Below are 105,122 nucleotides of genomic sequence, written 5' to 3'. Positions count from 1 at the left end.
ATTTCACCTTGGAGCTTGCCGTAAAGGCCATTACAACATTATTAAATTTTTTTTTTTTGCTTTGATCCGCTTGTCTTGCGCGTCTATGTTTCAATATTAAGCCGTGTGTCACTGAAATAATAAGGAGTCTTGCAATCACTTCGTGTCTGTCATATTTTTGTATTTTTTCTTACTTAACTCTCACTTTATAAACAAAGCAGCGTTTCATAATTTTTATCGCGACACAAGTTTCCATTCACAAATTACCTCTAAACATCGGAAATCATCGAGAAATATTTAAAATGGAACAATTCCAAAAATAAAATTAAGAGGATCGCTGTAAGCTTTTCGATTTTTTTCTTAGAATTCTAGTTAAAAATCATCTTCGTAAGTCCTATCAATTTCAGTGCAGCTGCTGTTACTGTCCACAAAATTAGCAAACACTAAAAGAAATTAGTTTGATAGTCTGTCAAATTTCTGGATGAAATTCAACTTACTGTTTGATTGGACTGTTACATTGTTTGCTTAATGACACCACTGAAATGCCAACAGGAATATTGAACGAGACGGAAACACAATAGTTTATTAAAAAAATAAACCCGAAACAAACTTGAGAAGACCCTCTGTAGACGAAATAATGAATGGTAAAATTATGTCGCAATTCTGCTCTCCTGTAGGCGGACTTCTCTTCACCGTGTCATGACATTCTTGCAAGTTTATTTGTTTTTTCCCCTCTTTTGTAGTGCAGGTGTTTTTAAAGGCAAAAATAAAATAAAAAGTCGTTTTCATAAATGAAGTCGTCTGCCATGGCGATTTTAACCTTGCAAAATCATTTTTTTTTTAACGTGAATACATTGTAAATCACAGTGCTGCAATCCAAAATCAAACCACCAAGGGTTTGCGTTGCCACTACCCTCCCCACCCCCGCACTAGGCTCAGGTCCCCCCTCTTCCCTCGTCGCTAAATCAGACTTTCGCTTGTGCCTGGAGGGAGAGCTTGCAGTTGAGTGGAAGCGCCGATAAGTTTGTACCTAACTTGATAGTCGTCGTAATTGGGGTCTCAAGAGAAAGAAATCGTTTGATTCTTCGATAAGCCTGCCATGGCGGAGTCGTAAGTTATCTTTGTCTGGGATTTAACTCTTTGGACAGCGACGAAAAAACTAATCGCGATTTTATGATCTTGCAGGGTGAAGGTGGCCGTCCGAGTCCGGCCTTTCAACTCGCGGTAAGTAAATCACAACAGCTCAATTTTTCTTATAGTGTTCCAAAACGTTAACGCTTGCTTTTCCTTGCAGAGAGAAAGACCGTGGGGCGAAGCTTGTTCTTGACATGATAGGAGCTCTCACCCAAATCACGGACCCGGAGAATCCAGGTAGGATTGGAGCTTTTCGTCTTCGCGCTTTTGGAATGTTTACTTTGCTGCTTTACGGCAAACTTTCTGCGAAAGGTTTCCCAAAGATGCTTTTAGTTCTTGTACCAACTGATTTGTTTCTTGTTATTTTTTTTACTCTTTCACACAGGAAACCCGCCAAAGGAGGTGAGAAAGTGGCTTTCGCTTTAATGTTTTTGTTCGTTTGCGCTGTCATCAACTCGCTACCGGCGATTACAGCGACAGCTCTTCTCGTTTAGCTTGCGTTGCGTAACAAGTCATCTAACTAACCAAATTTTATTTCTTTTCCTTTCCTTTTCATCCTGCCCGTCGTACAGTTCACGTTTGATTTCTCTTATTGGTGAGTCTCCAAAATTTGATTGTAAATGTCATGTACCTTGATTTGCCGATTTGGAGTCAGCTTATAGCGTAGTTCATTTTATATTAAAAGCTTATGGATGTATACACACCCTAAACAAACTCCTATATTCAATTTGAGGGCCTAACTGTTTATCGTTACGAAGATAAGAGCCATTTTACTTAATTACAGGTCTCACGATGGCTTTCACGAGGATGAAAATGGCTACCTTGTGGCGGATAATGACAAATACGCGACCCAGCGTAAAGTTTTTGATGATTTAGGACAGGGTGTCTTGAAAAACGCTTTTGAAGGTGAGGTTATTGTAAACCAGACAACATCTAGATATCTTCCAATCCACGATGTTTACTTTTAAAAGAGATCGATGTATAATTTAGCCACACGGTAAAGGTTAAGCGTGGTCAACTTGCTATATTTCTCAAACTTTATATTAAAATCAGCATGCCGCACCGGCATAAATAAATTAAAGTGATGTTAACTTTAATTTATTCATCATTTGGTTTCCACGTAAACTTAATTTCAGTTAATCATACTCTTCATTCTAGTAGTGTGCAAATTTATAAGTGCAATATTACAATAAGACTCTCTATAGTTATATTTGGTCCAGTTTGGTGAAGTATCGAGAGTAGAAGTGGTCGCCTTATATTTATATGAAGATTGTGATTTTAGTTCCTGTTTCAGTTTGAATACATTACTCTGTCTGTATATATTTTTAGCTGCATGCTCTCACCTATTTTTAATTGTTTGGTACTATAAAAACAGCTGAACAGAAGTGCGACTTTCTGAGATTCTCGTTTGATTCAAATCTCTGTAGAGCCTTTATTCAAAGTCTGTTGATTCCATAATTAGGAAGTAGATAAAATGTATTGTTCAATTTCCAATTGATTAAATGTAAATTATTTATCTCGCTATTTATTTAGTGTCATGAAAAGCTCTCCAGCTGACCAGCTATCCTGTGTTAAAATTAATTATTTTTTCCGTATTTAAATACTGGCTACTTTGAGAAGCCTAATAAACATATTGTACAAATGTACCTATTTTTAATTAGCAGTACAATGTTACTTTTTTAAAATATTTTTCCTTTTTGCAATATAGTAAAGCTATGGCTATGCATGCAATCAATTCTGTTTGCACAGGCAAAGAAACAGTCAAAATCATTAAAGAACTAACAAAAATTCAGTTTCCATGGCAACTGATATGGTTGTATGAATTTTGTACCTCAGTACAAAAGACACACGGCTTCACTTGTTTTTTCACTGCATGCTTAGTTGTTCCTTTATCAAACCTTTTTAATTTGCCATACTGTTAAATGCCTGTTATAATGCCTGCTTATAAGCCCTGCTGGTAATAGGGCCACTATTCTGCTAACAAAAAACATTCCAGTTTTAAGCCTTCCAAATATAAAGTTTCCCCTATATCCAACTTATATCCAACGCTCAAATAGTAGCCTATTATTAGAAGTTCCACGGGAGACAATGCGCCCTACACTTGGCGGCAGGTCCTTCATTTCATCAGCACCCGCTTTATGGAACAGTTTGCCTGCCGACCTGCGTCTTATTGCGACACTCGGTGTTTTTAAAAGTAAACTTAAGACATTTTTATTTAGATCAGCATTTTAATGTATCTTTTTAAATTTTTATCACATTTTATCTTTAGGTTCTAGTTGTTTTATGTATATGTATTCTTTTTATTGTTTTTAATGAAATTACTGTAAAGCGCTTTTGATCAGCACATGTAAAAAGCGCTATATAAATTTTTAAATTATTATTATTATTATTATTAACTTTTCCATATAAACTTGCCAAGGTTCTCCCAAAACATTGTACTATCAGACTCCAGCTCATTTCCAATCAGTTTTTTAATGCTGCTTACCATATAAGCCCCTCTGGATATAGGCTCCCCCAGTTATAATCCCAGCCAAAACCCCTTACAAAGTTGTATAAGCCCAGGGCTTATAACCAGCATTTTATGGCAGCTCAGCTTGGTGCCTTTCTTTCCCAGTAAGGGAGGGAGGGAATTACTCTAGAATGTTGTAAGAAGAGTTATTGTGCTGCAACCTTAGAACCTCTATCCCTCTTAGACCTAAAGATGCATTTCCACACACTATCCTAGTCCAAAATGTATAATTTGATATCCCATTCCAGACTGGAAATAAATAAAGGGGTTTGACTGTACTTTCACTTGTTTCTAATAATTTACTTCATATTTTACTCGCAGGTTTCAACTGTTCACTATTTGCCTATGGACAGACAGGGGCTGGCAAGTCATATTCCATGGTTGGATATGGAAACAACAAGTAAGTAGTCGGAACTAACTTGATTTGGTTTGATAGCTGTCATTTTTCATGTCAATGTATTAGAACATAACCATGCTTTGAGCTGTTAATAAAGGAATGACAAAAGCAGTACTCTGATTAAGATGCAAGTCTATTAGCAGGTCCCTCCCCCCAGCATTTTCGCCCAGTTAACCCCAGAATTTGCTGGTACCCAGTTAAATCCCTGGGTAAAGAGGGAGCACTGTGAGGATTAAGCATCTTCCACAATCTGAACAGAACAATCCTCCAGACAGGCTTATAACCTTGATTGTCTTTTGGTTGAAACCCTCATGGTCCCACCCCTCTGGAAATTCCAGTTAAGTTTCATGCTGTCAATTAAAAAATTTGGCCTTTGAGACCCCTTGAGACCCCAGTGACCTTTTATGAGGTTGTTATGGGCAATTTTTGGAACTGCACATTAACAATCAGAAAATACATTTTTTGTTTTTAGGGGAATTGTTCCCATCACTTGCGACGAGTTGTTTAAAGCAATGACCAATAGTTCAGGAGATATCGTAAGTGCAAGTCAAGTGTGACTTGGTCCTGATGCCAAATAGTTTATTATGATAATCATTATAGAAATTGCATTAAAGAAAAGCATGATTTGAAGCCCTTTGGTTGTAAAGAGTTGCTCTCTTTTTCAAACCAGTTTTATTTTTATTTTTCACTGTCTTGTATTCATTGTCATAATCTGAAACGAAGGGAAAAAAGTCAAGCCGCTTAATTCGTCTGGTTGGTCAAATTAGATGGATCGAAACTGACCAATTACTGTTTCAAGACAATCTTCCCACGAGGCTTACTAACAATAACATCATGACAGAACTGACCAATCAGCTTCAACGGACCAGACTTTATAACATCATTGACTGACAACAACTTTTTACTTGACTCTGAAGACGACTTCTGCTGTGGTTGTCAAATTTCAAAACGTCAGTCACTAACAACAGTTCTTTTCAGAACTACTCCTACCTAGACGATTGCACTCTATACAAACTGTAAATTGTGTGTACCATGGAGAGAAGTTTCATCTAGGCCTTTTAATTTTGATTTGTTTTTCCATTGCACAGAAATACCAAGTGTCCTTTAGTATGTTAGAGATTTACAATGAACAAGTTCGTGACCTTCTTGTCAAGAATAACCCCAAGGGTGGTCTACAGGTAAGTTAAAACTATCTTTTATTTTGTGTAGAATTGACCCAGGGGGGTACTCAAAGTATATGTTGTGGTTTAATTTTTGTCAGTGGTTCATTTTTTTTCAAACCAGTTTATTTTTTTTGAACCAGTTCAATTTTTTTAAACCAGTTTATTTATCAACTGTCTGAAAAGGGCTTTCATCTTTTGGGGTGTGGTGAAAAATAGGGGCATGGTATTTTTAGGAGGGTGAAAAGAATAAACACGGAAAAATTACGGGAAATTTCCAGTCCCTACCTCCCTCTCTTCCTCCCCTTCACCTCCCCCCTGATATACCCTACACCCTCCCCCCTTTTTTTGCTATCCCCACTACCCCCTATACACAGATATTTTTTTTTTTCTCTAACCTTACCTGGTCCTGATCCACTGACCTCTCGCTCAACTCTCGCTCTGTAGTACTGCGCCTTTAACCTCTTGACCACGAAGGATTTGTTGCACATTTCACCCAGATTTGTTGTTATTATAACTTATTCGGTCCCAGACTCCCATTCGCTCCGCTAAATATGCGTACATGCGCACTTCACAGCAAATGAGACTTAAAAAAATTCGAAAGATGGCTGAACCGTGCCATATGTGTTTCGAAAGAAACATTTTGTAAAGAATTAGCGGCATTGAAAGAGAAACAAGTGAAAAAAAGAATCGCCGCCAATAACGCTATTTATCGAAGACAAGTTCTTTAACATTAGCAAAGCCAAGCTTACCTGAAATACCAGACCGTGAAGCAGCTTGGAATTCACTCGAAAGAAGACAGCGATCGAACGATCAAAGTGGGATATCTCGACAATGACAAGTAAGAAGTGGGCTTATTTCAGCAGACAAAAGTAAAGTGGTGGCTAAAAGAGATTTTTACGAAGTGCTATTTCTCCTTCGAGCTGCTCATCGTGGTTGAGAAATTACTTGTAAACAGACATGACAACTATTCCGAAGTCAACGTGAAAGTGACAGCCATGTTTGTCCATCTGTTCGTACAGTTTTTCATGCGGAGCAGCAGTGGAGCACAAGTTGTGTTAAGATTGTTGATAAACCTATTCAATGTCCGAAACTTTTATCTCTCCTGAAGATTGATTTAATGGATTCTCGTAACTGTTCATGCGATTGCAGCAAGGAACATAAGTGGGCCATGAACATAACAGCTCATTAGCTTTTAAAATCATGGTGTAGCCTAAGGCGCTAAAACTTCCGGAGAGACACAAAGAGTATTCAAACGCTACTTCTTCAGTTGGAGACTTAATCTCTATTAAAGTTGATCGTGTCGACAAGACATTGTTCCTTCATTCAAATCTCCTTCTGGGAAAAATTGAAGAAATTGTAATTACTTTTTTCACCCACCAGTTCATATCCTTGAACAGCTAGCACTCAGAACATTAAACTTGAATATACTACTGTGTTGTCATTTTCTGCAGCATGTAGAAAGGGTATTTAAATGCATTTTTCTTAGAATAAAGTTAAACTCAAATATCAAATTCTAAATACCTGTTGTTTTTAATTAGTGACTGGGTGAAAAAGCATAGGTGACTTTGTTGTGCAATGCCCTAACCTCAAATAAAAGCTAACCGTCCAAACTGAATGCTTAACCCTAATCACTTATTAACTGAGTGCTTAACCCTAATCACTAAACTGAGTGCTTAATCCTTCTCACTTAAACAAGTGCCTAACCCTGATAAGCATGTACAAATACCCCTAAGCTCAAACAGAAGCTAACCGCAAGCAAACTGGGATGAAGCTAACCCGCAAGCAAACTGGGATGAAGCTAACCGCAAGCAAACTGGGGTGAAGCTAACCGCAAGCAAAATGGGGTGAAGCTAACCGCAAGCAAACTGGGGTGAAGCTAACCGCAAGCAAACTGGGGTGAAGCTAACCGCAAGCAAAGCGATTCTACAGTCTGTAATATTTCCGCCTTTGGAATTCGGCATTCTAAATTCTGCAAATGTCAGACACTGCTTGTACAGCACTGGTGAAAATTAAATAATGACAACGATAAAAAAAAGACTCAATTCAAATTAAGTCTTGCAGCTTGTTTATTATGAAAACATCATGGCAATAACTTAACTACTTTTAGATTAATGTGCAGTGACTTTCTGTTTTGTTACTCAAGAGTAAATCATGAAGTTAAAAATAAAATAAAATGTAAAACAATAATAATTACCCGTAAAAACCTAATAGTACTTGTTAGAGCCTCTGTCTTGGAACAGAAGCATCACCACAAATATTAGCCATAATAACAAAGTGGATACCTAATGGAAATTTACTGAAATCCTGTCAACAAGTGCTAAGACCTGAAAAAATTGAACTGGTTTAAAAAAATTGAACTGGTTTGAAAAAAATAAACTGGTTTGAAAAAAATGAACCAAGATGAAAATTAAACCACAACATATACATGACAGGGGGGGGGGGGGGGTCCGACGGAGCTTCATATTGCAAACCCCCAAAAATACACAAGCCTGAAATTTTAGACCCAAAAAAATACCTGGCATCAAAATTTCTAACCCAAAAAATACAAGACTTAAATATCTCTGGAACACACGTCACTGAAAAAAAGTTCAAATGAATATTTTCTGATCCACTGATCGCAACGAAAACCCGAAATGAAAAGTTCACTAGGAGATAAGACTAAAAAAAATATGCATATTTTTTTTATTAAAGACCAAAAAAAGACGTGACAGATCCTTGACCCAAAAAAATAACAAGTTTCATAGCTAACAAGACAGTACAAATTACTGATATTTGCTGAATTTTGCTCATCACAGGTTCGTCAAAACCCAAAGGAGGGGAATTTCTTTGTTCAAAACTTAAAGAGAGTGGCAGTGGTCAGTTATGCAGACATCGAAAGTCGAATTGAAGAAGGTACATGACTGTCATGAAGAGTGTAACGTTAACATTGTCAGATAGATAGAAGTTATTTCCACTGATTCCTTCAGTGAGACAGTGCCTTGCTGTTGCTGCTGCCAGGGTTACTAAGACTACCTGGTCACCCTGCTTGAAGCACGTGTGGCTCTACCTTTCCAGAAGGGCCTTATATACCGTATTTTCTCGGTTATAAGGCGCACGGTTTTTTCAAGAAAAATCTGTTTTTTCTAAGGAATTTTTTACCAAAATTGGGGTGCGTCTTATAGCCGAGTATTTTCGCCCAACAAAATCAAGTATGGCCGCCATTTTACCGAAACTTGCAGTTAAAATAAGAAAAAAGAAAACTCTTGGTGTTGGTCATTCACTTTTATAATATTTCACACTTCTAGAACAAGAAACAGCAAGTTTTAACGTGAAGTTTATTATCGCGGCATTGATGAGTTGACAAGTTTTGGTAACAACTGCTTTTGTCAGCATTATGTTGAAACAGACAAAGAAAATCAAGCATACTTATATTAAACAAACCTTTCTCATCGTGGAAAGTTGATAAATGACTTTAGAAGACAAGGAAAACACCAAAAAAGGCCTGAGAATCTTTGAAAAACACTCGATAAACAAAGTGCGAAGCGAGACGAAGCATGCTTTGGGTACTTGGTAACCAAGCTACAAACTCAGTGGTCACTGGTAACTACACATCTGCCAGGTTACTAAGCAGCCAAATTCGAAGCATGAACGATGAAAAGATGTTTACCTCGAGCAAATTTACGTCTTATATCAGCAAGAAATCTCACCTCTTTACTCGAAAATTGTGCCAAGGAGTACGAACAACATTCAAACATTCAAATTCTGTATGGAGAACTGTCCTTAAATCGATGACTGCATCTTTTTAACTCCCAAACTCATGGTGCGTCTTATAACCGAGTGTTTTCGCAAAATTTTTAGTTTGGAAACTTGACATGACAAAGTTGCCAAGTTTAGGGTGCGTCTTATAACCGAGTGCGCCTTATAACCGAGAAAATACGGTAAGCTCATCTTTTGGTGACAAGTTAGCCTTTATGTCACAATGACATACATGACATTAAGGAAATAATCTAAGGTTAAAGTCAGGATCTTGAGTCAGGATTTTGAGTCAGGATTCCACTTTTCAATGATGAGAAGGTATCAAGGCATAAAACTGCAAACTTACCTCTCCTGACCTGTAGATGGTGGTTGGTCATAATGTGTCAAAGTGTTAAAAGCCCCTACAGAATTGCATTGATTTGGTAGCAAAAATTCCCGCAGCTTGCCCAGCGTGATAACTGGAATGGAGATATGCTGACTCAAAATCCTGTTTCGAAGGATAGGGGAAGAAGTAAATGCACCAATTACTGACAAACTCATTTTATTTCAAATTTTAGGCACAGCCAATCGAACAGTGGCTGCGACGCAGATGAATGCGACAAGCTCTAGGGCTCACACAGTGGTGACAATTGTGTTTGACCAGATCAGCAAGAATGCTACAGGACAGGAAACAAAGAAGAGTAGTAACATCAACTTGGTGGATTTGGCAGGTTTGTGTACAAGCTGTTCATATCTTATAAAGTGGGCAGGGAGGGCAAGGTAAGTAATATTTCAAAAACGAATGCGAGTGTTTCATCGGGGTTTCCAAACACGAGAAAACTGATGAAAGCACGAGGCCGCAGGCCGAGTGCTTTTATTGTTTTCGAGTGTTTGGAAACCCCGATGAAACACGAAGCATGAGTTTTTGAAATGGCTTCTCAATCGGCACCTAATTGCAAACAAAATATATTATTCACGAAAACTTAATTTTTTATTTCTTTTGTTTAACTAGCGTACAGTTTTCAATCGGGGCCTTATTGCCTACAAAGGATACTATTCACGAAAACATTGAACTGTTGCTATCTTTTGTTTAATTAGCGCATAGTTTGAGATGATTATGTAAGATCCGTGTTTTTCACAACTAAGCTTGTTTACTTCAAGCCGCCACAATTTGCATGCAGTGGCGTCCTGCTAGTTTTGAAACCTGGACAGGTTTGCTGAGGATGAATATCGCCGGTTTCGGCCGCCCAAAAATGTGCAAGAAAATTTCTTGTTTGCACAGTCAAAGCATAGTGGACAAGTGAGCCGTTGAGGTTTTGAGAATCAAACTTGCCAGACAGTGCGCAAGCAAAAATCCCTTTAAGCTTCTTTACTTGACCCGGGAAGTGTGTTTAAGGATTATGATGTTCACCGCGTGCAAAGTCTTGAAGAGAAGTTGGAGGACCTGGATGGTCTATTTTTAAAATATTGGCTCACAAAATTCGTTCACCAAAAACTTGGTTGGGAATAAGAACGGTGGTCGATCCCTACGAGATGTTCAGGAATGTTTCTGACTTACACTAGCACTATAAACGTAAATTTTAGAGTGATTCTACTTAACCCGAGAAACAGAAGCTTGTCTATTCAGTCGGTGTTTGTGTCATTAATATTTAAATTAGGATAACCTTGCATCACAAGGGTTTGACGTTTTATCAAACTCTAGAGTTTGATATTTCATCAAACTATCGTGGAAAAGCCTCTGTCCAGTGCTTCATCGGGTTTTCAAACCACACGTACCTGACCAAATTGGCGTATCCTGATTGGCTTGTCAAATCATGAATTATTAATGTGTTTGAGAAGGTAAGGTAAAGTCTGCATACAAGCCTAGTGGCCCATCATGCTGGAGCTTATCCTGGTATCCGTATTATGAAGCCATTGGGAGTACATTTCTACACCTCCCTGGATGAGATGCTAGTCCATCGCAGGGTTAGGTACCCCCAGTATTTAATTCGCCAGTACCCATTTATACACCTGGGTGGAGAGAGGCACTACGAGTGCATAGTGTCTTGTCTAAGAACACAACACAGTGCCCCGGCTACGGCTTGAACCCAGAATGCTAGATCCAGAGTCCGACGCACTAACCATTAGGTCACCGCACCTCCCAGGGACAGGGAGGGTACAGTTTGGTCTCCACTGGGCAGCTTTTTGACCTATGGTTTTGTGCACTAGACTCCAAGATTAAGTGGTCTTGGTTCAAGCCTCACAATTCTACAACAACAATTCTTTACATTTTGTACAAAAACAATATTAGTAAGACTACTTGCCCTCGTTTTCTATGAGCCATAGTCAACTTGGCTGCCCCTTGTTGACTATTCACTCATTATAAACTTGGGCTCGTAGTCTAATTGTTAATTAGAAAACTGCAGCACGATAAATCATTTTTATTTATTTGTCACAAATTTACCAGGAAGTGAAAGAGCAGACAGCACTGGTGCCACAGGAGACAGACTCAAGGAAGGCGCCAACATCAACAAATCCCTGTCCGCACTGGGTAACGTGATCTCCGCCTTGGCTGACCTGTCTATGGGTAAAAAAAAGGTTATGGTACCATACCGTGACTCTGTGCTCACCAAACTGCTTCAGAATGCTTTGGGCGGCAACAGCAAGACCATCATGATAGCTGCATTGTCTCCAGCTGATATCAATTATGATGAAACTCTGGGAACGTTGAGGTGCCGTAAGCATGACATTTATGTGATACATCAAACACAAGAGGCTGTGTTTCATTGCATTTCCAAACACTAAGCAGAGAAAGAGGGTTGAACATTGTCATACAATACGCAGTGCAGTCTTTTTGACGAAACTCGAGGTGTTTGGAAGTATGATGAAACACTGTCTCTCGTGTTAAATACCTTCTTAATTGCAACTGAAAATAAGGACAAAATGGTTAAATTAAATCCTGAAAAATTGTGCTAATTAAGATCAGATTTAATACCACTGTCACGGTTATGATTTCCTTTGATTTAACTTGATGAATCGTTAAATGTTAGAAAATTTTTTTAGAAACTTACAGGCATTGGTAGTGGTCCTAATTCAGTCAATCCAAAATGTAGATTTTGTAATCAATTTGATTTTCTGTTCCATTTTACAGATAAGGCAATGTTAGATTTTAGTCCAAACAATGAACACTACATACAGTAGACAAAGCAAATTGCTTGTGTTTATTGCTCTCCTGACCAAAGAGTTCTCTTTTATGTACTAGTACCAGTTGTTCAGACTGCATTTTGTTTCAACAGATATGCCGATCGTGCAAAGAAGATCAAAAACAAGGCAGTGGTTAATGAAAATCCAATGGACAAACTGATTCGTGAGTTACGAGAAGAAAATGAAAAGCTAAAGAAAATGTTTGAAGGTGGAGGACTCACCCTGGACACTGGTGGCAGAGAAATGAGTATGTTCTATACATTGTTCTTGTATGGGAATACTAATATAGCCTTTTCTTTTTTGACAAAATGGTCAATAAGTATCATTTTCTAATTTGCAATATTTTTCCTCTTCTGTAAATTTGCATTATTAATTTACAGAAGTTGTTATTGTTAAACCTATTGTGCAGTTCTAGTAAATATCCATACCCACCCCATGGAAGGTCATTGGAAATTCCAAGAGGGGGTGGGGATCTCAAAAGCCCAAACTTTTAAGGAAAGTATGGAACTTACCTGGAATTTATGGAGCGGCAGGGGGATTCAAACAAAAAAGCCTTCCGTGGGAGGGGTATGGATATTTTCTGGAACAACACATTGTACAATACACTGTTTGCTAAAATTTTATTATGACAAAAGAAAAAAAACCAACAATGAAAACCTGCACAAACACAGCTTAGCTGCAGTAAAAAAAAACATTCAAAACAAAGCTTCTGTCCTGTTGCTTTTTTCAGTTTGTCTATTCACATTATTCACTTGCTTACATTCACTAACTTACTTACCTTAGTACAGCTGCAGTTAAATACATCATACATGTAGGAGGAAATAATGAATCCAGGAATTCTTGTACTCCATGTTTTGCTATGCCCCTGTATGTCGCCTGGCTGACCGTTGATTCACATTAGCTCAAGTATCCATCCTAGCCCTGCCCTTACTTCATTCTGGCTCATTCCAGCTAATGCTTTATTTTCTACCACATACACATTGTTTTCTAAAAAACTGACTTATTAAGAAATAAAGGCAAGGTTGCATTAAAAAGAGATCACATTAAATCTCATTAAAATGAAGTAACCCTATACTTCAGAACCATGTGGGAAGATCCCAAAACTAAAACAAATTAGACACTATGGATGTCGCGGAATCTTTGTAAATCCCGCAGTCGCTGGTTAACAATCAAGAGGACTGTATTTCTTCGTTACAGATTTATTCTCAAGTACAATCCAACAATCTAGCGATTCAACAATCTAACATTCCAGTAGTTCTTTACGTTAACAATTCTAACACGATCTGACCTTACAATATACGTTACTACAATTTTCATAGCATATCTTGCGAAACTAGTAATTTCCCCACGATCACGAGTACTGTAAAATCCCAAGCCTAAGTATTGTAATATTACTAAATTTAATTCCTATTTCACAATAGCACGTTCTCTTCCCTAATTTAGCTAGCTATACGCGTGCAATTACATCAGTTCTTTTACAGTAATAAAACTACGGACTTTGTTTACATTGTTGCGAAATTATGTCACGAAATCTACGAGTTACAACCTTTTTGTTTAATAATAATCAGTATAATAGTTAATATTTCGTGGCATTGCGTTACGGTCTAAATTAATAATCAATTATACGTGGAATATTTTCCGACACTCTCCCCCCTTGACTCGCCTACGAGTCAAGCATTTGTTTTGTTTTCCATCTAGAATCTAAAGCAGCCGATCTTGTCGGGTTTCGCCTAGCGTGTTCCCTTACCGGCCTAATCCTAACTTGATTCCTCCCTTCAAAGGTACTTTGGACTTCTATGGGGTACAGCTTTTGAACAGGTCTGGAAATGCGCACAGGTTTTCCCTTGGCAATGACTCTTACGTTTGCGCCTCTGACAACACTATCTCTACCTGTGATAAGACTTTCTACCACTGCCAATTTCCACTTTCCTCTCTTTTTGTTCTCTTCAAAAACTGTAACTACGTCCCCAACTTTAACTTGCCTAACTGCACGACCTGATTTTGCGCGGTGAAATTCTCTAAGGTTTACTAGATACTCGTTCCTCCACCTCTTCCAGAAATGTGTTAGCCTTTCTGTCAAATACCTGAACCTTTCATAGCAACTACTCTCATTCTCTTCTGGTTCCTCAGCTATCTCATCTGGCATAGACTGGATTCTCCTACCATAAATTAAGTGCGAGGGTGTTAAAACTTCATGCTCAACCTCATCGTACTCGTACGTTAGTGGTCGTGAATTTAACGTCCCCTCCACTTCTACTAGTACTGTTGACAACTCGGCGAAACTTAATCTCGCATTACCCAACACCTTTCTAAGACACGCTTTCACACTTCCAACCATTCTCTCAAAAAACCCTCCCCACCAGGGTGCCCTTTCTAAATTGTATCGCCACTCTATTCTCTTCCTGTCTAATTCGCTGGCTACCTCTGGATGTTTAAAAAGATTGTTAAGTGCTTTTTCAGTTGCTTGAAAAGTTTTGGCGTTGTCTGAAACAATAAGCGTTGGCGTGCCTTTCCGCGATGTAAATCGCCTTAGCGCTAGCCTGAAGGCTTCAGCAGACAAATCTTCAACCAATTCTAAATGAATCGCTCTCGTTACACAGCATGAAAACAATGCAATGTAAGCCTTATTCATACCTCCTGTAGCCGCTTTAACATAAAACGGTCCAGCAAAATCCACGCCTACTTTCGAAAACGCTGGTGCCTGCCTAACGCGAAAATCTGGCAAAGCTGCTGTCTGCGGCGCGCCGTAAGCTTGACCTTCGAAGCGTTTACATGTTACGCATGTACTCAAAACTTTCTTTACGCATTGCCTACCCTTAGGAATCCAATACTTCGACCTCACTTCGGCGAGCGTCGCTCTCACGCCACCATGCATCACCTTCTCGTGACAATCTCTTATCACCATAGTTGTGTACGCGTGATCTCTCGGGAGGACAATTGGTCTGCGCGCATCAAATTCCAGGTCTGAATTAACCAGTCTTCCAACACATCTTAGAATGCCTTCACTCTCTACTACGCCTAGCTCGGTTTTTAGCTGCTGGAAATTCTTCTGACTTCGCAAATCAGCTTGCGTTGCCTTCAACCATTCACGTTCGGCCTCGGTCAGTTCTTCCTTTGTCAATCTTCCACTTCTTTTGGCCTTCCCGTCTTGGTTTTTGCGTACATTTCTTATGAAGCGGAACACAAACGCGGTCACTCTGAGCAGTTTCTCTAGATTTCCATGCCTGTTGATGTCCACAACATTCGCAACACTCGGCAAGCACTCTACTTCCACCACCATCGCATTGGCTGTCTTTTTAAGTTCTTCTTGACTTTCGGGTGTGTCCATGACTTCTATCGTTGATGGCCATTCGTTTTCTGTCTGGGTTAACCATTTCGGCCCGCACCACCAAAGTTTCTCGTTCTTAAGTCTCGATCCTAGCGCTCCCCGTGAGCCAATGTCTGCTGGATTTTCTTCACCAGGACAGTGCCCCCAATCTTTCTTGTGTGACAATTTCAAAATCTCATTCACCCGGTGGCGTACGAATTGCTTCCACTCCCCCCGGTTTTGTATCCAACAGAGCGCTGTTTTGCTATCTAACCAGTACTTGGTACCACTTATTTCCAGCTGGGATTCTAATGCATTCTTTACGGTCCGCATGAGTTGGGCCAAAATTCTTGCGGACATGAGCTCTAATCGCGGAATAGTTAACGTCTTAACGGGTGCTACCCGGGATTTCGAGGCTAGCAGTTTTGCAAAAATCCCCTCATTTGTAGCATAAACTAGGTACACTACAGCGCAATAAGCTTTTGTGCTCGCGTCCCCAAATCCGTGCAACTGACATTCGAGAACCCTTTGTTTTGGATTTTCATAGACACATCGGTTGATTGAAATCCCTTCAATTTTGGAAAGATCCGCCACCCATTCACTGAATTTCTTTTTTGATTCCCCTTCAAGCTCGTCGTCCCAATCCCGTTTTTCGCAACAAAGTGTTTGAAAAAGCATCTTCATAGGAACAATCAGGGGGCTAATAAGTCCCAAGGGGTCAAATAACCCTGCCAGCAAACTTAACAAATTGCGCTTTGTTGCCTGCATTTTTTGCGCCCGCTCTATAAGCTTCTCAAAACTAAACGGAATACTATCCCTTTCCAAGTCCCATGGGAGACCTAAGACCTTTTTGCAACCCTTCTTAATTTCCGATCCCGATCCCAGCGCGATTTTTGCGAAGGTTTCCTCTCCATCACTGGCGTCCGATGTGCTGCTCTCTGACCTCTCTTTCTCTTCGTTCTGCTCAATGCGATCTCTCAACGCCTTGTCATTTGTCAACCATTTTCGCAGCCTGAAACCTCCCGCTGCCATACGCTGTTTTGACGTCTCGTACAAATGAAACGCATCGGTTGAATTCTTCTCGCCTGTCACCAGGTCGTCGACATAAAAACTCTCAAGCATCTTTCTCACGAATTCGGGATCTTCGTCTTTGTACTTCGAGATATGATATCTCAGCGTGGCGTTCAACAAAAATGGCGAGTCATTTAATCCGAAAACTACGCGGCAAAAGCGATACACTATAATTTTGCTATCGGGCTTGTGTACATCTTCGCACCACAGAAATCTGAGACTATCTCTATCTCCCTCATCTACCTCGATGTTGAGAAATGCTTTCTCAATATCTCCTATCAGTGCCACCCTTTTCTCTCTAAACCTAAGCAAAATATCGAACAACAAGGGGTTAAGCGATGGTCCCACATGTAAACAGTCGTTTAGGGAAGTCCCCTCCTTTCCTATCTTCGCGGAAGCGTCGTACACAACACGAACTTTGGTTGTGCTCGCTTCTCGGCGCACGACCGCCAGGTGCGGTATATAGTGGACCTGTTCTGCCTTTTCTAATTGCGTGACTGTCTCAATAATTCCTGAATCTAACTGTTCCTTCATAACTGCGCTATACTCCTCAAGTATTTCTGGCTCCTTTCTAAGCTTTCTTATCTGACTCTTCATACGTGACAAGCTTAACTCGTAATGACTAGGTAAACTATCGTGTCCTTCCTTCCAGGGTAGTTTTACTGAATACCTAGCGCCGTTAAAGGAAATGTTATCCATAAACTCTTCGTACACTCCGTCACACTCCTTCACTCCCAGGGTTTCTAAGTCCCACAACCTTTGGATATTTCTGTCTAAACTGTTGTCTGGGGAAACACTGTCACATCCTATGAAGTTTACCTGAACCACCCGCTCTCTATCTGCTGGCTGATTGTAAGTTAATGGACCCGAAATAACCCAACCTAATTCTGTTTCTACCGCAACTGGCTCATGAACCTCCCCCCGTACCACGTTGCCTGTCTGAAAACTCCACAAATAGTCTGCCCCTATCAACAAGTCTATTTCTAACTGCTCACTACTCTTGCAAACGTCCGATAGCCATATTTGCGCCAAGTGCGGGTAATTTTTGCGCGCAATCTCCAGATGTTCATTGTGCACGTGAGAAATTTCGGGAACAACATACGCTTCTATTCTCATGACCTTCCCTCCCCCTACCGGGGTCAAATCTATCCCGACAACATCCCTCAAGTTGGATCCCGTAGCCCTTTGCCCGAAAGTGTTTACAGTCAACCATTCCCGCCTAAGAGTTCCTAATTCAAACGATTTCACAACTCGTGATGTAACAAACGATTTATGACTCGCGGTGTCAAAGAGTACCCTGACCCTTGAGGAACCCTTACCCGCTATTTGGGCCTGAGCGGTTTGTAAAGCGACGCATTTTCCCGTCCCAACGTGCATACTATTTCCAATTCCCACTGGCTCTACAGTTCCCGGGACCCGCTGGGTTTCTGACGTTTTTACGTTCCCTTGGGAGGCGATACAAAGTGCTGAATGATGCCTTCCATTACAGTATTTACAAACTACTTCTTTACGATAACTACAGTCTTTCGATAAATGTCCCCTTCTTAAACATTTAAAACATCGACCAAACTTAAATAATATTTTCTTACGTTCCTCGACGTCCTGAATCTTGCGACATTCTTCGTGTTGGTGCCGTCCTAAGCAGAAAGCACAGTTCATTTCCTTTTCAGAATCCACGTGCATGGTTGTGGAAGGTAAATCGCCCCTTTTCCGGAAGTCTCTTGCGTGACTGTGACGTGTGCTGTCATTGTATTCTTCTCTGAGTTCAACTTCGTCTCCCAGGGCATTCAGCAAGTCCGTCAAGTTCCATTCCTGATGCTCCTTTCCTCTCGTTATCGTAAGCCGTAATGAATGTGGCAGCTTTTCCAAGATCGACGGAACCACGATTGCTGAATACGTACTCTCGTCCACACCAAGGGCTTGTAAGGCTCTGTATTTCGTCTCCAGAAAGTCGTACAGGCCGCGAAGTCGTGGGGCGTCCCTTTCATTAAACACTGGTTGAGCGTTTAACAGTTCGTTTACGTGAGCTCGCTGGATTGCCGTCTTTTTTTCGTAGCGTTTCTTAAGCAATTCCACTGCAGATTCATAATTGGCGGATGTCAACGCGAATCCCGCGATGGCCGTTCTTGCAGGACCAACAAGAAGTCCTCTGAGATATGAGAACTTGTCGACGTCTTCCAGTGATTCATTTTTGTGGATGGCGCTCTCAAACGAATCCCAAAACTCTTGCCACTCGAGCAGCTTTCCGTCAAACTTTCGTACTTCCAGTTTAGGCAACCTCACTTTTGTTTTCGAGGCGCTACTCTGCACTGGTTGGAGCTGTTGCAGTGGCGGTGGGGGCAACGATGGCGGCAACGATGGCGGCAACGATGGCAGCGGTTCATCGGCTAGTTTCTCTGCTATCGCCGCCAATCTGAACGTCAAGTCTGCCTTGAGCCGTCCGCTATGCTCGACCTCGTCAGCCACGTCTTTCTCACTTGCTTTCTCGTCTTCCACGATTTGATCTAGTATTGTTGCGTCCAGTGGAAGGATCTTGTCCAGTTGCTCCTTCAAGGTGGCTTTCCATTTGACAAGTTCGGCTTTCGATGTTCCACTGTCGCTCTCCAGACACTCGTCCACTTCAGGAAGAATACTCTTCAGATAGGTTCTATGGCCAGCTCGCCTCCTTCGTTCGCTTGACATTTCGAAGTCTCTCCGGCTCGTGGGACCAGATGTCGCGGAATCTTTGTAAATCCCGCAGTCGCTGGTTAACAATCAAGAGGACTGTATTTCTTCGTTACAGATTTATTCTCAAGTACAATCCAACAATCTAGCGATTCAACAATCTAACATTCCAGTAGTTCTTTACGTTAACAATTCTAACACGATCTGACCTTACAATATACGTTACTACAATTTTCATAGCATATCTTGCGAAACTAGTAATTTCCCCACGATCACGAGTACTGTAAAATCCCAAGCCTAAGTATTGTAATATTACTAAATTTAATTCCTATTTCACAATAGCACGTTCTCTTCCCTAATTTAGCTAGCTATACGCGTGCAATTACATCAGTTCTTTTACAGTAATAAAACTACGGACTTTGTTTACATTGTTGCGAAATTATGTCACGAAATCTACGAGTTACAACCTTTTTGTTTAATAATAATCAGTATAATAGTTAATATTTCGTGGCATTGCGTTACGGTCTAAATTAATAATCAATTATACGTGGAATATTTTCCGACAATATTCATGGTTAGAAGTACTACCGGGTAAATTAATATGGATTGATGTTCCTCAGGTGAGGCAGAGAAGGAGGAAATGCGAAAGCAAATGAGAGACGAGCTTCTTGCACAGATGGAGTTTAATGCCCAGAGCATGATGAGTTGGGATGAAAAGGTAGATATAAGTACAGTGGAACCCCGCTTTACGGACACCCGCTTAATACGGACAGTTACAAACAGTTACGGTCAGAGTTTCAGTTACAAAGAAAACTTTATAGAAAACGTTCTGTTGCTGTTGAAATGCGTTTCTTGTATATAGTAAAGTTGCAACATTTTTAAATAATTCTACTGTTGAGTTTATTAAAGTTTAGTTCGATTGTAAGGTTTTCATAAAAACTATTACACGTAATTGTAGCCAGAGAGTTCACAGTTGGTATTTGGTACAGTTACAGTACAATTCAACAACGTTTTGTTGCCGTAAAAACGTTTGCCTTCATCTTTGTGTCGATAAAACATGTATCCTTGACAACCAATTTTGTAGAATTTGTGATTCACTGAGCTTGTCACAAAACTCTTCCTCTTTGTTCTTAACAGGTCCAGATGTCTCAAAGTGATACTTCAGTTGGACAGCAGAGCGAAAAACAGAAAAAGGTTCACAATGTACCCCATTTGATCAACTTGAATGAGGATCCCATGCTGTCTAGAGTGATTTTTCATTTCTTGGAACAAGGTAGGCGTATATTGTAACCCTTGTACAAACAAAGACCAGACTGAGGCTTATCGTTTCCCTTTGATGTCTCACCCTGATTAAGAGTGAGGCCTTGCAAGGGGGGTCTCCAAGTCGCTTGTCTGAATTTCAAAATGCTTGGTGTCGCTCTTTTACCGGCCATTCTAGGCCTTTTTTGTCACTTGTCGGAGTTTGGCGAGAAAGGTTATTGTTTGTCGCAATTTCATTTTATGTGCTGTCGCTACTTTTTGGGCCGTGTCGCTTGTCGGAATTTACCCTGGCAGGGCCTCAAGAGTGCTTACCTTCCAATGTGCATGCTAATAATTTCTTTTATTTCTAGCTGAGACAAAGATAGGAAGAAAAGATGCTGATCCTGCACCTAATATCCCCCTCACTGGTCTGAGGTAAGTAATGAAGACCGACTGTAGTCATAGCCTCCAAACTGGGCTCAAAAGGGTTTTCAGCTGCATGTGCACGTGAGCTGCAGTCGTTATCCATGGGTTCTATCGACACATAGTGTTTGCAGCTTACTGGAAATGAGTATACTTAAACTATGTAAAATTGGGGGGAAAGGAAATAATTAAAACATGCAAAAAACTGTCCCTCTTTTATCAAAAGTTTGCTCAGTGACCTATCTTGTTTTTTTGCATACAAGCATGACTACTGCTCTGGTTGTCAAAATGTCAGTCACCAACAACATATCTTTTTAGAACTACTCTAACCTGGACAATCACACTTTACGAACTACTGATACTTCTGGGTTCAAACCATTTACTACATGCATGTATGAAGCCTAATTTCCTTTGTTTTGTTTTGTTTTTTATTTTACAGCATTCTTAAGCAACATGCATTGATAAAATCAGCTAATGGTGAAATAACCATTGAGCCTGCCTCAATGGGTGCCAAGACAAAAGTGAATGGAATGCCGCTTACTGGGGAGCGTGTTCTTAAAAACTTTGACAGAATCCTGTTTGGTAAGCTGTAAACTGTAACAAAACTATGAAAATTCCATAGAGATTAAAAGAAAGGCATGAGAAAAAAAAAGATATTGCCAAAATGTTTAAATGGTTGCTTCTACACGTGTGAAAATGCAAGCTCGTCTATCCAAATGCATTAAACCTGCAGTTTGGTATAAATGTTGCAACATAGCATTTAATAGCAAAAAAAACACCTTTTATAATCTGTTTTATAATTTGAGGTTAGTGGTTTCTCTAAATGTTGAAAATATTTTCCTCTTTACAGGTTCTAATCACATGTACATTCTGGTAAACCCAGCCAATGCTGAGAAGAGTGAAGGAACCCCTGATAATGTGGACTGGGAGTTTGCACAGAAGGAGATCGCCCAGGCTAAGGGTTTTGCCACAGGCTTTGGATCTGGACTTTCCAAAGGTAATCTTGTCTTGGCAATATTTTAATACCTTTCCAGAATTTTCCACCTTGCAAGAGGGTACACCTTGCGAAACCCCTTTTGTGGCATTACTAGACAAGCTTTCACCTGGAATTCCCAAATTATGGTGACATAAGAGAGTCTGTCCTATAGACGTTCTCTTGACTCAGAGATCAAGTCTCTTGGCAAGAGTTTGCACCATTTAGATAAGGGATGCACAGAACAGGAGGCCTGTGCTCCTGAGAAGGAGTGAAGGGTGAGCACCACTTGGCTGGCAAGAGCGGTACATGAATCCATGTCAACTTTATGGTAGGATGGGCTCTGAAAATAACCTCTGATTTTCTTTTTGTCTTAAAATGGTAGTGGGTTGGTATTGTCAGTAGGAAATTTGTGATTTTTGAAATGGTTAGGCTTTCATTTGAAATGAGATTTTGCATCCAGAATTTGTATGTTTTGTTGTGACAGTGACACTAAATCAGATGGTGGCTATTACAAACTGTTGCAATAGCTGCCATTTGGTGCAAAAATATGCAGTGACAATGTTCATCTGTGGGCATTATCTGTTCTGAGGAGCAAACAGTTCGCTCACGAAAAACTTTTCCAGGAACATTTATGTCCAAGGACAAATATCAGTGCATATTTGCCAGTTTTGACTACATCACATGACATGTTTAGACCAATCACTCGTGCAGAAAATTTCTAAGATTGTTTTAATTTGTTGTTATTATCAACAGATCAACAGAGAGCTCAAGAGCAAGTGTTAGAACTGCTTCCCATGGTCAGTGAAGCAAATGCCATCAGTGAAGAACTCAACAAACACAAGTATGTCAATTAAATCAGTTTTAGCTTTTGTTTAGCTCTATGTTTTGCCATTCATGCGCAAGACCTAAATGGGAGCCTGCCCACAGGCTTAATTAGCATTTGCCATTGCTTTTTTGTCTTCATTGACAGTCAGAGTTGAAACACCCCTTTTTTCCTGTTTCTAGGACCTTTGAAGTGATTCTTATATCAGGAGCAGCTCAGGGAGGTGATTCAGAAACAAAGTAAGTTCCAGCAAAAGCTGTTGTCTGTGTTGTCACACAATTCACTGTCACACTATACTCTATTTGTCGCACTGTGTAACATTGTGCAGTGATCTAAAACATAGCCTCCCAGGCAGTCATCCCTAGGCTCAATTTCCGCCGCCTTTTCGAGTCCGGTCTTTGTTCCTCCCCGAAAAACTAAGTCCTCCCCAGAGGAGGAGTGAAACAGGATCGCCCCTAAAAAGGACTTTATGGGAGGCTATGCTGATTATTAGCCTGGACACTTTGTCCTGATGAACCACCAAATTCTTGAACAAGACTTTAAAGAAAGGAATGGTAACATGTAGGGAGAAATAGCATCTTGAATTTGAGACTGAAAGGGGGTTGTGTCAAAGGGCACAAATTATGTGAACATGTCATTCCTTTTCGAGTGAATGTTCCCCTGACCATGGTAACTTGAACTTGATCTATTTTAGTGCAATAATTGATATGTTTCCATTTGACGAGGTCAAAGGTTGACTAGTGGATGAGTCTGTAATCTTAAAGCACATTTACAGGACCGAGAAAAAAATTGGTCCGGACCTGACCACTTTTGTAGAGAAACAGTCATCTTGACGTGGGGCCATAGGCACCTATGGCCCCACAACAACTTGACTGTTTCTCTACAAAAGTGGTCAGGTCCGGACCAATATTGTTTCATGTAAACGGCCTTTTAGTGTACTTTCCTTGAGAGATAATTTAGTTTTGCTAGAATTGTTAGAAGTAGTTAGGTAACAAGGAAGATAGAGATGATGTTTACTAATATGTCTGATTTGTTTTCGCCACAGTAGAAGTGAGATCAGGGAGTCAGATTACTTAAGTCATGTTGAGTAGGTCATGTAATCTCGCACTGCTTAATTATTATCATCCTTTCTCCTTGTCACACAATCTTCTTGCCCTAAGGATAGGTTACATAATAAAGCAAAGTTGAATCAGAGACTACATGGGCCACAAATCAAGAGAATATTATATTAAAACGTTGTTTTCATCATTAGCCTTTCTTACATCATTTCACCCAATCTGATAAATGGCTAATACTCCAAAGAAGCTCTTATTTTGAACATTTAAGGGACAATGTGAACAAAAAATCGTCTAAGTTTTTGTGCTAGAATTATAAGGTGCACTTACTATTTAACAGAATAGTCTTTGAACAACAAAAGAAAGGTATAAACTTTATTTTCCAAGATGTGAATGAACCGCAATCAATGATTCAGGGTTCGTATGGGTCTTGAAAACCCTTGAATTTCAGGAGTTCTTTTTCAAGGCCTTGAAAGTATTTGAAACTGGCTTTCGGTCCTTGAAAGTCCTTGATTTTTTGATTGAACATCAAAAGGCTTCAAGGCAATGAGAAGACCGCCAAAAAGACGATTTTTTTTAGTTCTTCAGCAAGCACGTCAACGACACAACAGACTGGAAATCGTTGGTTTGAGGTAAATTTCATAAAAAAAGTCCTTGAAACTTCCAAGAAGGGTCCTGGAAAGTCCTTGAATTTTTGGCCTTACAACGTGTACGACCCCTGATGATTTTTATGTGATTTTGTTCAATTAACACTTTCAAACTTGAAAACGTCATCCCAACGTTTTCAAGTTTTAGGCCACTGCACATTCCTATCAGTCCGTGACCACACCACTGTGTACCGATTTTCATGACTAATACAGTACATTTTAGCAATGCCAGGCCACTTTCGGCACTCTAAGTGGATCCTCGATTAATTCCAACACCTTTATACTCACGCAGGTCAATAAGTTCGACCAAAAGATCACCTTTGGTGGTTCATTAAGTTAAAGCAATTCTTGTAACTAATACTGTAAGAAATGTATGGAAAGCAGTAAAGAGAATTTCTATGTTGATCTAAGACACTTAATTTTTTCCCACTTGCCCACGAATGCAACACAAAAGCTCATTAAAACACAATTCCCCGATCCATCTTTTCTTTCTCAACCTGCTTTACTGTACATGTTGTTCTTTAGTCAGGTGCTGTTGATATTAAGAAGTGTTAGTTCAGACAAAAAGGTATTTTTAACAACCTGTTTATAGCAACTGGAAATCAGAAAAGTTAATTTTTAAATTTTGAAACTTGAAAGTAAGCAATGAACATTAGTCACAGAAAGGAAATTGGTGACCACGCGTGGCAAACAAACAATATTTTTAACTCTTTAAGGGACTGGTCATTATTTAGAGGGTGGGGAGGGCTGGTTCAAATAGGGGGAGGGTCAATGATTTTTATGCAGGGGAAAAGGGGGCTTCATATTTAATGCACACATAGTTGGGTGGTTTAAGGGAGTGAGTGGGTAAGAGGGGGGCGGGGGTAAGCAAAAAATGTGCGTCATAAAAGGGGAGGGTCAGGAGAATTTGAACATAGCCCCCCCCCTCCATTACACCAGTCCTCCCCCTCTAAGTAATGACTGGACCCTTAAATCGTTGCAGTTACTGAAATGCAAAGATGCTCGGACTTATTTGACATTTTCAACGCAATACTGTGTAAAAGAATTTTTCTTCTTTTTTATCACCACGTTATGGGGAAACAGCTCTAAGTCTTTGTTATACTTTGTTTTTGTTAGAGTGATGGTTAGAATGAAGAGCTTACTGAACGGTAACGTTTGGCTGTGGGACCGTGGCAAGTTCATGAACAGAAGGTTTCTAATGCAGGTGAGCTGATATTATCTTAAAAAGCCTGCTGTCGAGCCAAGTGGCCTATCAGGCCAGAGCTTATCCCAGTTGCCGTAAAATGAAGCGACTGACGAAACTTGTTGCTCTGGAAGCAACAGCAAGCGTATTGAAGATAAAAGATCTTTCTAGATGCGGTGCAGCTTTAATAGCGATAATTTGATTAGACAGCAAAAAGTCGTTGAAAAAAGCGCTTATCAAAGGCGCGAATCTCACTCACAGTTTTGACATTGGCTCCACACCTCTCGCTCTCGTTCGAAGACTGAGCGCGTTCGCAAAAGATGCGACTGTTTTGCAGTCTATAATTTGATTGGTTCCTGATGGTAGCCCAAATCTGATTTGTGTGACACAATCCGATATTAAGCCTTTTAGTCAACATTCTAGATTTTTGCAATCGAAAGAGCTAAAAAAGCACTTCAAAGCACCGTAGGGTACCCAAAAAAATACCTTAAGGCAGTTTTCCCTACTCTTTTGTATACTATAAGTTGTAACTCCCTACCTCCCCCCCCCCCCCCCCCCCCAACTTGGGGGCTTCATAGTATCCACACATATTATTGTGCTAACAAAGATTATGTTTGGTTTGTTAGGAACATTACCAATCGTCCCTTGATGGAGAAGATATGAGTAAAATCGCTAAGGAGCAAGACCCATTCTGGGAGCCGCCTGAAGATGTGCTTATAGGAACAGCCAGTGTGTTTCTGCAGAGTCTGAGCTATGCTCTGGATTTTGATGACAAGCTTTCTATTACAGATTACAAGGTACAAAGGAGTGCTATTAGCCGTCAATTACTAGACGTCGTTCTAACTGGTAATTCCAAAGAAACGACCCTCGTTTCTTTCGGATGTGAGCCGATCCATCGTAAAAATGTTTTGCGTAAAACTTCGAGGAAGGAATCAGTTTTTTATTTTGATTTGATTACGATGATGCGACAGAAAAAGTGAAAAGCACCTTACGATCCACAATAGTTTTGCAGTGTTACGCACAGACGTGCAAAAAACTGACTGAAATCCGGTGGAAAAGGCCCATTTTACAATAAAACTACCGGCCCGGCCGGCCAGTTCTGACAAATGGAAAGCGCCCTAAGCTTTGCTGAACACTGATTGGTTCATAAAACTCGTGCAACATACTGTAACCAATCGCATTTAACATGCTGTTTGTTCAACCAATCAGAAGCAAAATCAGAATCAATTTAGCGTTAGCCGACGCACGTTTTCCCGCGCTTTGCGCTGGTTGGATGTCTTCCTTGGAATTCGTATTCAGTAATTAACCAAAAAAGACCACATAGCAACCGTCGTTAGAAAAACACGTTTACTTGAAACTGAGTTTTACGTTACTAGGTATAACTCCTGATATTTTCTTTGCTGTTTTTAGGGTGAAGAAGTTGCGACTACTGTCATCAATGTGTCTCCTTGCTATGCCAATGGAAAAGCACTGAATGAAGAATTTTTCGTGGAGGATCCGTCCGAGCTCCTCGGCAAAGATTACCACTTCAAGGTACTCTTTATGTACAAATAGTGACCTGGCTGTAAAGGGGACCTTGTCACAGATTTTAGATTTTTGAACAGCCAAAATTATTATTTGTGTCGTAAAAAATATAAAAATAATGGTCCACTTTTATTAACTGTTTACTGGAGCTGTTAACAAGCGTCTTAAGCTGCTAATGGCTCGAATGAAAATGGATTGCAACTTTAAATAACTAAAAGTGGCTATAAGCCACTAAACTCGGAAAAGTTATTATGAAACAAGAATCGAAAACAGCAAACTGACAAATAAAGGTTTGCTAATACAAATAATAATAATAATATCATTGGCTATAAGTCGAGCGATTTTTTTTCACCAAATCGTACTGAAATAAATTCATCTTTAGCTGAGTGTTTTGGGTTAGTTTTTTCCAACTGGTTTTAAAAAACCAAAGGTTTACGGTCTCAGCTTATAGCTGAATAAATATCATAATGTTATTTCAAGAAAACTGACATGAATACAATATTTCGGTTGGTGACTAGGCATGTTAATTTTATCAGAGAAAAGGTCTAATTCTCTAGAGGCCTTAAAACACTTGCACGCATTGCGTGCATATGTATAACAGGAAACGAGTGAAGGAGTGATGGAGTGAATTCACTTCGCCCACTACAACTCTTTTCCGAGTTAAAAATGAAGGCTTATTTTTTCGAACTGTTTCCGCGCGTATTTAAAAAAATCGATATTAATAGACGTAGCTTGATTTCTATCCGCAAATTAAGGTTGTATATTTCTTTAGATGTTCAAAGATATTGTTTTCATGGGTAAAGTTACCTACCACTAATTTCAGAACAGTTTAGACCAAAAATCTGCGAAATCCCGGTGACATAGCTCCTTTAACAGCAATGTCAATATACTGTTGGTACAGGAAAATTTGTGCAAAGTCTCCCTTTCCGCACAAGACGGGGAAACCTACGGAGGGGAGTTCTACCATCCGTAATTTTCTTTGACTTCACATTTCGTTCGTGTTTGGCTGCAGTTTTAAACCACTTTTTAACAGGTCTAAATGCTTTCAAGACCAGTTTTTCATCACCCAAAATGATGTAGCTGTCACGCTAAAATCCATGAGTATTGCGCGACAAAGCTATTGCGTGATTATTCTTAGTAGTTCGCTTGCCTCTTTTCTTGTAATGCAGGTCACCATTCGCAATGCAAACGTCTACGACAGCAGGTTTAACAAGGGGCTGTACATCAAGTACAAGCCGTTCAAGGAAACAGAATACACCACAACTAAAACCGTGAAAGACACGCTATCGCCTGAGTTTGATGAAAAGGACTCAAAAGTCTTCCACTTTGATGTTGTAAAACAAGACCTCTTGGAATGGTTCGACTCGGGCTGCATCACGTTCCAACTAATGGGACGTCAAGAGGACAGCGATCCGGATGCTACTCGTACAAGAATGACCACAAAGGTACATAGACGTTTTTTTCTGGGGTATCACGTACTCATGGAGTGCGTGACGAGAGGTCGCATTACGTACATCCTGGATTGCGTGACTTGCTACTAGAATCAGTCAGTCAGTCAGTCAGTCAGTCAGTCAGTCAGTCAGTCAGTCAGTCAGTCAGTCAGTCAATCAGTCAGTCAGTCAGTCAATCAGTCAGTCAATCAGTCAGTCAGTCAGTCAGTCAGTCAGTCAGTCAGTCAGTCAATCAAACTTTATTTAATGAGAGTGGCACATAATAGTTATAACAGTAATAAACCCTTTGGAGTGAAAGGCAAAAAGAAACTAACTATCAATTATCCCCAGTCATAACCATTCTTGTTCCTTAATTGTCTTGTTATCACTTCTCTGGTGTTTTCCTGTGGCGGTTAACTAATATTTTGAGGTTTTCTTTGATTTGAAAGTAAAGTTTGACTAACAATTCAAACGGGTTTTCACAACAACAGCTTATAACTAGACCAAGTCGCTTTATAAGAGAGTGGTCACAGATAGAGTTTCGACTGTAACTTTATTATGCATCGACAAAAGTAACGTTTTATATCGTGTCGGTTCCATTAAGTAATTCCTGGTTAAGGGGTAACTACTTTGATAGAAGATTTTAAATTTTATCTTAAAACCGAACGCCGTTTGTTTTGGGAGGAGGGGTACGGCACGCATTGTGGTTGGATTTGGATTTAAAGGAACATTGTAAGAATTTTTAATAACGAATTTTTAAGCAGGATGGCCCTTCAGTACATGAGTACTGTTATCAAAGGGGTCCTGTAAAAAGAAAAATATGTTTCTGAGTACTTTCAAATTGAAGGAAACCTCAAAAGAATAGCTGTCTAACATAGAAAAACAATAAAGGAGTAACATAAACGCAAAAATAAACAAGGATGGTTTCGGCTGACGAAGATTAAAACGGATTACGAACGACAAACTTGAAAAAACTTGTCAATTTTTTCAAGATGTGTTGTCCGTGACGTAGCTCCTTTAAGAGCCAGCAGAAAGGCTTAAAATGACGAAATATGCGAATAATAAAATTAAGCATTTTCAAGATCAGGCGTGAGCTAGAGTTGTAATTTTCTTAACTCTTCACACACTGCTTTTTGTTCCACAGGAGCTGCGACAAATGGAGATGCAGATGACCAGACCGGGCATGGGGCCTCGGTCTACCACCATGATTGGCAATGACATCGCTCCAGCGCAACTCAAGGCCGAGCATATTTTGCTGAAGAGGAAAAACCAACTTCTGCTCAAGAAAGAAAAACGAATCCAGGTCAGCTTTTCTTCACTTCTTTCATTTTTTAATGATCCATATGGGTTTTAAGCTCGATCTTTAGGAGTGATGGGGAAAATGAGCCCTATGCCTCACAAACTGTAGTCAGGTTCACGGAACGGTTATTTGTCCAACACGTGCACACGCGTGTTTCCACGCGACGCTCCGTAATTCTATCTTGATAAGCATCGAGAAACTGCAGAACTGCATAGCCCTCTATTTTTTGTATTTTTAATTGATCGTTGAACGCGAGGAAAGAACAGGGATTGAACTGGACACCAGCGCAAAACGGGAGGCGCGAGGGGGTAGGGGGCGGTAGCGAAAAGCTCGTTTCGCTCGCTCCCCACCTTCAGCCCTCGTGCTGCGCACTCGCGCGCGTTCTTTTGCCGACGGTTGAAAAATAGAGAGGCTGTGAACAGTCTATTTTTTCTCATGTAGAAATGTATTTTTTGTATTTTCGACAGGATCTCGTTAACGAATGGGACAAAAAGCCGAAAGAAAAGCAGACATATGAAGATTTTCACCGAGCTATAAAGGCGGCAGCCTTTCACCAATATGGACGAACAAAATTCAAAGTCAACACGTATATTGCGGTGAGTGAATCAACTGGCTTTGATATTTCCGCCTTGATTATTACCAAAATCCAATAATTGAAATAAGTCGACGTTTCGGCATTATCTTGATGCCATTATCAAGACTGAGATAAAAATAAATATGCAATGTCAATTAAAGAGCTAAAGAGTTTCTTAATTTGCATAAAGCAAAAAATTCTTTGATGAAAACTTTATCACGCACAGAGTCCTTTTGCACGTTTAGTATTGGTTTAAGTTTGCGAATAAAAAGCATCTCTTTGATTAGGCAATCCATTTTGTTGTAGAATAATTGTAGAACTAAATATTTACTTCATTGGGGGGGGGGGGGGGACAGGGGGGTATGAACCTCCCGCCTCCCGTACCTTTTACTCCCGCTTCCCGTACCTTTTACTCCCACCTCCCGCCCCTTTCCGTAGCTGTTATCTCCCGTTTGTTCCATGTTTATTGCGAAATATAATGAAATGTTACGAAATTTCACTCGTTTTTTCCCAGTTCCCGCCCTCTCTCCTCCCGCTTCCCGCCCCTTTTCTCCCGGGCTCCCGCCCCCCTGTCCCCCTCCACTTCATTATACATTGATACAATGTCGATTCTTTGTTGTCTTCACTTGTTAAATGAACAGATCTTGTTGGAAACGAAACCATTTTTATCTCTCCCTAAAAAGCCCCTTTAGGGAAGTGTCATGAAGTATTATGTAACAGCAACAAAGTTTGTAAACCCATGAAGCCGTGCTAGCCTTTCTCTAGAAATAAAGCACCAAGAAAAACCCATTCCGGCAGAAGTGTTGCAGCTCTCGTAAGATTCTAATTCTACTGTTCCTCTAGTGTAGCAGTTTCTATTGTTTTGGGGAGCTAGGGACATTGTTCCTTTTGTTTGTTCTGTTGGTCTCTCAAAGAGCAGTGAGCCATTTAAAGATGAATTACAGTCCGTACTGCGCAATCTCGGCTGCAATGTTTATGTGAGCCTCACAAACAAAGCAAAACTAAAATTTACGTGACAAACTTACCTGTTTCTTCATTATTAACGCCAGATATCCTTGCAGAACAAAAAATAACAAGTAGAAGAACCTTGACGCTATTTCAAAACCAACGTTTCAGCTCATCGGAAATTCTTGAACGAAGCGAACTGTAATGGCGGACTAAAAAACTTCATGTATGCTGTCAACGAAGTGTAACGTTTCAACGAATTCAAAACAAAAACGAAAACAAACCCCGAGTCTGCGCAGTACGGACTGGAAATCAGCTTTAAGTGAGACCTTGCGGGAACTGCTACCTGACCCCATTCAAGAGATATTCTGGTAGCTTATGGTATGTTTGTTTGAAATTTCAGATGCTGAAAGATCAAGACGGTACCACGGCCAATGGAGGAATCATCAAAGCAGACCCCAAAGTCACAGAAGGGAGTCGCGCCTGCGTGATCATGTGATCAACCGCTGGCCACCTGGGCAATTTTACCGTGGGCCATCATTGTAGCACTCGTGTAGTTAGTTGTTTGTTGATTCCTTAAGTTTTTAACAATGTGCTTGTAGAACTGAGCTGCAAAAGACTATTGAAAACTTTTTTACTGTGGTCTTGCTGGACGAGCCCTCTAAAACAAACTTTTTTTACGTAAAAAACTTCTAAAAATCAGTTCTTACAACTGAATAGCGTATCACAACGGTCTGTTTCGTGATACTTGTCACCCCCCCCCCCCCCCTTAAATTGAGCAGGCGCCAGTTCATTTGTGCGTAATGCTTAACCCTTAATGCCCGAGTGTGATCAAGAGTGGATTTCTCTTAACATAATTAGTACATTTTCAAGCAGACGGGTGATGAGAAATAGTGAAAGCCATCAACTTTGGGATATATTGTGTTGATTTATCACCAATTTCTCAGAGTTTACATTACAAGAAATGTATGCCAATTAGTTGAGAGAATTCACATTTCAATCTTTGGACTGAAAGGGTGTAGTTAAAGTAGTTAGGGTGTGAAACCATTGCGGTTGTCTTGCATAGAGCGATTTTCATTAGAGTGTCGAAAGTAATTCGCGTTGGCTTTAGTTTTGCATAACTTTGCTTAGTGATTGGTTTTAAAATCTCCTGCCACTTTCTCATCCAATCAGAACTAAAACTAAAACCAATCGTGACACGCCTGCGCACGTTTTCCCGCGCTTCGCGCCGGCTATGTGTATTTGCTTCGAGTTTTGGTTGGTCCACTGGATTGTCTTTGTCCTAGTGATTGGCCAGAGTGATAACTTTGGGTTTTGTTTTACGACACACAATTGAAAATCGCTCTAGTAAAATATTTAATTCCCTAATCAACGAAGGTATTTGAAAGCGGAGAATATATATTTTTATAAAAGGAGGTTGATCAGTGAATGCGTAGAATGCTTCGTTTCTTTTTCTTACCCGGGCTCATATTTGTTGTCTGGTGAATTCTTTGATCTAGGTGTTAACAAGAAATGATAGGATACATAGTTGGTAATATTTATTGCACCTTTTGTACAGATCTGATGTTTTTTGTAGTCATAATCTTTGTAATAAAAAGAAATCTGTTGATTGTGTTATTTAACAGAGTTGAAATGGACAATCTTGTCTCGTTTCTCGTCACGTGGACCAGTCATGTTGCAGACTGCAGCATCACGTGAACAACGCGTGGACTCCAGCCCGTAATATGATTGATATCAGGAGCGGATCTTGCACGGCCAGTTCTATAGCAACTGCAATGCAAAGGTTAAAATTATAATCGGAGGATTCACAGGACAAAGTTTTAAAGAGAGAGCGTTCACAATTGACTCGGTTACGTTTCGAACCAACAGAACTTTCCTAACGGTCGGCAAAACTCCTCATTTCTAAAATAGCTTAGGATGTTCATTGCCTTGGCTAAGTTCAACGACTGTCAGAAATTGTCAGAACGGAAACGCGGTGTGAACGGTGGGTATATGCAAACTGACCATAATAACATTGTGAACTGTCAATTATGTCACTGAAATTTGATTGGTCTATAAAGGCGAGTGCAACACCATGATCTTTCTCATATAAGCAGAAATAGGGAGGTTAGAATACCTTAACCCTATTCAGACCGGGGGGGGGGGAGCCTTTTGAGGCCTGCGCTGACTTTGAACTCTTATTACGTTTTTAAGATGCAACACAACGGTGCCAAACTATCTGAGTTTTCCTAAAATTTATCTGGCAATAACTTGGTAGGGATGCATAAGGTGTCCGAAACTTGACATCACCATGACAACGGCATTTTGACAGGCATGTTTTCCCAAAATTTGTAATTTTCGTGTTTCTATTAATGAAAAATAACTTTAATGCAATTATTTCTAACTTTTTACGGTTTTTAAGCAAATTTTTATTGATTCTGAGTACTTTGAAGTAATTTTGGGTGGTTTTCTGGCATTTTGGAAAAAAATCGAAATCCATGATGGCGGATCCAAGATGGCGGCTGTTTTGACATCATGATGTAATTGTCACGTGATATGACGTCATTATCCCACGTGACGAATACCAAAAGAAAGATTTTTGGGCATACAATGCATCCTATAAGTTTCATTGTGATTGGTTAAATATTCTGGAAGTTACATAGGGGGGGGGGGGGGGCTTCCGAAGCCCCCTCCGGTCAGAGAAGGTCCAAAAAAGCCTGGTCTGAATAGGGTTAAAATCTTTCAAAGGTCGAAAACAGCGCAAGTTTTATCTTGCTAAACTCACCTAGCTGTATTATCCGGGATTTCCAGTTTTGGAGGTTTCTTGTCCTTGAATTTACCAGTCACGTTTCTGTAAATCTTTACAAACGATGCCTAAACAGAACATAAAGAAATTCAGTCATGTCCTGAACATGTCGTCCCTAGTCCTCTCTTACCATAACATTGTACACAGATTGGTGACGAGACAGATTTGGAAGGGCTGTTCAGTGACCTCAATCGTGGCAACAAAAATGTGAAAATCTGGCTAATTTTCAACATTCAATTCAATTCCACGCTTTCTTTGACAGGGTCACGTGTCCAATTCATTGAGAGGTACTGAACTGATCCAGCAGTGTAGTTTAATACTCAATTGTCATGCTCAGTAAGGCCATGGGCTCCTGAGAAGGAGGCGAGCAATTTCTCCCGATAGCCCACGTTACCCTTATTCAGCGGAACGGGTTCCCTGGCCGCTGGTCAAAGAGGACTCTGGTCTCTGGAAACGAGATTAAAGAAGGTGCAGTATCCTTAAGAAGCGAGCGAACTGATATGACTTTGTTACTTAAAAGGGAGTGGAAGGCGAGCCTTTTCTCCTCTCTTACACTCTTTCACCAAAACTCTGGGTTCTTGACCCTGCCTATAGGACAGTGTGCGGTTAAGACTGTTCCAGGAGCCGTTTCAGGCGTTCGGTTAGTTGGAAAGAAGTGCGAAAATCGGCGAGCGAAAAATAAGGGAAGACTCGCCGTTCTTTGCGGTGCTTTCCAACCAACCGAACGCCTGGAACAGGCTATGTAGGGTTATAATAAGTTATAAAATAAAATTCCTTGTCCAAAAAGGATTGGGCTACTGGATCGGTCACGTGGCATGTAACGCCCATCTACCGAGGAGGTTTTGTTAGAATGGTCTTGCACTTTGATGACTTGTTTACATACCGATCTTGCCGCTTTCTGTCTTGGTGGACATAATCCCTCCGGCTCGCCGTCCAGTTTATCCATTCCCGTTCCAAGAGAATTGCTCAGTGTTCTCATCTGAAGGAATATGGAACCAATGTTCTGAAGTCCTTTGTTGAGGCTATCTCCTGACGATACTAGAACTAAATGAATAGGAGAAGAACTAAATATCACTAACATAGTGTGTTAATGAGGAACACTTAAAATTAAATTATAAAATTTATAAATTCCTGAAAAATTGGCTATTCACAGTAAAATAGAGTACAATTTAACTACAAGACCAAAATCTGCTAGTTCTATGCTAAAAGGACAAGGAGCAATTTAAACTACAAGTTGAGCGCAAAAGAACTGAGCGGTGAAGCTTTTATTTTTATACCCTTTTTACGTCACAGCGCAGATTGACGATACAAAAATGATGGGGTCGAAGAGGGGTTAAACCTCTGCTATCGGACATGGTTAGTCATGGTTCCAGCTTCACACGAACACTTCCTTTTGAACCTAGGTAGTCCGCTTACGAAAGGTTCGACTGTCAAGATCTGTGATTATCATAAATTAGATTTATATACCAACCTGATGGCGCCAGTCTTTTCCCAAGTTTGTCTAAATAACAGTAGAAATTAAAAACACGTTCATGTATACAGCAAAAAGTAGCTTCTCTGATGAACTTTCCATTTGTTAACTTATTCAGCCAACTACTAGTGTGCAACGTATTTATTGGTTTTGTTCTCGTTTGTGGCTGATGGTTGAAAAATTATGGTGTAAGGATCAAAGCAAACCAATCAGAAGCAACTTGGCAAACGCGCCCTTCCCGCGCTTGGCGTTTGTTTCGAGTCTGAATTTTTTTGTGTTTGCGTTTGTTGCGATTGGTCAAATGTGAGTATTTTAGCCGTTTTATTTTCCAGACAGGCATTTTCATTAGTTAACAGTTTCCTTCATTTTTGCACTTCAGTCACACTATTGGCGTTGTTTTCAAGGGAAACAATTTTTTAGATGCATATTAGCTTACTTTGTATCCATGGTGAAGTCTTGTTCTTAATGTAATGTTTAGGCTTGCGGCCGCTGTAATCTCGAGCGTCGACATCAGCTCCTTGTAAGGAAAAGAGAGAGACGACAGTTATGCCATGGTTTATAGCACACTAATTTACCTCACGCTTTTTGGAAACTTGTCCTGTCCCGTCGACTGCTAGTCCAGTCCATGAACTCTCTCTTCCGCGCGCCCTTTATAGGGGTTGAACCCAGGCGCGAGAAGAGAGTCCAGGGTAACTTGCATGCGCACGTCAGAACGCACCAATCAGAAGCGAGGAGTGGCGTCACATTCCGGGTGCTTTAAATACACGGTCATGTAGTTGAACTCGTCATCTGTGTGCGCGCGTTTTCAAAAGTGCTGCCAAGTGGTTTTTTCCCCCGATTTTGGGGGGAAAACTGGTGCATGCGCATGCAAGTTATCCTGGACTCTCTCCTCTCGTGCCCGGGTTCAACCCCCATCAGGGGCGCGCGGGAGAGAGAAATCAGGGGCTGGACTAGTCGACTGTTCAAAAAGCAGCAAACACGAGAAAAAATGACTGCGTACATGAGCTTTTGTATTTCCTCCGCTTCGTCTTCGCTCGCGACCATTTTCTATCTCGCGTGTCTTGCTACCCCAAGAGTAAATGTTGACTCATTTTCTTTTTTGCCAATACAGGGTTAATTTGTTCATCATTTTTTTCAACTGACAGTTCCAAATCAAATGAAAACAAATAAGGTATAGTTGCACGCAGTGATATGTAACAAACAGCAAGAAACAAAACGTGTTCCCGTAAATGGAATAAATGGCATTTTTTTCTAGCAATTTAAGATAGTCTTATTATTTTATTTTTTTAGCATTTTGTTTTCCCCTCTTTAATTACTTGATTAATTCAGTTGATATAAGCTACGTTTTTGCTATGTTACTTAAGAGAATTATTTGTAATTTACATCTCTAAGTGGACAGTTTTGTAAAACAGTTATTAAGTAAGTAAGTAGTAGAGCAAGAATGTAAATAGATCAGCTATATATGATATTTATTGTTGTTTAGCAGAAGCAGATGTAATGTAGCATGTGCCGTTAGTGTTTGTAAGTAATGTAAGTTTCTTTTGTAAGAATGTCGTTGTGTTGCAATTAAAAAAAAAAAGGTGTTCCCGTACCGCAATCAAACAGTGAAGCAATGACGTTCTCGTGTCCATGAATCACAGCAAGATGAAGTGCGGTGTAACCCTGAAAAATAAAATCGCACAGCAAGTTATTTTGGTTTCGTTTCCAGTTAAGTTATTCCTCTTGTGAGCTTCTTGTTTTTGTCCTGTCGCACCCTGATCCAAACGAAAAAGCCGTACCATGGCTCCTTCTGCTTGTTTCAAAGCAACCCAGGCTTGTGGAAATCATTTTAAATCGAAAATGAAGTTAACGCGCATGTTTCAAATTTTCAAGCAAATCAAACTTGTCCTCGCTCTGAAACAGAGGAAAAATTAGGAAACTCGAAAATGGCTCTCTCTATTATTACTGGTTTTATTGTTATCTAACCGTTAATTAAATTCATCATTTTACACTTACCCCCTTTAGCGTAAAAGTCATGATACCAATACGCAGACACCACCAACCGGAAAATAAAGGCAAACAGTAAATAAAGTTAGACGAGACCAGAGGCAAGTTCTATAGCCTTTACTCCAATTGGTCCACAGGAGGCTTTGTTGTGGACCAGCGTGATCGAGCCTAGTGGCCCATCAGGCCGGAGCTTATCCCGGTTTCAGTAGCATGAAGCGACTAGGAGTATTTCTACTCCCCCTGGATGGGATGCTCGTCCATCGCAGCGTTACCCCGGCATTAAATTCGCCGGTACCCATTTATAATTAATCTGAGCGGAGAGAGGCACTGTGGGAGAAAAGTGTCTTGCCCGAGAACACAACACAATGACCCCGGCCAGCTAGGGCTCGAACCCAGACCGCCCGATCCGAAATCCAGCGCACTAACCATTAGGCCACCGTGCCTCCCAGTAAGACCAGATCGACCAGTATTAAGAATAGAAAACTAGCAACAACATACATTGCGCGACATACAGGGCGTAGCATACATAGGTAAAAGTGATGGCAAATTCTCACCTTCTAGTCAATTGAGGAATAATTGACAGGTAAACCCGTCCAACGTCGAGGAATTCGAAGGAATTGTAAAAGAAAGGAAAAATTGTTTAGTCACATTATTTTATTAGGCGTCAGATATAAAGAAAATGATCGCGACACACAAAACTTGAGATCAAGCAAAATTCTCACCGATTTAATATTCACGTCCATTCCTGTATTAGTGAGTATTTCAACTATATCTTTTCTTCCTTTTTTCGCAGCCCAGTGAAGCGCAGTCTGGAGAAATTAAAAATATGCATCTCAGATTCGGGCGGGGTGAAGCTTGTTTTAGTAAATTAAAGGAAAATTGTAAAGAAATACTTACAAACTAAATTGTCGAGAGAGTTAACGAGGTATGCAGAGCAGCAGGAGGGCATTTTGCGTGCGCATGCGTCGATATGGGCTAGTGCGCACGACAGAGAAGTTCTGCTATCGATTGTTTACATATTTTTCACAATTTATGGCCTAATTTTCAGCTCAAAATAAAAGGTGTTTTAAGTTTTATATGCTGTATACGATCCTAAGAGTCCTTGCTTTATCTTCTGACAACAACAAGCATACTTTGGTGTCGGCGTGCCGTTTATCTGATCGACTTTGGCTATGTGTATTAAACATTGCGCGTGGACAAAATGGCGACCGAATGTCGAGAGCCTAAATACCTTGCCCATGTTTTTAATAGCTGGGAGATCTAAACGGACAAAGCGCTACGGCTACTTAGTACTAAAATATAAAACAGCAGTTTTATCTATACGATGTTATAATCAAGTATCTCGGGTTTGAGCGAGTGGTCATGATTTTGTTCAGATTTTTCATAAAACTGCAATTTCATCGTTCCCACGATGCAAAAATCTCAAAATCTAACCTTGATCTCCAGCGTCTACCGATGATATATGGAGCCTGAAGTACTTAAACTTTCGTCTAATGCTGGGAAGGTAGCGTTAAAAAATGGTCTATTGTGGTAATTTTTAGCTTTCTTTAACGTACGTTCTCGCTGGTTTATTCTAACAGAGAAACTATCGTTTGTGATTATTTCCTTAAACTTAAGCATTGGTCAAAATAACTTCACATTTCGATGTACCACAACTATTCTGTTGAACAAGAAAAGAATTACTGAGATCGGTCTTAATTTTAAAGTGTTATGGTAATTCTTTGCTGGTAGACTATTTGTTTACATTTTACTATGTTAATTAGTACATTTTTGGCTCCTTTATCAAAATCTAGCCTTGATCACCAGTCAAAAAATAGCATGAAACGAACAAGCGATATATATATTTTTCAGAAACGTTCTAATAACTGCTGCATAAAATGTCTTAAGAAATAATTTTTAACTATAAACAATGTTATTTTCAAATTTTCATTCAACGTTTGTTTCTTTAAGATTGATGTTCGTTCTGTTATAACGACTGTTTTACTTCTGTGTCGCCTAAATGTGATTTAAAGAACTGCAGTTCTTGTTCCAGGAAACCCTGTTTGCCAGTCGCGGGCAAGTTGGCTTTGCTTTAGAGTCATCAGTGAGCTGCATTATCATGTGCAGAACACCCAAACATGTCTTTCCCCTCAGGGAAAACCCTTTTCTTTGGTGGTCGTCCCTTTAGGCAAAAAATCTCCCGACAAGCTATAATATTGCTTGCACTCTGCCTGTATTACAGCAATTGATTTGATGTGAAGTTTTGATCCTAATATATCACACTCCAGCACACGAATAAATGTTTTCCTCTTTTTACGGCCTGTTTGATTTTTGTCGGTGAAGGCTTTCCTAACTGTCCCACATATTTTCCTATTATTTGCAACAACGATCCCGAAGCAGGCCAGAAAATCTGCTTTATAAGAGCCTTGCCACACACAAAACACTTTTTCTTAGCGAAATTTACGTCTATATTAAATTATGTGACGATAAACAGTACAAAAAACAAAGTTTGAATCTTCCGCGCCATTTTTATACCCAAGATCACGCGGTCTTTGTACAGCGGTTGCACGCATGCGCCCGCAAAATGCCCTCCTGCTATGCAGAGCCATTTGTCATAGAAAGAAAAGAACAAAAAGACTGTTCAGTAAACTGAATCAAGTTATTATTTTACTTAATTATTGCAAAAGCCGGTGATTTGATTTGAAATGCAATACTTACACCCTTGTTGACACATCATGGCACAGGAATCATGAAAAAAAAAACAAAGAACGGTTTAGTAATATAGCATAGCTTTTTTTTTTTTTTTTTTTTTTAACCATTTTAAAATAGTCTGATGTAATACTTTTATACCCTTTGTTTTGATGTAAATACTTTTGTAAATACTAAACTTTAAATCGTGGAGCACCTGTAAACTAGCTAACAGCTAAGTGTGTACTTTGTCCACGTTAAATAAAGTATGTATGTATGTATGTATAGCAGTAACAACAGTTGGAGGTAATACCAGTCAACAAACAGGCAATCAGTAAATTATTGGGGGGTAAATAACTAGCTAAATGTATTACTTACCATAACAAAATCCTGTGGGCGGGGTAAGGTCCACGTTGATGAGAACGGTAACAAAAAGAAAAGAAAGAGTTATCTCTATCCTCACACCTACGCTTTTCAAATAAAAATACTCGATGAACTTTACAGAAGTCATTTTTTTTTTGCAAACAGGAGAATATTCTTATACGATCTATCCCTGCAATCACGACACCAAGCAAGTGCATTAGAACGTCTATTATTTGTAGTTGCACGCCATCTTTTCTCTTGTCTATAGTCTAGCTATGCAACGGCCTACTCCCTTTTCTAGCCTCGTGGTTCAGTCGTTAGAGCGACAAAATATCTATTCCGTGAGTTCAGTCAAACATTTCATATCACATCATTTTTACCTGTGAAGTTACAAGGTTCGGGTCTTGTTCTAGTAATGCTAGGATTCCAGGAAGATTTCCTTGGCTTGCCGATTGATGCCATCTTTTTTCTAGGTATCCAATCTGGACAAGTACAGCAGATATTTTAAAGTGAGCTTTTTATTCCAAAATGGCTACCGCAGTAATGAAGGGAGGGACTCGTTACCATTACAACTCGTAGGTGTTCACTTTGCCCAAGCAAAAACTTGAATACCAGAAAAACGTCAAAAGCTCTCTGAAGAAGAGATTTTCTGCAACAATTTTGATAGACTAACTATTCAAACAAACCCAAACCAAGCAAAACATTAACTTTTTGCTTGCAACCATACCGTTAAAGGCACGCTGCCCCGTCTCTCTTGAAGATCTGCCCTTCCTGTCGATCCTGAAAATAAATATTATCACTAATTAACTAGAAGATTTAAGAAGAAAGACGAATGAATATATAATCTTGCCAATTCTTGGCTGTTTTCTTTAATTGCGAGGTAATTCTCGGTTACGTAAGGCTGAGTCTGAGTACAGTATGGGCCTTATTTTCGCACAAGTTAATTGTACTTGATTTTTTTTGTATTTGTTTGTCGCCGTTTCAAACCATTTCTTTTCAGTCTTTTGTTCACAGATTTTATTAATTTGTTTCGGACAAAATTGCTGAAGACTGCTTGTCCGTCTTTATAAAATAGTATCTGATCATTTACTAATCGGGTTTTCGTACAAAATGAATTCGATTTTTGCCCAAAAAAGCTTTGAAGATTTTTCCATCGTAATTGTTTCTCCACTTACCATTGAAAGTTAATTTTGCTAGTTTTCTGTTGCCGCACTGAAGTTTTCGTTTGATTACGGCGCCTTTTACTGTGAGCGAAAACATGATCATAAATCGAACCATAAAGCTCCTCTCAAGTTTGTACACAAAACATCAACTGAGAGGTGTTAATGAACAATCTTAGAATCAAATTAGGTCTTAGGTTTGTCACTTCTAATGAAAAGCTTTCGCTAATTAACTGACAGTTCATAAAAGCGAAACAAATTTACTGTACAAGTAAATATATATGTAAATGTAAAGTAAATGGGGAAATCTTCCTGACAATGATAAGGCTTTAAGCAATAAATTAACGATGCAAAGCAAGAACTCCTTTCTGCCAAATCGTAACGCCTGTTTTGGTATACCGAAATAATGTCTCACATATTGCACTGTGTATTAAAACTGTGTTTTGAAAACCGGCTAAAAAAGGTTGCTTTCACGAAGGAGAGCTGTAAAGTGAAAGAGCAAGGACAGCCGTTACAGAAGCAATATTGTAGTGATGATAGTGATGATTCTCAAAGGAGCCCGCAATATTTATCAGATATTTTAGTGCTTCCAGTCTAGTGTTTCTTGTTTTTCTTTAACCTGATAAATGACGCGCATTTAATTGTAAGGTAACTTTCGACTAGAAGTTTGCTAATGAAAGGTTTCTTTCATGCAAACGCGTAACTTAATGGCATTTATATTCGTACATGTGGCGTCAGTAAAACCTCTAATAAAGCATTGCAAACTTAACATTGTAAAGTTTTTTTTGATCTACAATCCGTTTTGCCGCAACTTGCCAAGGAGAATCAAGAAGAGGTCGCTCGACGTTCAACTGAACAAAAACTACGTATACAGAGCGGATGTTTAGAAAGCGGATTATCAATCTGAAGCTGGTTTCTAAGCTAAAGGCCTGACCAAACAGAGACGCAAGTCACCCCTGTACGCAAGTTCAACTTGCGACTACTTGTGTCTACTTGCATTACCGTTTGGCCGGAGCGGATATGTCTACAAGTAATTTCGAACTGTCTTGGGTCTACAACGATTACAAACCCGGTACTATTTGGTCCATGTCTAGCGTTTTAATTTCATAATTTCATGATAGCAATTTCATGGTGTTTTCGGTCGACACTCAATCGTTATTTGGTATTGAAGAACCGGTAGCTAACTAGCCTGAATTTCAGACGACTTCCTCTGATCGCTTACTCCCGAGTAAGCGACCTGAGGAAGACGTCAACTGAAATTCATGATCAGGCAACGCAAGTAGAACGCAAGTTGAAAACTCGCGTCCACTTGCATTGCCGTTTGGTCAGGACTTGCGTGCACTTGCGCTGACTTGCGTACACTTTGGTCGAGATCACAGTTGCACTTAAGTTAACGCAATTTTTTCACCGTTTGCCCACCCATCGCAAGTCAACACATTTCTTGCAGTTTACTTCAAATAATGAATTGCACCTCGTAGAATTTCAAGTGACTTTTTGCAAACTTGCGTGCACTTGCGACTAAACTTGTGAGTCCGTTTGGCCACCCAACTAAATCTGAAAGCAAGTCCAACTTGCGATTACTTGCGTTCACTTGCGTTACCGTTTGGCCAGGGCTTAACTGGTAGCCTCCTTCTCAGTTTTGGCTCGTCATGTAATCTGTCCACCCAAGCGAGGGGGACGATTGCGTGACGAGCGAGAAAAACGTCTGTAAAAGCTCGAGTCGCTTTGTCACGTGACACGAATGTTTTGATCTGACTCCGGAAACAATGGATTCGTTACGTCACGCGTATACCCTTTTCTGCGTATATTCTGAACTGGTAAAGGAGGCTGGCTAGCTAACTGACTCACAAACAGGTGCACAAGCCGGCCTACAGTTAGGCGTGGTTGAACTCAAGAAAAGCCATGAAAAAGGGTCGGAATCAAACGCCTTTCGATACACTTACAATCACATTAGTTTTCGATAAGTAATAATGATTAGGGGATAAAGAAGGTAAGGGGGTGGGTAAGAGGGATGGAGAAGGAGGACTGAATTTCAGTACGTACCATAAGTAGTTGTCTTAAATCCAAGTGCCTCTAATACCTGTGAAAAATTATAACATAACGAGAAAAACCTTTAGATTAATTACCAATATATTTTTTTCACCACAATGTCTCATGAGAAAAACCCCCGAACTTTGTACGGTCGGGTAAACTTTCGATAATATAATTAAGCTCTGCCTTACATTTGTTCAGAACTTATTCTTTTTCCTGGAATTTCCTTGTTATTTGAATTAACATTTAGTTTCTTTATAGATCTTGGTGTATAAAACACAACGTCTATTTCAAAGCGAGTAGGAATTTGGGAAATTTGCAATTCACACCGATCAAATGCATTTAGCCTCCGCTAGTTCGCATGTGCAATCCTTTACTTCGTTTTGGAGAAAATATATTTTCAAGATTCTGGCTCATTTTGTTTCAAGATATAACACTAAGACTTTTGGAGTTTGCCAGAAAGCTCTCAGTGATTTCGCCGACTGAAGGACTAATTTACCAATTTGTAAATTGTAATATTACTCTAATATAATTGCTTTTACCATAATAACCTTCCGTATCTTATTGTAATGTGAGACTAAATGAAAAGCAAGCAGTAAAAAAAGAGCTCTAATCTCTGCAATCAACGTAATTAACCAATTAATTAAATTGATTGATTATATTCAATGGAAAGTCAAAAGAATTGAGTGAATTCTGATTGCCGCTTCAACTACTGAGCTGAGCTGAGATTTTCTTTCCACCTTAGAATGTTTTTGAATTGAGGTTTGATGTGAACAGAACTGAACGAATGATAACGTTTCGTTACTAAATGTTCAACAAACTTTGTAAAGTTTTAGAAACAATGGCGTCAGTAAAAACTCAAATGAAAGATCAATTAAGCTGCAAACAGTTCGCAGTTTGCAAAGATTTCGGTACCTACCGCTTTCGAGGCACGTGGCATTGCAGATAAACCGTTCGCAACAATTGTGACCTTTCTTGGGTCGATGTTTCCAGCACTTACGGTGATTTGTTGCTTGTCGATTTAGGACAAAGCCAAAGCTGTGTTTTGGAGCGCTTTAAATGCATGCATTTGATTAAAATTCGTTTGTTGTCTGTTAACATGTTTGCCGACGTTTTAAGCTAACAATGGTCACAATTCATTGCCGAGTTCTTTCTGTGTAATTATAAATGGTCGGTGTACAAAGAATTTAAACTGCAATTAACCACAAAGAAGAAACTTAAAGCAGTAAACAAGATTTGCTAAACTTAAGTGAAGTTTTTTTTTCTGTTTTAGCGATCGTTTTCGAAAGTTTCAAACTCCGATGGATGTTATTTGGAAATTTCGGAATGCAAACATGACTAGTAGTGAAACAAAAAGCGTACGTATGGAAGCCACAAATATGTCACGGAAGGCCCAGTAAAAAGCTACATTCCAACATCGCAGATTTTTAAGCATTTGGAGTCATTTCAACGGCTTGAAACGTAAGACATGTTTACAAACGATCATTACAGTTCTTGCACTGTACACAAAGGCCAAAACAGCGAGAACCACTCACATTCCAAAACCAGAGTAGCATTCTGAATTGAGAAAATTGAAATTCTATTGTTTTGTACTCGACACTCTCTGATTGGCTCAAATAAACGAACTTAGAAATTTTTTTGTTTTTGTTCGGCAATGTGAGTGGTTCTCATTGTCTTAACTGTCTTAGTCTTGCGTTACATACAGTTTTCGCAGAGTATGGTAGTAAAGAAAGACATCTTTTTCTGAACAAGAATTCATGTGTGGCATTTTATTTCTCAGGATAGTTATTGAAATGATCCTGGTTGTTTTAATAAAGTTAACCATTTAAAAAAAAAAAAAAAAGATAGACCAGGAGGCTCAATTTTTCGTCGCCAAGTTGTTTGTGAAATCATGAGTTTATTTCAAAGTGACACTGCTACTATTGTCTGTTTAACATCATGGCAATGATCACACTTTTTGTGATGTAAAGAAATTCTGACGAGAACTTTTTAAGCTGAACCCAATACGAATTAAAATTCATGGTGTACAATTCTTGGCTTCTTTTTAAGGGCGGTTTGACTGTTTCCTGGCCTCCCACGCAGTCGTTCTTAGGGGCGATCGTGTTACACTCCTGGGAGGCCAACTGTTTCCCGAATCACAAAAATTCAGATTTGAAGAAGCTCTGATGGACTGAGTTTTGTACACAGTTTCTTTGTTCTTTGTGGTGTAAGTACTTCATCAACAACCTTGTTCTCAGGGTCCTGTCCTTCCTGTAAGTGAGGTTGTTTCATCAACAGCTACAGATTCGCGATGTTTTCAACAGTCTTTGACAGTTCTTCTTGAGTAACGTCTTTATTTGATGGAATAAGTTTCTCTTTATTGACCTGCGTTAAAAGAAATAAACAATAAATAAATAACAATGTCAGTTGATATGAAATGTACAGCACCACTGTGAATGGGTTTATTTTATTAATCAGCATCGAATGAACAAAAATTTGAGGTTCTTCCTATTGAGACTGTGAAAATAATGGCTATTTCTATTATTTTCGAATGTATTTACAAAATCTCTTCTTATCAAAGATTGTGAAACTTGCAAAAAAAACTTTTCTCTGATTCCTATGATCGGAGCAGGACAGAACTTTCTTTGCACATTTCGTGGCAGAGTAAATGTTTACAAATGTGCATTTTTTAATTAAATAAAAATGTACCTTAATGCATGCTTGCTTTTCTGTCCCCGTGACTTTTGAATCAGGAGTGTCTTGACTTTTCCTAACTAACAATGTGTCATGAACAGCAGTAAAAGTCTTGTTGACTTCCTCAATCTGCTGGAATGTTCTCTCTTTTAGCTGCATAAAAGAGATAGACAGAAGGACATTTAGTTAATAAACATTGGAGGATAATGTCTGAGGCTGAAAGACTGCCGAAAAATGAACAGTTGGCCAAGAAGTGAAGCTCATACAGCAACCATGAAATTTTGAGGACAGTCTTTCAACAAGGGTCAATACCCTCTAATGTACCAGCAAGCCAGTAAGGAGTTTGTTTATTTTATTACCCTTTTATTAATTTTGAATTAATTATATTTTTTTGTCTTAGTTGGGGAGTCAACAGAGGTTGTGATGTCCTACATTTGTTGCCAAGGCAACCTAACAAAATGCCACTGTAAAACCTCTAAACTAGTTGTACCTATCGGCAAGTGCCAACGAGCGAAATACTCATGTTTGTTCATAAGAACAGATATTGAATGGTTTTTGATAGAACTATTGTATTTAAGGTAATATGCGGAAAAAGTGCTATTTCTCTGGTGTTCATAAATGACACAGGCTTGATAGCCTGCGTAGCAGGCGCCGTAGTTTCCAGCGCGCGTATTCTCGCGATCGCGCACTCTTTTAAACACACTAAAAAACGTACACAGATGCCTGCTACGCAGGCTACGGGTTTGACAGATTGATAACTCTTGACAAATCTTTAAATTCTTTTCAACGTTAAAATGTCACAAAATGTAGGCAATAAATGAGGTTTAATCACTGTTTTTTAAATACAACACGCGATGGTTAAAATGTTTCCGTCCACAAAAGGGATAGTTGCATTTCAAGAACTTCTTATAAATCAAATCCCAAAATCAAAACTGCTAAGATGCTTTTTTAAAAATAATTTTCAGTAATCAGAGACAGTAATGCACGGGTCAGATTTCAGTCTCGCATGCGAAGTGTCATGTTCAGTTACGCAAAACTTGAAACATTTGAACCGAAAACAAAACTTGAACGGTCAAGTATTATTTGGAGACAAAAAGTTTATTCAAGTTAACATTACATTTGCCGTTAGAAGCAAAAAACTTTTGACTTTCTTGTGTGTATGACATGCAGTAATTTTAGTGAGCGTCGCTTTGTATTGATGTTATTCCTACGCAGAGCGAAAATGCGTGCCAAATAAAATATAAACGGTATTTGATTTGAAATAAATCAACGGTTAAACAATTACTATAAACACAATCAACACTAATTAAAAGGAAGCATTTACCCGACTTCAGCATTCTCATAAGTCAAGAAAACTCTATTTGAAGTCAACAGTCCCCTTTTGATTTTCATGTCTCTCTTCGATCGTAAATCAAAGGACTCCAAAGTCGAAAGATTATTTCATCGCTTTGAAGACCTTGATGTTCATTTTTTCCGCGGTCGGATATTCTGTAGGGTATTCTCTTTCGATTTATAATTCCATAAAGGTGTATTTATCGGTAAAGGGATGAATGACCACATTGAAAATTTTAACAGCGAGCCGCGTGGACGCCATTTTGGTCATTTGCTCTCTAGCAAGGAGTGAAAGACTGGGAACCAGTTGGGAAGAACAATACAACCCAAATATGGGGTTTACTTACACCCAAATATGGTCAAGAAAAAGTCCCTTACGCAGAACTTAAGATTTTCTCTGCCTATACACTCATACGCACACGGCTCTATGATTCTGCCGCCTCGCCTCTTGGCTCGGCTGTCTCGTTGGCAATAATCTAGATCGCTTGCATTCCAGCTAGCTGCCCTATTCCAATTTGCTGTTTTCCCTTTACCCTCCACAGATGCATTTGTTGTATGAGTTTTCAGACTCAAAACAACAAAATGAAACTACTGAAACGAAATGACCAAAACAAGTGAAACCACCTAAACAAGCAAAACGGAAACAAAATCACTGAAACAAACAAAATCAGTTACCAATATTGAGAGCTGATTGTAAACAAGCTAACCAGTGTGTTATTAAGGCTAACTGGTATGCCCTTCAGGCTAACCAGCATGCTATTCAGGCTAACCAGAGTGGAAGGTGTACTCCAATTAGCCTGTTTACAGTTAGCTCTCAATAATGGTACTGGTAATAGGTTTTGCTTGTTTCGGTGATTTTGTAATGTTTCGCTCGTGTTTGCTATTTTGGTTGTGTCGGCAGTTTGGTTTCGGTCGTTTCCTTGGTTTCATCTTGGTTGTTTTGGTGGCTAACCAGTGTGTTATTAGCCCCGTGGGGACGTGGAATAAATGTATGTATGTATGTATGTATGTATGTATGTATGTATGTATGTGGTTTCGATCTTTTCATTTCAGTGGTTTCGTTTTGTTGTTTCAGGTTTTAGTACATGCCCTTTCAGAGTGTTTGCGAGATAAAGCGTTGGAAGACTGGGAAGGGAATTAATGTCTGCAGTGGATGGCAGCTAGAAATAAGAGAAAAGAAGCTCCTGCCTTTCCTCCCTTCTCATAACACCCCACACGCCCTATCCCCCCCTCCTCCCACCTTTTTCATCTCTCCTCTAACAATTTCCCTTGGGGCTCCGAGGAGCAAGGAGACAAAGCTGTTTCTCCTGAATTTGGTACCAGCACATTTTTAATTTTTTTCTGGTATATTAACTTTCAATGACATTCTTATACATGTATAATAGCTAAATGTGCAAAAGTAATAATTATCATGGCCGATTCTCAATCGATTAATCTTTACTATCGATTGTTAATTTTTACTTTCGACTGCGATCATGTACGATAATTTAATCGAGTTGCACCTGAGGAAACTGGTAAACTCATGAAGCTACACTTGTTTCTGGATTTAAGAAGTCCCTTATTAAATGCTCGTACCTTCCTTTTAGGAATACTGCTGTTCTTGGCCTTTTTGACACCAGAACTGTTTCTTTTTCTTGCCTGGAATTTGTTTTTCGACTTCACGTGCGTTCTCTCGGGCGCCATGTTTTTATGTAACATTTTACAGTAACACCGCTGCTCAAAATGACTGCTTTACCACTCATCCGCTTCTGACATCCGGGAGTTTGCAGCCCGAGTCCCTCCCACTGCACTTGCGCATTACTTGCCCGGCCATCTTCGACTTGTCTTCGTGGAACGTGGAGCGTTTTTCAACCTGATTTCCTCCTTTCGAAGGCGGAGTTTGATCAAAGTTCTTTGATCAGGTAAGTGCCGATCAGGTAGATGGTATCTGCTTTATCTAGCGTTTCTTTTGAGCGCCGTTTGGAGGTACAACTCTCTTGCGGCAGGCGGAAGAAGCGAGTTGGCAATGTGATACTCGAGATAAGCTTATTTCATTTGCCGGATCTCACACGAAAAATTGTACAATTTAATACGGGAACTTTGCTCAAAGGACAGTTTATCAGTTTGTACTGTAGAAATTTAATGTTCAGTACTTTGTAAATCTTGTTTGTAGTCTGCGAAACATAATATTTAAAAATCAAACTTAGTTTTGTACAAGGGCAAATATTGTAAACTGTGCACTTTGTTAGCAGAGTACCCTACTGTCCAAAATCTAACCTCATACAGTCGTTAGGCGAATACTTTAATGTGCACCATCTGAAATCAGTAAAATGTTCGAATCTGACAACGTAATTTTAAACCAAATTAAATTGTTTAGTATATTTTGTAGGCTTAATACTTGTGGCCGAGTTCAATTCAGCCACAAGCAACAAGATACGAAATCATGCTGAATGATGAATAATAAATTCCTTCTACTTATTTATCTTGCTAAAACATGAAAATCGTTAAATGTTAATATTATTGTGATTCATGGGTGGCATTTAAGGTTTAATTCTTCAAACAGAAACTGAACCTTCTGGGGAAATCTTAGTTTTAAATTAGAATGAGCAACTTTTAATTTTCTGAATAATATAGATCATTTCTGGTTTGATTTACTTTCATTTTAAATTGTACTTTGTTGGAAAGGAAATGTCATACGTTTAACTGTTAGTTTGTAAAATTGAAAAGCATATATCAAGGTCTTTCTGCCAGGTGCAACATCAAAAGTCATGTCTCATAGCTTGGGGCTAATCTTCACTAACAATTCATGCAAGCATTATTTTATAATCAAGAGTTTCCTCTAAAAATGACTTTGAATAGAAAGAGGTTTAGAACAGATGGGAAATTGCCACAAAATCTCATGAGCCTGCAAGCTGGATCATTAATTGCTTAAGATCAGAGATTTTGGTAATGCAGTTTTTTGCAGGTGACAAAAATAATGGCAGCCTGCTGGTTGCAGTGAAGAATTAGAACTACAGTTCAAAGTTGTGCTCTTAGAATAGTTGCAGGGCGCCCAAAGGTACTTCTGTAAGAAATCTTGGGTGCCCAGCTCTTAGAAGGTTTCATGATAGTAAAGTTATACAGGTCGCCCAAAAGTAAGGCACCTGGGCTCTGCTAGAGCACAGCCCTGCAGTTGTACCATGTACTGTATAAATTTTTGTGTTAATGAATGGTTCCTCTGGGTATCGAAGGCAAACTTCAAATTTCATGTCTTCAAATGATGGCCAATACTTATGAGCAACTTGGCCTAGTTTGGTAACTCTGGTAACTCTGTGGTTTTGTAGCGTGAGCTTTTGATGTTTTGTTCATGGGAGCAAAGAGAATTTTACTCTTTGAAAACCTCAGTAAACAAAATTAATGACTTTCCTTACTAGTACTTTTCCTTGTGCCCAGTATTTGATTGTCTCAAGCAAATGATTATTTCCTTTTGTTTCCTTACAGAATTTTCTAAAGGAAATAAAAGATTTTTTTCTGTGTTTTTATCAAGTTATGGAAACATTCATGAAAGTTTGGGAGAACTTGAAATAAGCTGCGGAAATTCCACAGCATTTCTCATCCTCCTAAACTTCCACTTGTGTTCCTTTTTGTGTGTTACTACTGAAATCAAACATCATGTACAGTTTATGAGATGAAATCGAGCATGCTGCAACAAGATCTGTATTATCATGCTAGTAGATACATGTAACAGAATTGTGCAAAATTCCAAGGTCTATTGTTAAGTTGTATTTGTGCAATATTAATGTAATTTGTGTTTTAACAGGAGCTCCCGAGTTAAGGCCTAATCATGCCGGCTCCAGGGAAGCTGAGAGACCTGATACGAACAATAAGAGCTGCACGGACAGCTGCTGACGAGAGAGCAGTGATAGCCAAGGAGTGTGCGTACATAAGAGATTCATTCAGGGAGGAAGATAACGATTTTAGATGCCGCAATGTTGCCAAGCTGCTGTATATTCACATGTTGGGATATCCTGCTCACTTTGGACAGGTATGAGGGTTTTTGCTGACAGGACATTCAAATGTACTTTAGAGGATGAAAAGCATTTACTGTTGTATTGTATTGTACTGTTGGTCTGTTACTTGTCTTTCCACATCTCTAAATTGTTTACATGTATGTGTTGTAGATGTTTTGGTTCAAATTTATCTTCGGATTAAATTTTTTTCAAACCAGTTTGATTTTTATTTCCCAATGTTTTAGATTATGATAATTATGAATATGAGACAATGAAATATGAAAATCAAACTGGTTTAAAAAAAATTTAAACCAAAGATAAATTTGAACCACAACATGGACAATGCTTGACTTGAATGCTTGAATGCTCAACCCTATTATGTTGTGCATGATCATGAGGATGAATGTGCGTTACAGGTTAATAATGAACCAGTACTTACTGTCCATAAATGCTCAGATCCTGCACATGACATGTATATGTTTAGAACTGTAGTAAGTAGGAGCTTTTTGTACTCAGCCTTGCATCCTTGAATGCAGTACAGATTTTCTTGTAAAAATGTCTACAATGTACATGTATTTTGGTTAAGTTAAAAAAAAAAACTATAAGTCTGTTCAAATCCAAGAAAAAACTTATTATTTAGTGCTGGTACTTAAAATGTGGATTCAGTAGAATGGAGTGACTGGATATTTTGCTATTCCTCTGTAATTAATTTTTTACTCTTGGTCCTACTGAATATCCTTTATTCTTTTGCAGCTGGAATGTTTAAAATTGATTGCCTCGCCCAAGTTTACAGACAAAAGAATAGGATATTTAGGTGCCATGCTTTTATTGGATGAACGACAAGATGTTCACCTGTTGGTTACAAATTCTCTTAAAAAGTGAGTACAAGCTACATTACACTTCACATTATCCCTCTACTATGCCTAAACTGTTTAGGCTTAGTTTTACTGTTTAGTTGTAAGTTTTTGTGTTAATTCTTGAAAGTTGTTTTCTTTATAATGCTACATGTACACTGCTTACTAATGTTGAAAAGTTGGAAGCGTTCAATAAATCACAGAGACTTCATGGATCAGCATAGTGGACTTGTATCCTGAATGTTGACTCAGACCACTGAAGTTTCTCTTACAAGAGCTTAAATGAGTGCACATTGAGCTGTCCGTTTTCTTAGTGGAAATAATAAGCTGTTCGGACTTTGGTGTATACTGTACTTATAGAGTTTGAAATGCACATACATGTACAGTGTAACTGAACAGTGGTAAACACGAGAATTGTCTGACATGTGAATCAGTCCCACATTGATCCCCCTACAGCAGAACTGTTGCAAATGCATGAATGCATTTAGGTGGTGCTGCACATCTACTTTACTAAACATTTCACTGACATATGATTGTCCTTTTGTTTCTTGTTTCAGTGACTTGAGTCATTCAAACCAGTTTGTGCAAGGTCTTGCTCTGTGCTCTTTAGGAAAGTGAGTTAAATACCGTTTTCTTGAGTACGTACTGTATAGTGCAGTTATTTGGAACACAGTAAAACCCGCGTTGACCCGCCTGTAGGCTTCTGCCAGCTCGGCTTTCGTCTTCTTTCAGTCTGTCACATCATTGGGTCAGTTGGCGGTCGTGTGTTTCCGGCCTCCATCTGGGACCGTCATTCTTTTCTCGGCTTGCTGTGCTCACTCATCCTGTCCTCGCTGGCTTTCGGGTTGTATCTTTTTACTACCCTACCTTGAGCTAGGAGCAACTGTATTTGAATGAAACTCCAACTACATGTATTATAAAACTGCACAAACTGGTCAAATGTGAACAGTTATATTTGTGTTTTCTTATTATTCCTCCTTTTGTAGCATTTGCTCCCAGGAAATGAGTCGTGATTTAGCGGGTGAAGTGGAAAAGCTGCTCAAGTCAACAAACTCCTACCTAAGGAAAAAAGTGAGTGTAGAGTTTGTTCTGTGTGAAAGTGTTGTGGTGCAGTCGCAACTAGGTGTAGAGTATTGCTACTTCCCTTGAATGGGGTTCTAGTCCAGTGTTGTGCTCAAGCAGAGTCTGGGTGCCACAGGGGACTCACTTTTGCCTTTGGGTGACTTGTATAAGTTAACATTTCTGAAAGCTTTTAAGAGCTGGGCACCCTGCAGTTATTCTTAGAGCACAGCTTTGTTAAGTCCATTCGGGGTTACCCCAGTATTTTATCATGTTACCATAACAGTTGCCCAATACTCATTAAATTTTATACTCTGGTTGAAAGTGGTACTGAGAATATGGTGTCTAACCCCAGAACACAACACAGCGACTCTGGTCAGCATTTGAACCAGCATCACTCGATCCAGAGTACAATATGCAGGCAAACCTGTCTCTCACGTAAAGGTGTTATAAATGTCTGTTTTCAGTATACCGTAAAATTCCGGTTAAAAGCCCCCCCGCTTATAAGCCCTCCCGGTTATAGGCCCACCTACCTGGAAACAAAAAAATACATCCGATTATAAGCCCCCCCCCCCCCCCCCGGATATAAGCCCCCCTCTGCCGGATGACAGTACTGAACAAGGCCGTGAATGTTGCTTTATTATGTGTTTTTAACTAAAAATGTATTTCGATCAACACTTCTGTGGCTCTTTTCAAAACGTTTTTTTCATTCCGCTTATAGGCCCTCCCGGATAAAAGCCCCTCTGCTTATAAGCCCATCCAAAACCCCTTACGAAGTTGTATAAGCCCAGGGCTTATAATCGGAATTCTACAGTATTAGTATTAGCATGTTCCTTACAAAGGGGGAAGTCTTTCAATGTTTCAGTTTCTAATATGATGCTTTTATCTTTCAGGCTGCACTTTGTGCAGTTAGAATTGTCCGAAAAGTACCTGAACTTATGGAAGTGTTTGTTCCCACAACAAGATCCCTTTTAAATGAAAGAAATCATGGTTAGTTCTTCCTATACAGTTTTGATTGAAACTTAAAGCATAAAGTCTTAGAGTTTTAGGCAAGTAATAAAGTGCTTTAACTTGATCTTTCTGAGAACTTCTTTTCCTTAGTTGCTCAAGCCACGTCATTTTTTACGCTGACAGCCAAAACCCACAGTTTTATTATTAATTTTGTAGTTTCTCATTTAGCTATCCTGGGGATGCATGTAGATGTTGCAATGATATTAAAAAAACTGATGGAGCACATTTTTAACACTGTGTTAAAAGTTATCTGTTGTTGATTTCTGTAATCAGGTGTTTTGGTGAGTGGAGTGTCACTAGTTACAGAGATGTGTCGTGTTAACCCTGAGACGCTGTCACACTTTCGAAGGGTGAGTTGGTGTTTAAATGATGTGTCAGTAGAAAAAAAACCTTTATAGGGTTCACGCAACTACTGGTGTTCCAGTAGTTTACATTGTGGCCCTTAAATAGACAAACAAACAAATATTGTAAATAAACAGAAACTTAGTTACCTCACTTTTACCTCAGTTTCGAGTTCTGGTGCACAATCTTTTCTATGGAAATAAATTTGATTTGCAGAGACCATGAATGTGCAAATGAAACTCATTTCCATAAAGGTTTGCACCAGGACTCGTTTTGAAATAGAGATAAAAGATATATATCTTTGAAATAGCATAGTGTTTCACTATAAACTAACCCAGGGCAATCAGAGTCTAATGCAGTTTACTTTATTATTTCTTTACAGCATGTGCCGATATTAGTGAAGACGCTAAAGAACCTGGTAATGTCAGGATACTCCCCAGAACATGATGTATCTGGAATTAGTGATCCATTCATTCAGGTACAATTTAAAACAGATTTATGCTCCTCGGTGAATTGCAAGTTTTGCTTTGAAATAGTTGCTACTTTCAGTTTTTGGTGATCTTTCAGCCACAGGTAACTGTACGTCTGTAAAGATCACTTACACTTCTTGTGTAATATTAAGTTTTTAGTGATGTTGCAGTTGTCTTGTTGCAGGTTAAAGTTCTGCGACTTTTGAGAATGCTTGGTAAAGATGAAGAATCAGTCAGTGATCAGATGAATGATGTTCTGGCTCAGGTCAGTCTGAATTGTACATAAGAAAAAGAACACAATGTACATGTAGATGTTGTAAAGCTAAGGTTGTACTCGGTCAGTAGCCCACACTGCCAGAGCTAATCCTGGTTTCCATAGCACGAAGCAACTAGGAGTACTCAGTGGTCGAAGCTAACGGTCGTTTACTCGTCAAAAACGAGTGAAATTTCCACTTACTCTTGCTCGTGGACGAGTACACTGCTCCTTCCCTTCATTACTCTTTGATTTTGTATATCTTGAGTTAATAAAAATGACTATTAATTGCATGCCTTGTCTCTTGTTTACGATCGCTCATTTATCCTTCGACGCCATTTTGAAATTCGTTAGAAACTGGGTCGAGAAATCCAGAGGCATGCGCCGTAGGCATCAACATTGCAGGGGGTTCTGATCGCGTGGTAAACTTGTGTAATCCAGCTGTTTGGTTCCGTATTGTGAGTTCTTCTTTGCATATTTGGCGGTTAAAACCTGAACAACAACGATGGCAGCTCGCCAAGCTTTTTCGTTACTGAACTACTTCAAAAGGACAGGTCAAACAGAGTCCGTTAATGAGAAGGATGTTCAAGAAAGTTGCGAAGGCTGCGAGAATTCCAAACCAACTGAACCAAGTGGAGGGGGACAGGGGGGCGGGAGCTCGGGAGAAAAGGGGCGGGAAGCGGGAGGAGAGGGGGCGGGAAGCGGGATTTTTAAGGTGGCGGGAACCGGGAGAAAACGAGTGAAATTTCGTAACATTTCATTATATTTTGCAATGGACATGGAACAAACGGGAGAGAACCGCTACGGAAAGGGGCGGGAGGCGGGAGTAAAAGGTACGGGAGGCGGGAGGTTCAGACCCCCCTGTCCCCCCTCACAACCAACCCAAGCCAAAAAAGCGCGAAAAGAAAGGGCTTTTAAAGAAGCATGGAGAAAAGAATTTGACTGGCTGGTGTATGACAAGGAAGCTGGTAAAATGTTCTGCCAGTATTGCCTAGATTTTCCAAATAGTAAGAACAAGCTATCTTCGTTTAATGTTGGCAGCTCCTGACTATGTTGATTTTCTGATAACTTTATTTGAAAAGTTGTTAATATTATAGACACATTTTAGAAGAAAAACATCTTGTTCTTTATTTTCCTGATCCAAGGCTGCCCCATATAATAACTTGCTTTTATAAAGAACACAGTAAGGACCGTACTTACTGTGTTCTTTGTAAAAGCAAGTTATTAATATGGGACCAGTTAAGTTTCCTCTAGGACCAGTAAAAACTTCACTTCACTTGTCCATGGAAGACCACTCGCAAAAGTTAGTTTCGAGCACTGGTACTGTAGGATGGGAAGCAACTAGGAGTAGAATTTGTGGATGGGATGCAAGTCCATTTCACCTTCCCCCCAGCATTCTGCCAGGTTTTCCTAACAGACCATCCAAACCTATTTGTTCTCCTGGATGGAGAGAGGCACTGTGAGAGTAAAGTCTTTTGCCAGAAATGCAGTTTAAGAAAGTGACCCTGATCAGCATTGAACTCGGGTCTCTTGATCTAGAATCCAATGCTCTAACCAAAAGGTCACCACATCCCCCACACAATTACATATAGTTTTTATTGTTTTCTTTGATGTTCATTTTCTGTAACTTTTTGTCAATTTTGGCAGGTCGCAACAAACACAGAAACTAGCAAAAATGTTGGCAATGCCATCCTGTACGAGACAGTTCTTACCATAATGGATACAAAATCTGAGAGTGGCCTCAGGGTGAGATTTATTGTTCCAATAACTGTTCTAAATTTGTATTTTGTTGGTTTGTTTTGCTACCCCAGACACTTTGTGGAACTTGAGCACCAGCTTTTAGACAAGGATTTCTGACATCATTCGGGTAACCAAAATGAACTGCATGATTAGATAATAGTTGCCTTTGGAAACCATCAAACAATCAGAGGTTTTTGTTGCTTACCCAAATCTTTTCTTGCTGCAGTGTTCACACTTCAGTGTTGCATATGTTTGGCATGGTTTGAGTTTTAACTATATTTTACTTTCTTTTCTTTCATCTTTTAGGTTTTAGCAATCAATATTTTAGGACGCTTTCTTTTAAACAATGACAAAAATATAAGGTGAGACAAGTTTTTAAATTTTACTTTGTCTTCTAATGATAAGTAATGACAATTCTTTTGTGTTTGCTATGTATGGCCTACAGCCCTTACAATCAAGAAGGAAACTATGAGTTTATTTCTTCCCAATAGACCATTTTACAGTTGCCTGCCAAGTGACCTGGCCTTTGAATGGTAGTGAGGCTGAGGGTGACCTTGCATTGATACAAACCTTCCTGCTTTATCATGTAAATGCAAACTAATTAGCATAAAAACAACATGATTTACAAAACAAAAGCAGTGAGGTCTGTATCAAAACAAGGTCACCTCCAGCCTCACTTCCATTCAAAGGCCAGGTCACTAAGCAGACAACTGTAAAATGGTCTATTGAGATAAAGGTACAGAAAAGGAACGCTGACTTTAGAGATCACTTGTCCATAGTACATGTGTGAAGTAAAATCTGGGGTTATGCAGTCCCGGGGGGGGGGGGGGTACTCCCATAAATTTCGGATAGGGGTGTGCCGCCAAGGTTCTTAAACCCTGACCCTATTTAAGGATAAAGAAAGTGAAAATTGATACCCTTTTTAAGGCCCAAAACCAAAAAATGACACCCTATTCAGGGGAGGAGAAGCGTTCCGTGACGACCCAAATAACGTCTAACCGCGCACGGCAAGACACAAATCTTTATAAAATCGCTTTTCTAATACCTGAACAGAAAATTCAGTTTTAAGATATCTTTTTTCGTTTAGCTGGGCGTTTATTTTAGCTAATAGAATTTAGGTACCCTTCAGGGCTGTATCTAAGGATCACACCGGGAACACATTGCCAAAAGGAGCAAAAATGATACCCTATTTAAGGACCGAGAACCTCAAAAACCATACCCTATCGGGCGGCACATATGGGAGAACCCCCCCCCCCCCCCCTGGGTATGCAGTGAACCACTCATATTGACCTTGTACTTGCTATCCTGTGTTGTAGATATGTTGCACTTAACACACTTTTAAAGACTGTACATGCAGACTACAATGCTGTGCAGAGGCATCGAACGACAATCCTAGACTGTCTCAAGGATCCTGATATTTCTATCAGAAGGTAACAAGCTATGTAGCTGTTAAAAGCTATCCTGTTGCTTTTTGACTCCACCCCTTCTGGCATATATATGTAATCACCCCTCTTTCCCTAGGCATTCAGCCAGAAGATTGTGAAGACAGGCTATTTGGAGGAAACTGTCCAAAACACTATTAGCATTTCTCTAGGATGACTACCTTTCATTTCCTGGCCATCAGCCTGGCTTTCCCCCTTATCCCATCTTGACTCCAATCTTGTGGAAAATTATAACTACTACAGACATACATATCATATAAAGTTTGTTGTTGTTGCTTTAAATTGACAGAAAGAATGTGTCATTATTATTAATACTTGGAGTGTTTACGGCACAAGACTAGTGAAGCAAATCATTCCTGGAATTCAAAACAACCTTATATATATTTTAAACAACTCTTATTGCAATAAAGTTATAAAATTTCTTGTGAAGGCAACAAGAAGACTAGATTGTAAAAAGTAGTCAACACAGTTCTGTTATTGATTACCATGCCTGAAGGCCTCAAAGCAAACCACTTGTAATCTTGTATAAATGGCAGTTTTTTAAGAACAGTGACTGAGATCCTTAGCTATGCTGTAGCCACACAGTTGCATAGCCTTTTGGTGCTCACTGCAATCTATTTTTCCTTTTTAGGCGAGCTATGGAGTTGTCATTTGCTCTCGTAAACTCCAGTAACATTCGTGGCATGATGAAGGAACTGCTGGCCTTCCTAGTCAAAACTGATGTGGAGTTCAAGTCGTATGTCACCTCAGAAATCTTCTTAGCAGCTGAAAAGTAAGAATTTCTTCCTTTTTTGATCCACATGCATCAAAGGAAAGGTAAAATCACTACATTAACTTAACTATTTTTTTTGTTAGACATTCCCCAAACAAGAGATGGCACATCGACACTATGATGAAAGTTCTCACTACAGTAAGTTAAAAACCTTGTTTCTCTAAATGTTTACTGTAATTTGGAATAAACATGTGGGAAAAAAAAACAGCACCAAAACAATTCACAAGAATTTTCTTAAAGAGAATTCAAAACTTTCAGACAGCTACATTTAGCATGGTGGCTCTATTAGTGGCTTTTACATGACAGAGATGCTGGCCATTGTGTGTAGATAACCTTGCAAGCCCAATGATTTATATTTTCAAACACTACTAAATTTTTCTGACAAAATGAATGATCTTTACATTCTGCAATATGAGGGCTGCTAGCAATGGTTACTACACAACTTACAGTTACTACATGACAGTCAGGCAGTTCATTTCAAAATCAGCCTCACACTGCATACAATGGTTGATTCTAAATTACAAGCATGATTACTCTCTGAACTCTTGTTTGATGTGTGGTTGATTGCTTATCTCATCTTGTTTTAGTCTGGAAATTTCGTACGTGATGATGCAGTACCAAGCCTTGTCCACTTGGTGTCTACATCCAGTGAACTGCAAGGTTATGCTGTCCAGCGTTTGTTCAAAGCCATGCAAAATGACATAAGCCAGGTACTTTCTTAAAGACAACTTAAGAACCTAATCCACACTACATGAAGAGGTTCAATTAGAAGTGTACAATGTAGATATCAGTCAGGAGCCCATGAAATAAATTATCTGGCTGTAGGCTTGATTGTGCTGGCTAAAAAAAAATGTATAGTCTTTACAATGATACATGTATGTCCCAGACAATGTCAGGTTAACATCTTTATGATGGGTTCTATCTGATGTATCTATACCAATCAAAACCCAGGGATGGAGTTGATACAATTGACACACTGTCATAGCCATGTCAATGAGAAATTTAACACCATACACAGTGAAAATGCCACTCAAGATCCGCCTGAAAATTTCTTCTTTTAAAAGTTTGATTGGTCCAATGAAATGCTACTTGGCCAACCGAAAGATAGGTGCAATCCAACATTTTTTAATGAACCTCAAGAAATTGACTGCAAGACCAAAACCTATGTGGGCACTTGCTGTAATAATTTTTAAATGGCTTGACTATACTGTGTGAGGAATTACTAAGAACTACACTGTATTTGTATTTTGGACAGTGAAATTTAAGGGTTTACTGTTGCATTTGTTGAATTCCCTTTCAGCAACCGCTGGTCCAAGTGGGTTCTTGGTGCTGTGGAGAATATGGCGACCAGTTGTTTGTCGACAATGAAGAGGATGAATCCCCTAATGTAAGTTTAATTTACAAGTGATGTGCATACACAAACCATCCGATAAAGTGTGAAGTGAAGAAACAACTGTGATTGCTTGACAAAAGTAAAAGTGAAGCAACAGGTGAAAACTGTCTGCATTCGCAAGCTTTTATAATTATTTTGACAAAATTATGCTAAGTAGGAAGGAATGGTGGCCTAATGGTTAGTGGGCTGGACTCTGGATCAAGCCATCTGGGTTTGAGCACTGGCCAGGGCACTTTGTTGTGTTCTTGGGCTAGACTGTTCACACCCCTTTTATTTTTTTCGCATTTTTTCGTTCAATGTGCATGGGGAAAGAACAGTGAGGAATTGGATGCCAGCGCAAAACGGGAACGCGAGGGAATGGGGACGAGGAGCGAATTCTTTCGCTTTTTTGCGTTGAAAAAAAGAGGCTGTGGACAGTCTATTCTTGGGCATGCACTCACTCAGGTGTATAAATGGGTACCAGCAAATTTAATGCTGGAGGGTAATCCTGTGATGGACAAGCAACACAGGATTTTTGAGTTGACTTCAGGGGAAGTAGAAATACTCCTACAGTAGTCACTTCATGCTTCGGAAACCAGGATAAGCTCCAGCCTGATGGGCCACTAGGCTCATATGCAGACTTAACATACAGTAGTTGAACGACCTGTATACAGTATAGTTGCACTCAGTAATGTCCATTTACCATTTTTCAATGTTGTTTGTAGATGACAGAGAATGACGTGCTTGATGTCTTGGAAAGTGTACTATACAGTACTCATTCTACATCCACCACTAGGGATTACGCATTGACTGCTGTCATGAAACTCAGTACACGTTTTACCTCGACTATGGAGTAAGTAACCAACAAAATGACAAATGGTTTCCTTAATAATATCTGAATGGGCGATGGGGTGACCTAATGGTTAGCGCACAGGACTCTGGATTGAGTGCTCCAGGTTCGAACTCTGGCTGGGGTCATTGTGTTGTGTTGTGTTCTCGAATAAGGCACTTTACTCTGGATGGTATGTTTCACTGAAAGAGAATCTCAATAGAACAGAGTTACTAGTCGGTGTGTCTAGTCTGTGGATTTCTTGGTCATCGTTCATTTTGTCTTTTTTCAGGCGGATTAAAAATATCATCAACCAATTTGAAGTGAACATGGATGTCGAACTGCAGCAAAGAGGTGTAGAGTTTGGTTCTCTCTTCAAAAACCATGACAGTATGAGGTGAGTATTCTTCATATTGTGCATTTTAAAAACCGTTCTTACAAATTTGGAGCAGTTGGAGGCATGCTGCTGCAGATATCCTAGGGTCCAGTTGTTCAAAGGGTGGATGAGGCTCTTCACTGAAAAAAATCACTATCTAGCAGATTAGTGGTGGCAAAACAATTTTATCTATCTACTGGATAGCGATTTATCTGGTGGATGGCGTCCAGATCCAGAGGCATGCAACTGACTTGGGCAAGCTAAATTTGAGAGGTACTTGTCCAGAGGGCAAGCTGGAATTCGTTTTTTTCTTCTTCAAGCCTCATTGTACTTCAACAGTAACTTGTCTTAGACGTTGTTAGTCTAACCTGTGATCAGGCATTATTTTTCTCACAAAAAAGAAAAGAAAGCCTGATCGTAGGTTATTGTTAGTCCAGAGAATAAGTAACAACTTGTTTATTAATTTTGTTTCTTAGATCTGCTCTGTTGGAGAAGATGCCTGTCATGGAATCTAAACTTTCTTCTGAACCAGTTACAAATGGGGAAGTCCCTTCACAACCAGAAATTCAAGCAAAAGAAGGTAACATCTTGATTTCTTTTCGTGTTATCTTTGCCAAAAAAATGTTTCTTTGGCTGTGTGTGTTTTTATTCCCAAGCTCAATACTAATTATCCTTTTTGGATTGCAGCTGCTGTAATAGAACAAAAACCTCCTCCTACAAAACCAGCGGTAAGATTTTTGTTAATAAGTAAATTTTCAGTTTGTAATTTTTAGTTTTTTTCCGAGTTGATACAGTTGGCGACCTGACTTACAAGTTTAAGACCTTGAAGAAATGCCAGGGAAAGTTTGATTGCTTGATCTAGGAAATGTTGTGGATTCGCATGAAGAAACCGAGCCAACAAAAGTGTTTGTTTAGACTTTGAACAGACATTGCACTCATTACCAGTGTTTGTCACCTCACTGGAATGAACATGAACACTGAACAGTTATTTTTAAACTAAATTTAATTTATTCTATTACGCCCCTTTTTTTAGTATAAATTAATATTTCTTTTTGCACACACATAATGGCGATAATGGTGTCAAGATTACACCAAAACGTTGTTCAGTTTTTTCACTAATCTTTATAGCTTTATAGTTATTTGTAGTGATTGTCTGTGAAATCAATGGTTTGCTTGGTTGAATTCCCCCTCTCCCTTCTCTTGCTGACCTACGATGCAGGCTCATAAAAATATTTGGAAGGTTTACCTTCAACTATTAGTCCAAAGAATATGTACAAAAGAGATTGTATCAGCCGAGTGACTTACAGTTTTGTGACATTTTAGTGCCAACTACAATAAGCATAATTATTCAGTTATTCCCTTTTTTGAGTCGAACTGATTTGATTATTTTGCTGTGAATGTCAGAATAAAGTGTGTGTTGTCGAGTCTGAAGAAACCGGAGAGGACGTTTGATTTTTTTTGGTTGCTGTTCCGACCAACCAGAATGTATCTATTACAGTTTTCAGTTAATACGTAAATAGTGCTTTCTTAGTTGTTTCATTTTGGCAAACTTTTTTTTCAACTTCCAGTCAGATACATTGTTGGACCTACTTGGAGGAGGCCCACAGCCTGAACCTACACCCGCCCCAGTCCAGCCGCCAGCTCCTGCATCCTCGTCAGGCGGGGACCTCTTAGATTTACTAGGGGATCTGGACCTAGGCTCAACAAATGCAGGTCAGTTGTACTATATTTGTTTCCTTTAGGTCTTGTTTATGGTTCACGATTTTAAGGGCGCATTTTTTTACCCGCAGTTCTGGAAAAAGGAATAATTCGGATTGCTTGCATTAAAAAATGCCCATTACTGTAACTGTACACTTCTGCCAACTCTCAGTAGAACTTGCACTCTTTTTTGTTCCTCCCACTCCTGTTGTTGTCGTCGCGCTTCCGAAATGAAGATGTAAGGCACTTCCACCTGTTCTCGCAGGTTGTTGCCAACGGAGAGTAGCCATTTTTCTTCATGTCGTCGGCTGTTATTTGCCAAATTGCCTTTTTCTTGTTCGAACGTCACTGAAGAAAGCCTTGTGCTTCTTGTACAATGAAACTAGAAGCAATGTTTCATTGTGTCCAAAATTGTAACCTGATTTTTTTCTCCGGCTGGGACGTATTTGAGGATGCCGGTCACCTCGCCACCAACCAACTCGCCACCAAGCGAAGTCACCTCAGCTCATGGATTAAAGAACGAGGAACACACTAGTTTTGGTGGCGAGGTGACCCGATAGCGTATTTGAATCTGCAGCGCTCATCTCGCCGTCTGCCATCTTGGATTTTCATTCGCAACATTCTATTCATTCTGCCCCTGAGAGAAGAATGGACTGAATTGCATTTTGTCCATTCCGGAATAGGAATGCGGAATAGAAAAACGTGCGCATTTCACATTCTGGCCATTCTCATTCCAGAATTGTAGCTAAAAAACCGCGCTCTAAAAAATACATGTTGTGTTAAAAGTCACAAACAGCTAAACGATGTTTTTTTTTATTCCTCGTATCCAGGCCCTCCTCCCATGAACATGGTGGCGCCATCACCAGCGGTTCCAAACTTGTTAGATGGCGGGGGACTGCTGAACCCTGCTCCTGCTGGAATGCCGGCTCAGCTTCAGCTAAATCATGAACCAATCCCCGCTCCGAATCAAAATCAAGACTTTTCATCAGGTTTGTATACAGAACTTCTGTTTATAGTTGGAAGAGTACTTTTTGGTCAGTTCCAAAAATTGCCCTTAAATGTTTTGTTAATAACTTCACGATTTCATCTCTTTAGAGCAGTTTTCAATTGAGTGTCGTAAAACCAAAACCAAAGTAATTACTCTGGCCAATCACAAAGGACACTGACAATCCAGTGAACCAATCAAAACTCGAAGCAAATACATGTAGCTGACACAAAGCGCGGGAAAACGTGCGCGAGCGAGTCACGATTGGTTTTGGTTTCAGTTCTGATTGGCTCGACGAAACAAGCGACTCTCGAAAGTTCCGTTGCAGGATCGATTTTGATTGGTTTGGAAAACAATAAAAATGGCCAGATGTAAAGCACCAAGAAGTTCGTTGAGTCATTATTAATCTTTTGAAAGCTAGGCATGCGCAATTCAACCAGAATCTCGATGTTTGCGGACTTAAATCAGGGTCGCTTGCTTCCCGACCGCTGGTCAAAGGGAACGAAGACCCTGGGTACGAGGATGGTCGCGTAGTAGAATTCATTCTCATAATTGACTAGTCACTGAAAAGATGGATGTTGGTCGTTTGCAATTGTAATCAGTTTCGTGAGGGTGCTCGTTTATGACAGCGGTCGCAAGGAGAACTTCAAAAACTGTAGTGTAGTTGATTTGTGAACTGTTTTATTCCCGTAACAGTTCATGTAACAGTACTGGTTTTTCTCTTTTGATAGGTTTTCCGCCCATGACAGCCTTTGAGAACAATGGTTTAAAGATAAACTTTGCGTTTGAGAAGGTTCCTGGTAACCCGTCTAACGTGGTATCCATCATGGTGACAGCCACAAACTCGCTCGCATTTCCCATGACTGACTTCGTTTTCCAGGCAGCAGTACCGAAGGTGTGTGTAGAATTTTTCTTGACTTGTTTTCTTAATGATTTGTTACAAAGAGTCAGTGCAAGTGACGTAAGGGGGAAGTATGAAGAGGATTTTGAATGCATTTTGTTGAAACTGTTCTACAATACCTATGGGAGACGCGGTGGCCTAATGGTTAGCGCGCTCGCCTCCGAGTCGAATGGCCCGGGTTCGAGGCCTGGCCGGGGCGCTGTGTTGTGTTCTTGGGCAAGACACTTTACTCTCACAGTGCCTCTCTCCACCCAGGTGTATAAATGGGTACCGACGAATTTACTGCTGGGGGGTAACCCTGCGATGGACTAGCATCCCATCCAGGGGGGAGTAGCAATACTCCTAGTTGCTTAATGCTACGGAAACCGGGATAAGCTCCGGCCTGTATGGGCCACTAGGCTCGAAGCAGACTTTACCTTTTTACTTATTTAGAATACCAAGAGGAAGTTATCAACCAAACTGTAGAAAGACGAACAAATCATGATGGTTTCTAGCGTATTTTTGAAACAAGAATGCGAGAGAACTTGTTTAAGTCAGCCTAACCTTTTTCAAGTTGTAATTCATTTGGAACCTTTCCATCTACACTGTTTGCCCAGAGACATTTGTCGGCAGTTTTAGTACACTAGGTGATAATTTATAGAGCGGTTTTCACTTGAGTGTCGAAAGTAAATTGCGTTTGCTTTGGTTTTGAATTATTACGCTTTGTGATTGGCTTAAAAATCTCGCGCCACTTTCTCAGCCAATCAGGAGTAAAACCAAAAACAATCGTGACTCGCTCGCGCACGTTTTCCCGCGCTTCGTGCCGGCTACATGTATTTGCTTCGAGTTTTGATTGGTTCACTGGATTGTCTGTGTCCTTTGTGATTGGCCAGAGTAATTACTTTGGTTGTGGTTTTACGACACTCAATTGAAAACTGCTCTACCAAACCTGGCACAAAAGTGTTAGTCCAAACGTGTCCTTTTTTCTTACGTACTTGTGTGTAGTTCAATATTTGCTGCAATTTACCTTTTGTTTGCTTTGCTTTTGTACACAGACGTTTCAGTTGCAGCTCCTAAGTCCGTCTGGTAATGTTATACCGCCAAACAATTCAGGCGCTGTTAATCAAGAAGTCAAAGTGGCGAACCCTCAACAGGTAAATTGTTCAACTGTCGAAACATTCTCGTCCTCATAGGCCGCGAGGCATTTGGTTAGCACGAAGAACTGTGACCTCTGGCCGGTTCAAAATTGATAGTCCGCGATTCACTGACTTTCGCTCAAATCTGATTGGCTGACAATCGAAAATGAAAACTCGACACATTCTCAAAAAATCGGCTTCGATCAGATCTCGTGATTCTTGGTGCTTAGCAAACGGGCCGCATCCTCCGGGGACGAGATTGACTGTCAAACAGTTTAGAGAGTGCAGTTTTGGGAACAAGTGTCGTTTTCGGATTTTTATCATCCAATCAAAGAATAGCGCGAACACTCGACAGTACTCCGAAAGTTGTCATACAATCATGGCGCAATAAGTTGCCTAGCAACTCCGAGACAAACCATTAACTGGTACTTGTTCTCTTTTGTAGAATTCAAACGCTAGTAGTTTTCACACATAACCCTAGTAACGTTCACACAAGAGGCAAACCCGAACATTGTAACGCAAACGCAAAGCACTGTTCAGATAGCACTTAACGTAAGGGCAAGTATAGACTGCAAAACAGTCGTTTTTTCTCTAAAGTCGTTGGAAAAAGCGCTTATCGAAGGCGCGAAGCGCCGATCGTCTAGCGAGCCTCGCACGCCCGTATCTTTTAGCGTCTCTCCCCAGTCTCACCCATAGTTTTGACATTGGCTCCAGACCTCTCGCTCTCGTTTCAAGACCGAGCGCGTTCGCAAAAGATACGACTGTTTTGCAGTCTAGGGCAAGTACTGTAAGCGCGTACGCGAAATGCAAATTTGAGAGACATTTAACGCATGCGCATTTGAAACCATTTGAACCGCTGACACGTACTTGTACTTTGTACTTGTATTATATTTCACAGACTCCGTTCGAAATATATGAGAAAACAAATGGTAGGAATTTCCCAGTTAGTGCTTCAAACCACTTTTTAACGCTAAAAATATAAGGGGTACCCCCTTAAAAGCAAAACAAGGGCCTGGGTCTACCCATAAGGCCCTGGTGCCTAGGTCCCGCGGACCCATGATCCTTCGCTGGCTTTTTTTTCCTTGTGCTTCAAACCCTACGGTAAGTATTTGCCCTTTATCTTGTATTTTTGCTAATTTTTTACCTTTTCAGGCTATTCCTCTGTGTTTTTGGCACAGCAGGTTTCTTTTTAGCGATATTTTGTCGCTCTTCAGATATATTGCATCGCTGAAGATATCCATTTGGCAACACAAAGTCGCATAGAAGGACTCGTTGCTGGTCGCCATCTTCCCGCCGAAACTGTTTCTGCGTCTGCCTGAAATACGTGATGAATGGTCCTGCCAAACGACGCAAAGACCTTTCACGTAGAAGACGATGATACTCTTCAGGAGATTCTTCTCTCGCTCGAGAGTATTTACGAGCGAATAGATTCGCTGTGAACAAGTTCAGTCTGATGATCTGTCGATTATGGCTAATAACTCGTCAGGATAGAAGTTCAGCGAACCTTGGGCGACCGATAAGTCATTTGGACTTCTGCTGCGCCCGTTCGGGCACCTGTGGAGCCTATTTAGGCACCCATAGAGCCTATTCAGGCACCAATATTGCCTATTCAGGCACCAATATTGCCTATTCAGGAACCAATATCGCCTATTTAGGCACCAATATTGCCTATTGAGGCACCAATAGAGCCCATTGAGGCACCAATAGAGCCTATTCAGGAACCAATATCGCCTATTCAGGAACCAATATTGCCTATTCAGGCACCAATATTGCCTATTCAGGAACCAATATCGCCTATTCAGGCACCAATATTGCCTATTCAGGCACCAATAGAGCCCATTGAGGCACCAATATTGCCTATTCAGGCACCTGTAGAGCCTATTTTAGGCACCCGTCGAGCTTATTAAGGAACAAACCGAGTCTGATAGACATCTAAAGAAGCTGGGAACTCAATGCAGTCTTATAATGATGGCACTCGTAGAGACCATTTAGAAACAAACAGAGTCTGATAAGACATATCTGACGAAGCTGCAAATTTAAGTACAGTATTACAGTGATGATAATGGTCTGTTCGACTCACTTCCAAGTCAACCTCCTGGAAACCATTATCCTCTTTCCCCAAATTTGTGGATACTAACTTTTGCAAATATATATAATTATATATAAGCAATATCTTCTTATTCTGGAAGATTGGGAACTCCTTAAGTGGATGCACTATCTGCTCCCAAAACTTGATCAGCAATTGTCAAATCAAGTTTCCCTTTGAATGAGATATTCTGTCCAAGAAAGGGACAAGGTCCAATGTTCATTGTTTGCCTTGACTTCTAGAATGCCACTGGCCCCATGTATGGTGCCCCTGGTGTATGATTGAGGTCCAACTTATGTGATAATTAACCATGCTGCAAGCTTTACCTGCTGGCAGAGCAAATGCTTTTCTGTCTGTTTTGAGACATCAGACAGATAAATAGAAACTTAATTTTACCACAGTAAATTTGTTCAAAATTTCAACTATGGCTCTTTTTGTTCTCTGCAAACAGAGTGTTTCTTGCAGCCTGAACCAGGTCGTAACCCTTGCAGAGCTACCCTCAAGCTGTCACCAAAAAAGGGAGATGAAAAGATATGGCGCATTTTACAGTCAATACTTTTCTAAACAAAGTTATATAGTTCCTTCTTTTGTAGCAAACATCAAGGAGACAGCTTGACCAATTAGCAATCCACTTGATATGTGTATTTGCACCGTTCCAAACTTAGTTGCCAGAATTAGCGTTGACGACGGTCAAAAGGTGAAGTCAATTAGACTCGCACAGTACAATTACTCCTAGCGCCTTGTGACTTAAAAATCGCCCTAAAACCGTACCGTGTATTCTCCACATCATTGCGGGTTCTCAGAAATGAGCCTTTGGTTTTTAATATACCATCCCTATATGTCTCCACCTTTACCCACGTATCGGGTCAGGAGGCTCTTGTATTATTCCAGCACTTCATAGGTTACCACGAAAAGGATCTTTATGAAAGATTTCCCTTTTCACGATACGATTTTTTTCACGGAAGCTCGTTTTCCTGGTACCAAAACCTAGGACCCATGTGTCTAGTGATAGACCCGATTAAATGAAGTTCATTGTACCGAACCTTTCCAGACGGAAAACATCAGTTGCTTAAAAGCGTCGCTTTTACCAGGAGTTTTTATGTCAAGTACATTTTTTAAGGACTCGTTCATTTCAGTTCTCGTTACGAGTTTTTCTAAAAATTGACAATTTTTTTTTTCGTACGGGAATATGTTCCGGTTCAAGACCCGCCCATTCGGCCTGTGTTTGGCCCTACAGAATTGATTAAGCCTCGTTCAACTTTCTTCAAGTGAAAGTCTGTTCAAGTCCTTATAAACCTTTGACTTCGGCAACTAAGGAAGTCGTCAAAACACTCTGAAGTGGCTCTCCACCAGTCTTAAGGTTTACAAGTAACCTTAGAAAATCATTCATATTCCAACATCGGTGCTTACCCACTTACTGGGTTTCATAATTGTTTTCAATGTTAGTGATTTTACCATTCCGTCAGGAAAAAGCAGCAAGATTCTACACTGTTCTCACTGTCTGCTTCGCGGAATATCACATCGCGAAGCCCATGGCTATCAAATCTTATCGTTCTGATTTTACTAGCCATTTGGCAAATGCCTGTATATTTCCCGCCTTTTGCGTTCCGGTCCTAATAAAAGCCTACAAGTGAACCTGGCGAATACCCATATGTTTATTTGTTTGTTTGTCAGATCGACATTAAACTCAGAGACTTAAGACAGTATCCTGTCGCATTTATTTCACGTTTAGAAGCAGATGATTGCAGATCATGAGATAAGAAAATCGCTTAAAGGGTTTTCCATAACCTCAAAGTTTACATAAGTTTACATTACATGGTGTAATGTAAATTGATCATTATAAATGTATTTTTGGCGTAAAAAACTTTCCTTCATAGCGAAATGTGGACAGTTTTGCAGTGCCAAATTAAATGGAATGCGTGAAGTCCTTGTTTTTAAGCGACTTGAGTAATTCAATTAGTTGCTATTATTTTATACCACTTCAAGCATATTTTCATTCAGTTTTTATTTTAAAGCTTGGGATTTTTAATTATAAAAAAAAAAAAAAAAACAACAACAGAAGTTTTAACTAAACAAACTTCTCCTTCGAGAAAACGACTGATCTGCTATGAAAGCAAGAGGGAAGTCTGGGTCCACAATTATCCAAATAAGTCGTTTTAAATAATAATAATTTTTTATTTTGGTGTATGTCACGTATATCAAGTTTATTGGAACCCGTCTATTTTTTGCCAAACAAGGGATTACGGTATCACACCGGCAAATGTTACGTTGTTGAACATAACACAAGCGTATCTGTAGCCTATCTTAACTGCCGTTATAACTTACTACACCGCGGCCTCACTTGCCGCGGCAGACGTCGGTAAATCCAGAAAAATCCGCCCGCGCCGCGTCTGTCGGAGTTCCTAGGCGAAATCGCCTTGAGCAAAACCGCGGCAAATGGGTGTATGTTTTCGGGCGGTAGTACACACGCTATTCATTGTTATAAAAAGCTACTATAGCCCCTAACACTTTAAGTTCTCCCAGCCAGGAAGTTGTTCTCCCTGAGTTTACATTTATCTCTGACCTCAACTCTCCTAACGGAGTTTTTTGCGGTGTCTTTCTTACTCGCTATATGTTATATTATGCTTAGAAAATCTGATATTTCAGGCTCGATTCAGACAAACCTACAGAAGCATTTTTTGCCCGTCTTTGACCAAGGCAAAAAGCTTTCTCCCAAATAATGTCTTGAACGATATTTAGTTATGTTATCTTTTTAGGAACATACATTCTGTCAACCGTTTAGTTGTTAATTTCAATTAGACTGCCCCACAAACCGTTATAACGCATTGTGGGCTGGCTAGAAAATTTTTATGTGTGCAGCAGGAATAGACAGTCATATTTTAAAGCTATGCTAGTGTGTGTTGCTTCTACAATAGCAGCCGCCAGTAAATTTCTCACACTTACTTTTTGCATTAGATGACCTATTGGTCTTGTGCTTAAACTGCATTCAGCACATTTTACTGTTATCCCATGTTTAATTTAAACCTTGCTATGGAGGTTTTTTCCTCAAGGTAGATGTAACAGCCGTTCTACACTGACATCGAGGTTTTTCCTCTCATTTAAGTTTACTTGGAAACTGGCTGTGTTATGATTATTTAATTGCTTATACAAGTGGCGTTAAAAACTACCATTTGTTTTCTCATATATTTCGAACGGAGTCTGTGAAATATAATGAGAATTATACTAGGGCCGCCAAGCGGCCTGAAGTAATAATTCGGATTATATAAACAGACGAAGTGAGAAATATATGAGGTTCCCACCCTTCACCCTTCCCTGGTGTATTTATAGGGTGTTGCTTTGCCTGTCTATTTCACGGCGTCAAAAAGCCAGCGAAGGATCATGGGTCCGCGGGACCTAGGCACCAGGGCCTTATGGGTAGACCCAGGCCCTTGTTTTGCTTTTAAGGGGGTACCCCTTATATTTTTAGCGTTAAAAAGTGGTTTGAAGCACTAACTGGGAAATTCCTACCATTTGTTTTCTCATATATTTCTCACTTCGTCTGTTTATATAATCCGAATTATTACTTCAGGCCGCTTGGCGGCCCTAGTATAATTCTCATTTGTGTTCATTTCAGTAGTTGTAAGTTCGGTTCCCACCCATTCGGAAAATGTATTTTTGTGCACCTTCATCTGTCTTTACTGTATTTTATGGGCTGCATTTTGTCACAAAAGTAAAAAGTCAGAACGTTGCTGAAAATGATAAAAGTTATTCTGTCTTGTGCAGTCAACTACGAGTTAAATTGTGCTGGTATCAGACACTGCTCTCGTCGTTTACATGTTTAATTGGCTAAAAACTATAAGCCTTTGGCAGCCAGACTGCTGACTAAATTGTGTTGCTTTCCAAAAAGAAAATCGTGATATTTTTCAAACTACTTCCCTTGTTATCAAAAAAGTTTGGAGTACGTGCTTGCCTGCGGCAGAGGTGTTTTGGAAAGAACATTTGCTTTGACATCCTTCAAAATAACCACGCGTTTAGACTGCGGATTGTTCACCAAGCTATTTGCAGCGTGTGAGAGCTTAGCCAGCGGCATAACACGTGTGAGGCTGTCTTCCTCTTCAGCCTACAGGATGTAATATTCTGCTGCAGTGTCAGTTTGAAAGCGTCTCTCCACGTGTTACACAGACCGCGTTGTCAACGTGTCACAAAGAGACGCTCCAGCGAACATATTGTTTTTCACACGTGTGGAGGTTTGCCCTTGGCAGAAGCGTCCTTGCTGTTCTGTGACTGCACCTCTTGAGTCAAACGATGCGCGTCTTTTGTTTCCGGCACTGTGTAGTACAGGTTCTTAGTACATTGCGGTATATTCTTGACTTGTGGTTCTATTGATGTTGACAGCTCCGGCCCTGTTTTCCGCTTGTTGCTCTTTGTTTGCGGTTTGTTGCGAGCGTTTTGTTTCTCGCCGCGAACAATCAACTTCCTCCAACGGACAATTAGCCGCTTTGTCTGGGAATTATGTAAAGTAGTTCTCAACTGTTGTTTAATTTCGCCACGCTGAGCATACTTGTTGCTGGTTAGCCGAGTTTCAATAATAAAACTGCTTTGATTCGCGAAGAAATTTCAAATTCTCTGCCATGATATGCTAAATTCTTTGTGTTGCCTATTTTGTGGCTCGAATTCTTGGTTATGTTTAACAGACGTTGGATGTATTTTTAATGAAGTGTTGTAAACACCATAATGCAGCGGTGATAATGAGTCGTTCAGCCCTGAAGTAGTTAAAGACAAAAGAACAAAACCAATTTGGTATCAAAGAGAAATATCAATCTTAAAGTGTTTGCCAAATGCTAGGATGTTGTTTGAACACGAGGCTTACAACATTATGTTCCATTAAAACCATGTGATACCAAAGTATAAAAAAATACATAAGATAACTCGTGCGACAGGAAACAAGGCGTGCGACGAACTATCGCCTGTCTCCTCGCTGAACACATGAACGTCTGGTTGGAAAAACATTTCAACTCCTCCAGTTGCAGCTTAGACAAATGATCGTTGTGAGGATTACAAGGCTTTTATTTATCTTGTTCTTGAAACTCAAATGAAAAATCCACCATAATTAAAATTAAGCATAGCAGAACCCCGCCCTTCGACCACATTGTTACTAGGACTTTCTTTAGTTTGAGGAAAAGCTCAATCAATCATTTTTTTTGTTGAATAACCCTTCAATACAGCCACCCCGACCGCCAGATTTGTTTTGGCGGTCGGATTGGTGGCCTTCCTTTGTATATAGTTTGTAAAATACGCGTTGTATTTATTTAAATATTTACCAAAATACATATACAACACTGAACTCTGTACCGATGCGAAAATGTTTTGTTCGAGTTGCGTTGCGTCCATAGAACGAGAAACGCGCCGCAAACGCGGTCATGTACGCGTTGTACGTGGTACAGTGGCCTTTCCTTGATAGTTGCTTTTTCAGTTCAACTTAAAATTTCAAAACAGGAAAGGTAAAAAAGTACTGGAGTAAATCTTTTTGCAACATGGCGAGTTGTGTTTCGCTTTTCAGTTCTCATTGTATGTTCTGTGAATCGCGCGCTGCAATAAAGGCACACTAAATGGAAGAAATCAGAATTAGATGCATAGTGGGATATTCATGTTATTCCACGAGGATTTGTTACATAATCGCTTACACGAATACGCAACCGCTTCCAGCTTCGTGATTGGGTGTGCCCGGCCTCCATTCCATGCGATAAATCAACGTATTACTTGAAAACCTACTAATACACCGCACTTTGCTTCCGCAGCAACCGTTGCGTATGAGGTTAAAAGTGATGTACAAGCTGAACGGAGCCCCCGTAAACGAGCAGGGAGAGGTGAACAGTTTCCCTGCCGGACTCTGACGACCATCCGTCCACCGCAACACTGGATTATATGTAGAAATTATATTTTGTACGGTAAATGCTTATCGACGTGTATTCGGCAATCACAGGCCTGACTGTCTGTAGACTTGTTAGTATAGAATCTGTAGAGGTATGGAATGCTTGTGTGTTCAGGATCTACTTGACAGATATTCAAATTCTCCCATCTAATGCTGTAATAAAAGTATAAGGATTAGCTAGGAGAATTTAAATTTTGACATCTGGACCTCGAAGTAGATGATGACTAGTGGAACAGAGGAGGTGCCGATTTCTCGGTAATTCCATTGTAATTTTCCATCGACGTAAAGTCAAATTATTCAAACCTTATTGTACCGCATTCTTCTGTATCTGCAGATAGTAAAGGAACGGTACGTTTCTACACCTTCCTCCCATCAGTTAACCCCAGGGGTATGGGAAGTTTTCCTGTCCAGATAAAGAAATTCCCCTTCCTATGTTTCAAACGCCCGCAGAGTTTTCGATTTGTGAAGCATGCGCGGGATTTAATGGATGGGGTAAGGGTAACTGTGGGGTGGGGGAGGGATAAAGTTGAAAGGTTCCGTAGGAATCCACCGTGAGAATAGTTAGTCTACAGTCAGACCGTAATGGTTGCTGCTTATAATTAGATGACAAGTAGAAAGAAAGAAAAAATACACAACAAAGAAAATAGACAATTGTAATATGAAAAGAAAAAAAATCATAACTCGAAAACAAATTTCTCGAAGCATTAAAATGGCGCACACGTTGTATTTTACGGTAACGTACAAGTTGTGTTATTGGCACAATGGGCCTGCTCGCAGGCTACTAAAAACTCGCCCGCAACTATTGAATCTCCTCTGTTTTTGTCGGCAATTTTGTTATCAGTAGTTGTTTAGTTGGAGCCGATACTTCATCTTTTGAGTTGGGTGATAGTAGGGCGATTTCCAAATGGTTTGTTGAAAGCCAAAATCTAAGAGGCATCGTTACAGCGGTTTTCAGTTGAGTGTCGTAAAACCAAAACCAAAGTAATCATTCTGGCCAATCATAAAGGACACAGACAATCTAGTGAACCAATCAAAACGCGAAGCAAATACATGTAGCTGGTGCAGAGCGCGGGAAAACGCGTATAAGCGAATCAAGATTGGTTTTGGTTTTACTTCTGATAGGTTGAGAAAGTAGCGCGAGAGTTTTTAACCAATCACTATGCTTAGTTATGCACAGCCAAAGCAAACGCGAATAACTTCGAAACTCTACCGAAAATCGCTCTAAACAATGTCAACTCGACGCAAAAACATGCAGCCATTGCTAAGTGCGTATGCCTCTTAGTTTTGTCTTAGCCACCGATTAGTCAAAACACGCTACCGACGAAGATTAAATTTACGTTGCGAGTGTTTTCACAGGAGAGAAACTTTGCTTGTGTCCTTAGAATAGAATGGAAAACGATGTAAAAATAAGCAAATCAGCTGAGTTGCCTATGTGGCCAATGGTCACAAAATGATTTCTGCTGAGACAAAGTGGAAAATTGTAGCGCACGCACATAGATTTCTTTTTTGTCATGTTAGAGCTTAAAGATGACCAATAGTCCAAACAGGTCCAGCTGTTTCTGCTTCCTGCGTTTCGCAAAAAAAACTTGGCACGACACGACTTGTAAGCCACGGAGCTCCACGGACTGTTGGTGGTCTTTAAATATAGGATAATTTTAACCCATGTCCATAATGTTCGCTTTATAAAATATATACTATATACAAGGCTAAAAAGAGTTAAAATGGTAAAATTAATATGATAAAACCAAACGTTTTCGGCTGTTTGCCATCATCAGGGTTGGTGATGATGGCAAACAGCCGAAAACGTTTGGTTTTATCATATTAATTTTACCATTTTAACTCTTTTTAGCCTTGTATATAGTATATATTTAACCCATGTGTTTCGTCTTTTGGTTCTTGCCAGGCAAGATCTAGCCAGATTGTGAATTCTGTAAAGTGTAGACACGGTGAAATGTAGCCTTTTTAAAAAACTGACGTTAAATCTGTAAAACCTGATGTGAAAATAAAAAGTCAGAGTTCAAAAAAGATTAAAACACGTCTCTCAATTCACGAGATTGTCACCTTCCTTTGAGTTCGGCAAACTGCGGCTCATGAAGCGACAGACTACTACATTAACTAGTAGCTAATTTTATTTCATTCGGATGTAGAGAAACATAATCTTGCCCCTGACAACACCAGGCTTAACACTTGGGTGTTGCAGGTCATTTGTACTAGCAGGTCTTGGTGATCAAAAGCAATGACTTGAAACTGTTGCCTATGGAACAAATCAAGAGTGGATTCGAGGGGCAACTACCCGCTTACTCACCAGCAATCTGAGAAATTCAGAAGAGCTCAAATCCCAGAAATTGAAAGGCTTCTAAGGCCCGGTTCAGACGCCGATCTTTTCACGAGCCGAACCTAATTCCTTGAATTAAGTACATGTTCTAATTTGTCTGAATCAAGTTAGAACGGCTATTTCAATTTGCAACGGCTCACCCGTTCTTCCCGCCTGGCTTGGCCGAGAATTTCGCCTGTGGAACGCCTTTGGAACGGCTTTGATTCAGACGCCGTACTTTTCATGTGCCGATCCTAATTCATAATTTATTATAATGTTTTTTTGCCAGCAGTTTACCTCAATTATATGAACTGTATAAGGAACGGCCTCAGAACGGCCAAAAGTACGGCGTCTGAATCAAGAGGCGTACTTTTGTCAATTTGGGTCGGTCCAAATTCGAATTGAGTTCGGCTCATGAAAAGTACGGCGTCTGAACCGGGCCTAAGAGTTCTTCTAACATGTCATTTAGTCATTGCGCCTAGTTATCTGTAATACTCGTTTTATATGAAAACGTGAGTGGGGTTCGTTCTTTGTTTCAGCGCAGGGCCACTGTCCACTCCAAAACTGTTGCGTGCAACATGTTGCAGAAGTAAGGTGGGGGCACACGAAACGACATTGAGTGCGATTTCTAAGTTGAACCGAATGTCTTTTTCTGATGATACGCGCGACAATTCCAAAGTAGAATGGACTGGCATTTCATCCAGGGAGAGGGATAGTAATATGTCTCCTGGAGTAATGCGCAGGTAATGACTAGTCATTTAGCTTAGTATTATATGAGACCAATAGACAGACGATCGCTAACGTCTGCGGCAATTGGGGCGATCACGATCGCTTGGATCGCCCGTGTTCTATCTTTCTTTCCCTTCTTCGCCGTAAAACTGCAAAAAACTGAGAAGATTGGAGGCCACGAGTTTTGCTCTTTCATTGAAGGATGCCATTGTGACCGATCTAGGGCTAAAATGATTGTTTTTCGTAGGTCTTCGCTCATACGATGCGATCGGGACGATCATATGTGAACCTCCTAATCGCTTCCACTCGCTTCGATCGTCTCAGTATTTGCTAACGATCGATGCGATAAAAAAGATCGGGGCGATCATATGAGAGCCAACCTTAAATAGCAAGCCTGTGCGACGCGTGGCTTGCGGCTTGGCCGCTCACTCGCTCTTTTTGCAAAAGGGACGCTACTTGCAGTCTATTTTATCAGAAACATCTGATTGGCACATTGAAGACCCCACAACGATACATGTTACGTCATCCAAATTGCGCAATCAAAGTGTGCTTGTATCTTTAGCCAGAAATACCGGAAATGTTCGGCTGGAAATCAAATGATTCGGAAATTTTCAAAAACTCTTTTCGGAAACCGTGGATAACCCTTCGTGGTACACCTTTTTTCCGTCTGGCACACAACGCCGGAAATTTTCAAACCTCTTGCACGTTTCAACTACAGTACTTACATTCCTCGTTTAGGACAACCACGTAGCTTTTATGATTTCCAAATGGTATTTAACTGGCAAAACTTCCAAAAAACCATTTTTAAATTAATTAAGCATCAGTTTAACCGGTTTTTTCCCAGAAAATTTGAGTCAAAATCCTTTTCAACAAGTTCCTCATATGACGGGAGTGATAGAAGAGTGGTTCCCCCCGCCGGCTCTCTCTGTCACCCCCGTCGACCCCCAACGACTCGAGGTACTCAAATTCCCATGTGCTACACAAGAGTAGGTTTTTCACGGTCGGCCAGGGGGGTAAGTGGTATACCAATATACCTGAAGTCATTTACCAATTATACCCAAAATGCCCCCTCAAAATCATGCAAAATACCAAAATTTGGAAAAACAGTTTACTTGTATACCCATATAAAGGCCCAATTTTAGCGTTAAAATAGTGTATACCCTGGCTGACCCTGGTTGTAGCCGTTTTCGACTTCAAAACTGCGCTGAGTGTTAACGGCAACGTTTATCTCTTGGCAAAGTTGCACATCTAAAACCAATACTACTCATTTGAAGCAAGGTGAAGTGTTTTGAAATTAATGAAAGCTGTGCTAAACATGTTTCGAAATTAGCAGCAAATCAATATTAATAATGAACTATTAATAGACATGAATACATTGAAACATTCACGGAGTTATCGAGTCTCAAAGTAACAAATAATGTCTTCAATATTTACTTTACTGCTTCTGCTCTCTACTTAATTTTTTTGAAGTTGTTTCCTTTGACTAACATTCCACCACCTCTGTAGATTGTCTTTTCGACAAGCAAAAACTGTGAAAACACGAAGAAAGCATAACAATAGATTGGTGCTGTTCGCGATATAGTATACCAAGATAAACGTATCAGTCTGGATTTGTGTTTTTGTCAATACCGGCCAGTACGGTATCCACAGACGTGTGTGATATTAAAATATTAATACAAATATTTCGAATACACGTTACGTTCTCTTTTCCTGAAGCATAACAATAGTTTGGTGTTGTTCTTGATATAGTATACTATGATAAACGTATCATTGTAGATTTGTGTGTTCGTCAATACCGGTACGGAATCCACAGACGAATGATATTAAAATATAAATACAAATGTTCCGAATACAAGCTTGTTCTCTTTTCCTGAGGCAACACAAGAAGAATATAATGCTGAAGTACTATAGTGAAAGACAAGTATTTACACGATACGTAAACGGCTTAAAATGACAAATACTTCCGTTCCAATTTTTGTCATGCCGGTTCCTGCACATCAATCCTTTGATTGTTACATGTTGGACGTGGATCAAGGGTATTTAATACAGTGCATCGATCGAACAAAGTCTCAGAGGGCACAAATGAATGATCCTTATATAATTAACAAAAACATTGCATATTGCTCGACAATATCGCGGCAGGCCCCAGGAAGCGGAAACCATTTGAAAGGCTTCGTCGGTTCTAGAACATCTTAATAAACCCATATCAGTGCGAAGTGTCTAGGAACTGGATGCGAGCTTTTAGGCCAAGAAATTTTGTTACGTCGATAAGGTAGATAACGATACCATCTAACAGTTTTGCCAATAGGATTAGGTTCTCAAAGTGTTGCGATGTATCTTTTGCGGATGGAACAACAATAGCAATTTGTTGGCTGTCAAGCTGATGATTGACATCACATTGTCTAATTTTAGACATCGTGACATGGCATAATCGAAGATGTCAAGCAACATGTCTTGTTTCGAACTTCTTTTGTCAAATTTGAACCTCTGGCTTATCGACATCGTGCATGCGATTTTAATTCAACTGAAAACGAGATTGCTTCAATTACCTTGATTTCAGAACGCAGATCTAGCTATAGCGAATAGGTCTGCTGACCAACGCATGATGTAATCGAATTACTGAACAATCTGCCACGGGGCAGCCAATGGCGGAAACGCTCCTCAATAGATGGCCTTTAGACCATTAAACCACTGGAGATCCCGGTCTGGAAAACGCCTTATTTAAAATTCACCCCGATCACGTATCACTGAAATTTAAACATTGCTCTCGATCAAAGTTTTGTTTGGATTCGCGTCGCTTCTTGTTCTCTACTCATTGACCTTTAATGAATCATTGCGTGCTTGTGAATTTGATCTGACATAATTCTCGACAGCTGACATGGACGTCCTTGTCAGCTGTCATGTTTACAAAGGAAACTACAAGCTCCAAATTAAGTGAGTGTTAAAATTAGCACGTTTAAGCTGTGAAAACTGTTATCACCATGAATCAAGTGATCGCTATTGTCTGAACAAGAGACCTTCCCTTTGGCCCCAGGGCGAATATATGAAATGAAATAAACTCTTCGATAAGTGTTTTTTTTCTTGGGCTATTGCCAGTTTTGTGAAAAGATGTTCTGGCATTTGATCTTTCAATACTGTCAGCCAAAGACAGTTAAAATAGACAGATGCAATTATATTTGCCTTTGATCCTTTTAAAATAATGAAAGAATGCTACTGTACTTGCAACTTGTACAAATTGTATTAAAGGTTCACGAACTTCTTGTATGCAGAATTACCACAATATTGCGTCTTTTCTCGATGCAATGCTGCAAGACACGCTATTTCATGGTGTACGCTTTTACACACGAGTCGATGGACCTCGATGCTTATCTTGCGCAAAAATTCGCAAATTTGTCGAAAACCCATTGTGATCAGATTTGTCGTGTGAAAAACCGTACAAAACCACTTCGAGGCAAATTGCACAAAATCGATTCTGCCAAATGTAACTAAGCCGGATGGCTCGAACGCGCAACGACATCTTTACGAATTACAGTGTTAAGCCGTTTTTTGAAAGCTAATAATCAAGCTCAGATAGAACTATTCCTCTGAAACACAGAGACATTTGTGAGGGAGATTAAACTATGGCTCTCGAGCTCAGATACAACTATCCCTTTGAAACACAGGGACATTTGTGAGGGAGATTAAACTATGGCTCTCGAGCTCAGATAGAACTATCCCTTTGAAACACAGGGACATTTGTGAGGGAGATTAAACTTTGGCTCTCGAGCTCAGATAGAACTATCCCGGCTCTGAACTGACAGGGACATTTGTGAGGGAGATTAAACTATGGCTCTCGAGTTCAGATAGAACTATCCCTCTGAAACACAGGGACATTTGTGAGGGAGATTAAACTATGGCTCTCGAGTTCAGATACAACTATCCCTCTGAAACACAGGGACATTTGTGAGGGAGATTAAACTATGGCTCTCGAGTTCAGATAGAACTATCCCTTTGAAACACACAGACATTTGTGAGGGAGATTAAACTATGGCTCTCGAGCTCAGATACAACTATCCCTCTGCAACACAGGGACATTTGTGAGGGAGATTAAACTATGGCTCTCGAGCTCAGATAGAACTATCCCTCTGCAACACAGAGACATTTGTGAGGGAGATTAAACTATGGCTCTCGAGCTCAGATAGAACTATCCCTTTGAAACACACAGACATTTGTGAGGGAGCTTAAAACGTAGCTCTCGACTTTTTTGTTCCCGAATAAGTATCTAGAGGATTAGCAAAAAGCTAAGTAAGAAAAAATATTTGCTTGCTGATATAAGAAGATATGACATTAAAGTCAATCTACCGCAATCCAGCAAAAGGCATGTAAAACCGAGTAATAATATCAAATATGTACAGACTTGAATCCTAGATGTTAAAGGAAGACAAAAAACCAATTTAACCGGTTTAATGAAAGTGTTTCGAATTAAGTTCAGTTCATTTAAAAAAATCAACTGAATTGTTTAGTAAAACTGCTAGAATCATTAGGCACCTCGGCTAAAAATCTCAAGGAAATTTTACGTAATTCAATATGTACAGAACTTTCTGGATAAATTTATAGTTTTTTTACTGTGCCTTTGAATTTTGCACATTCTTCAGATTTTCTCCGTTTTGACATCACACTGATTTTAATTCAATCATAATTTCAAATTCTATAATCCGTGGATTTTAAAGGTCAAATTCTGTACAAATCTGAAGCCGGATAATCTAGACTGCACTGTTCAATGTCCAAAGAATTTTAAAAATACGTTTAAGAGGAAGATGACGTTTTCAGATAAACTGAACTCTGAACAAAATTCTCAGCTTTAATCCTTCCGGGAAGACTGTCTGCTTTAGTAGCCGACAATGCCTCAGAAATGAGAAAAAAAATTGGATTGCACAGCTTTCTGAAGGTGAAGGACTAAAGCAAGGAAACGTTGCGAAAATTGCTTGGCAACGCTAACCATTGCGGTAACATTGGCGCAAAAATAACAATTTCATTTTAAGCCTAGGCTATAACACAGCAATAAGCATGATAAAAACTTTAAACGATGAAAAGCATTTTACAACAATTTCTAAAAAAGTAACAAAAATTACCGAATTAGGTGGGGATAAACTATTGTGCCCCCGCAAAATAATTGATACATTTTACTGTATTTTACGTTTATGAGTTTGAAGATCTGCAGCAGATATCGCCGGAAATTTCAACAGTTTAACAGGGAGTGCCCGGAAAATCTTTAACAAGGCGTATTCACAATAATCAGTCATTTCTTTATGTTGTTTTTTTTTCAACGTGGGTTTCCAGTATTCTGCGGAACCGGGTATCAGTAATTTTATTTCGTTTGTGTTTGTTTTTTCCTGTTGACTTAACTACATGTCTACAAAGTTCTTTGGGTTTTCCAGTGCCGTAGCAAGAGTAAAATAAGTGGGGGGGCACATGAGCGCCGTAGGCGCGAGCCGCTAGGGGGGTTTGGGGGCATGCTCCCCCGAAAATTTTGTAATCTAGAGGCTTGGAAATGCTATTTCCAGCGTTCTCCAAGAGCTATTTGTGATTTACGCATATCGCAAATTTGAGACATTTTTTAGACATTTTGAGACATTTTTTACACATTGTTGTCACGATTTCTGGTTTGTTTTAGTTTTTGGCTGTTTAATATTGTTGTGCATTTTCCTCTGTACATTGAAGATGAAAAGAAGTACAAATGTTATTGTTTCAAACCTCTCGGGAGATAAAATTTTATTTTCAACATTTTATACAGGTCTGTTTTTTACTTTTTGGGAAAAAAAACTGGGGGGGCACGGGCCCCCCCGGCCCCTCCCCTTGCTACGGCACTGTTTTCCCTTCCGCCGGTTTTTATCGGTTAGTGTATGCACCGGTATGTATGTGCGTGTTTTTTACTTCTTTCTACTGATAATGTAATGAGTCGTTCTCTTATTCCAAGAAGATAATCTGCATGGGGGTGCTGTAATCTCAGTAAATTTTCTGCGATTTCTAGCTAGCAGTAAAATTTTCAGATCTTTTTAAGATCTCAGCTGATTCTCAGCTATCAATTTAACCCTCTCCTAAACCTTTCAAGAACTGTCTCTCGTTCCTTCACAACCTTTCGTGAAAGACGGGTACTTGTAAGAAAGAAAACTTAAACAAGGATTTTCTACCTTGTAAAACAACATTCAAACGTTTATGGGAATTACAAAGTCGAGATCAACCTTTCTCAACTGACGGTCAGAATTTCGACTGAATTAAAATGCTGTGTACTTGCACTTATTAAAAATACACATATAAACAGCTAAACATAACACTGAAGTTTTGTTAAAAAGAAGCCAAAACTTAATGATGAAAAACTTGATAATAGCTGTAAAAAGAAAATGCCAATTGATCCTTCTGAACTGAATATGTTTGCCGCGTAATTCTACCCATTGAGTCGCGTTTAGGGCGATTTGGTAACTTCAATGCTAACTTCCACTGACAAGCCACCCACCGTCTGGGAATTTACCCCTAAACATTAAGGGCTTCTAAAACAATGCTTAAAATTATTTATAGCCTTCGGTGTCATACGAGGCAGCTGCATTCATAGGTTATATATAGCTGTATATATTTTCTAGCCTGTTTTAAAACTTTAACTAATAACAATCAGAGTTGAAAATCAAATCAAATGAAACTCAGTTTGACTGTGAGTTCTCCTTAATAGCGATTGCAATGAATTTATTGTATTATACGTTCTGAAAAAATTGCTGGTAGATCTAGCTTTGTTTTTTATTCGCATTACTTTTGAACAGTTGAATAACGATATAGCAATTTACTGACACTGTTAGGAAAAGTTATGAAAGAGAGAAAGAGAGCTAAAACATGGCACAGGAGATTAGAATAAGAGCTCTATCAGCCCATCTGTGTTGGGACAAGGTCAAAAGGATTGCAAAAGACCGGTTGAAAGGGAATGAGGCTCGCCTGTTCCAGGCCGTTTCGTTAGTTTAGGGGCTGAGCGAAAAACGGCGAGCGAAAAATAGGAAGAAGAATTTGGCAGTGAGTGAGAAGTTTTAACTTAGCATTCAAAAATGCTAAACAGTCGCGAGAATTAGCATCAATATTAGTACAACAAAGGCATCAATTTTTTACAAGGAGCCGAAGTGTTTTTACAGTGTCAGCTGAAGACAAACTTTGTTTGGTTATTCTCGTATCATGACATTGGCCTTGGCATTCACTCTTTACAAAACAATAACTCCGTTTAAACGTCTAAATCTCCATTTTATCACTTATTTTCTGTAAGATTAGTATAAAATCGTTAGATTAGCATTAAATCCATTCCAAACTCCTTTGCCAAACGTTTTATCAGCCCGTGCTAAGCTCCGCTAATTTCTTTAATTTCACATGATATCTCATAAATGTGCTACCGGAAATTCGGCTTTCAACTGGCTTCATGTTTTCGTTATCGGCCATCGTCTACTTTAGACCAAGTTAAGGCTCTTTATTCGAGATATTAATGTGTAGTTGCTTATCCTTTGATTATTGGACGTAGTCTTTAAGTCCAAGCCGTTTGAATCTGGTTCATCATGTCGGATTTTCCTTGATAACCTTGTCTCGAGTATTTCCGGTAGAAAAAAGAATTTTCCTCACACATGTGTGTGCGTTCGATTTTGGGCTTCTATGATAAATATCGGACTCGAAGTGCTCAGGTTTTTCGTAAGTTATGGCGTGAAACAGAACCCAACCCCGCCATAAAAAAATTAAAACACCACAATTCTCTGGGTCTTCCTTCCGGGGACAACAAACATATATGTTTGTTATGTTTATTTTTGAGATAAGATTCAATCTTCAAACAGCACCGTTCAGCTGAACAAGTCATGCCAGGCTTAATCCACTACAGAAAAGAAGCAAAAATAAACAGACCAAGGGTGGCAAAGCTGACTTCTGGCCAAATATAAAACGGACGCCAGAAAACGGAGAAAAGAAGAAAAGAAAACATTTCCTAGAGAGCGGAGAAAAGGAAACTGGTCATTAGATCTCCGTGGGAGAATAGTGAGATTGTCAGGGGGTAATTCTTGTCATTTCCATTAGAGAGCTCATTGTTTTCATAACAAACAATTTTCTTTTTACTAATTCGGAGAAGAAACTTCGGAACTTCAATTTCTCGGTCGCGTGTGTTTCGCGTGCCGTTCCGCTTGACTGCATTTCAAATCAGTGACGTCACTGTACAATTCGGAAGGAGATTATAATTAACATTCAGGCACATTCAAAAGTGAAATGTTCTCGAGTGGCTTTTAACTAACGCGACCCAATTGGTAAAATTGCGAGGCAAACATATTCAGCACAGAAGGATCAATTGACATTTTCGTTGGTGGGGGGTCACAACTGTAATTTCACGACAGGAGAAGGCAGAATTCAGAATGCGTTTGTGTACAGTTTTGTACTTTTCCGGCCTGAAATCGTTGTGAAGATAAAAACAGCAGAAATCGACAACCAGGGATGCTAATTTCATGAATAAAGGCATGCCATGCAAGGGTTCTGGGCAGATTAAACGAGGGCATAATAGGACAGATTTCCGTGCGAACGGTGTTTGAAATGCAAACACTATGTTATTATGGTTGCGAAAACGGACCTATTAACATAAAAAGTAGACATCTTGTAGACATTTTTCACACCTACGAGATAAACACACAAAAGCCTTTTGAAATGAGTCAGCACCGAGTTTACTGCCATTCAGGAATATTCTACTTAATTTTCCACACGGAATTATGGCGTTTTGAAGCGTTTTAGATGGAGCGAAAAACGCGGTCGTTAAATGGCTTCCAGTCCACGTGCGTTGTTGTGTCACAAAACCTCATTATCTTGTAGCTCATTGTTTGGAGAAATATAAACAACACGAATACAAGAGCCATGAACACGACGGGTATAGACTTAATTGTTTAAATTCAAGTGCTTAGGTCACTGTCAAAATTCAAGTTTATTATTTGTCTTGGAGTGAACGCCGGCAGATTTCCGCTCGCCTAGTCGATTCGGTTGGTGCGTATTTTTGCAGCGTTTTGGAGGTCGGAATAATTTGGTTTCCTTAAATAATCATTGCAACGACAAATTAGATGTAGTACAAGCTTCTCGAACAATTGATAGTTAATTGTATGACCTGGACTTGTTAATTGTCATATAATCGATTGAATTACATCTAAATACATGTATATGCATGTGTTCCGCGACCGACATCAATCATGTTTCGAAACCGCACCGCTAAAATTCAATAAATTTGTCATGTTAACCCTTGGCGTTGTGTTCCCTTACAGCTGTGGGGGTTTCCCTTGTTCTCGTTTATCGACAAACGTCTTCTTTGCTGCCAAAAAAGTGAAAGCGATAAATTAATAGTTAGCCACACAGCTGTGATCGCCGATATTTATAGTACAAGGCATTTGCACGAACCCTTCTGAAGTATATTGTTATTCTTTACGCAAATTGCATGATCAAAAATCCGCCTCATTTCTGTCGAACAAAAGAAACATAGGAATAACACGTCGGTTAAGCGATGAGCTCTACGATGTTAATTTCGACGGGAATGCGAATTTAACATGTCGAAAAAACGTTTAGATCAACCGATAGAGAGATCGAACGACGCGAAGGCCAATGCGACTTGGGAACGCCACACAATCGATCCACATGTTCGAAGTCTCGCTCTTGATTTGCGCTGTTCAAAATGTAAACCAACAAAATAAACACGACAGCGAAGCAATAAGCACATAGGTTGGCAAAGGCTACCGAAACAGCGCTCCCCTTTGAGATGTCATGTCGCGGTATTGAATAGCTTACAATCGCATTCATAATGCCGATAATAACCTGGACAATCTAACTTCCTACGCCAGTGCAATCATTAGCTAGAAGGGGCGATCAGCAATCACTGTTTTGAGACACAACAGAAGCCATTGCACCCAGTTGGGCGGAGCGATGTGCCACAAAAACACCCACTTGGGCGGGTTTTCCCTGTCACCCGTGTCGTTTTCCATGTTGGCAAGAGACAATAATAAATGTTAGCCTAGTTAACAAGCCAAGTTCTGCCAATCACTTTCACGCGTTTTCAATACAAAGCTTGTTCCCTTTTTAATTCGATTGGTTCGACCAGCAAACGTTGTGTCACAAAGTGTCAAAATTGACGGTAGCCCTTGTAGAAACTACAAGATGAAACGATTGAAGATATTGTTTTGTGCACACAGGTTCTGATCGGTGCTCAAGATTGCCTCATGTCTATGTACAGTACAACAATACTAACTGGCTAAGAAACTCGATCGACAGCGCTACACGTTAGTAGCCTTTTATTCACTCGGCCTGTCTCGGGCTAAGAAATAACACAGCAAACCTATTTTCTTTCTCCTTGTTAATTTATTTACGTCTCGAGTACTTCGATTTCAATCTGTTTGCCCGATCGGCCAGTCACTTGATGCTCCGTCTCAAACACTGATGGCAAATTCTACTGCTACAAAGATTTCCTGTCCACAATTTGGCTGCACATACTCCCCACAGGTAAGGTTTTCGTGTTGTCAGTAACTCGTTCGACCGCATTCGATGCGATGAACAATGTAAATTTCATCTCCATGAAAACCAGACATAATTGTATACTGTCTCGCTCTTATTGCAGTTGATGATTCCGGGCGCTCATACATCTTGTTGTGATTCCGTGAGAACGCCTTTACACGACGGCTTGGCTTCGCATTCGCTGTGTCCTTGTCAACTAGATCGAGTTCTTCAACACCGAGTTTCTACAATGCCCGTGAACTTGCTTCCGAGACCGACTTTCAACGAAGCTGGTTTCACAATAGGCTCCGCTACAGACTTGTCGGCTTTTTATTCGCCTCTGGTAAGCTCGACTTTACTGTCTGATTTTTAATTTCAACTTCGTGTACTACAATTTTTATTCCTCTCTCGTTCGTTAATCTTTCTCACACTCGCTCTGTCGATACTTGTTTCGCAAGTTTAACGATTTCTAAAGTTTTTTTCCCCTCCATTAAGTTAATTGAACCTAATAATCGCTCGCTCTGCTCTCTCTTTACTCATGCTTGGGCGGTCTCTTTTCGAACAGGCTCGAGCATGTGACATTAAAGAATGGCGAGATTCTTGGTATTTAGCACAAGCGACTGCGGCTCGACATCCGTTAGATGTGCACGGCTTTGATCCTCATACCCATACATCTTGTCCGGGACTTGGCGAAAGGTAAATAAATTAACTGTCTTTGCCGTTAGTTACTAGACCACTTAAGTAAGCCATTAGAGTGCTTCATGCTTCTGCTGCTAATCCCATTTCACTGCATTCGGTTACATTTAAATGGATTCGCGAAAAATCGCCCTCTGCCAGGGAATCTAGCAGGGCAAAACCCGTTTGCAATTTTGTGGGTTGTTAGGAGCGGAAGAGCTTTAATATGGAAAGTTCCTTTTACCAATCATTTCAATACTGATATGGTTGAGAATAATCAAGTTTGTAAAGCAAACAACAATGATCGAACTCGCCCAAAAAATTATTTGAAATAGACACTCACGACAAGGTTTCCACTGGTTAAATTACAAACCCTTTCGGAAAGACTTGTGCTCAGAATAAATTTTTACGTTTCTAGATTTTCACCGATTGATTTGGCCGCGGCAGGAGCGAGGCGGAAAAACGCGACACGAGAGACAACAAGTACGCTCAAGGCTTGGCTTTATGAACACAGAAAAAATCCCTACCCCACGAAAGGCGAAAAGATAATGCTAGCGATTATGACGAAGATGACATTAACGCAAGTTTCAACTTGGTTCGCGAACGCGAGGCGAAGACTTAAGAAAGAAAACAAGATGACTTGGTCGCCGAGAAATCGGTGTGGCGAGAAAAAGGACGGTGCTGAGGATGACGACCCCGTTAGTGATTCAGACGGCGAGCATAGCTGCAGCGAAGAAGACAAGATGTGTGATGATAAAGACGAAAATATAACTAACATTAAAGGTATTGCTTAGTAAACATTCTCTTTTAGAGATTTCTCGATTTCAAAATACATCAGTTAAAAACTGTCAGGGATTATGTAAAGTCCTTTGATAGAAGTCATCTATTTTTAAGCGCGTCTAACTGTGTGTATACGTGTATTGTCTGGCAAGCGCTAGACATCGGACGGAGAGAAAATCACTTTTGGTTTGAAACGTTCGGGAACTGCCAAATCGGAAATGTAATAAACATTTTAAGTACAATCGTGCTGTGGTTTAGTGTTTGTATCAAAACCGTTGTTTTTCTAGGGTGTTATCTTGTAAAGTTTAGCGTTACTTATTGTTCTGGAACAACGAAAACAATTTAAGATTATTTCTACGTTTGAGTAGTGATTTGTACTCTGAAATAAGTCGCGCAGTGAGATGAGGGGTGACTTTAAATCGAATGCTTTTAATTCTCGAATGGGCCGGAAAAACTCCAATGTGTCTTTATTTGTTTAACAGAAGCCAGAGACAAAGAGGAGAGGAAAGAAAACATCCAATTGAACTCGGTGGAGAATTCGGAACAGCCCAAGAGTGTTCCCAGTCTAACCGCAGAGAATTTACAAAATAGGACGACGAATCCTGTGATTCGATTTCAAGCGCTTCGAGCGGTTCAGTGCGTAACTAATAGCGACCCAAACGTGGAAGATTCTCCTGTGAAGAGCTTAAGAAAGTGGGTGGATGGATGCTTCCATAATTCTCCTGTAAACGGCCTCGCAAATACCAGTCCTGTCTCGTGCGAGACCCCTCCATCGACTCCCCCACAGAAAACTTCGACTGAAGCGTCTGTTATAATAGCAGGTAAAGTATAGTAAAAGACAAAAAAAAATGGTTGCGAAATGTTCTCTTGGTATTGCTTAAGGTGGCTCTGAGAGTATTCATTTGTTCAAGGATTGTGGTTTAATAACGGGCTAAGCCCGAACTCTTTTGACTTTTAAATTACGTGTCTGTCTTCTGGCGAAGAAACTGAGGTGCTCACGAATTGCGAAATAATAAGCTAAATTTTTTCACAACGGTTGGTGTTCAAGGAAACCAACTTTATTGGACACTCTAACTATTTTTGCCTTGGCTTTCATCCCGGTGGGTTGATAATGGCGTACAGTAAATTGTTTGCGGGGTATAGTGGAAAAGGGATTTCGTTACAGATATCAATCATTGGGGTGAACTTTGGTATCTTGAAAATGCTACATGGATGCCCTCGGCCCTCAATGGTGTGGCAATTTTCCACCTTTGTAATTAAATTTAGACTGTAAGGTCACTGTATTCTTACAATTTTGAAGAGGGATGCGCTTTTAGCAAGCGGACGAGTTAGGACAGAGTTGCTTTCTTAATTCAGTGTATTTATAAAATCCACTTCAAAGACTTAATTCAGAAGCTGGCTGATTTAATCCTATGAATACATGTAACGAAAAGCAATTGCCCTTTTAAACCTACCAGACAGTTTTTCTCCTGGCTTCGAAAGTTAGATGGGCAATTATTGCTTTCAAATGTGTTCATTTTCAAGGGATAAAATTGCAATTTCTCAAGAGAGTAGAAGGTATTTGTCTTTGTCTGGAAAAAACCGCATTATGTCTGCCATAGTTAATTTCAGATGGATTTTACGTTTTTACCAAGCTACCGTCCCGTTCTAGACAGAAATTTCGCAGGGCAACACTACATAGTTCTCAGTTCTGAGTTTTAATTGCTTCTCGAAATTTACAAGCATTTTGGAAATTTCTGCTATTCACCAAATCGGTGTGAATTTGACACTGTTATCGTCTGGAACTGAACACACTTGGAACGAACTTGAAAACGCTGGTAGCTCCGTCTTGCCAACTCAATTATACATGAGGCACTAATTGAATAACATACTAACACGGTTTACATTCCCCGCAAACAAATTTCGTTAAACTTTTAACTTGCCCGCTTGCAATTCCGTTCCCCGGGTTAAAACATCATCCTTTTTCATCCATTTCCCGTGTTTTTTTTTAACGAACGAGGCAATATGCCTTAAAACTAGGCTTGTTTTAATACAATTTGTCTCGAGTGTTAATTTTTCCAGACATGGTTGGAATAATTAGTCACCGGCGCACACCTTTTGTAATAACAAGAGAAATTAAAGGAAAAGGAAACCCCGGCCCACGGTGAACAATTTTGTTTTTCACCACAAATTCAAAGTTTTAGATAACTAATTTCGTTTGTGAAGTCATGTGGGTTCTTCTGGAAAATGAAAAATGTTTTGCCATGCATGGTTGTTAAGCTTGCGTTTGCTCTTCTTGAATTAAACTAAGGCTGTTGTTGCTGGAATTATATATCGTTGTCCTTGGCGTTTGTTAACTTTTTGTTCTCGTTTTCTTATGCAGTTCGAAGTTCGACGCCTTCTCTAATTAAAACAGAGAGGAAAGAAACAGAAAATTTACCCCAGAGGACACCTTCCTCGCCTAAAAACGAAGTATCCATGGAGAACCGGAGAGAAGAAACGGCGAGAGCTTTCAACCCCGTCAGCACAAGGTAAACAATAAAACTACAGGACACTTGTTATATTCTTAGATTTATTTCGTTCAAGATACAATTCAAACATTCTAGAACTGTCTACATCAAGGAGCGACCAATAAACAAGCTTTTTCCCTGTTCGTGTCAAAATTCGTGTCTTGCAAGATGGCTGTCTTAGCTTAGTTGTCCTCGTTTATTTCGTATTAACAAGTATTTAGGCGATTGTTTGCGAAGAAATTTTATTCCCACTGACACCTACTTGAGCAGTAAAAGATATTCAGTTTGCCACTTAGGAGAGTGTGTCGAAAATGTCATGTTTAAATACGAAAATGGTTTTAAAACAAGATGTTTCGAGTAGTAATCGCTATAAATGGTAGAGAGCAGAAAGCGTTTTGTTTTCTTGCCGAAACAAAACGCTTTCAGTTCGCCGAAAATAACTCTTTGGCGTTGCTCTACTTTGCACTGCTGATGTTTAGTTTGTAATGTTTTTATTTTCTGTTTCTTGTCCACAGTTTAAGCGTGGAGACAACAAACTATCGAGAAATAGACGCCGCGTTAGCTCTGACGACTCTTTCAGCTCGATAGAGAGAGAGAGAGGGAGACAAAAACTTTGCTAATAGAAATACTTTAAAAAGAAAGAAACCTCAACGCGTGTATATAGACAGAGTGTACGATGTTTTTCTAACTGAACTGAATAAGTGAGGATTGCGCTTTCAAAAAACAATTCTGTGTAAAACACAAAAGAAGATTGTGTCGTTTTTGTTTGGTGTGTGGTTGATGTGAGTGTTAAGCGCAATGCGACTGGGGCAGTATCAAATACTGTCCTTTCAAACTTGTGATTTTATATGGTGTCTTAAATCGATATGTTTGTGACAACATTGGTTTGCTAAAAGCACTAACCAATGCAAAAGTAGGACTCGAATTTCGATTTGTTTGACTTGAGCTTAACACAAAGTGTTGAGAGGGCTTCTTTCTATTGCAGATTTTTTTTTAAAAACAACGGGTTGTAATTTAGTTGTGTTTGGAAAAAAAGAATTCTATAGGAAGCTAAACTCATGGTTCACCCGCGTACAAAGTGTAATATAGATGATTTAATTTGAAATTCTGTAGATAAAAGAGAATATTTGTAGGTGAAAAGAAAATGTAATTTTGAAATAAAACCCGCTTTAATAAAACAAGGCTGTCTGATGTGTGCTTTGTGTTTGGCCATCATGTGTCGCATATGGGATTATTGGTCGGCAGTTTCATTTAAACTATAACGGAAAATGGATTAGAGAGAAAATGTTGACTTTATCAAACTTAATATGTCGCTATCCCAGACGGAAAAAAATTGTATTTGGAGAATGAAGTATCAGCGATCTCGAAAATTCTATTGTGCCCCAAGATATTAAACACAACCATAAGTGTCGGAAATCTTGCAGAGCGTTCGTTCTTCAGACAGTTTTATCGAGCCCAATCAATATTCCACTCTCTGTTAGCCTCTTGTATCTATTAAAAGCTGCCTTGATATGCGTAGAGTGGTCTGATTTTCTATGCAAGATGACAACTTAAGATATTGTTAAATTTCCTGCCGAACCAGGCGAGCAAAGGTTAAAACTGCAAAACATTCGTGACAGAACGGTTCAATCTTATTGCAAAAAAATATCGCCTTATCTGCCAGACAGCTGTTTACAAATTATCTTCTAATAAATACAAAAAGATTTCTTGTCAAGATACATCGTTTACAGACACGTTGGAAATAATTAATCCAGAGTCGCCCGTCGCCCGTGGACATATCATAAAAGAGACACTTCTGTTTTCTTTTGGGCGAGTTCACGGACCGGATACCGAACATATGCTCTGAAAGCAGTTGGAAACTTCTCGAGAAAATATTCCTTACCGCATGTTCCAAACCGGTCAAACGTTTTTTTTTTTCGGCGAGAGAGAGTCGCTTTTTTTTTCTAAGGTTAACGTATTGAAAAACAATTTGCACCTCCAAAGAAAACTTTTAAACAGTTTTGAAGCGCCTGGTCTTACGAAAGAATTTTCAAGTAATGGCGAGCATTGAAAGGTTTTCTAAATTTTGATGTGTAAAAAGCTATTTGCATCAAATTAAGTCAAACAGCGCGGCTGGCTTTTGCAAAACAGTTTTCGCCCGTGTTATCAAATTAAACTGAAATGTATTCATTATAATTTTTGCGTCAAAACAATCGAAGTTATGACTAGTTTTAAAAACCGGGAACAAGACCATGAAAGAGTTACCCCACGGCTAGCAAACAACATATGTTGCTGTTTGAAAAGATTTCTAACAGAGCTTGAAAAACAAATTGTCTAGGATTGTTTCATAACCTCACGAAACCTTTTCTGTTCTTTCACGGCCGGTTTTGCTGCACTACTAGTGGCAAAATTCTAAGTAGAAGAAATAAGCCCTTACTAAAATACAAACACTTGTTTTCGCGCGAGAGAAAACATTGAAGAGAAGGTTCGAGTTTAAGTGAGCTTGTTTCAGAAAACGGCGGAGTACGGACAAGTTAACTTTTGTCATCTTCAATGGAAGTAATCGCCACAACGAATGATTCTTCCCTGAAAAAACTTAATTACTTCTTGTTTGATAAACTACCAATATTTCACAGTTGAAACAAACTAATGGCGTCTGGGCAGAAAGCTTGTTTTCGAGGCACCCCACAGGCGCTTATGCCTTCATTTATCGTATTTCAATTCATGGCTCCATTTTTCTACATTTTCCTTGTGTTATTGGCGCCTAGAACACTTTATATTGACATAGTTAAATCCACAAAGAAGGAAGTGTTTAATAAAATCCGTTACGAAGAAAAATTCATCTTAACAATGGCTTTTCTGAGCCCAACCCATCGGTTTAGTCAGTACAAACGAACAACCGACTTTAAAAAACTGTCATAGAGGTGTATATTTAGACTAAAGAACTTCATGTTGTCTTTGTTCACAAGATTCCGTGTAATTAACAAGATAAAAATTTAAAACTGTTTAAGTCTTGTTTTATTGCATGTTCTGCTTAATAACGTCTAACCAGGCTGACTTAGTTTCGGCTTGTTTTTGAGTTTCCGCTGCCGACAAAACCCTGAACAATCTCATTATTGTCTTATGTTTTTGGCGGAATCAAAACATTGTTATCTGTTGGAAAACTGCCAGAGATAATACAATAATTGCATTTGAGAGCTTTATTTTTAATCTATTATTCTTTCCCGATATAACTAACTAAGACTGCTAGGACTCAGCTCGTCTCCGCTCAGCCGACCGGGATGTCTTATGTTAGCGATTGCGAAATTCTAAAATCGGATTCAGATTGTTTTGGTATGGTTTTATCCTCAACCAAAGAACTACGCAACAACTCAATGAAATACTAGTTTTTTAAATACATCTACGCCAAACAAACGCGATTTCCACAGATTGCGTTCTTATATGTAGGTCTTTCGCGCGTGTTGCTTTTTTAATATTTCGCCCCGGCGATGAATGAAATGAAGTCACTTTAATATCACAAATTTAAAGAAATTAAGCGAATTGATCAGAGAATTAATCGGTTTTCGGCAGAAGAAATTAGTTTTACTTTTAACCGCGATGGTTTTGACATCATATTTCAGGGTATTGTTTCAAAAGACACAAAAGCATTTTACCGTAAAACGAAAGCTAGGTACTTGAAAACGACATTTTTTTCGTCCATGAATTCAAAACTGACATCCCCGACAAAAGGAAACGAAATACACCGAGTTAAACATTTGGTATTCATAAAACTGATAATAAACACAAAGATTTTCTGTGAGAGCTGATCTTCTGAAAAGTGTACTGAATTGAAATGAAAACATTTGTCGGCTTCAACGGAAACAGTGTCGATAGTGTTGTCTTAAAAAACAATGGCAGTAAATTCTAAATTAAGTTTTCAATCGATGTTTTTACCAGTTATTCTATTACTGACATCCGTCATTTGGTAGACCACATCATTAAAACAGATGAAGTCGGTTTGAATACATCGATCTTTTGACTGAACGAAGGAAACACCATCTAACCGGAATTTGGCAGCTTCGAGAGGGGGGCGGGGAAACTATCGCAACTTTGTCTTTTGTGTTTTTTTGGAAAACTTACTTGCTACATTTACAAATGGTTAGATGTTCTAGTCTTCTCGGAAAAGGACGATAAACCCGGTGTAGGCCCCGTCTCCACTGAGTGTTATGGTCAGCAGGGGACGTTAAAGAACCCACACACTTATCGCAAAGAGTAGGACACGGAGTTCCGTATGTTGTGGTCTGGCGTATTCATTGTGTTGCGCGGTACTTTTGGGAGTATCAAGTTCTCTGTTCGAATCCATGGGTTGGGTGGTGGGACGAGACCATATACATTGAACAGATAGCGGCTGGCAAAGGCGCCTGATATGCTGATGTCCGATCTCGTCCCGTAACGCTAATTGTGAAGCGCATTGAGCTCTGTAAAAGCGCTGTACAAGAACCCTTATCATTCAACCGAACATGCAAAGGTTTCAAAAAATTGTCATATCTTTTGTTTTGATAGCTCTTGTGCTTCAGTTAAAGCACTGTGAAAATAGGTATGAATGTAACTGTAACTGAGGGAGTTACAGATTGAAACTGAGAAGAGGAGGAAAAAGCTAACGTCTGAAAAAGAAAAGTAATTTTCTCCATGCAAAACATCTTCATTTATAGGGAACAAACATGATAAGCAAAAGGCTTGTGAATCGTGTTGTGTTCTCACACTCGATCTCAATCGTCAGTCAATGCTAGCCGGGGATAGATGAATCTGTGTAGCGGAAAACTTTTTTTAAAGATGCTTCTTTGCTGTGTTTTAATTATTTTCCAAGGCAGATAAAACTTTCTGCATAACTGTCTCTATACGTATAACTACGCGAGCCAATTCTTTTTCAGCGGTTTTCAATTCAACATCAAGCATAAACTGGCTTTCCAGCATTAAGCTGGCTTCTCGTACAAATAGTGTAATATATATCGTATTTTGTTCGATTCTGTAAGGTAATAGTACAAACTCACAGGAGAGGTACATAATCCACCCCTCGCGAAGTCACACCCCTAACAGAGTTTTAAAAATAAATGCTTTAGTTGGGATCACAGCCAACTGTTCCTCAGGGGAGGGCGTGGCTGTTTATGTGTGAGAGGTTTTGAAAAGTTTTGCCAAAATACATACACTTAAATATAGCAAAAGAAAAAGAAAGAAAAACAGAAAACATCAACGCATTACAGCTGTTTTGGAATGAAATTTCATCTTGTGAAATGCACGAAACGAAAGCGAATTTGTTTGATGTGAAAACAGGGCTTTATCAGTACATACACAGCTACAGTACACGCCTAAAAGAAATAACGTTTTAGTCCACTGAAATCAGTGAAAATATGCAGAAAAAATGTTTATTTAGTTTAAGGGTTTGGTCTTAAAAAGATAAGGTGCCTCTTACTTCGAGAAGAATTATTCAACTAAGCTCTGTTAAATTTTGCCACAAGTTTCACACGGTGCTTAGCTTACACGAGGAACTCACTCAAGCATCTTAAATTCTTGTTTGTTTCACAACGGATTAAACACAATTGAAGAGTCTAAATAGAGCACATTAAAATTAGAAATAGAAAGAATGATGCTATTTTAAGCGGGTTAGCGTCTCTCGGCCGGAGTGTACAACGAGCTAATTACTTGTATCTCCAACCGATCAAAGGACATTCATAACAATGCTTCGTTTATGAATTGCCAGATTACAATGAGAGCGGCTTTTTAGCGCGTATTTCACTGTCTAGACGTACACTATACCGCTGTCAATGTTATTAGACACATTAGAAACGCCCAGAAAAAAATGTATTTCAAAGCAAGAGATTACAAGGACTTACAACAGTAAAGAATGAATAACACGACCGAGTATTTTGTTATGATGAGCTGCGTAGCTAGGATAACATATCACAAACATTCATACAAGACACAACATGGGGATTTGAGCTATTTTAAGACAAAAGGTCTTGCGCAAGGCTTTGCCAGGGTTCATTTCGTTCCTCGTACGTATACTGTCTATACTCGGGTATACGGAGTGTAAAAACGCCTTTAAAACCTTGCTTGTTGTATTTTTAAACGGCTTAAAAGTAAAGAATTGTCTGCTGTTGTGCTGTAAGTATTATTCAAATGTTTTTCAATAAACTGTAACAGCAAATGAGAAACGCAATGTGGTATAAATTACTGAGATACGTATTACCAGAGTTAATACGTATTGGCAATAAATATTTTTGTTAAGTTATCATGGAAAAGCAATACAAAGTTCGTTTTTAACTTCATGACCTGCAAATTCCTCTAATCATGGTCTGAAATGTCTGGGTTCATTGTCTAGATTCCTCGAAGCTAAGAAATTTTACCGTAAATCTGATTCTTCCGTGGAAATGACTCGTGAACAAAATGGATCGAACCCGTTCGTTCCGAGAAAGGCCAACATCGCACTGAAAACGAAGCCGCCATGTTGTCCATCATACTCAAGGATTCGTTACATTGAGAATCAAGCAGCCTTAAATCACCAGCTACAAGACCCTACAAGGGCAGAAATGTGGCTTGGTTCTTCTTCAATCGGGAAGAGTTCGACTTCCAATCCCTGAAAACTAACAAGCTGTTCATTTCTGGACTGTACATCATATTTTGAGTTACAAGACCTGACAAAGAACCAAGTTTTGTCTACCTCCGACAGAAGAGAATTAAAAGATGCCGTAACACTCTTCAATCATGAAGGCAATTTATGTAGTTCTAACGACGGTTCAACTGAGTCGAGGGCAGAAAACGTCTAGTAGATTGGCGACCATTCAAATGGAAGCTATTGAAGAATACTTTCATTTTGAATGTTGTAAATAGCACTAAACATAATATGAGATACTGTAGACGAAACTCTGCTGTGGTTCTAAATTTTGAACCCCAGTGTTGGATCATTTGAATGAAAGCTTTTGAGCAGTACTATTATATGGTACTATTTTGCAGCAGGTATAAAACGATCCTTATTTTTGTCTGTAGATGATACCCTAGTGTGCGTTCTTTCAAATGTTAGTTATGAGCAATAATTTCACGTGATACTTCTTACTTTATTTCCTGTGGATGAAACTCGTGTATCCAGCAAATGAAAACTTTCGAGCACTACTTTCATGTGGTCTTGTTTACTACGCTGCACAATGTGATTCTAACTTTCAAGTATGTGGATTAAACAACCTTAGTGTGTGACCATAAAGAAAGCTATCGAGCAACACTCTCATGTGGTACTGTTTATTATCCTGTACAAGGTGGTTCTAACTTTCAAGACTGTTGATGAAATCTTACTCTGTCCATCGAAATAAAAGCTATCGAGCAACACTTTCGTGTGGTAGGTTCTCACAGTGTTTAATATGCTGCATATTTACAAAGTGGTTCTAACTTTTAAGAATTAAGATGCAGTCTTAGTGTGTGACCACTCTAATAAAAGCTAACGAACAGTACTTTTGTAGTACTATTTATTATGCTACACAAAGTGGTATATAACATAAAAAAGGCAAGGCCGAGAAGCTTAATCATTGTAAAAACCAAGTTTTGGTTTATTACAAGAAAATTTGATTTAATACAATATTTCGGCTCTATTACAAGAGGAAACTTAAATATCTAAGGCGTGTAGATGTTACGTAATACAGTATAGAAATATTGGTAATCAGAGAAATAGTTCTAACTCTCTGGAGGCTTTGAGTCCTTCATTAATGCTAGGCTTAAGGTTTTTGATATGAAAGGCTTCCAGGAACGCTAATTGTGACCAATTGTAATTATAGTCAATTACCTCGAAGTTGTTGTAAACTGCGTTACGAATATGATCTTTAAAACTAACGCAGGGCGTTAGATGGTCATTAAAACAATCAGGTAATCCATGAAAGCTGACTAGTTCATTAAAAGCGTTGCAATTAGCCAGATGGTGATACATGGGCTGTTCAGGCCTTGTGGCGTGCTCATTTAACCTAAAGGCCAAAGAGCGATCTGTTTTGCCTATATATTGTTGAGAACAACCAGGACAAGAAAGTTTATAAATAACGCTAAATTTCTGCAATGTAGGAACTGGGTCCTTGTTGGAACAGAAATGTGAAATTTTGGTGGTATCATAAACGTATTATAAACTTAACCTTTTTACCAAGTAATCTATTAAGTTTACCTCCAGAGAGTTAGAACTATTTCTCTGATTACCAATATTTCTATACTGTATTACGTAACATCTACACGCCTTAGATATTTAAGTTTCCTCTTGTAAAATTTAACATCACATGTCTATGACTCTGTAATAGAACCGAAATATTGTATTAACTTGTAATAAACCAAAACTTGGTTTTTACAATGATTAAGCTTCTCGGCCTTGCCTTCTTTATGTTATATTCTAAATTGTCAGATGGCTCTGGATTTTGGACAAAGTGGTTTAACTTTCAGGAATGTAGATGAAATCCTGGTATGTGACAATTCATTTGAAAGCTATCGAGCAGTACTTTTATGTGGTACTGTTTATTTTGCTGCGGGAACAAGGTGACTCTTAAATTTATCCCTCTGAATGAAACCGTAATGTGTGACCACAGAAATGAAAAGGCTACTGAGCTAACAGTTTCATGTGGCACATTTTATTATGCTGCATATATTAACGAAGGTGGTTCTCACTTTTAGTATGGTTTTAATAAAACTGAAGTGTGTGACCTTTCAGAAGAAAGCTACGGTGCACATCTTTCTGATTTGGTGCTAATTTTATTGCGTGCTTTTTTAGCATTCGGTTTTGTTTTCCCATGGTTTTCCTTTCCATGAACCGACTAAAATTGCACCACAATCAACTTCGAATCATCGCAGCTCTCGAGGAAAAGGCTCGATTCTGTATTTCTGTTCTTCTATCTAAGCTGTTTAACCAAGTTTACTGAATTCTTACCGGCATAACACAGTCTATTGCGCGCTAGTCGCAGCACCATTGTGAACACGAACTGAAATACAATTGGCTTAAACGCGAACCAATGAAATGCATGCATGTCTAGCGCCGCTCCTACTATTAGTATTTCTTGTTACAGGATGTGGTGGATGGTCATTAAAAACTTTAACGATGGTGTTCGGCAAATTAAGAATGTCAACCTCCGATTTGACACCTAAAAACGACGTGTTCTAATAAAATAAGAAGAAAAAAAATTAATCAAGAGAAAGTATTAAAGAAAGTATCATTTACAGGCAAAACATTTCTGAACAAATAATTGTGTACTCGAGAACTGACGATTTCTGTTTCAGTCGTGCAGTTGTTTTGTGGAGCGCGCTTTTTAGCAGAAATCGTTTTGCTTTTGAGAAGAATCACAAACAAAAAGAAAGTTTCCTTAAGGAAAGGGTTTCTTTGTTAACTGGTAGTTATTAAGTCATCTTAGCAATGGGCGAAAGGTTATCTTGTGAAAACAAAGGTTTATTTTTCTAACGGCACATGTTTTTGAAAACCGTTTTTGTCTAAAGCATTACTAAAGACATTCTTGAGGTTAGGGAGAGCCATTTCTATCAGGAAATTCCAAAGAGAAAGAAAAAATATGCAAAACCCACAAGGGTTTGATTGACAAAGTAAAATACATCACTTCTGAGAGCTATCCTGCGGAAATTCCTCATTCTTGAATCCGGATAAATAAACTGTTTCCTTCTAAATATAAAACTGAGTGGGATGAATAACAGTCCCAGGAAGTTTTAAACATTAGTTATTGGTCATTCCGGACTTGAAACAGCAATTCCTTGTCATGTCACGAAAAGACATATTGGTCTCAATTGTGGGGGTGGTCGGTCGTTAAACAACGAAATCGTGTATTTTGTTTGGTAATCGTTGCCAGAATTTAATCAGTTGTAACTTCAATTAAATTTAAGTGGAAGTTTGTTGTGGGCGAAGGGCGGGGGTGGGGCAGTGAATAGCAGTTCCTTGAAATTTAAAACTGTTAAGCTTGACTGATATGTTTTGTGTGGGTGGTTCATTTACAGAATATTCTAATTTTGCAATTACCGCGAAGACATACAAGTATATCAATACAGGCTGCGACATTCAATAACTGACTAGTATGAGAGAAATAAACTAAATATTGAACAAGAAACTTTGACACTTCAAATTACGCCCCCTCCCTTAAGGAAACCACACGTTTTAGCATTGAGATAATAGAAAGTTTAAAGGATCCTAGTCAGCCTCCGCCATTTTCTCTGCCATCTAAATTCGGTCATTTACATGTTGAAAAGAAATCCTAGTTCATTTTTGTGCGTTTGCTTTACTGCATAGGCGTACGAGGCGGGGGGGGGCGAGGGGGGCTGCAGCCCCCCCAGCGCCGAAATTTTTCGGGCAAAATGCTCAGAATTCGGGCAATAAGCCAGAGAAAAAATTGAAAATAAGCCGACAAATCTCAAAGTTAGGTTCAAAACGAATTACATCAGCAGAAAAGTATTGGAAATATACCAAACTTTGTGGTTCAGAAGTCTAAATTTCTCATACCGCATACCATATCTTGTTGCTATAATGATGTTCGATTTTTCTCGAAAATTCTGCCTGACCCCTCAGTTTGATTCAGTTGTAATCATTTTGAAGTGAGTGGGAAATTGGCAAGGGCGACCAGAAGTTAGGATTTTCCATAGCTTGAGAGTTTGCGCATGGTGGATCCAGTGTAAGACTTTGAAACAAAGCTGTTACAGATGTGATGAAGCTAATGCTCTGATAATGCTTTTGACCCAAACGTTTAGTTAGTTCTAATGGCTAGCCTAAAACTTTCAACGAAATGTTTTAACCCATTTACGCCTGAATGTTTCAACCACTTTTCTATAACTTTCAAGTGGGCGAAAACAATGTAAATTGGCTCCCCAAAAATACTTTAATTTTTTTCTGAACTAAAGTGAATAAATAAAATATTTCCGAAGAAAAAGGATTCAGTGCATTGGGGACGGGAAGATGAGAGACGCTGGGAACGAGGTTGTGCATTGACATCTACGGACAACGCCACGAAATTAATTAGAGAACTTTAAGAAGGCAAGGTGCACAACTATTTCAATGCACGTTTTGTTGTCCATTCTATATGCCTCTCTAATTCGCTTTCAACGCATGTCATTTTTTTTCGGGCAATAAGGTTTCCGCCCCCCCAGGTCCGAAGATGCCCGTACGCCTATGCTTTACTGAGGTCTTAAACTGCCACAAATGCTTTTTTAAAATTATCAATGCTTATTTTTGACTAGTTATTCTATCATTCTTTTGTTTGTTTGGAGTGAAATTTATCAGTTGAACTTAAAGGATCCTAGTCAGCCTCCGCCATTTTCGATGCCATCAAAATTATGAAAACTGTATGGCAAAGCGAAATCTTATTGCACTTGAAGTCTGTTTCATTACTTTTAGCAGTTTCACAGTGATCTCTTTCCTTTAGACACGCTCCGCGAAAAATATAATACCGAAATTCTCGCGTGTAAAAAGACGCGTGGCTTACTAGGGTCCTTTAAAAAAGCTGGGCTAAAAATGGCATGGAATCGAAAGACACCAGCACTATTTATAACATACCCGAATTTTTATTTGTTTTTTCTATTTTTCTTATACAGCTGTCAGGATCTGTCAGATGATCGAAATTTTTAATAAATACTGCGAACAAACAACGAATCGTCCGATACGTATTTTAATTTAATTTTTCCGTTGTTCGGCGATAAAAACAAAAAAAAATCAAAACAAACCAGAAAAGTTCATTCTTTGTCTCTTACACTTCGAAAAAAAAAACGATAAAATAACATGTGGTAAAAGAGGTGGAAACTAAAAAAATGTTTAATCATATTGTCTAGAATCTTTGTTTATCATTGTCGGTGACCTTGGCTGTCAAACAGATAACCGATGAAGGTGAAATGAATAATGAAAACACCAAAACTTGTTTCAACGTCAAACAAAGACACGCAGTAGGTAATTCGCCAATAGCGTCCTGTGGGTTTGTGGTGCAGCCAGTAATAAAATATAAGCTTCTGCTAATTTCATCTTTCAAACAGCAATTAATGTTGGTGTTCTTAGGACAGTTTGGTAATAACTGTCAATCAACACTTCACGCCAAACATGTCACGTGTGGTAAGCGTGCGAAAACACGTGATCAGTCAGGCAAGAAAAAACGCGGGAAAGTCGCGTAAAGCCGAATTGCGATTTGCTGCGGTCTCGCGTTTGATTGGCCGTGAAGAAAAGAACCTCGCTGTGATTGGCTAGTTTGCGCTGAATGAGTTTTATCAGCCAATTATAGCAAACCAAAGTAAATGCATAAAATTACTTTCGCTAGAAAACGAAGAAGCGTGTTTATAAAGGCCCGAGAAAACCCAACTAGCAACTGAACAGAAATTTTTACTTCAATCTTTGTGCTCTTTTTTAGAACAAAGATTGACGGGCCGTTTTGATAGAAGTCACGGATAACTCGTCCTTGTTTGGACTCAGTGTGAAACGAGACGGTTGCAGTTTTAAACAGAAAACGTATCTGCCAGTTTTATCGGTCCACTTACCGATAGGTAACTGGAGGAAAAATTTACACGAATAATTCGTCCACTAGGACGGCATCTGTTCCATTTTCACACTAAACGAGACGCAAAACTATTTTCAGTGAGAAGACCGAGTTACCCGTTTCTAGTGTTAAACGGTCACTGGTCTGTTGGGGCACAAGCCATCCATTCTAAGTTTATCCGTCTCCAATGAAAAAACAGCCACTTTACACAAACATAAGGTGACGAAATCCAAACAACAGTTATAAACGTTCTACGACACTGTT

At 39.5% G+C, this 105,122-nt stretch overlaps 7 protein-coding genes and 2 long non-coding RNA genes across 10 annotated transcripts; 4 read left to right on the top strand and 5 right to left on the bottom strand.

Annotated features, from left to right (window-relative positions):
* Window positions 1–940: 940 nt before the first annotated feature.
* On the top strand, window positions 941–32,866 carry LOC144651429 (kinesin-like protein KIF28). 2 transcript variants are annotated; one of them, XM_078511362.1, is made up of 28 exons: window positions 941–1,089; window positions 1,165–1,203; window positions 1,274–1,350; window positions 1,499–1,515; window positions 1,686–1,708; window positions 1,898–2,019; window positions 3,944–4,022; window positions 4,492–4,555; window positions 5,108–5,197; window positions 7,978–8,074; window positions 9,475–9,627; window positions 11,343–11,607; window positions 12,172–12,326; window positions 19,742–19,839; window positions 20,259–20,394; window positions 20,732–20,795; window positions 21,223–21,365; window positions 21,634–21,780; window positions 22,513–22,600; window positions 22,765–22,821; window positions 23,628–23,669; window positions 25,401–25,488; window positions 26,094–26,264; window positions 26,878–27,000; window positions 28,161–28,436; window positions 29,566–29,724; window positions 30,189–30,317; window positions 31,644–32,866. In XM_078511362.1, the coding sequence occupies exons 1-28, from the start codon at window positions 1,079–1,081 to the stop codon at window positions 31,737–31,739; spliced, it is 3,009 nt and encodes a 1,002-aa protein (XP_078367488.1). In that variant the 5' UTR covers window positions 941–1,078; the 3' UTR covers window positions 31,740–32,866. The 2 variants fall into 2 exon arrangements, with proteins under 2 accessions (XP_078367488.1, XP_078367489.1); XM_078511363.1 differs by lacking the exon at window positions 23,628–23,669.
* LOC144651592 (uncharacterized) lies at window positions 13,282–18,230 on the bottom strand. Its single transcript, XM_078511538.1, has one exon. It carries the CDS (start codon window positions 18,138–18,140, stop codon window positions 13,743–13,745), a length of 4,398 nt encoding a protein of 1,465 aa, XP_078367664.1. The 5' UTR covers window positions 18,141–18,230; the 3' UTR covers window positions 13,282–13,742.
* On the bottom strand, window positions 18,243–19,139 carry LOC144651591 (uncharacterized; the record flags this gene model as incomplete). The annotated part of the gene is made up of 1 exon (XM_078511536.1): window positions 18,243–19,139. A coding segment is annotated over exon 1 (897 nt), but the record flags the coding sequence as incomplete, so codon positions are not given.
* LOC144651530 (uncharacterized) lies at window positions 32,764–44,804 on the bottom strand. Its single transcript, XM_078511494.1, has 11 exons — window positions 44,623–44,804; window positions 43,716–43,752; window positions 41,240–41,292; window positions 40,893–40,994; window positions 38,193–38,291; window positions 37,089–37,152; window positions 35,933–36,013; window positions 35,497–35,526; window positions 34,909–35,069; window positions 34,005–34,093; window positions 32,764–33,010 (listed from the first exon to the last, which is right to left on the bottom strand). The coding sequence occupies exons 1-11, from the start codon at window positions 44,641–44,643 to the stop codon at window positions 32,911–32,913; spliced, it is 837 nt and encodes a 278-aa protein (XP_078367620.1). The 5' UTR covers window positions 44,644–44,804; the 3' UTR covers window positions 32,764–32,910.
* Window positions 36,023–38,328, top strand: LOC144651569 (uncharacterized). Its single transcript, XR_013570339.1, has 3 exons — window positions 36,023–36,713; window positions 37,077–37,152; window positions 38,193–38,328. It is a non-coding gene; the product is annotated as an uncharacterized LOC144651569 (long non-coding RNA).
* Window positions 44,805–45,538: 734 nt separating the features above from the next.
* On the bottom strand, window positions 45,539–49,406 carry LOC144651553 (uncharacterized). Its single transcript, XM_078511518.1, has 3 exons — window positions 49,284–49,406; window positions 46,392–46,529; window positions 45,539–46,067 (listed from the first exon to the last, which is right to left on the bottom strand). The coding sequence occupies exons 1-3, from the start codon at window positions 49,404–49,406 to the stop codon at window positions 45,981–45,983; spliced, it is 348 nt and encodes a 115-aa protein (XP_078367644.1). The 3' UTR covers window positions 45,539–45,980.
* An 80-nt stretch (window positions 49,407–49,486) lies between these two features.
* Window positions 49,487–75,193, top strand: LOC144651436 (AP-1 complex subunit gamma-1-like). The gene is made up of 25 exons (XM_078511373.1): window positions 49,487–49,609; window positions 51,487–51,711; window positions 52,430–52,554; window positions 53,088–53,144; window positions 53,517–53,601; window positions 54,483–54,579; window positions 54,874–54,950; window positions 55,325–55,420; window positions 55,597–55,677; window positions 57,313–57,411; window positions 57,712–57,767; window positions 58,722–58,835; window positions 59,479–59,619; window positions 59,703–59,757; window positions 60,207–60,329; window positions 60,920–61,006; window positions 61,717–61,844; window positions 62,113–62,217; window positions 62,673–62,776; window positions 62,884–62,924; window positions 63,765–63,909; window positions 64,725–64,883; window positions 65,611–65,774; window positions 66,815–66,913; window positions 74,759–75,193. The coding sequence occupies exons 2-25, from the start codon at window positions 51,511–51,513 to the stop codon at window positions 74,852–74,854; spliced, it is 2,535 nt and encodes an 844-aa protein (XP_078367499.1). The 5' UTR covers window positions 49,487–49,609; window positions 51,487–51,510; the 3' UTR covers window positions 74,855–75,193.
* LOC144651573 (uncharacterized) lies at window positions 49,621–52,408 on the bottom strand. The gene is made up of 3 exons (XR_013570343.1): window positions 52,116–52,408; window positions 51,098–51,173; window positions 49,621–49,861 (listed from the first exon to the last, which is right to left on the bottom strand). It is a non-coding gene; the product is annotated as an uncharacterized LOC144651573 (long non-coding RNA).
* A 12,805-nt stretch (window positions 75,194–87,998) lies between the features above and the next one.
* LOC144649561 (uncharacterized) lies at window positions 87,999–93,561 on the top strand. The gene is made up of 7 exons (XM_078509074.1): window positions 87,999–88,444; window positions 88,560–88,778; window positions 89,001–89,131; window positions 89,529–89,893; window positions 90,373–90,711; window positions 92,253–92,400; window positions 92,895–93,561. The coding sequence occupies exons 1-7, from the start codon at window positions 88,382–88,384 to the stop codon at window positions 92,965–92,967; spliced, it is 1,338 nt and encodes a 445-aa protein (XP_078365200.1). The 5' UTR covers window positions 87,999–88,381; the 3' UTR covers window positions 92,968–93,561.
* Window positions 93,562–105,122: the final 11,561 nt, after the last annotated feature.

This window comes from Oculina patagonica, chromosome 4 (genome assembly GCF_052425735.1).
Source record: "Oculina patagonica isolate OP01 chromosome 4, crgOcupat, whole genome shotgun sequence".
In the NCBI taxonomy this organism is placed as follows: Eukaryota; Metazoa; Cnidaria; class Anthozoa; order Scleractinia; family Oculinidae; genus Oculina; species Oculina patagonica.
This window is presented reverse-complemented; position numbering and strand designations above follow the sequence as displayed.

What these genes read in the sequence shown, in the direction of transcription:
- LOC144651429 (XM_078511362.1), top strand. An exon ending in CTTTGACAGAATCCTGTTTG is followed by an intron (nt 21,366 to 21,633) that starts GTAAGCTGTAAA and finishes TCCTCTTTACAG; the next exon opens with GTTCTAATCACATGTACATT. An exon ending in AAGTCAACACGTATATTGCG is followed by an intron (nt 30,318 to 31,643) that starts GTGAGTGAATCA and finishes TTGAAATTTCAG; the next exon opens with ATGCTGAAAGATCAAGACGG.
- LOC144651592 (XM_078511538.1), bottom strand. Translation starts at nt 18,140, where the DNA reads ATGCACGTGGATTCTGAAAAGGAAATGAACTGTGCTTTCTGCTTAGGA.
- LOC144651530 (XM_078511494.1), bottom strand. Translation starts at nt 44,643, where the DNA reads ATGCCACGTGCCTCGAAAGCG. An exon ending in TTAAATCGGTGAGAATTTTG is followed by an intron (nt 37,153 to 38,192) that starts CTTGATCTCAAG and finishes TTTCAGGGTTAC; the next exon opens with ACCGCACTTCATCTTGCTGT. An exon ending in GAAAAGACTGGCGCCATCAG is followed by an intron (nt 35,070 to 35,496) that starts GTTGGTATATAA and finishes CTATTCATTTAG; the next exon opens with TTCTAGTATCGTCAGGAGAT.
- LOC144651553 (XM_078511518.1), bottom strand. Translation starts at nt 49,406, where the DNA reads ATGTTACATAAAAACATGGCGCCCGAGAGAACGCACGTGAAGTCGAAA. An exon ending in GCAGTATTCCTAAAAGGAAG is followed by an intron (nt 46,530 to 49,283) that starts GTACGAGCATTT and finishes TCTTTTATGCAG; the next exon opens with CTAAAAGAGAGAACATTCCA. An exon ending in AAAAGCAAGCATGCATTAAG is followed by an intron (nt 46,068 to 46,391) that starts GTACATTTTTAT and finishes CTTTTAACGCAG; the next exon opens with GTCAATAAAGAGAAACTTAT.
- LOC144651436 (XM_078511373.1), top strand. Translation starts at nt 51,511, where the DNA reads ATGCCGGCTCCAGGGAAGCTGAGAGACCTGATACGAACAATAAGAGCT. An exon ending in TGCAAAATGACATAAGCCAG is followed by an intron (nt 60,330 to 60,919) that starts GTACTTTCTTAA and finishes ATTCCCTTTCAG; the next exon opens with CAACCGCTGGTCCAAGTGGG. An exon ending in AAGTGGCGAACCCTCAACAG is followed by an intron (nt 66,914 to 74,758) that starts GTAAATTGTTCA and finishes TTGCTTCCGCAG; the next exon opens with CAACCGTTGCGTATGAGGTT.
- LOC144649561 (XM_078509074.1), top strand. Translation starts at nt 88,382, where the DNA reads ATGGCAAATTCTACTGCTACAAAGATTTCCTGTCCACAATTTGGCTGC. An exon ending in AAATATAACTAACATTAAAG is followed by an intron (nt 89,894 to 90,372) that starts GTATTGCTTAGT and finishes TTTGTTTAACAG; the next exon opens with AAGCCAGAGACAAAGAGGAG. An exon ending in AGCGTCTGTTATAATAGCAG is followed by an intron (nt 90,712 to 92,252) that starts GTAAAGTATAGT and finishes TTTCTTATGCAG; the next exon opens with TTCGAAGTTCGACGCCTTCT.